The 124,989-nt window shown below is 38.6% G+C and overlaps 1 protein-coding gene across 1 annotated transcript; it reads left to right on the top strand.

Annotated features, from left to right (window-relative positions):
- The first annotated feature begins 6,951 nt into the window (after positions 1 to 6,951).
- On the top strand, positions 6,952 to 87,779 carry fndc1 (fibronectin type III domain containing 1). Its single transcript, XM_031902567.1, has 20 exons — positions 6,952 to 7,254; positions 38,481 to 38,675; positions 45,430 to 45,528; positions 47,425 to 47,542; positions 51,854 to 52,041; positions 54,404 to 54,511; positions 56,450 to 56,638; positions 57,767 to 60,955; positions 68,043 to 68,149; positions 71,199 to 71,310; positions 73,871 to 74,245; positions 75,228 to 75,302; positions 76,794 to 76,934; positions 77,590 to 77,820; positions 77,948 to 78,056; positions 79,848 to 79,927; positions 81,546 to 81,575; positions 82,869 to 83,030; positions 85,110 to 85,232; positions 86,423 to 87,779. Exons 1-20 carry the CDS (start codon positions 7,158 to 7,160, stop codon positions 86,536 to 86,538), a joined length of 5,844 nt encoding a protein of 1,947 aa, XP_031758427.1. The 5' UTR covers positions 6,952 to 7,157; the 3' UTR covers positions 86,539 to 87,779.
- The last annotated feature ends 37,210 nt before the right edge of the window (positions 87,780 to 124,989 follow it).

Here is a 124,989-nt window from a genome sequence, read left to right as displayed (position 1 = left end):
ATGATTTGTCAAGACTTTCCTGTACAGAAAATCTGTCAGAGAAATGGACGCCATTCTATTTAATGGGCTAGCAGCACTGAGCTTTATCAGTTAATCAAATTCTTAATCCCCAGGGTAAATTGCATGCGGGGAGAGAAGATCCAGACAATTGTTTTTGTAATGATTTGTACTCCTGTGGAAAATCAAATCCTAGGTCCCTTGCACATTCATTGCATCACTGTGGTTACATTGGTACAGGCACCATAGTAAAACAATTGGCAACTTTTTACATTCCTGTGCAGCAAAACCCATTAAAAAAAAAAACGGCTGCACTAGAACACAGAAATAAATTTCAAGATAAAAAAATGAGAATTGGATGACGTTTTAACAAAGGCAAAAACAATTAATTCTGATATTTACTATAATATTGGTTCAGCGGTAAATCAAAACTATTGAATGACTGTTTACAACTATTTGTGTGTGCATTTTTAATCACCTGACCTGTCAGTCTATTGAGTCTAAAGTTAATGTAAGCGATTCTCCATAGACTGCAATAGCAATTTTGCAACTGTAATGTCTCTAGAACCAACATGGCGCTAGAGAATTGTGTTCTAAAGCTAAAATGCTAGCTCAGCTTTACCAACAATCGCACTTGAATTGAATGTGACAGAATAGATAATTTGGGTCACAACAGGCAAAAACTTCTGCATTACCATCCATTTTTTTCAAGATGCAACTTAATTTGTATACTGTAACTGCAGTTACAGACAGCGTGCTGCAGGCATGATGTCCAAAAGAACTGACCTTATAGACACATTGCTAGAAAAGTTAGTGAGCCATAAAATGCCTTTAGGTGGCTATACTCTATTGCTGCCAGCTGTAGCATTTCACGTGGGAGGCCCTATGTATTTTAAAAGCCAGGAGAAAACATATTGGCAGTGCCTACATTACTCAATCCTGTTACAATAGCAGGCCATACCATTTCGAAGATACAACTGCCACTATCTAAAACCCTAGAAGAATAGCAACAGATTGTTGTTGTCAAATAAAACATGATTGATACAAAGTTTTTTCAAACTGTATATCTTCAATATAAAAAAAACCTCTTTAGAGTTTTCCTGTTACAGTAAAAAGCAACAATTACAAATTGTCTGTGTATTCCACTAACTGTTTGGAAAATAAGCCCCTGTAGTTTGAGTGAGAAATAACCAATGTAAATATATGTCCTTGCATTCAGTACTTTTCTATCTGAAGTATCTAAGCTCTGTGGAGCTAATACACCATTTTCAAGTCTTAAAAATTATTCATAAATATACAATTTCTGCAAAACTGCAAAATTCCATCCAGCATAGAAGTTGGGCTTTTTTTTTGTTTTTAAAATGATTGTTTTCAGAAACTTTGAACATACTGTTAACAAAACTGAAACTGTGATGTAGCTGATATTGCTGCGGCTTTCTTAGCTTCTCTAGTCAACCATGCTGCCAAGCCTTTGCACATGTACTCTCCTCTCTGGTACAGGTATGGGATCTGTTATCCAGAAAAGCCCATAGACTCCATTTCAATCAAATAATTCAATTTTTTTACCCTGTACTTGATCCAAACTAAGATAATACTTATTGGAGGCTAACAATACTATTGGGTTTATTTAATGTTTAAATCATTTTTCAGTAGTCTTAAGGTATGATGATCTAAATTACAGAAAGACAGAGCATTCAGATACAGGTCACACACCTGTACTCACAAACTCTGCCAAGTGCAATTGGATGGATGTTACCAATAGTTTGTACAGGATAAACCCCTGTTTTTGTATTTATGGCAGCATGTATTGTCTCTTGCCAGAATTATTTTTTTTATAAATATTTACCCTATTTTGGTAATTTCTCAAGCTGCACTTAAAAATGTATGTCACACAATTATAAGGCTAAGTCAATACAGCGCTAATGGCTATGTGATACGTTTTTCACAAAAGGAAGAGGATTGAGGACACACTGTACATACATAGTCTAAAATATATAGAGATTAGATGGCTTTTCCGTTGATTTTATGGCTGCTTATAGTTGTCTGCTTTGTCATAAGGAAGAAAACTTGTGTTTTCCCAAATAGAGGCACAAATATCCTGATGATGAATTTACTTTATAAAGGCCATAGAATTTAGGATGTGTTTACAAGCAGCTTACAATATCATATTGTATTACAGTATTAGGCAGTTATAAGCACAACTATACCTTAGCGCTGTCTTTCCACTGAGCACATGAAAGGATTTCTTACTGTAATTCTAAAAAAATAATTTTCATTTTCTCCTTTTGAAGTGTTCGTTGGGTCTCTTTATGTTCTTGATTTATGACATGGCTTTTAATGTAACATACTAACCACTGCATTTTCAGAATCACATTAAATAGGTTGTTTCCTATCCTTAGATGTTCTTGAAAGCATCTGTATCCTTTACTTGAAAAGACCCAGTGTGCTAAGTGACTGCTGATGATTCATAGTTCATGTTTGAGAAATATTGTTCCCTAATAAAACTATTAAAGTAACTTCTTTTTCTTGATTGTATGAAGCCATCTGCTTAAAAGATGCCTTGCATAACTAACCTCAAGCCTGAACAATTTGTTGAACGCCAATAATATTTTAGCAATTGTACTACACACAGTTGGGTGTTACATCAGGGGTCACCAACCTTTTTTTTACCCATGAGTACAATTCAAATGTAAAAAGAGTTGGGGAGCAACACAAGTATAAAAAAAAGTTCCTGAGGTGCCAAGTAAAGGCAGTTATTGGCTATGTGGGTATCCCCAAATGGTCTGGTAGCATACAGAAGGCTCTGTTTGGTAGTACGCTTGGTTTTTATGTAAACAAAATGTGCCTTCAAGTCAATAATCCAAAGTGTCTGGTTTGAGGCTACTGGGAGCAACATCCAAGGGGTTGGTGAGCAACATGTTGCTAATGAGCTACTGGTTGGGGATCACTGTGTTACATTATACAGAGATTACCCTATAATATTCTTATGTGTGGGTTATGTAAGTTTGACAGTTTTTACATTTGTCACAAATTTTTACATTTTTCCCATTCAAGCCTCCTTAGAGATCCAACATATTGACCAGTGTCCCCTTAAAGTTTAAAGAAGTACACTGCTGAATTATCTATCGTGACATGCAATGATTTATCACGTGGCAGTACATTTTACTAAGTGGTAATGATAGTTATTGGTAAAAATGTATCAACCATGTTAGAAATTAAGCAAGGAACTTGCACATGGTTTCTGGGTCTGATTACCTCAGCTTCCTGACAACTGTTTTTTCCCCAAGCGGGCTTTCAAAGAAAAATAAAAGATAAAAAAACTCAGCGGATTCCAGGTGCCAAGCTTTTTCAGAGACTCGCTGTGGTTTCCATAATAGGTTCATGTTGCACACTGCCAAATATGTGCTAACTGGAAAAAATTCTGTGAATCTTTTTTACTTGCATAACAAACACATCATGGAGCAAAGACTCAGATGGATGATAGGCTTTAGGCATTCCCCAGTTTAATATTTAATAAATCAGCCCTAAGTTCTAAAATTATATCTGAAAAGAAATATGTTGTTACCCCAATGCTCATCTTAATTTACCTTTAGGCCAGTGCTTGCTCTAAATTTCAGCCTAACTGGCTTTCAGGTCAGCCCCACAGTTTGGGTACCAGTGTTGGAACCAGACATCCATGCCCCGGACCTTTAGCTTTTAGTGTGTAATTTCAGAAAACAATGAACTGCAGAAGGCTGTCACTGAATGCTGTATGGCAGCCAAGTAAATGAGGTGTAGTTAACTGCATTTCATCCTCTTGGTTTTAAACCTTCAAGGGAGAGGTGCCTGGCAGACAATAGTCTGCTTTAAACCCAGGGATGGCGACTGGTTCAAAAGAAGTGTTAAAGAGGCCATATACTGTATGTAAAAAACAGAAAAACCAAGTTTGACTAGAGGCAGGTGAGTGCAATATCTATTGCCTGCCACGTACAATGCTGCTTTGGCATCTCTCCCTGTAAGGTTTAATAAAACCTCACAGGTCCAATCATGTTAATACAATCAACACCTCACCTTCATGAGATCCTTGATCCCATGCTGGTTATGATAAACAGATTATACTGATTGGAGCAACATTCCAGAGTATTCATTCCAGGAAGTTCTTTGTACAACTTATTTTAAATTGAGAAAACTAGTTGGATGACTGGTGAAAGGTCTTCAATAAAAACACAATTCCAATTGATTTGACTTATTACTACAGATCTAAACTGTAAACTCCATAATTTCAATAATCTGAACGTCTTGCCAGAATGGCCAAATCAATGAGCACTCCCAGAAAATATAATGTATGGATCACTATTAGATCCTATAAATGTCTGAACTTAGTGTGTTTGACTTTTTTGTGTTGAGGTTTTGTAATGAATCTTCTGAATCTGGCATGCTAATTGTGTGAAGGCTTTAATCTGCCAAAATGTGGCCTTGCTGATGTTGCCATTTGGAAAGAGGTGTCATTAGGCTAGACTGAGATATCAATCTACTAATTGGTCTGCATTGCTGCTATGGGCACCAGCACTAATATAACTCTCTAAATCAGTTTTATTAGATTCAATATACTAATACTGTAGTAGATAACACAGCACGATCCATTGTATACATTGTATTGGAAAAATGTTTCCTCCCTTGGCCTACTCTACCTGCTTCATGTCTTGTGTGTGCACTGGCACAGCATTGGTCTATCAGTGTGCACACAGGGTGGATATCGGCAGCCTATTTGTTCAAGCTGCAACCACATGGAAAGTGCATACAGTATGCAATAAGCATGCCATAATGGAGTAGTAGTTTCACCACTGCAGTGTTCTGTTCCTCTCTAGGAGAATTCCTTATTCCTCTTCTGACTGTTTCTATTATCTTTTTTGTTCACATCTGCTTTTCTAGGGGTCAGACTTTCTTTCTTCTCTGTAAACAGACTGGAAACAGCTGTTGAGCAGTGAAAGGATGGCTTATATGTGGTCCAAGCACAGCTGATTGGTAGTAAGTCCACATGCTTTCTGACACTGGCATATTGTGACAGCAGACATGCAACATGGGGATTTCAAATGTAGCCATTATTAAAGGGATGTGGCTGCAAGCCAAGTGCCGATCCATAAGGTAGTCCCTACACCTGCCCTGCACCATTAGTGCACACAGAAAAGAAACAGTGTGATACAGAACTAAATACACTTGTGTAAGTGAGGCCTAAGGGAGCAGAGCATAGTTCTTCAGTAACCAGACTCTGGATGGTTCCCAGCAGCTGCAAATTGGTAGGCATTAACAAAATATACACAAGCGCATTCCCTGTGTATAATAAAGTTCACCTTTGCCATTATGCACCTTGCATCCACATGCAAAATCGTTACTCTTTAGTGTATATTTTTCTTCATTGTTAATAAGAGAAACAGAGGTTGGTATTAAAAACATATGTGGTGTACAATATCTGTTCCATAACTGTTTTTAGCATTGCCGACTATTTTTTTTAATTCCTCAGTGGTAGTGGCAGACCAATCACCTCTCTAACTAGGCCTGCTTAATTATGCAAATGCCACACAAGTGAAGTGCAGCAATGGTTGTAACCTTGGAGAGGTTCCAAAAAATTGGGGCCAAGTTTCCTAGAGGTCCACAAAAAATTTGATTGGGGGTTTTAGACATAAGGCCAATTGGATTAAAATTTGTAGTGAATCCTTATTTGCTCTCCTTAATATTCTTTGAAGCCCTACCTAACGGCCATTTGGGGTGACTGATCTCCTGCACTAAATATTTTTTCTAAAAGAACAATGAAAATGTCAAAAACCTGCAATTCATTTATGAGTAAATAGGTGCATGATGCGGTTTTAAACAACAAAGTGAATCTTTATTTCCCCCCTCAAAATTTGGCCCTATAATGAAGCAATCCTACACCCTCAATCCATCCTCATAACTATTAAATAAATTGTCACCAGTTTCGCCTTTATTTGTGCTTATTTGTCCTCAAAGTGCAACTTAAGGGCTGTGCTTGTTTACATAAGCAGGGGACCTAATGTGAAATATAAAATGCTTTCTTGTGATTGGCTGTAAAGCCAGTTATAGAGAAAACTCTTCTCACGTGACTATCTGTATTATTCTCAATTGTTTAACCAAAAGCAGAGCAATAGTCCTGTAGCTATGACTGGAGATCAATTTAATTTCAAATAACTTTAATCTTAACCAAAATTATACTATACTACTTCTATACTACTATACTATTATACTATTATATCAACACCTTTTAAACCAGATTAATGCTGCCTTATGCAGCTTTTAGTTCTCTTCTTGGATACAAACTGCCCTATTTGTGTGTGTGGTTAATACTTAATACAGTTCCCACTTGATTTAAAAACCAGCATTTTAAAAGAATAATAATTCGAGTTCATCTTTAAATGTTTTGCGTTAATATTTATAGAACAGCATATGATATTGATCTAGGTAATTCTCTGGCAACCTGCTACATGGTTAGCCCTTCCTCTCCTGTTTGTCAAATGGGACCCTTGCTAACAGAGAGCCACGTGATTGTAACAATATCACCATGTCAGCAGGCTGGAGGGGGAGACATTTTTTTTGTCATCATTTTCTTGTCAGACCTGTACGTTTGACAGTGCAAATGCTTTTGACACAACTTCTTTTCATTTTACAGTGGTCTAAAAGGTTCATTTCCCATGCTTCTGTTGCAATTGCACCATTACTGCTGTACGTCATGTGCGATCCTTCTGCCCAGCAACAACTGCCTCTAGCCAAGACTAATAATTCTGTATTTTCTTATTTCTGCTTTTCTGCTTTGTATTGTCAGGTTCTAATTGTACTTTTACAGTTTAAAAAAAAAATCTGTAATTAGAACCAAAAGAAGAAACATTTTTCTTGGAACTTTTTAGGGCCATGAGTTACACTAGATGGCACTGTGCAACCTCTATTGGCTGCAAGACATCATTTCCTTCCTTGCAGAAGAGGTGAAGAATTAAGTCAGAAACAACAGATGAAAAGAGAGAAAGGTTGAGACAACTTCTGTAGGTTCTAGTTAAGAATAGTTGTTGGAAAAGTATCCCAGGAAGAATCTTTAGCATCCTGGGCACGGTGCTTTCTAATCTGGTGTTTTTCAACTTTCACCCTTCTAAATCTCTGGGATCTTGGTGTCAGGGATGTCTGAAAGAATTAGAACCAGCAGAGCTTCTGCCTCCTTATCATTCCTGGTCATCATACTTCTGGCTCTTCTCGCCTCATCAGCTGCTGCAACAGGTAGGAGAAATAGATGGTCTACTTCTCAAACTCCAATTTGTAGCTTATTTCCATGCCTTCTTACTGTGACACAACAATGTGTTTGCATGCAGCAAGAATGTCATTTTGCCCATTTTAATGTATATGAGTTATGTGACTACATGTGCACTGTTACCTCTGTCATATTGGTCTCTGTCATGTAAAGGAAAAGTTGTAAAGGTCAAATAAACATCTGCTGCAAGGTATTTATACTTTAAGCAGGAGCCTAAGGTAAATTTGCAATTCCATCTAACACCTTTCTAGATTGATCAGTTAAAGCAATTCTGGTGCCTTTATTACTTTTAACCACTTTTACCCAAATCGGCAAGTATATTTTGCACACAATGGTTATAGAGAAATTACGGGACTGTTAAATAAAAAAAAAAAAAAAAAAACACTTATTGCCATTGCTAATTCCTCTTGTCATCATAAATTGCCATTCCCCAATAACGGATACCTACAGGAAATCATCACAAGTTCCCTTATTACCATTCTGTTCAGCAAGGCGTCTGCAAGCAACCATATAATTTATGTTGGAATTCACTTTCTGGATGCTTTCCAAAACCCTTCCAACAGCACTGCAAGCCGAAAAAACAGGAAAGGGCTAGTTTGATAGATCTGTGGTTATTACTTTTGCTATTGTGCTAAAAATGACCTAAGGACAGGTTAAAAATACAAAGCAAGGCACTGATTTATTTGACTTATGAAACCCCCTTCCTTATACAGAAACAGGCTATGATGAGCACTAAGTTGGATAAAATAGGTGGGAGAACCTGTTTCAGCAAGTGCTAACATTTCTTTGCAAACTGCTGCTTTGTGGTGTTATAAATGCAAGAGACAGATGTTTGGTTCAGTGATCATTGTGTCACTACACACTCCATTATCAGCAAATTCTATCGGGTTCCTTCTGTTAACACATTCTTTAAACACTCATATAAAATCATACTTCACAGGTGACTAAAAAAATATGTTCTGGTACATTTCATTTTTAACCAGAATTAGTTAAATCTGTACACTTTGCCCTGACTTTGTCATCTTGAAGTTATTTATTTCTAGAACTGTTCTAGCCAGGATGCTGGGATGGTGAAGATATAGATACATAGCGTGGTTGCATGATTCATACTCAATTGTATAAAGAAAGCCATTTTCAATACGTGGTTATTTAGGAATAAAAATGTTGGAAGCCAGGATGAAGTACGTAACCTCATTTTTTCCCATTTAGCTCTCTTCCTGCTTTGGCACATTGCCATCCACTAACTCTATCCTGCCCGATACTGCTTTCCCATTGTAAAACAAGTGCTTGTATTATAAAGATCTTTTTGGGGGGCAGAGTATTTAGTTTGTTAGAAGTCTAGTCAATTTGTTATTTTTCTTTAACAATAAGTCATTGCAAAACATCCATCTCTTAATCTGATCCTTTGAACCAAGTATAACAGCTCACAGAGGGCCTTAGTGCAAACTGAGCACCCCCACCTCAATTTACACATACATATATACACACAAACTGGGGAAATTAGCCTTAACATCACATGGATCTCCTTTCTGCACAAATATTGAATTCTGAGTGGCTGCAGACTGAACCAGGGCACAGACCTCCATGTGTCTGCCCCTTGCTTGAACTTCCACATATACCGGAAACAGAAGCTTCAGGGAGATCAGGAGGGACCCCAGTCAGTGGTTACATTTTCAGTTGCCATGACTGTGTTTTGTTATGACCCTGGTTAAGGGACAGATTCTGAAGATTAAGAAAATAACACCCCCCATGTTTTGCATTAAATAGAATTTTGTGAGATCCCTCAGCTAATCTATTCTTAGTGAAATGGCAAAGGCAAAAGATTTTATGGGCTTCTGTGCCAAACATAAAAGCAGATAAAAACATGATGAATGATAGTGGAAGCTAGAGATAACGAATGAAAAGGCAATATATCCTGTCCTCCTTATTCAGAATATAATACATTTAATGATTATATTGCATGCGTTTCTTGAGTGCATGTTTGAACCATATAAGGGGGGCATTCCAATACATGAAAAAATGACAATACCTTCATTTCACTTATATCATTGTCAAAAAAAGGAATACCCAATCTAGGGGATCTTGATCAGGGAAACATGCATAAAAATGAATGCATGTATTTTTTTTGCATGTTTCTTTGATGAAGACTATGACTATGCTGGGGAAATTGTTAGTGTGATGTACTACAGGTGATAATGGTTCCAAATTTAATAATACTGGAATCTTTTCTTAACTGTTATCATTTTTGTAGAGAGAATGAACTTTGCAAAACTTTGCAGTTGCACTTTGAACCCACAACAGGTGAGAGCAGGGAGCAAACAGCAGGCTAAACTAGAGGAGTCATTAATTTGCTTATGGCATGGTTGCAAGAGCTAAGACCAAGGGGCACAAAATAATGTTTATTCATCCATCACTGGGCATTGTTGCACCACTAAAAATCCAGTGCAAGGTGCAGAGATAAGCCATGTTGAGTACAAGTGCTTTTCAAATGAACACTAAGGGGGCACAGGTTTTAAGCAAACGCTCCACCAAAGGGTGATTCTGCCTCACCACCACCCTGAGGCGGCCATCCCAATGCTGCTCACTCCTCACTCCTGAGCATATTTTTTTCTCTCCTACAAAGTTGAGGAGGGCCAGCATTACAACCACTGTACTAGAAAAGATTTTAAAGTTTGTACTTAAAGTTACTGGGGCAACTTGGTTCTCATTTTGCTTTATGGCAGAATTGCCCCTACTCCGACCTATGGCCACTAAGTGAGTAGCAGGGTGCAAAGTGGAAAAGTGGTGGTTTGCAGCAAATGCATACAGCACTGTATTCACTGGTGAGCCATAGGCCTTTGTGTTTTATTTGGTGAAATTCCGTGGAAATGATAGGATGGCTGTACTCCTCAGGGGAAATGCATGAAATTTAATAGACATAATTAACTGTAATCAAGTACTTATGTACTAAATATGGCGTGTTTGCATGCTAATTGCTGGCTTGAGTGCAATAATCTGATATCATTATTAAGGCATACACATTTTTGTTTTGTTTTAAATGATAAAATACATAAATACATGCATTATTAATTACAGGAAAGAATTAATAGTTGGCAAGAATAAGAATATTAGTCAGCAAGAACATCAATTTTTCCTTCCCTTTATTACTCTGGAATCCTGAGCATTTAGGTTGGAAACATTACTATTAATAACACTATTAAAACAGAAAGGCATTAACAGTAAGATAAATGTTGATCATAGAAGGATAATGTCTTTAGAGGGGCCAGCAGCTAAAATGGTTTATTCCCAAAACACAATCTTCAATCAGACTGAAATTATAATACAATTTTGCAGTTTGTATTCACATGTGCTTATCTGAAGTATAATTTCTTTGTGCAAGCCATTAATTTGCTGGGAAATGATAGAATAGAGTTTGTCTAAGGAAACAGTTAGAGCAGGATTAAATGTATTGTATCTTAAGTATTTGACATATACAGCCGTGTAATCTAATATTACACCCTATGCATTCATAAAACAGAAGGTTTGTTTGGGGCTCAGGCTCCCCATATGTGTCTAACATTTGCTCAGGCCCTTCATTGTTAAGAGGGCAGGGAAAATGCTGGGGTATCCAATATAAATGACTGCTGCCTGTAGCCATCTAAAACATTTAGGGCTGTACTGGACAGTCAGGGTATCAAAGGACTTTCAAGTGGACCCAGGCCAAAGTAAATAGTACACCAACTATGAAAATTTACATTCATCCAGGTCATGGTATATCTAGTATAAATAAATCTAAAGCAACTGGACTTGCTAAGTAATCACTGAAAACGTTTCGCTACTCATCCGAGCAGATTCTTCAGTTTAACTGACTGGTATGGGAAACGTCTTCAGTGATTACTTAACTTAACTTAAGTCCAGTTGCTTTAGATTTATTGATACTAGATAGATAGTCTTCATAAAATAACTGCCCACAGTTTAATCATTTCATATACAGGGTGGTACATATGTAAGAGTCTCACTACTGAATGCATTTCATAAAAACATGTACCTACAAATTATGTTTGCTGCTGTTTAAAATTAAGTTCAGAGCTAGCTTTATATAGCTGCCACATATCCAGCAAATTTGTCTTTGATCCAGACCTTATAAATCATGGAAGATGCTGGAATGTTTTAACTGGAGTCCAGTTTGGAAACGCACCATGGATTATCTCCATTTAGTTCAGAGCATCTACAAAAGGACCAGATGGTGTCAATGAAACATTTGACAATTCAAAAATAAGCACAAGTCAGATCAAATGAATAAATAATGTTAGGTTTCTTGGAAGAGTTTGTGGGATTTTGGTTTTCCCAATAGTTTTTGTAAGATTTATGGTTGCTGTATGCAGACACTGTATTTTAAGTGGAAAGTCAATGAAAATGACCACGTATTTCCAGAAGATATTCAACTGTATTTCCACCCTTTTCTACCAGACCAGAAACAACTTTGTACAGAAAGTTCATATTAGGCAATATTTGCTGGCATGGTAGAGAGCATAAAAGTTGTTTTACTGGCAACATTTGTTTGGAGAAGTCAAACTGATATAATGTAATGTATTTCATCATTGCTACATTGAGTGCATTTGCAAACACTGTTGTATTGGTCCTATTAATCTTAAGTAGCATTTTTAGGCATCTATTATCTAGGGTTTCCAGGCCTGTTGTTGGCTGAGATTCGGACAAGGGTGTCCTTTTATACTCGTATGTATGTATGTATGTATATCTTTATTTATAAAGCGCCACTTATGTACGCAGCGCTGTACAGTGGAATACATTAATATAAACAGGGGTATTAAAATAGATAAATACAAAGTATTACAATAAGCACAAATAAATAAAAGATACAATTGTAATAAGTTAAGAGTCAAGCACACAAGAGGATGGAGGTCCCTGCCCCGTAGAGCTTACAATCTATATGTAATTTATTAATCTATATGTATTGTACTCAAGAAAAACTTTCAGCAATAGGAAGGTCTTAATGCAGAGTACTTAAAGGAGAACTATACCCCTCAGGCTATAAAAGCCCCCTTAACTATCACTGCCTTGATCCCCCTCACCTCTCCCTTATCGCATAGTTTCTCAGTTTAACAACTGTCCCTTTTGCTAACCCCAAGCTAAAACAGCACAGCAGCACATCAGTGTACCTGGCCGACATCTTCTTTGCAACTGAACGGTCTACGGGTCTCTCCACCGATACAGAGTTGGAGGTAGCAGGAAATCTGCTTTAACTGTGCCTGCACAAGAAGGGTCCGTGTTGGTGGTAAGACCTGAAGAGTCTTCAGTCAGTAAGAAGATGTTGGCCAGGTACGCTGCTGTGCTACGCTGCTGAGTTACTCTGCTGTTTTAGCTATGGGTTAGCGATAGAGACAGTTGTCTTAGAAACTAGAAACTTAGAAACTATCCGATAAGGTAGAGGTGAGGGGGTAAAGTTCTCCTTTAAAGGAGAAGGAAAGTCAAATTTTATGAAGCACACTATTAAATAGTACTACTATTGCTGAGTAAAAACGCCATATTCCTGGCTTGCCTAATGAAAGATTTACAGAGATACACATACTAGAACTACATGCTTGTTTCACTGAACGGCGCCGCCATCTTTAAAATGGCCGCCGCCGGCTTCTAAGTTCACTGTGCCTCACTGTCTGGAGCTGCATCCCCCATGCCTCTCCCCCCTGTCAGCACCACCGGCCCGCTCGTTTTCCCTCCCCCCTGTTAGCACCACCGGCCCGCTCGTTTTCCCTCCCCCCTGTCAGAACCACCGGCCCGCTCGTTTTCCCTCCCCCCTGTCAGCACCACCGGCCCGCTCGTTTTCCCTCCCCCCTGTCAGAACCACCGGCCCGCTCGTTTTCCCTCCCCCCTGTCAGAACCACCGGCCCGCTCGTTTTCCCTCCCCCCTGTCAGCACCACCGGCCCGCTCGTTTTCCCTCCCCCCTGTCAGAACCACCGGCCCGCTCGTTTTCCCTCCCCCCTGTCAGAACCACCGGCCCGCTCGTTTTCCCTCCCCCCTGTCAGCACCACCGGCCCGCTCGTTTTCCCTCCCCCCTGTCAGCACCACCGGCCCGCTCGTTTTCCCTCTGGCACACGGGGCTCTGGCACACTGGGAGATTAGTCACCCGCGACAAAACTCCCTGTTCGCGGGCGACTAATCTCCCCGAGTAAGTCGCCGTTGGGATGGCAGGTGATGGCAACTCGGGGAGATTAGTCACCCGCGAACATGGAGTTTTGTAGCGGGCGACTAATCTCCCTGTGTGCCAGAGCCCTTAGAAATAAAAGAAAACAGGTTTACACTATGCTGCTAATGATCTTCAGCCACCAGTACAGCTTCCTCAGATATAACACAACTTACACAAAAGAAACTATTTTTATTCTGACACATAGATATAGTGAAAGTTATACGGGAGACCCAATTTTATACTCTCATATGACTTAATTTTTACCTTATTTTGACAGATAATAGGCATTACAATTAAAGTTACTTAACCAGTCACTTATTAAATTTAGCAAGACCTCTAAAATAGTTAAGGAGATATGGAAAGACACAAATGCAAGAGCACAGAACAATGCAAGATATAGATGTAGAGGTAATGCCTTTCAAACTATGCTAAGGTATAAAATGGAAAAGGAACATAGTCAGATGCATTGATAGGAATCCCCAACAATATGAGACCCTCTGCCACCCTACACAATGCAACAGAAAGCTTAGAAGAATTTGGTCTTTGTATCCATCTTAGGTGTTCTTTTTAACCTAAGTATTGCCATCTGCTATAAAAGTTAAAAATGTTAAAATGATGTGTCTGATGGCAGGAGTATTTTTGCAAATATAAAAACATATATTTTATTTTATTTATTTATTAATTTTGCACTTCTACTAACCTTTACTGCTGTAGGGTTAAATTCTGGGAATGGGCTCCATATGCCTTGCTGGAGTTCAGCATGACTGATGGTGTACATCCCACAATAGTTACCATTCCTGAGCTTCTGTCAGAGCAGGTTTCTATTACAACCTGATGTCCAGCAGCTATGATGTTCTACATGGACAATCTCATTACTCTATTTTGTCTGATCGTTATGGGATTAAATGTTTTATCACATTCTGCATTGCAAAGTGCATATTTCTGATGTTAACACATCTGAAGTGTGACTGCGCTGTGTGTCTTTTATTACCCTTCACTTTCCAGAAACAATGAACTAGATCATATTTTCCAGTTACAGACTTGATTTATTTTATCACATGTTATGGATATAACATTAAGTACAGTATCACATGTGGTATGCTGGACTAATGCACAATACTCCACACTGTTGTTGAAGGCTAAAGGACTGTATACTTGTATTTTAGCTAGAATGACATGCTGTAATTTTGCAACCCTTTTAAATCAAGGTCTACTACTTCATGCAGCTCACTTGATTTTTAGTCAGTTTCCAGATCTCTGTGTGGGGGATAATACAGTTCCTTCTCAATCATCCAATAGGCAAGGGCTTTTAGCAACTATGGTCAAAGCCTTAACGAAAGAACTCTTGAATTACCAACAGCATGGACCTTGTGTTTATTCCAGAGTTCTCTTAATGGGTACTGTCCATAGCTTCAACTGACTTGTGCCAACATAAATGCAGAGGGAAAATCTGTGCTGCAACCGGCATTCAATTTACCAAAAAACATACTCATTAGTGTGTATCTTGGTGCATTGTGTAAGTGTTGCAGTTGGTGCAATTTATTGTGTGTTTCCAATTATTCTGAAATCCTTTGTTAAAATTCTGCATTGTGGGTGAAAATATAATGATGTGCATCTCAATTTGGCACTTGTAAATGAACATTTCTATCTTGCAACTGCATGTTTGAAGGCTGAAGTATTAGGCTGAGACACAAGACTAGTTATTCTGTGTTAGCTTTATATCCTTGTAACCTAATTATTTAAGTATGGACTAACTTTAGAATAAAATTATGCATAATATGTTCTGGCACACAGCTGGTACATACTGGAAATGCATGTTAGGTGGCAAGAAAAGTATATTTTAATGGTTTTTGGTGCTGCCCGACTGATTACCACTATCTCTAGTGAAAATGTTTGCTACGCAACATAAAATTAATGGCTCTATAGATAGTTTTCATATGTTGAATGAAGAATATAAAATTATGCTGTAGCAGTAACATTGATGGATTAAATATTAGCCTTCCGGCACATATGGTATGCGCTCATATAGCACATGGTAGGTAAACTTCATTTTGCATGCATGCCAAGAATCAGCATGGGGATTTGCAGTATAGACAAACAAGTTGATCTACATAGTTATTATCTGTCTCTGTCTGAACCTGCTTGGTTTTCATATTTTTTCCAGTGTTATATATTTATAAACACAGAGACACCCATGAGTGCATTTCACTTGAACAGAGTGACTTTTTTTTATAAGAAATGTGTTATAAGGTGATAGTAGCCATGAAGAGAACCAGTCATGCAACTTTATTTCTTTAAATGTGACCGTTGGTTGAAAATTTAAATGAAGATCTCTTTAGAGTAAAAGGGAAGAAGCCTCTGTGGAAAAAGTCTTAAAAGGAAAATATACCCACTTTTTGACATGAACTCATTCAGCTGGGTATATGTAGAAAAGGTGCATAAACTATAAAAATGAATATAATATAGAATACATACATATATTAATGCAATTTTATATGGCTTGTTTTGAAATGGACATGTGTGATAAGTGAGTTATATAGCCAGCTCCATGGTGTAGCTCCCACCCTTCCCAGCTACAGTCAGGTGATCCCAGTGGGGCCAAAAAAAGGACAACCATTTGGGGGTTTTAACCTAGAAAGCAAGTGAGTTGCAGATAAAACTCAGTCCCTTTGTAAAATGTATAATGAATGTAAATGTATAATGAAGCAATTCTTAATGAATCAGATGAAAGTGATGCCTATGATTATGTGTCATAAGACATGAAACGTGTCAGGAAGATTAATGTGAAAATAAAGCTTCTATTTTAGCCTCTTCTACTGGGTTCCCATCTTTTGCTGCAGTTTTTCTGGTCTGTTTGATCTCCCCTGACTATGAGTTCAGAGCACTGCACCCAGACCATAGGAGTGGCAAGTTTTAATGTATATTTAAGAAACAACTCCACAATCGAAGGGTCCGGGGCAAGGCACCCAGGCCAACATATTAAGTGGTGAGGAGAAGTGAGAAGTTTTGCTGAGTGCCTTGTATAATTGATTTTGATCAAGTCACAGAGGTGACATGGAGAAAATTTGTTTGTTGGTTGCATTTTGGGGTTTTAACCTTGAGTTGCAGGTAAAATTCAGTCTATGGTGTATATTGAAGTAATAGAATTTGTAATAAATTAGATGAAAGTGAGTGGCCATACCGGGGATGAATTAGTTGGCCATCTTAAGTTAGATTGTAAGCTCCATTTTGCAAAGTAAGGTTACCAGGTGAAAATGCTGCAGCGCATGCAGCACGCAATGCAAACTTTTTATATACCATGCCCACTTTTTTGCCACTCCCTCACTTCCGTACACCCACTTAGCATCACAGCCACATTTTAATCTCAATATATTTCCCTAGAAAAGCTCCAGAATGATGTTATAGATATTCCCAAGGGCCAATGATCACAGCTCTGTCAGGCAGTGTTTATAGTGCAGATCAGGTTGCTTGCCTGTCAGCTGTAGTGGGGCAGAGCAGCAAAGTGCAATAGAAAGCGGGGTGCTTCCTTCCGCAATGCAAATTCTGGGAAGTTTGTAGGAAGTGGGAGGATGGGAGGGGGGCAGGCGCCAGAAGATCACTCCTTCCTCTTCCTCAAGTATTGGTTGGGGGTGGCTCTGTTGCCATGGGAACAGCCAGGGATAGCTTTCAGACTGGGGAATACTTGCTGGAGTCAATTTTCCACTGGAATTCTGAAACAGGGTCAGTCATCCTAAAATGGGGACTGATGGTAACCTTATTGTAAAGATGACATCAATGTATCAGTATTTTCTATAATATGCTATACAATATGTTAGTGCTGCACAAAGAAAAATATTTTACCTGCTTAGCACTTGGAATAATCCTCTATAGAGGTGAGGTTCTTCTAATAAAATGTTTAAACTGCACATCATAAGTATCGGTGTTGCTGCAAAAGCAGTTAAAATTGGTTCCTATTGCAGTGACCTTTCTCTGGCTTTTATATAAGCTTTATAGAAAGTAAACATTTACTTTTCTTCTGTTAGTGGAAATGATGGTTAAGTTGGTTTGATGCTTCAGGCAGATTTCTTTTTTATACAAATACCAGACCCCCCATTATATTGGTTTGTGTAGACTAAACTATTGTAGTTGGAAAGATCCATCCCACATAATTTAGCAGATTTTTGGATGTCTCGCCTGAGGTTAAGCATCGTAGCTGGAACATCCCACTAATATTATACTGGAACTAAAAGTACAAGTGACATTTCAGTTTATAGTATTTCTGAAGTGTGTGGAAAACTGGAATATATCAAAGAGTTGTCAGTATTATATTACTGTAAAATCAAAACACATTCAGCAGAAACACTGCCTGGCTGTACCACAGAATTTGATATTATTGCTGGGATTAAGTATTGTTGCAATGAAAGGCTTTGAAAATATCATTGTCCTGTTGTGCTACCCAATTCCTAATGGATGTGGGTTGGATGCTTTTTTTAAAAACAATCAGTAGTAATTGATCCAAGAAGCAATTTTTGAAGCCAGGATGGATTTTCCCCCTTAAGACTGACTTGACCCCTTACATGTGTTATGGGACACTGCATGGTTTTCTCTCAGTCCATTGTGATACTAATATTTACAGTTGGTATTAATGTTTGTATATAGTTTATGTATGTGAGTGTATAGATAGGTCAGTATAGGTTTGTGGGTTTACTTGGAAGGGTTGAACTTGATGGACCTGATGGACTTTTTCAACCCGATGTAACTAACGTACAGTGTTTTTGAAATCCTGATATTTTTGGAACCTTTCTTACAGTGTCAGTGTTTCTATAGTAGGCCTGTGGCTGATATTCCCACACCTTTGTCAGCATAATTTCTCCAGATGTGCAAGCCTGGCCAAATTACACAGGCTCCATGCAGCTGAGTAGTTCCATCAGTTATTGGCTGAATAGAAGTTGAAATGATCAGACTGTCTAACCAACTTAGCCACTACTAGTGTGCGAGGGCCTTTATATGAAATCTTCACATGTATTGGGTATGAAACTAATATTTGTTTGTACATACAGTGGTGTGAAAAACTATTTGCCCCCTTCCTGATTTCTTATTCTTTTGCATGTTTGTCACACAAAATGTTTCTGATCATCAAACACATTTAACTATTAGTCAAAGATAACACAAGTAAACACAAAATGCAGTTTTTAAATGAGGGTTTTTATTATTTAGGGAGAAAAAAAATCCAAACCTACATGGCCCTGTGTGAAAAAGTAATTGCCCCCTGAACCTAATAACTGGTTGGGCCACCCTTAGCAGCAATAACTGCAATCAAGCGTTTGCGATAACTTGCAACGAGTCTTTTACAGCGCTCTGGAGGAATTTTGGCCCACTCATCTTTGCAGAATTGTTGTAATTCAGCTTTATTTGAGGGTTTTCTAGCATGAACCGCCTTTTTAAGGTCATGCCACAACATCTCAATAGGATTCAGGTCAGGACTTTGACTAGGCCACTCCAAAGTCTTCATTTTGTTTTTCTTCAGCCATTCAGAGGTGGATTTGCTGGTGTGTTTTGGGTCATTGTCCTGCTGCAGCACCCAAGATCGCTTCAGCTTGAGTTGACGAACAGATGGCCGGACATTCTCCTTCAGGATTTTTTGGTAGACAGTAGAATTCATGGTTCCATCTATCACAGCAAGCCTTCCAGGTCCTGAAGCAGCAAAACAACCCCAGACCATCACACTACCGCCACCATATTTTACTGTTGGTATGATGTTCTTTTTCTGAAATGCTGTGTTACTTTTACGCCAGATGTAACGGGACACGCACCTTCCAAAAAGTTCAACTTTTGTCTCGTCGGTCCACAAGGTATTTTCTCAAAAGTCTTGGCAATCATTGAGATGTTTTTTAGCAAAATTGAGACGAGCCTTAATGTTCTTTTTGCTTAAAAGTGGTTTGCGCCTTTTTTGCCCAGTCTCTTTCTTATGGTGGAGTCGTGAACACTGACCTTAATTGAGGCAAGTGAGGCCTGCAGTTCTTTAGATATTGTCCTGGGGTCTTTTGTGGCCTCTCGGATGAGTTGTCTCTGCTCTCTTGGGGTAATTTTGGTCGGCCGGCCACTCCTGGGAATGTTCACCACTGTTCCATGTTTTTGCCATTTGTGGATAATGGCTCTCACTGTGGTTCGCTGGAGTCCCAAAGCTTTAGAAATGGCTTTATAACCTTTACCAGACTGATCTCAATTACTTTTGTTCTCATTTGTTCCTGAATTTCTTTGGATCTTGGCATGATATCTAGCTTTTGAGGTGCTTTTGGGCTACTTCTCTGTGTCAGGTAGCTCCTATTTAAGTGATTTCTCGATTGAAACAGGTGTGGCAGTAATCAGGCCTGGGGGTGACTACACAAATTGATATTGAAATTGAAAATTGAAATTGATAAACCACAGTTAAGTTATTTTTTAACAAGGGGGGCAATCACTTTTTCACACAGGGCCATGTAGATTTGGAGTTTTTTTTCTCCCTTAATAACGTAAACCTTCATTTAAAAACTGCATTTTGTGTTCAATTATGTTATCTTTGACTAATAGTTAACGGTTTTTGATGAGCAGAAACATTTAAGTGTGACAAACATGCAAAAGAATAAGAAATCAGGAAGGGGGCAAATAGTTTTTCACACCACTGTAACTTCTGAAGACAAAGCAGTGCATGGGTATCTGCTTAGAGTAGTGTTTGTGCTGTGCAGACATGTCTCTGTGGTGGTGAAGTATACATATTGCACCTTACATTTAATAGTGTACAATTAACCCTTTTTCTTCTGCAATTCTTTTGATCTTGCTGTACCATAGATCTCATTTTCTCAAGTGCAAGAGCAGAGTGCAATGTGCAGTTTTAAGTGCAAGTTGCCAGTGGTGTGATTATAATGCACCAGACCTTATGGATAAATTGGGGCCTGGGGTACAGCAAAGCCCATACTGTGGGGTTTTCTGTATAGAGGTCACCCCTCTACAGCCCCTCTCCTACCTCAAATTCAGCAACAGGCAGGAAGAGCTGGCCATGGCGAGAGAGTAAGGTTAGGAGTTGCTGTCATAATGTTTTTTACCCACAAGCATTGTATTTAATGAATTTATTTACATATATATGAGGTGAACAACCTTAATGATTTATATGTGGATCCACGCTCCTGGCTGGAGCATGGATCCAGAAATAAAACCTGCACTGTAAGTTCAGCATCTGATAATCAAGGTGGTTAGTGACATAGCACTTTGGAAAATGTACACAGCCTGATAAGGTCAGCTCAGATGACACGACTTTCCACCTGGTCTGATTGATATCTAAACGAGCTTCAACAAACTTGGACCAGGAAGGCAATTGTTTTGGACACCAGATGCCAATTTGATTCCATCGGTACCGATTCCATCGGTATATCGCCCCTGACTATGCTATATTTCCCTTTTGCAGTCAATGTAAAGTTGTTTCACACAATAACTATTGTATGAAGGGATTTTTCACAAGTAGACACACTTTTTTTTCTAATTGTACATGTCTGAGCTTGTATACTTTTTCAGCAAAATCATTGATTTGTAGCAATGACATACATTTTGGCTAAAATAAAGATGCATTATAGAATAATTAGCTATGTGAGTTAAGAAGAAACTTTTGCATATTGATTAGGGCTGGTCTTATGAAAGACAGTAACCAATTTGGATTATTGTCCTTGCCCTTATAATAGGTGTTGCTGGCTGGAAGGTTACAGGGGGGGGACAGGAGTAGCCAGGCCCAGCCTCTCCCTCTCTCCTGCTGACTGCTGCTGGCGGCCACTGCCCATTCTACCTTATTCAAATGGTCCCCAGCATTTTATGGCACAGTCTGGCCCCATGTATTTCATGACACACTTTGGCCCCCATGCATTTTATGACACACTGTGGCTCCCATGCATTTCATAACGCTTTAGCCCCCAAGTATATTATAACACACTGTGGCCCCCTAGTATTCAATAATCTGCTATCCCAGTTTCCTCTAATCGCAAGGTGACTTTATGCTGTGGTGATTAATGTCAAATTATTGGACCCAGCAGGTCAAATGGCCTAAAGCTGGGCATACACAGACAGATAAAATAGTATAAAGCAAAGTTTTGTTCAATAATCTGTATGTGTTTATCTTAGTCTGCCAATCCAGACCCATATACATGTACTTTGGATATTGGTTACTTCGGGGATTGCGCAGGTTTGAAAATTTCACGAGCTGATGCACCTGCAGCCAGTTCATTATCCATTGGCAGATGAGTAAGTGGAGAGAAGCTGTAATTCTTCTCCACTTCCTGATGTTCCAGTTGGAAAATTGTGTGTGGCCCCTCATTCACTCTCTGTCCATATGGCACATGGGCCATTCAGTCAGGAGTAAAGGACACTGTCCTGTGTGTCACACAGGGTGCAATACAGGAATATATATTGTGCTTTACACTTTGTGCATTTTACACTAAGCCCACCTTTTTGTAAATTAAACCTCATATGTCTATGTAAGAACCAACAGTCCCTTCTCGACTATGTACGTAACAAAATTCTTTTGTGCGTACATTTTAAACATGTGTGTGTATTTTTAATTTTTTTGTGTGCTCTGGATAAATATAAAATCATGTGTTTTCACACAAAATTCTTTGTGGTACTGCCCTCTGTGCATGCATCAGCGCACAACGTAAAGGGAACATTGCATAGAACCAAGTATGTTAAGTATCAGAACCAATTAAGAATGTTTACTCTTGGCCCAAAAGACAAATGTTAACCAAAGAGCTAAGAAACACATGCATTATAGGTTTTATTAGAACTGCTGTAATTGCTTCTTGGTGTTATATTGTTTTGGTTTTTGGATGAACACATTTAAACTTTTTGGCATTTCTAGTAAATATCTGGAATTAATTAATAATTAAAATGTTGCTTTGTAAAATATTATTGCAGTAAAAAAAGATCCATTTTATTATTCTGCTAACCACTAGTAAACTATTACTTGTACATATAATTTTTATATTTAGTGTTTTTGCACAGTGCCTTGTTAATGTCTCCCTACAATGCACTAATCTACTCCCAGCTTTAAGATAATACTGTATGTAATGTATTTGCTATGCATTTCCTGTGCTTTTTTTCCAGGAAGAGATAAACATGCAAATAACCACCTGTTAAATAATAAAATAATTTTCAATTCCATGACTAGCTGTTTTTGAAAGTAGCCATGGAAACAAGGTGTGGTTGCATACATAAAGCACACAGCCTATTGCAATAACATTGCTGGCACAGTGGAGGACATTTGTAAGATTTATGCATTTGTTGCCATGTATCTGATCTATACATGTTACATGTTTAATTAATAACGTATTTTATTTCACTCTTGACTTTGTAGATGAAGTACCCAAAATATGTTGGCTATTATCCATTACATAATTGTCAATCAAAATATTTCCAGGAGCCAATTTTTCATTATGTTCTTGTCTGCCAAATCTCTACTGTTGAAACTTGGTGGCACATTTTTTTCTAGCATTATTTAAAGGGATTTTGTCATGATTTTTCAGTGTACTTTTTATTTCTAAATTACACTCATTAACTTGCCAATATTTAACTCTATTACTTTGAATTTGATTTCTAAACCAATTTTTATTTGCAATACTGGATGTGTAGGCAGCCATCTCAGGGCATTGTGCCTGATCCTGAACTTTCAGAAAGAGACAAAATTACACAACAGAACTGCTTTCAGATAACCTATTGTTTCTTCTACTCAGTGTAATTGAAGAAGTCATGAACTGGGTGAGCCGGGCTTAGATTTTTAAAGGAACAGTAACACCAAAAAATTCAAATGTATGAAAGAAATTCCAATATCAAATATCCAATACTGCTGCCCTGCACTGGTACAACTGGTGTTTTGCTGCAGAAACACTACTATGGTTTATATAAAGAATGCAGCTATGTAGCCATGGGGGCAGCCATTCAAAGGAGAAAAGGCACAGGCACTTAGCAGATAACAGATAAAACACTATTGTATTCTACAGAGCTTATCAGTTATCTGCTATGTAACCTGTGCCTTTTCTCCTTTTTTCCAGCTTGAATGGCTGCCCCCATGGCCACACATCAGCTTATTATATATAAACTATAGTAGAGTTACTGTAGCAAAAAAACAACTTTTACCAGTGCAGGGCAACAGTACATTATATTTCATTTACTTTAAAACTCTTTAATTTTTTGGTGTTACTGTTCCTTTAACATTGAGTGCCGTTTTCATATCTACCATTAGATGGGGCATGGGAGCATTTTTAGCCATACAGGTGTTAGGGAGCTGATATCTTGCTACCTTTCTATTCTCCTGTTGATCGTCTGGAGAGGGGTGACACCACTCCAACTTGCAGCGCAGCAGTAAAGCGTGACTATATGGCTGGGGGCACCTGGGAAACCAACAACATGTCTAGCTCCATGCCAAATTTAAAAATTAAATAATAATAATAATAAAATCAGTTTTCTCTTTAAAAAAAATGAATTTTAATGCAGAGTTCTGCTAAAGCAGCACCAGCACTATTCACTATTGCATGTTTTTTTTTTTCGGTGCATCTCTAGTTGCCATATGGAGGACCTGGCTGGATTTGAAAATTAATTGATTGTACTGGAGTTTTACCTAGCCACAATCTTATATGTACACTTGACTCACTCCTTTCTCCTTCCGCCCTCTCCTTCTCTCTGCTTTTTTTTCTTGTTATTGTAAGTTTTGTTGTTTAAAAAAAAAATTGAAAAATAAAATTATTTAAAAAAAAACATATAAAGTCTGGGGAAAAAAATATGGCTTAGAACTAAAAACATAAAGTTAAAAGCTGGTATCTGAGATCAAATACATTTTCAGTAAATTGAGTTGGGATAATAACTCTTATCATATTCCATATCCTCTCTTCCAGATACAGAGGATGTCATGATATTCAATAATAAGTTCATGATGTCCAAAATGTGTATTATATACAACCCAAACAGCCTAAACAGAGTATTTCAACATTACACTAAGCCCCCACAGAATGACCTCATCTATCATTAGTTTTATCAACAAAATGTTATTTATGACTAAAGATACCAGCGCCAGTGTGGTGATGAAACCTGGCTCTGAAGTGTAGTTGCTGGAGTTCTGACAATAAAAAAAAGCTTTCTTCCACCAGAGTTGACTGGGTAAATCTATGCATAGAATAGACTATACAGCACAAGGTTTATGTGTATGTCAAGCAGCAGATGCATTAGATACCCCTTGGGTGCTAGAGTTGGGCATCTGAGATCTTTAAAAGGATCTAGCATGGGTTACACCCCAGTCACTTTTCAGGAACACTGCTTGGTCCTACAGATCAAGATGCATTATCCTAGCTAAGGGATTATCAGCTAGTTATAGTTCCTGAAAATGTGTTCTATCTGTCTTCTGCATCTTTCTTCTGAAAAACGAATAAATTAAATCCAGGTTTGCCACAGGCATTCCAAGCGGCAGGAACCAGAAAATATATTCCCAGATGTCAGCAAAAAAAGTGCCAGTAACTGAATAAAGCAAAGAAATTAAACATTTGTTTCCAAAACTTGACTACTTTAACATTATATTTCACTTTTTTGGGGGCAAATGAAACCACTTTAGGGGTCATTCACAAGTGCTTATATGCAAGCGTTTTAGACACAAATTGCCATTTTTATACCCATAATACAATGTTTTCTCCATAATTCCAGCGTAGCTGCTATTGTTGCGTTGATCACAATAGTGCTTGATGCATCAAAAGAGATGCAATTGAAAGTAAAAAACCTGGAACTACAGCCAGGTCCAGGGCAGTGGTAGTTCCCCAGCATCATAAAGGCGTGGCTTCCATTTTCAGAGTCTTCAGATTATAAAGTCACTTTTGCTGTGCCAAAGCATATGGCGTCCATACCAGCATTTGGTTCAATTTATGCAAGTTTGTAGCAGATAGCTGTGCAACCCATTGTGGGAACCCTGCAATTATCACCGTATCCAGGATGGTGGCATTCCTAGCTTCAAGAGGCACAATGCACTCAATTTATCAGAGTTGGGAAAACATGTTGGTGATCAGTGTAAGTGTAAGGAGCATATTTAGCAAAGGATATTAAAATATACAAGTTTACTGAATTGCCATAAATTCCCCAGCTACTATACAACTAAAGCAAAGAATGGCATTACTTTGGATCCAAGATCTAAGACAAGCCCATTTTCACTGGTTCTGTTTACCGCCAAACTCAAACCTTACATATGAAATATATAAAGGCGTATTTATCAGTTTCTGAATTTGTGAATTTTAGAGACTTTTTTCCAGTTCAAATAAACTCAAAATGTTACCAAACGCAAATGTTTGCTTATTTATAAAAAATTAGAATCCAAAAAGTTCAATCGAATTAAACCTTAAAAGAAAATAACTTGAATGCATCAAACTTGTATTCTACCCATCATTTTCAATGGATCTACAAACCCTTAAAAAAATGTGAAAAACTCCAAAAGCTCAAATTGAAAAACTGCATGCATTTTGCTTAGTACGACTCCCACTGACTTGACCATAAGTTCCCAAGCTTTTAGATGCCAATTTTACATTCATGTTTCCGGATTTCTTGTGCTATCAAACATTCAAGTTTTTTAAAACCATAATTCGAATTTTGGAGTTTTGGTGCAAATAAATTCGAATTCAAGCATTGATAAATCACCCCCTTAGATATAAAGAAAACCTACATTACCAAAAATTATGTAATTTTATTGTTTGTACTGTAGTTTATAGTTAATTAGAATAGGAATTATTAAATAGATAAATCTATTATTAAATAGATTGTTTGTAGAAGTAGTAAGTGGAATCCTGCCCACGTGCCACACAATGTTTTGCATCTTATGTGCAAGTGCAAATACAATTAGAGCACGATTTTTGTTTTCACTTTGCACCTTGCCCTTGTTTTAAATGAGCTGTCTTATGCCTTTGTAAATGATATCTGCTGGTTTCAGGGGTGAGGGAACTTGAATAGTTTGCATCTTGCCTTTATTCCCTATGGGAAAGTATCGACAAGCATCAGATTGGAGTGAGGGTTTAATTATGTTAATTATGCCACTAACCCAAAAATGCATGTATATTTTAGATTTTAATGATTTTAGCTTGTCTAAATGAGTCATCAAGTAAATATTCACTGCCTTGCAGCTATAGTATGGGTGTACAGCCTGGCACTGGAAGCAAGGTGTCCATCAGCACTAATGAATCACATTTCCACTCCTTCCAAAAATGAAAGTTAGTGACTGGTACAGTTCTGATGTGATTATTCAGAATCAGTAAGAGGATTAAAAAATTTAGCTTTTTTGAAGGTACTTACGTCAAAGATACTCCTTGCATTTCCCTACAGCTGTACCCAACATAAGAGAAATACTTACCTATATTGTCCATTCAAATATCAACTCCCCTCCCTCTCTTGGCTTTACTAAATTGCTGGATCTAATCCACACTGACCCCCTTTATTGATTTACTCTTTCAATATCAAATTAAAAGCTTTTATAAAGCTTCCATAAAGTTCAAATACACTTGGCCAGTCTGCTGTAATGAGTTGTGTGCGAGTGCAGCTATCATCACTTGGAACCCTGGAATACCTTCCGCCCTCAATAGCCACAAAAGACATGCAGCAAAAGAATGCCAAGTGACACAATCTCTGTTCTGTGTATGCACAGCCATATTGCATTTTACACACTGGGTGCAACTGTAGTGTAATGTAACTTCATAACCCGTGTATTTATAATAACACACAAAAGCTATAAATAATGATTAATATATATCTTTATAAACAGTTCCTAGTGATCAGTTGTAAGTGATGTCACCTGTGTCACATGTGGAGTTCCAAGACCCAGTCCAATACTCTTGTACCTTTATAAAACCCCTGGTGCCAAAAAATACAGTATTCTTATAATTTTAATATGGTTCCATTATTCTTTGCATGAGTCATTGTTTGGTTACAGATATGTGCATCTGGAATTAGATGACATATAATCAGGTTATATGTTTTTTTTTATAAGTTTTTTGATCAGCTTTTTTGAACAGCTTTGATTTACTTTTGCTCATTTACCCCCTTAGTACCCATGCACAGAGTATGTCATTGGGTCTATTCTTTGCATTGCACCGAATTGCAAATTAGACTCAAAGTGTGCATTAAATGATGTGCAAGCTATAGGACATGATAAAAGAGGTATTTGTCCATCCTGCCTCCAGCTCTGGCAAATATGTAATAGTTCCAGTATGGAATCTGAGCAGCGCTGTGTACCGACACCGATTGAAAATGAATACATTTGACTCCTCAGACACATTCAGACACTTTTACTCATCTATCAGTTTTGACTGACTGTCAAGAAACTCAAGAAAAGTTTTCTTACATGGCAAATTAGAGCAAGCAGCTGGAGAATTCTGCTAAATTCCCCAGTTGGATCTATAATAAATCCGCCCCAGTTGGATCCATAATAAATCCACCCTAGAGAATTGGACACAAACTATGAAATCTTGGTTCAAACCCTCAATCTCAGGGCCAAGACTAAGCATTTCTAAGTAGGCAGTAGGATCTGGAAATGTTTTGTGGGAATAATAATACAATAAAAGGTCATCACAGAATTGATTCCAAATAATTATAATTTACTATTTAAAGATCACTTCATTTGTATATAAGTAGACATGACACCTCCTTAGTTACTTACTGACTAATGCTGTAAGCAAGATTTCAACTTTTAATTGAAACCCAATGTTTTTCAGAAATGCTTTTGGGCATATTGTCTTTTAAGCTTTTCTTTTTTAACTAGCTGTTACAGTATGAAGACAGAGCCATTCTGAGACATTGGAAATTCTTAGTCATTGTTTTGGATTGGTATTTTAAAGAACCTGCCATTAAAAAATACAAAAATAATAGTTAACATTCCCATCTGTGTATCTTTTAAAGTGCTTGGAATAGGCTTCTACTTTATTACCAGAACAATCTGTGAGTGGTTGTCAACCAGATAACATACACAGGGAAAACATGGAAACCAAACCTATGGTTATAGGCAAAGGATATAGGAATTTCCAAAACAGTGTACAGTTCTGTCTTAATAATTAAGGATATTTACAGCATTACTTAATCCCATTCCCCACAGGAGCTCCTGGATTCAGGTCTTAGCTGGCCAGAGCTGAAAAGAAACACAGGCCGGGTCAGTGTCAAATCAAGTCTCAACACAACAAATATGTAAGGCAAAATATTTGTTAACATGGGCTACAAAGCACAAGGCAGGCATAATCCAGGTGGGTCCTACAACAACAACATTTTGTGGGTAAGGGTCGAGTGCGGTTACCTTTTTCCTCACCCACACATCACTACTGGCCAGTCCAACAATCTAATGCTTCATTATACACTTTTCACAGGGGCTAAGTTTTATCTGCAACTTGCTTGCTTTCAAGGTTAAAACTCCCAATTGTTTGCACTTTTTTTTGGCTACAACTGGGATCACCTGATTGTAGTTGGGAAAGATGGAAGCTACTATATGGAGCTGACCATGGTTCCTTTATAAGCTGTAGTAAAAAGTGCTCACCACTAATAGACTGGGGGGCAATTAGGCTGTGACCACAAAATTTATACAGACAAAAGCAAGAGGTTCTCTGCCCTCACCCATTATTAATATATATAGGACATTAAGATATTCTGTGCATTAAGCTGCCGATGATGATTTTGACTGTGCTGGCCAGCTTGAATATATTGCAATATATGTGCATTTTAGCTGTTATCACTGTCACAGCCACTATCAGTTTTGTGGCCACAGCTGTTTTGCACTGTGTAATATATAATAAATGTATAATCAAGCAGTATAATTCTTAATGAATCAGATGAAAGTGAGTATAGGACTGGCCAGAGGGGATGACTTTGATGTAGTTGGACAGCTTAAATATATTGCAATATATGGACAAACAATTCCTGTTTTATTTATAAAATCTATAGTAGCTTAATGTATAAAATGTCTTAATGTTGTATATATATTGATAATGGGTGAGGGCAGAGGATTTCTTGTCTTTGTCAGCATTACGAGCAGAAGCAGGTTCAGAAAACAGGACATGAAGAGTAGGTCTGTCCATATTTGACCTGATACCCAACAAGGTAGCAAAAATGTTCTTTTTGGCATTCTAATACTGTGTCTTAAGGGAGATGGTGAGTGGGATTCAGGAGCAGTTAGCACTGGTCTAATTGAAGGCGAGAACACCCACTCTCAAAAGTGTAATGCAATATTTTGGAGAGAGGGGCTCACCTGTTGGAACAGGAATAGGTAAACAAAGAGTTATAATGAAAAATGAAAAAAAAACTCTTGTTAAACATGGTTATGCGTACACAGAAATAAAAGGTTAATATTCAATTAAACTGGGGGAACCTGCAACCTGTCTGTGTAGCTCAGTGATGCAAATGCAATAAATTATGTTAAAAAGAATATTATATACCCCTGCATGGGGTTGCAATATACTGCTTGCAGTATATATTCTTGGGACCTGAAAGCATGTTATGGGGTGCAATGTGCATTTTATTACAGCCCATGCAATCCTTTATGGGAATTCATTGAGGGATTAATAGTTGGTGAATTTAACTGCAAAAGTTTGATACACTGGCTTGATGTGAAACACATGTTTTTTTCTGTCTGCCTATCATGCTCTGCTGTGTGAAATACAGGGAATATGCTTTGAACCTCACTTATCTCTTTTTTCCTAGCATGTGTCTGGAGAAAAAACTGGCGCACTTCCCAAAAACATGTACTTAGAGAGCTGAGCAAAGCCATGATATAAAACAGGGGTCCCTAACTTTTACCCTCAGACCTCCAACAGACCAGCTTTTTAGGATATTGTGAGAGAAATATGGGTGTCTTTAATAAAAGTGGAATAGTATGATAGGTTACAAGCAAAGTATTTGCAAACAAGATGAATTTAGCTGATTCTTACATGTTCTGTTGAAGGGTTAATCTGTGAAAAAATGCAAAAAAGAGAAAGAGAAAAAGAATCCTGCCTGCTCACTTCTGTATTGCTCTGCCTATAACTACTCCATTTGTGTATTCTGTCACATTCCACTAATATTTGCTGTCAGGTGTCCCGCTTTTTTAATATGACATAAGCTAAGTAAGCTAAGGGAGTCCCAGAAAGACCTAATTCATGAGCTCGGGTCTTTACTGTAGCAGTATAAAGTTTAGTGGTAAAATCAGTAAGAATGTCTGGTACCCAGTGCATTGGAACGTTGGTGTCATTCTACTGAAGGCCAAAGGAACAGACTGAAGGCATTAGTAATGTTTTTGGGAATTCACCCAAATAACAGAATACTCTTTTTCAAGAAAAAAAAACAGCAACACCCTGAGTAACTTCAAGAAACTATTCACATGTGTCTTATTCACAGCAGAGTATTCCACTAATCAAGGCCCTGTTTAATTTTAAGGGCTCTGGTACACGGGGAGATTAGTCGCCCGCGGCAAAACTCCCTGCTCGCGGGCGACTAATCTCCCCGAGTTGCCTTCCCTCTGCCATCCCACCGGCGAACATGTAAGTCGCCGGCGGGATGGCAGACGCGGCGAGGCGATTTCGGGAAATCGCCGAAAAAGCCTCGCGAGTCTTTTTCGGCGATTTGCGCGAAATCGCGCCGCCGCGTCTGCCATCCCGCCGGCGACTTACATGTTCGCCGGTGGGATGGCAGAGGGAAGGCAACCCGGGGAGATTAGTCGCCCGCGAGCAGGGAGTTTTGCCGCGGGCGACTAATCTCCCCGTGTACCAGAGCCCTAAACATTTGAGTTTATTCTTCTGATAACAGAGCAGACTGATCCACTGGCAGTCGGAATATCTTAGAAACCTGATCTCAAGTGATGAGCAAATTTTTATTTTTTTTGTAACTTACAATTTTTATTGGAAGATTTAGGGGATACAGAAAGGAAAAAGGGAGGGGGGGTTGTAATGAGTGAATTTTTATGCCAGGCATAGAGGCGCTCATCACTACTGAGCTTTATAAGTTCCTCAGCTATTATTAGGGCAACTCCAGAAAATTAAAAATATTTTTCTCACAGTCCTTTTACTTTTCTTGTTGGTTCTTCTCAGACTGACTCAGCCCCTTTTCACAACTTCCTGGATACTACTTTTTAGACAGAGAGCTCACTTCTCACCCAATCCCTTTATCACAGGTTGTAACTATTTGCAGCCAGGGTTTCCAGTTTTCAAAATTTCTTTTAGCGGCTGTGATGAAAGGGGGCAGGCCATGATGTAACAGAGGCATGGCAGTAGGGTGGATGATGTCAAAATGGGTGTGGCTAGAGGAGCTAAAGAGATAGAGGTTGGGTCCAGGGGAGATTGGGGAAGGAGGAAAATAGGATTGGGGCAGATTAAGGGTTAAGAGCGCAGGCAAGGGGCTAAATTTAGTGGTATTACAAATTTACTGGAACTACATTGCTGGTAAATTTTTAATACCTGCCCGGCCTTGGCGGGTATTTTACCATCTTGGGGGCAATCCTAATTTCAGCACTTGTGCTAGCTTGAGTGCACATAGTCCCTGTTAATCTCCACATCTGCTCTGTCCCATAGAGCATTCTGGGAGAGACTTACCTTCCTGTCTGGGCCTTTCTGTACTTATCCAAATGTTTCATACAAAAGCTCCAGCATACACAACATTTTTTTTTTGTGTGTAAAGCAACTTCCATAAACCCAGCACAGGTAGCAAAATACACAACCATGCAGGGACAGAACCCTTTTGACCTTGTGAAAAATAATAGTTAGGATCACTGTTTTTCCTCAGTCTATCAGAAAACATCTACTACAATAGTTCCCCTTAAGCTTCTGTTTCCCAGTGCCATTACACTGGCTGTACTTGGACTTGGAATACCCCCGCCCTTGATATAACATATGTATCTTTTTAACCTACCCAACACAGGGCAACAGTAATGGGTTCAGTTTTTTACTTGCCTATATTTCCCCTATTGTCATTCCCTTATATGCACTTAACCGTTATGGGGGTGTGAAGCGCCAGAGGAGTGTGTGCCCTTTTCTGTATGTCATAGTAATGGGGTGACTACTAATGCGTCGGTCTGCAGTTTGCCTGGTTTCTTGCTTTTTCCTCTATTCTAAACTCTTTTGATAGAAGCATGTGAAACTTTGCAAGGGCACCAAACTGTGAAACTAACAGACAGGGCACATTGCTAAATGTAATGAGGATCACCTGGTGTGCAGTGTAACATTGTACAGTTGCTAGAGTCTGCCTCTGTATCATGACATCAGTTTAGTAGCTCTATATAAACATTTAGATATTAGTTCATTCCAGATGGTCTTAGACTACTTATGGTCACAGAATACTTAATGACTAGTTACAATTCATGTCTGTATATCTTTTAACCAGTACTGTGCCAGGGTCCCTTTGGTCTTGGAGCTCTATATGTTGACAGTAAAAACATGGAATGGAATAGATGAAAGGTGCACCCCAAACCGCAGAATGTACAGCACTGACATGATTGTATGATAACCATAGAATATATATCACGTGGCACTGAAATGGTTAAGGGATTTGGAACAGATGATTTATTTGCAGTTCTTGTGTAACTCTCAGGCAAATAACATACAGAGCGAATATTTAGAATCCAACATTTAATTATGTGTATAGGTAAATGGTAAAGGTTTTTTTTTACTACAAAAGATAGTTCCATTGGGAATCATGGATGCATATGGGACATTATTTATATAGAAATATATATTAAATATCACAAACAAATTTAATCCATGATTGCCCTATGAGCACTATCTTTGCTACATAGTAGCATCATATGACACCCGGTGGCCCACGTTATTTGGAGCCCTAGATTTTATGACAGAAACAATGTGTGACCCCCAGGATTTCATGACAGATAACAGTTTGTGGCCCCTAGAACTTCATGACAGGAAGAGTGCGTGGCCCCACTCACATTTCATGATAGGCACAGTGAGCCCACCAACATTGCATTTCATGACAGACACAGTGTGTGGCACCCAAGATTTCATGGCAGGAATAGTGTGTACCCCCCCCCCTGCATTTCATGACAGACACAGTGTAAGGCCAGAGCAGAACAGTAATCACTCAACAGCTGCCAAACATTTGTACCGCACAACATGTTTTAACATTTTCTTAATTTCTGAGATACTTCCTATGTAACTTACCATCTATTGTGCATGCACAAAACTGGGGCACCCATGTCTATTGTGCATGCATGCATGTCAACCACCTCCACTAAAAAGACAATGAAGCTGCAAGTGGCATGACATAATGACGTGTGGTCATGTCATGGTCTGGTTGTGGCTGGGAATATATTTGGGTGTCATGGTCAGGTTGTGGTTTAGAATATATCTGGGTGTCATGTCATGGTCAGGTCGTGGTGGGTGGTGTAGCTGAGTGTCATGGTCATTGTCAGGTCGTGGTTGAGGGTGTAACTGGGTAACATGGTAGTGGTTGAGTGTAACTGGGTGTGGTCAAGTAGCTCCCAAAACAGAAAAAACACTATACTGATATGTCTGCAAGCAGCAATGTTATTCAGTGCTCTAGCATGCTAAACACATATATACATATATACAATAGCATTAGAACTGTATTGTTTATTACTAACATGCTGTAAAACAAAGAATACCTAGCTAGGCTTTGTGCCTCTGTTACATGAACTTGAGCAGTAAATTTTACCTGTAACTAAAATGCCCTACAATCAGATTTCTGTTGCTTTAATAGTAATGCTAAACCTGCACAATGTTGAACTGATACCCAGGAACCAAGGAAATATGTCTTGTGAAATGCAAAATCAATGAGAAAGCGGCCATTATCAAGTAAACACAACATGAAAGGTGTGCTTTTTGGGAAGAGGGTGACAGGACTAGCCTTTTCTAGCACCTTATGTAACTGATTGCTTGATACTTTTATTGTTTTAATGTCTCAACAGTGAAGTCCTTATTCTGTCAGTACTGTAAGTTACCTACCACATGTGAAGCCTTGAGGGGGAAGAAACTCAGAATCCCTGCTATAGATTCACGTGCGAGTCCCTACTCTCCCTATGGATGCAGTTTTTGCAGCTGATTTGCATCAGCGTGAGTGTCCAGTGGGCTTTGAAGGGATGTGGGCCTGGGTGCAATCGCATTTCCCACACCTCGGGTAGTTCCGCCCCTAAGTGCAACATTGTTGAGATTCCTTTAAGTACAAACATTTTGGGGTTGTATGTAAGGTTGAAACTATCTTGCTCTTTAGCTGCATTACCCAACCAAATGGCATGCATAAATTGACATTACTATGTGGTAGAATAACATGGAGTTCTGAACTTGCCATGCAGAAGGTGCTCCTGGAAGCCAAGGTACAATGTATGATGCTGGTATGCAAAAGGGAATATTTTTTTGCCCCGGTTGCGTGTTTTTGTGTATTTTTTGATGAGTTGCATTATGGGCTATTATAGAGAAACAGAGCACAATAAAGGGAATATATAAAATAACATAAACATAAATACTTGTGGGCATTGTGTGAGTTGCCCACATCTTTTGTGGTTTCTTTGTATATCTTCTTAGGAAAGCTTTCATGGCTGTATTCCTTTTAAAAGACTATTTGATTGATGTGGCTTTTTCCAGTGGTTTACTTTGAGTGATCTTGTTAAGGCATGGTATGAATTGTTTACAATTGTCTTGTTTGGCAGTAGCCCTAGCTACATTTATATATTTGAGACCCTTTTTAATTCCAGTTGTGTTATTGTCAATATAATATAACTTAAAAATAAAACAAAACTTAAAGGACAACTATACCTTCAAAATGAATATATAACCAACAGATAGTTCATTCCATATTAAACAGCATATTATAGAATCTTACCAAACTGGAATATATATCATATATATATATATATATATATATATATAGAACGCTGTAGAAGGAAAGGCACTCACAATAAAGTACAGGATCAGTGGCCTGGGTGCAGTCCAAATCACAATTGCATAGATACTCGAACAGAAGGACCGCTTCACACAGGACTTATGAAGAAATGTAGTTTTATTCACGCATCACAAATGGAGACTGACGTTTCGGCCGGACTCCCAGCCTTTCTCAAAGTAACATATTGTGTAAACTGTACATCTAAATACATTCAGTGGCGGGAAACAAGGTAAACCATTATATACAGTATATATATATAATGGTTTATTTAGATGAAGCAGGGTTTTATTTATGAGTTGTTTTATAGGATATATTTTTATAGAGATCTTGTTTGGGATATAGTTTTCCTTTTTCCATTTAAATATGTTACTTGTTAATTGATTTAAAGAAAGACTGTAACATTTAAAAACTGAATTGTCAGAACTGAGATGCAAAGTTATGATTACAAGACAAAGCAAGCCAATTGGAAATTTGTTACTGGTAAAGCAAGCGAATTGTATTACAGAACTTTTTTTCCAATAACAAAATATTGTTACTAATGATATTACTAATGTAATGAGGAGATTTGCAGAGGTTTAGGCAAATATTTACACTTTTTCGGCCACAAAGATACATTAGAAAATAGTTAAGTTACTTTATGGAGCCAGTGGCCAGTCTGTAGCCATTTCCAGCGCCCACATTTTCTTCTTGGATCATCACCACCTTCCATTTAACAGTTTTGTAAATGACTCAAGCATAATAAATATATGGTGTGGGGTCCTTTCTAAATGCCTTCAGTAATCTCTCATCAGCTCTACAGAGTTTCAAATTTTATGGCATCTTAAATCCAGAACTTTTGCGGGTTTTATTCAACCAACCATATAATCTGTGTTCAACAATGTGTAATGGAATGTAGCTTGAGGTTGGATTTAACCGGACAGGGACAAGTTAAGACTTTGTTTTAGATCTGCATTTATCAGTGCGGTTGGTAATAAGTAGAATTGTGATGGTATTATCTTACTAGGAAATTGTAGAATAAGCTGATTTTGAGCTTCATATGCTAGGTATTTGAGGTATAAACCAATTTAAGATATTTCATTAATGTGGTATTTTACTGTACCTTGAAAAGAAAATAATTGTATAATTTATACTGGAAAGAAATGTTTTTTGTCAAAATAAGGAGCGAAACTTAGGTTTGAGCCATGAACATCATTACAAATGGTTCTTGGTGATGTAATCAGATATAATTGGAGCTTAGTGATATAATTTTGTCACATGATTTACTGAAACGTGTGTAATACATTATGCACCCCCTGTTGTAAAAGTTGAGGATTTAAGAAGTTGTTTTGGAGTTCTATGACTTGTAAATAAGTACTTGACCTTTTTACTTTGTGACTTTGTATGGTCATAGAACTCCTCAGTGACTTTTAATATCCTTATATTTTACAACAGGGGGTACATTATTCACTATACATTTAAATATATGTATAAATATTTCATAAATTGACAGCACTGCTGAATAATAATTATAGTATCCTCTTGTAATATGTAATACATTCAATGTGCAGTACTCACTCTTTTAAAAAGAATATTTATTACAAATATTTTAAAAAGTCAGATAGAAAGCATTAATGTTTTGGAGGTATCCACCCCCTTCCTCAAAGCAATACTGACTAACTGACTAACATGACACAATCACATAGTATCCCGGCCTCCATTAAAAAGACAATAATCCACTTTAGTTTCATCTTAATACAATCTATTAAGTAAGCCAATGAAAGCCACCTTCCAGGCAGATAAAAAAACAGCCACACCCTCCTCCTAGGCTAAACACACCTCCCCCAATTACTCATCTGTGATAGCCAGCAGCATAAATAATTCATGAATTCAAGTAGCAAATTTCCAAGGAGTGTGGTCACAATGGGGTGCAGGTGACTTCATCGGAGAAGTATCAAACCTGTATATTAAGAAACACGTTTATACAAGTGATGTAGAGATTCAAAGACAGATATGCACATGTGTTGGGTATGGTGCTGTGTCAAACACAAAGGAGCATGCCAGGAAGATTGAAGAAACCCAAAAGAATGTATACAATTTACTCTATGTCACCACCAAAACCAGAAGCACCAATAATTGCCCACACAATATGTACTTAGAGTATGCCAAGGAAATGTAAATGTCTGTAAGTCAAAATGCCTAATTAGTCCCCCTGGTTGTTAGGTCCTTAATCTATTTATCCAATAGACTTCCTTACACAAACACAAACATTTCATTCTGTTTCTCCCTCAATGTGAAATCTGCATCTGCTCCAAGACACAGAACTGTCTTATCATTGTATATTTATATTGTGGAATCACTGATGATTTTGTAGATAGATTGTAATACAAATTTCTTGTTTAATATAGGTCATTATTGTATTTAAAGGATAATTAAACCCTAATAACCAATATGGCTAGAAATGCTATATTTTATTTGCTGAACTTATTGCACCAGCCTAAAGGAAGTAATGATCCAGGCCATTAAAGTTTCCACAGGAGCTCCCCATCTTGGATATTAGAAGTGTCAGTGACATTCACATGCTCAGTGTGCTCTGGGCAACTGTTGGGAAGCTAAGCTTAGGGGTCGTCAAAAAATATCAAGCAGAAAATGAGGTTTGTCTGTCATAAAATCTGAGGTTACGGGGCTGATTATTAAATTCTGATGCTAATTGCACTGGTTTCTGAGCTGCTATACATTAATAATCTGTATTATTTAATATCCAGCCTTATATTGTGAAATTTATTTCCTATATATATACAGTATAGCCCCACACATATTGTAAAAGCTTTCATTTTCCTTTAAGACTGTTAAATTCATGTTTCAAATTGAATTGAAATTAGACGAGGATTTTTGAGGAAAATATTCTCCATTTACAAATAATAATGACTTTTGCTTATATCAAAGCATGGCATCTTCAAGAAGTGAAACTGCAAATATGCAAACAAGTAATAGAACAGAAAGGATAGGACTAATAAATGGAAGGAAATAGAAGTATAGAAACAAAGTATAGCAGTTCCTCAACACATACTGTATCCCTATAAATAATATATTTAGATAGAATGCAGATGCCTTTGTGACAAGTTCCAAGTTTCACTTATATTTGTCTGTTGTTTTTTAAGAAAGGAAGGCCCCAAGAAGAATATTCCGAGTACGCCCTCGACCAGCTGGTGACAGATCATCTGTTCTACAGGCATTGGGACTAAGAACTACACGCAGATTTCGAGGCTATTTGCCTAGTCCTGGAGAGAGCGCAAGGAAGATAAATTATGCTCCTCTTAAGCAAAGTGCTCAGAACCAAGACAATAAGCAACGTGGTAAATTGACATTTTAAAATCATTTTTTCCAGATGTAATAGTGGTCAGTTGCTAATGCTATTAATTGCTAACCTTGCATTATGGAAATGTATTATGAACAGGCATATTAAGGCTGTATAATTCCACCACTTTATTCATTTTGTACAACAGTGGAATTATTGGATAGCAAAGTAACACATGGCTTTACTACCACTCAGACGCAACATGTGAAAGCTTCATACACACACATTCAGCTTAAGGGTCACAGATGTATGGAGCAAAATAGAGAATATTTTGAATGTAGTATTCATTTTGAAATAAGATCTTTATTTATCCCAGTAAAACTTCTGTGTTCTTTTGCACTTTCTCATTCAACCTAATATATTATTCCTTCTCAACACTTATATTTAAAAGCAAATCAAAACCTGAATGATGTAGTTTTGTTGATTATGATCAGATCTTAATATGCAAATGAGGGTTTGGACTTGGGATTTGGTGGATTTGGTATTGAGCGCTTCCTTTGCTGATTACAGAGTTTCTAAGGTTTAATGCAGGATGCTGCCACTTTGCAGAGCAATTTGACTAAATTGAAGATCTGGGCAGTAAATTGGCAGATGAGGTTCAGTGTTGAAAAATGAAGGTTATACATTACAAATAAAATAAATGCAAGGTATACACTAAGGGGCATATTTATTATAGTGTGTAAGCCAACATCGCCGATGATGTTGCCCATAACAAGCATAATCTTTGCTTTTGTTTTCTAACTTGTGACTGTTCTAATCTAATTGCTGATTGGTTTCTATGGACAACATCACTGCTAATGTTGGCTTAAACAATATAGGAAATATGCCCCTATATGTTGATGTGTTGAGGGTCTCCATAATAGAGAATGAGTTGGGGATTTTTTTGGATAACAAACTGTGTAACTCTAGACAGTGACTACTAAGACAATTAAAGCGCTGTCTTGCATAAAAAAGGGCATTAACTAGAAGGATGAAATGATTATTTTGCCTTTTTTTATAGTCCCTGGTAAGAAAGGACCTTGAGAATCAAGTGCACTTTTGTGCCCCAGTCCTTAAGAAGGATATTAATAAGCTGGAGAGAGTACAGAGGCGTGCACCTACACATCTATTACTCTTTACAAATACATTAAAAGACAGTGGGGATTTTTTTTTCACATAGAAAACAACAAACAACCAGAAGCCTCCCACCCTTTACAAATGAGGATCTAAACTGTCATTTAAAGCAGTAAAGGTGGTTCTTCACGCTGAGGGCAGTGAGGTTGTGGAATGCCCTGCTGGGTGATTTTGTGATAGCAGTTTCTTGGATGTGCCTTGGATGTGCCTTGGATGACTTTAACAAACATAATACATAAGGCTTATATACTGTATGTGAGCATTTAATAGGTCTGTATAAGTGTTTGTATATATATATATATATATATATATATATATGCACTGTGGTTCATTTGAAAGAGTTGAACTTAATGCACTTTTGTCTTTATTCAGCCCAGGGTAGTTATGTAACTATATAATCCTGCACATTCAAAATCAGAGCATCTCTGGGTTTCAAAGGCAGCAGGTTGATTATCCGCCAAGTCAAAATCTAACTGGCTGTTCACAGCTCCGCCCACTTTTGGGCATCCAACAATCATCATATTTTTATTCAGGCTGACCCCATGACTGTGTGATTCAAGTTTGGAGAGTGTGGCCTCAAAGCTTTAAGATTGGCAGCAGTTTCAATTTCCCTATAAAAGTCAATGGGTAAAATTTGATTGGCTGTTGTTGGCCCCTTCCACTTTGGGGTCATCCAACAAATGTCACTGTTTCTTGGTATTCAAGTTTGGGGGGTGTAGCTTCAAAGCTGTAAGTGTGGTAGCATTTTGAAAATCTTCCCTGTCAAAGTCAATGGGAAAATTGGGGTGTTCGGAAACGTGCCACAAAAAGACGGGGGGCCGGATCGCTTGGAAAAGCACAAGCAACCTGCTCCGCTATAGGGCAAAGAAGTGTGGAGAGTTTGGGTATTGTACCCCTAAAACTGTAGGAGGAGTAGCGTTTAGAAAATGGGGGGCGCTATGAAGAAGAAGAAAAAAAAGCTAAAGTCGAAGGAAAGTAGGCTGGGTTTCTGTTTTTTTTTCTTTTAACCCAGCCCCTGTAACTAAAGATTGGACCGTACCATTTTGGCGGATGGGGGGTTTGACAGTACCATTTTATTGGAGGGGGGGGTCAGGCCGTACCATTTTGTTTGAAGGGGGTCAGACCGTACCATTTTTGGAGGGGGGGGGGTCAGACCGTACCATTTTGTTCGAGGAGGGGGGTCGGACCTTACCATTTTATTGGAGGGGGGGTTTGGACCATACCATTTTGAAGGGGGGGTTGGGCCATACCATTTTATTACAGGGGGGGTTTGGGCCGTACCATTTTGTTGGTGGGGGGGGGGGGTCAGGCCATCTCATTTTATTGGAGGGGGGTTAGACCATACCGATTTTTTGGAGGGGGGGTCGGACCATACCATTTCTTTGGAGAGGGGGTGGACCGTACCATTTTGTTGGAGCGGGGGTCGGGCCGTACCATTTTATTGGATGGGGGGGTCGGACCATAACAATTTTTTTGGAGGGGGGTTGGGTCGTACCATTTTATTGGAGGGGGGTTTGGACCATACCATTTTTGGGGGGGTTGGGCCGTACCATTTTATTAGAGGAGGGGGGTTGGACCTTACCATTTTATTGGAGGAGGGGTTTGGACCATACCATTTTATTAGAGGGGGGGGTTGGGCCGTACCATTTTGTTGGTGGGGGGGTCAGGCCATCTCATTTTATTGGAGGGGGGTTAGACCATACCGATTTTTTGGAGAGGGGGTCGGACCATACCATTTTTTTGGAGAGGGGGTGGACCGTACCATTTTGTTGGAGCGGGGGTCGGGCCGTACCATTTTATTGGATGGGAGGGTCGGACCATAACAATTTTTTTGGAGGGGGGTTGGGTTGTACCATTTTATTGGAGGGGGGTTTGGACCATACCATTTTTGGGGGGGTTGGGCCGTACCATTTTATTAGAGGAGGGGGGTCGGACCGTACCATTTTATTGGAGGGGGGGGTTTGGACCATACCATTTTATTAGGGGGGGGGGTTGGGCCGTACCATTTTGTTGGGGGGGTCAGGCCGTCTCATTTTATTGGAGGGGGGTTGGACCATACCGATTTTTTTGGAGGGGGGGTTGGGCCATACCATTTTGTTAGAAGAGGGGTCAGGCCGTACCATTTTGTTGGAGGGGGGGTCAGGTCATCCCATTTTATTGGAGGGGGGGTCAGACCATACCATTTTTTGGAGAGGGGGTGGACCGTACCATTTTGTTAGAGCGGGGGTCAGGCCGTACCATTTTATTGGATGGGGGGTCGGACCATAACAATTTTTTTGAAGGGGGGTTGGGACGTACCATTTTATTGGAGGGGGAGGTCGAGCCATACCAATTTGTTTGAAGGGGGTCGGACTGTACCATTTATTGGAGGGGGGGTCGGACCGTACCATTTTGTTGGAGGGGGGGGGTCGGACCTTACAATTTTGTTGGAGGGGGGTTTGGACCATACCATTTTTGGGGGGGGGTTGGGCCATACCATTTTATTAGAGGGGGGTTGGGCTGTACCATTTTGTTGAAGCAGGGGTCGGGCCGTACCATTTTATTGGATGGGGAGTCAGACCATAAAATTATTTTGGAGGGGGGGTTGGGTCGTACCATTTTATTGGAGGGGGGGTCGGGCCATACCATTTTGTTTGAAGGGGGTCGGACTGTACCATTTTGTTGGAGGGGGGATTGGACCATACCATTTTGTTGGAGGGGGGGATTGGACCGTACCACTTTGTTGGAGGGTGGGGGTTGGGCCGTACTATTTTATTGGAGGGTGGGGGTTGGGCCGTACCATTTTATTGGAGGGGGGGTCAGACTGTACCGTTTTATTGGATGGGGGGGTTGGACGATAACTTGTTTTGGAGGGGGGGTTGGGTTATACCATTTTAATGGAGGGGGTTTGGGCCGTACCACTTTAGGGGGACAGGGGGTGATAATGATACAGTTTCATGACCCCATGTAACTAAAGATCGGACCGTACCATAGCACGGTAGCAGTTCACTGTCATTCACTTTACTTTCTCCTCCGAACTCACCCTGGCATCAAACTAATATATAGGTGGAATATGATTGGCTGTTGGTGGCTCTGCCTACTTTTTCAACTGTGGAAAGTTTGGGGACCCTGGGGTTAATACTGTGAGAATGGAAGCAGGTTGAATTTCCCCATTGAAAGTCAATAGGTAAAATTTGAATTGGCTGTTGGTGGCTCCACCCACTTTTTCTAACCTTGAACCGCAGTTACCTGGTGCCTAACTCTGCAAAGTTTTTGGACCCTGATGGTATTACTGTGAGAATGGTAGCAGGTTGAATTTAAATGGGTAAAATATGATTGGCTGTTCACAGCTCCACCCACTTTTTGACATTCAACAATCATCATATTTTCATTCAGGCTGACCCCATGACTATATGATTCAAATTTGGGGAGTGTAGCCTGAAAGCTGTAAGATTGGCAGCAGTTTCAATTTCCCCATAAAAGTCAATGGGTAAAATTTGATTGGCTGTTGTTGGCCCCTCCCACTTTGGGGGTCATCCAACAAATGTCACTGTTTCATTCGGGGTGACCCCATTATTATGTTATTAAAGTTTGGGAGTGTAGCTTCAAAGCTGTAAGTGTGGCAACTGTTTGAAAATCCTCCCTGTCAAAGTCAATGGAAAAATTGGGGTGTACTGAGCGGCGCCACAAAAAGACGGCGGGCGGGATCACATAGAAAAGCACAAGCAACCTGCTCCACTTTAGGGCGAAAAAGTGTGGAGAGTTTGGGTGTTGTACCCCTAAAACTGTAGGAGAAGTAGCGTTTAGAAAATGGGGGGCACTAAGAATAAGAAGAAGCGGAAGAATAAGCTGAAGTCGAAGAACTAGTAGGGCTTAAAGCCATAGGCACGTATTAACCCTATGGGTCCCTACACACCAATCATGAAGGCAAATAAAAATAAGAAATAAGCTCCTTGTTTTTATTAAGCATTTAAAGGGACAGTATACATGCTTATACTATTAAGTGCAATGAATTATTGCTATTTTTCAAATAACGTCGCAAAATCTGGCATTCTGGTCGCCATTTATTTTACACAGCTTTTTTTTTTTACCATTTTTTTCAGCAAATTCAGTTTTACACAGCATAATAAATAGACCCCTTGGTGCGTTCATTTATAGCAAATGTGTTTTTGGTGTATATTGTCCCTGTAAATAAGCATTTTTTGGATTTTAATTATATCAGTAGTAAAATACTGCTGAGAAAAAGCAAATGGGCTTAATTATTTTGGTTCCACCTTGCTATAGAAGACCTACCCTGTAATAGTACAGATGGATTACTACTACATATTACTACAAGTTATATTATAAGTTGTTATTATAACACCAGATATACTGTAGTAGTACAATGTTTTAAGTAAAAGTGATATGAACAAGGCTCCAGGCCTGATAAAATACACCCTAAAATACTTCAGCTTAATTTTAGCCAAGCTGGTAATTACAGGCTGTAGATTTATTCTGTATTGGACAAGTTATTTTGTTAAGAAATCACATTTTATTTTTGCTGTGCAAAGTTCTTTTGGTCTGGTATTGAATCTGTTTATACACAGCCAATGTACTGGCTAACAGATCATGCACAGAGATCATATTAGACTAGAGTTCCAAGGAGTGTTCCATAAGGCACAGTATTGAGGTCATTTGTTCTTAAATGACTTGGAGGAGAGCATTGAATTCCATGTATCTGTGTTTGGAAGGTTTAATTTATGAATAAAAGCTGTCCAAGTTTATATTGCTTAAACTGGAGCAGAAGCATTTAAAGCAGAAATGATCCTTTCCTTGAGATTTAAGAAAAGGAGGTTCCATTTAGCACCTTAAGGTGCTAAAAAGTTTTTGGTTTAGAGTGACTTGAATTGACTTGAGTTGAATTCTCTCCCTCAAACTATTCTACTGGAAGATACAAAAGAGAGTGCCAAGAAATGGTTGGATGCTTTTTTAGCAAGTGAGAAAGTATGAGCTAACAGTATGTAAAAAGTTGATCCAACTTACCTTTTGGAATCATGAAGGAAATTTAGAAATTAGACAAATGGTCTGACTTTGATGGATGTGTGCCTTTTTCCAACCTCATCTACAAAGTAACTATCTGACCCCAAGGATGCCGCCCCTGCTCTATATCTTTCTGATTTCCCTGTATAAGCAAGTGATATTATCAGCAAGTAGCCAGGCAGTTACTCCATTTAGGGGCAGTGTCTTGGGCAGCACCTTTGGAGACATAAAGTGTGAGAGATTCTCTATAAATTCAGACTAATTTATTAACCCTGTGCAGAGGATACATAATTTGTACCATAATTCTTTGTAGAGGCCTTTAATTTTATTGTTTTTCCACAATGTATTCAAATATAAATACCAAATCCAGTGGTCATAGTGATGTGTAGAGTAATATTTGATATGCCGTATGTTATGAAATAAGGAGAGGTTGTCAGATAATACAGCGGTTCTCAACCTGTGGGTCGGACGACCCTTTCACAGGGGCCATCGGAAAACACATATTTCTGATCATCTTAGGAATAATTTTATGGATGGGGGTCACCACAACATGAGGAACTGTATTAAAGGGTCGCGGCATTAGGAAGGTTGAGAACCACTGAGATAATACATATCATAACCAATGTTCCTGCTTTCTACAGCATCTGAGTCAGTGCACGTGGTCTCATTACCATCAACGAATTCTCAGAGGAAAAGCCAGCCAGTATATCGGGCAGCTGTTACAAAGCTTAAAATTCCAGGTATGTAAGCCTTTGATATTCCAGGTATGCATGCCCTTTGATATCCAGCCAGACAGTAGCACTAAAGCCACATGATGAGGCACGGGATGCTGGGAGTTCAACTGCACAAACACAAAAGATTTGAAAGAAAAGATCAGACGTGACAGAAACATGATTTTTGTTTTATTAAAGAATCTGCCTCAGATTTTATGTAATAATCAAAGAATACCAAAAATAATCTAAACAGGTGTTTTTCTTTTAGCAAATCTCCATGCTAGGAAGGCAACATGTGTTTTTACTTCTCTTTGATGGTTCATTGGTGGCCATATGCTCAGAGGAAATCAATAATGTAATTTATCATTTGAAAGAAAAAACATGGAAAATTATTTAATATAAACATGTCCACTCTCATAAAGGATTGGTCCATTTTATATTTCTCCAGCTATTTCTATATCTCTGCACTGTTAGGCAACCCCACATGTAGCTATTTTGACTTATTGGAACTTTATATTACAGTAGGGTTAATTCATGCACATCTTGAAAAGCATATTAAAACTAAAACTTTTATATTAGCCCATTAAAATGTACTACAAAGAATTATACAGGTGTTGTCTCATTTATTGGTATGCGGTGGGGGCTACCTGCAGGGCTGTTCTAAAATATACACCACATGACAACAAGAACACTAGGGAGGCCTAGTTGTGCCACCTTTAATTGGGAACTGCCATGAAACACAGGCCCTTGCCATACAACCATTCTGTGAACTTTCCTGTCTTTTCCTAAATGCACAATATTATAGTAGAGTAAGTTTAATGAAAGAAAGGCAACGAGTGCATTGGTTAAAGTAGTTTTGCGTGCACAGTAAGTTAACAGCTGCCCTGCTCTTAGGATTATATCTTTGGCATTTGGGGTCACAGCAGGGGAGCTGAACTTTTATGAATTGCTGCCAACATACTCTGTTTGACTCCTTCAAAGAAAATATCTTTAATAGCCCCTTTGATGCTTCAGGAAATTGTTTGGTTCTTGTTGACATTTATGCAGAACATATTTGGCTTTTTCTGAACTCTGTATGTAAGAAGCAAGATGTCTGCCTCCGGACGACTGGCTTTTTCCCGTATAACGTGTTGATATGTTCAATTGCACAATCATGTTGTAATGACAATTTACCCAACCACAAGCATTTTTTATCTTGGTAATCCATTCTCTCAGTGCCAGAAACATAGTTATTTTGCAGACAGACATTTGCTCGCATAGAAATGATTTCTTCAGCTTTCTGGGGCATGTAAAAACTCAAAATGAAAATAAAATTAAAAAAGAGAAAACAACAAATTGCAAGGAAGAAACAAATAGTAATATGAAATCTGCTAGAAAAATTCAACCCATATTTAATACAAGTCTCCTAACAGAACTGCAACTCCTTACCTCCTCCACTTTAAGAGCTAGAGGGAACAGATGCTGATAAAAAGGTTACTATGCAAATTCTGGTTATAATTGGATCTGGAAGAATATTATAGCTAGTGGTTCTGACATTTAACTCAAAATGGAGATAATAATATAACTTAAAACACTAGTCATTTAGGATAGCCTTGCATCTTTGAAACTGGTGAATTGAATTCTGTGTGTTCTAGTGAGCATTATGGGACAAACAGTGTTACCAGAAAGTAAAAAAGGGCAATGCAAATAAAAATGTAGTAAAAATGTTGCAGATGATTTTTTTTTCCCAAGGGCCTACACTCTGAAAACAATTAGATCTAGATGGTGCTTTATATTCAGGCCCACTGGGACATGCTTTGGTACTCTGACAGACTTGTCTGGCTGTCACAGACTTTGAACAGGAAAAATCCTAAATGGTGGGATTGATGTTTGTTCCTTAAGGACTTAACGATGTCTAACAATAATGTTAAAATGCAATTTCAGAGGAAACCCATTTTGTGGAACTAAAAGATGTCAGCGTGAGAGTCATATCTTCTCAATCTGTGCTTGTTTCCTGGGTAGACCCCGACTATGAAAAGTCACCAAAGGTTGGCTCAAACAGGTAAGAATATATATCCTTTACAGACATAAAGGCTAAACAAAGGAAATGTATTTTTTACTTAAGTGGTATTGTATCTGCTTACTCTTGCCTTGGTTTTAATGCATTTTTAGTTCAATCGCATTCTAGAGAATATGGACACATAGGCCTTTTGCTAATTAAAATATAAATAACGGTTTATTAAAAGGGATGGGTATAGCAGCAACTGGAGCATTATTATATAGTATGATAACAGTTATCATAATTTGGCTTGATGTAACCTCTCAGAATATATTCTCCCAGCAGGATTCCTTATATCTTTCTAGTAGCACAAATATTATTGTGGGTTTTCTGATGGATTGGGAAATTAAACTGGAGGTTCATAGAAATGGTTAGTGGTGGGATTGTGCTGTTAATACTGGGCAAAGTATGCCAAGTCTGCTGTCGGTGGCTAATTCTGGGAAAGGGGAAACTATGGGACAGGAGCATGAGCTTTGTAGAGATGGTCAGATCTTGGACTGAAGGATAATCTATGGCAAGGGCATAGTCGGAGGGTGACTTTCTTGTTTGGGGAGATGGGCCATACATAGACTGACCTAATGGATTCGCTGCTGGTGTAAAAATGAAACTCCCAACTACCTCTTGCGATTCCCACTGACTTCCAAAATTGCGGGTGGGAGTGCTTATTTCACCCTAAAATGTTTAGGACATAAAGGGGCCAATTCACAAAAGGTCGAAAAAAACGAGTGTTATATTTAGCATGCGTTAAAAATATTATCACTTCTTATATTTGGAGTATTAACCATCGATTCACAAAAAGGACACTTGTCCGGACTGCTTCAAGATGTAAGAATCATGTGAAGAGCCTGGAAATCCTGACACAATACTCATGATATTCATCTTAGTTTCACACACGACTTGGATATTCAGAGAATTGTAATTTTTGCGATTCCGGAAAATATGCTCTTTGTCTAGTAGCGGATTAAATGCCGCATGCGTGCAATCTGTGGCACCTAAGACATTTGGGATGGCATTCACTCAATAAAACTCTCTTTTTGAAATGTTCCAGTCATTTCTATTAATGGGAAACTTTATATAATTCCCAGACACTGAATGTATTGCATCCTGGACCTGCCCAAGGCAACTTGAAAATGTGGGCTGTGACACTATAATATCGATCCCTCCAGCTTTATGAAAACTTCAGTTTCCAAAAAAATGAAGGGAGCACAGAAGTTTCACTATGCCAGGAACAGCATGGCTTCTGTGTGTTAGTGGCTGCAGATAAGGCTCCAGTGCCTCATACAGGCTATAGATTGCTGCTCTACTTTCCCTCTAGAGTTGATCTTTCCCTGAAAACTCGAGGATGCATCACTCTAGGACGATCACATACCTGATTCTCTTCTTTACAATCCAACAAAAATCCAACTGCAAACGTCATCTTGTCTTCACAAACGCTCACGAACCGCAATGTATTTTTAGTAACACACACTCCTAGTAGGTGTTAATATTAGCACAAATTATTGTAGTATTTAATGCTTTTAACGCAATGTCTGTGAATTATGTGTTAGTATAATTTCTATTAGAAAATTGCAATGCCTTATTTATAACGCTTTGCGACAATTGAGATCTTTGCGCATGCGAAGTAGTAACGCATGCAAAATTACTTTGATGAATCGTTACTTAATTAACAAACACTTTTTAAGGCATAAAACTATGCATTAAGTGTTAACAAACTTTTGTGAACCGGCCCCAAAGTTTTCAAACATGCACTTCTGTGATGTGTTCCCCATCAATTTGTGTTTGTGATCAGTTAGCTTAAATGTGTTTTAGTTTTATAGCAAGAAAGGCAGTGGGGTAGAGACATCCTAGGCATTTTATATACAGTGAAATGCAGTCTATATTTACAAAACCAGTGAGAAGCAGTGGGCACTGATGGCAGATATTCAGGCCCTGGCACTATAACACTGGCACTGATACACAACATTGGTTTGTTTCCCAGCTATACAGTCTCATGAGGGTTCCTGTAACTAACTAGAAATGAACAAAACAGTGACAAAAGTAAGAAAAAACAACAACAAATATATAAAAGCACAGTTAGCTTTTTCAGGTGGAAAGAGTTAATTTAGAACTGGAGCAAGTTGCCAGGTGACAGAAAAACTATTTAATTTCAGCTAGTAATTCAGCCTTTAGAACATGTGCAGTATAGTACCTTGTGTATAGTACCGGTGTATAGTACCTGTGTTTAGTGCCTGTGTATAGTACCTGTGTATAGTACCTGTGTATAGTGCCTGGGTATAGTACCTGTGCATAGTACCTGTGCATAGTACCTGTGTATAGTACCTGTGCATAGTACCTGCGTATAGCACCTGTGCATAGTACCTGTGTATAGTACCTGCATATAGCACCTGTGTATAGTGCCTGTGCATAGTACCTGTGCATAGTACCTGTGTATAGTACCTGTGTATAGTACCTGTGTATAGTGCCTGTGCATAGTACCTGTGTATAGTACCTGTGTATAGTACCTGTGTATAGTACCTGTGTATTGTACCTGTGTATTGTACCTGTGTATAGTACCTGTGCATAGTACCTGTGTATAGTACCTGTGTATAGTACCTATGCATAGTACATGTGCATAGTACCTGTGTATAGTACCTGTGTATTGTACCTGCGTATAGCACCTGCGTATAGTACCTGTGTATAGTACCTGTGTATAGTGCCTGTGTATAGTGCCTGTGTATAGTACCTGTGGGAGTGGGATGAAATCTGCAGCAAAAGTTGGTGAGGTTCTTAGGTAAAGTTTACACCCTGCAGATCCTTCTTATCAGTCTTCATTTCTGCACTGCCTACATCTGTGTCTTCATTGGTCAATTTTATTGGTCAATTTTACTGTCTGTCAATAGACAGACAGTGTTCTGACTGGAGAAGCCACAAGAAGAAAGATCCAATCAGCACAGCTGAATTCAACAGAACTGGAGCTTGCAGGAAGGAGGAATGCAAGATTTCCCCAATGTTAAATGTTCCAGTGATATTTTTTTTATTTTATATTTTAAGGTGCCAAGCAGGTTTGGGGAGGTTTACCCTCTCCTAGCCTTATTGAAAATCTGCCTATGGGCAAGGGGCTAACAAAGATGTGGGGTGGGCGTAATTATGAAAAATGGACAGGTGATGAGTGAATAGGGAGAAACCTAATGCAAATCAGGAACAGAGAAAACATTTTGCAAAGGAATCACATGTAAAATTGGGGATTCGTCCTGTAACCAGAATGGTGGCAGAAAAGGTAATGTGTACGTGTAGCTGGGCTGGCAATGCAACATTTTGATACTCATGGGCTAATATAGTTGCTTAAGGAAAATTGTGTAATTAGTAGTTATCATTGCTTCGGGGTATTTGATAGAGAGACACACAGTATCTTGAGGGGTTAACACTGCTTCTAGGAGTTGATAGAGTAAGACTGCTGTGAGAATGTGGTGTTAATAATGCTGTGGGTTTTAGTGTTGGTGCGAATCATGGTGCAGATCTGCTGCAGCAGGTATTAATCAGGGGAACAGCGTGTTTATTGGGTTAATCCTGCTGCAAGTGGCTCCTAAAAAGGGTATTCAAGGAACTTGCAGTAGAATGGTGGAATGATGAGCTTATAAAGATGGCTACTTGTGGAACTGTGTGTGTATGATAGTCCTGTTGTGCCACGTTAGCCAGGTATAAAAAGTACAGGGTTACACTTCATTACCCAGACCATGATTTTGCATACACAAAATTTGTATTGCTTAAAGAGGGCAATGTCATAGGCAGTTCCTTTTATCACGGTAAAGATGTTTGTGCAAATCCTAGACAGGATTTACACCAAGGAGCTGTCCAAATCATGAATGATTACACTTTTTGAAGCCATTTCCTTTACAGCAGTCAACTGTTGTACCAACAAAAAAATGACCCAGTCGTGTACAGACAACAATTTGGGTTGACAATGGTTAATCTGTCATGTCAATGTGTACAGACATATTGCAGCAGTAAGTAACATACTATACAGAAGTCCTGCATACAATACTGATAAGGTGAAGGATACTAATATGCCTTTCCTCATATTATTGGAATCTCTGCAACATTCCATAAGTGAATAACCGGTGTTTATCTTTTGGCTTCGGTTCTATTATTTTAGGTTACTTTATTCCATGAGCCTAGGGAAGTTGAAATGTTCACAGATGTTTATATGAAATTCCATTACTGTGAATGCAGACACAAATTATTTTTCAGTCCTTATTTTGAATGATATTTTGCCTTATAATTTCCCACCAAAAATGCCTTTTTAGATCTTTTTTAAAGATGCTTTGTTTCGTACAGACAGTACGCTGTGCGCTACAGAGAAAAAGGAGAATCTGCTCGATGGGATTACAAGCAAGTTAACACAAGGCGTGCATTGGTGGACAAATTAAATCCTGATGCTATGTATGAATTTTCTGTCCGTGTTTCTGTAGAAGGCACTGAGGGCCAATGGAGCTCTTCTGTTTTTCAAAGAACCCCTGAATCTGGTAAGGCTTTTCCCATATTTATATTTACATTATATATTTCTGTACAAAGCATAAGTGCTTTTGTTTCTCAAGGGGAATTTCTGCTGATATGAAGTCAACAAATACTAGAGCAGATGTGATCAGTCACACCGTATAGGGCAAGTTGAATATATAATATATAATAATATATAAAATAATAAATACAAAGAGAAAAAATACCACAAAAGTTTAACCTCTACAAACTTTTCCAGAAGAAGACAAACAGCAAGTTCACATGTGTAAAAAGTTGCTTTGCTACCCTAAAACTAGCAACTGGATTGTTATCTGGATAAATAAATTCCTCAAATCATAATTATATAGTTAATAGGATCAAATATCACTTAATATAATTGATCTTTGGACCAGGAACCAGCATTCTCCCTGGGACAGTAGCCACTTGCAAGAAAGGTGCTATGACATGTCTGTCTGCAGTGTGATTTCATACAGTGGAGTTACTATATCTAGTAAGGTAGTATAATCAGCCAATCATTATACACCACTTATCCAGTACCTACACCTCTCCAAAGGCCTCTGGTGCAATAGCCTACTTCATAACAAATAATACAAAAGTGTAACATTAAGATGATTCCCACCTTGGCCATAATAAATGCTTAACCTGATATTGCTGCTGTTGGGATTATTTACCATGGCTTTCTATAGAGGCATTCTATTGTTCTGTGTCATGTTCCAATAATCTTTATCAGCTCCTAAATGCATCATGTACAGTAAAGTAGCATAACTACATGTTCTAGCTGCCAAGAGAATGTGGCTTGAGTGTAGGATCTATTTTACTTAATTATTTGGGAGTATGGCTAGACAAAGCCAGTTCAACATAGCAAAAGATAAGAAGATTAAAATGGTTTTTCCCTTTATTCTTGATCTGGGAAATAGAAGTGGCTAGGGAGTGATTGTTTAATGAATAAACTCACCCATTATACTGTGTTGCATAGGTACTTTTCTGCTATGAAGAAGATTATTTATTATGTCCTATGTCCATTGTTTGCCGGTTCTGAATTCAGCAAATCTTTAATGATACCATTGTATTTGGCTTTCTTATTATTTTAGTGCTTTCAGAATGAAGCAATTACATGGGTTTTGCCGTTAAAGAGCTTGTTCACCTTTGAATCAACTTTTAGTATGATGTAAAGAGTGCTATTTTTATTTTTGGTTTTTGAATTATTTAATTTATTCAACCCTCTAGTTTGAAATTTCAGCAACTATCTGGTTGCTAGGGTCTAAATTACCCTAGCAACCAGGCAGTGGTTTGAATGAGAGGCAAGATATGAATAAGAGAGGGCCTGAATAGAAAGATAAGTAATAAAAAGTAACAATAGTGTTTTGAAAGCTGAAAAGAGTCAGAAGGCAAATAATACTATTTAAAAAAAAAAATTAAGGCCAGCTGAAAAATTGTTAAACAGGCCATTCTATAACATACTAAAAGTTTACTAGAAGGTGAACATCCACTTTAACTTTCAACATTTGAGTGATACATTGTATTAGTATTTTTAATATTTCTTTTCAAATTGTTTCCGGTGGGATGGCACACGCGGCAGCGCGATTTCGGGAAATCGCTGAAGTTGCCACGCGAGGCTTTTTCGCCAATTTCCCGAAATCGCGCCGCCGCATGTGCCATCCCACCGGCGACTTACACTTTCGTCGGTGGGATGGCAGGTGATGGCTACTCGGGGAGATTAGTCGCCCACGAACAGGGAGTTTTGTCGTGGGCGACTAATCTCCCCGTGTGCCAGAGCCCTTAAAGGAGAAGGAAAGCTACTGATGCAGTTTCTTTTCAATAGATTAACCACAATAGTGCAAGCTAGAACGCTATATTTATTCTGTAGAATGCTTTACCATACCTGAGTAAAGAGCCCTAGAAGCTCTCTCTGTATGTTTAAGATTGCAGCTGCTGTTTTAGTTCAGTCTTCATAGCTTCCTGCTGTAGCTCTAGCCCTTATACCTGAGATTACACATTCCGAAGGATGGGTGGAGTGAGTTTTATGAATTCTTATGGGAGGGGGGAGCAGGAGAGAGTTGTGCAAACTCTGGCCCTGGCAATAAAGGATTTTTCTGATGAGGAAGTCAGATACCTGAAGAACATGTTTACAAAAAAGGATAGAGGACTCTCTATGTGAGTGCTTACGGCTGTATTTACATAGACCTTTCTGATAAACCTTTAAAACTTTATCACAGATAAAGTTCTGTAAAGTTGCCTGTAGGAGGGAACTTTTTGTGAGATTTATCTCGGTCAACTAACTTACTCTGTGGGGCATCAGCCTTAGCCTTTCATTCTCATGTAAGCTTCTCATAACATTGTCTGTATTGTTTTTCTTTCTTTCAATAAAAGCTCCAACAAGTGCCCCAGACAACTTTGATGTGGACCCATTAAAGGGAAAAGGAACAGCTGTAATGGCAAAATGGGATGATCTTGATGATGCCAATGGCAAGATTAAAGGTAAAGCTATTAGTAAATTTTCAAACTGCATAAATTATGTTCCTTCCTTTTCATCATCCTCTCATACTCTGGAGGATATATCTATATAACATAGAAGAAAAACTGAACAAGATTTTTCTCCCCGAGCTGCTCAGATGCAACAATTTTAATGAAAGTTATTATTGCATTCCTAAGGATACTTCTTTTCAAGAGTAAACTTTTGTTTTTGTTCATGAGACAAAATTAATCTCAACTTCACTATTCTTGTTTCTGCAAACATGACTAATCAAGAAATGAAGTCATGGGAAAATGAGAAAGAAAGGCATTTCCCGCTAAATTAGCACAAGTAATTTATGGGTGGCGATTCTCATGTCAGCAAATTGGGTGGCATTTTTTGGGAAAATAGTTCCCTGCAGTAGCCCAGATGTAACTGCAGCAACAAATCAAAACAGTATTGGTAATTTGATCAGCACTGCATATACACGTTTGTGCAAACCACAAAATAGGACTCATTTACAAAGAGCAGGGAAAATTACTCTGTCACAGTATTAAATAGCAAATACAGATTTTTTCCTTGGTTTTTACAAGCAGTAGAGCAGTGCTGTCCAACTGGCGGCCCGCGACCCCCCTCTGTGTGGCCCCCCACCTGTCTGGCTGCTTTGATGGCTTACCTTTGCGTAAGCTTTAAATGGTATTAGTACTGAGATTAACTGCCCCCCTTGCATGGTTCTCACCCAGATTCAGGCTGTAATCAGGCTGTATTGTTTAAATATGTAATCCCCTGTGTTGTTCACACGTTTTAATACCTGCATTGTTCAACCCCTGCAGTGTTCACACCTCAGGCTCAGGCTGTAATCACCCACATTGTTGACCTGTTCACACCTCAGACATAGGTACTGTAGGTACCTATATAGGTACTGCCTGGACTATGCTGCCTGTGTGTATGGCACACACAGGGAGCATAGGGCAGGCAGAGTATGGCACACACAGGCAGGGTAGGGCAGGCCAGGCAGAGTATGGCACACACAGACAGCATAGGGCAAGCAGAGTATGGCACACACAGACAGCATAGGACAGGCAGAGTGCTGCCTGTGTGTGCCATACTCTGCATGCCCTATGCTGCTTGTGGGAGGTGAACCTGGCAGGGGTTTGTTGTGGGAGTTTGTTAGCAGTTGGAAATAGCCATTAAATGGTCCCTAAGGTGTGTAATTATGTACTGGGGGTAGCTGTGCTATCCACAGGGTAGGAGGAGGCATATGGATTTTAAGGGTATATCTTAATATGATATAATAAAATTCTTTCACATATGAATGACAGTTGTTATCCCCACAGTAAGGACCAAGCATTTGGGATTTTGCTGTGCTATCACCATTGTGATAAAATAGGTGTGGTTTGAAGTGGGTGTGGTTTCAAAAAGGGGAGTGGTCAAAACTGGCTTCCATTAGCAGCCCTCCACCATGTATGCTAGATAAATTCCGGCCCTCGTCACCGCAGAAGTTGGACAGCACTGCAGTAGAGGATAACGTATAGGACTTATTTATGTCCACAGACACAGTGGGCAATTTGTGCTTTTCCCTGCAGTGAGTTGTACCTAAAACCACTTTCATTAAAGGTACTTGGGTCCAAATGTGCTCTGAGCACTTCTGTGAAGTTGCACTCAACTGATCTGCACTTGCAGACATAACTGAGCCCTTTGGACTAAAGAAAATTAACATTTATTTTAAGCACAAATTCATTTTTCCAGTATAAGTAATTCTCGGGCAATATTCCATTTGCACAGGAAGATTCTGAGAGCAGGGAAATTAACCAAAGGAATTGTGATTTATGATATTTCAGTTGTGGCATGTGGGAAGTTTTTCCAGCCAAAAATCTCACAGCTTTTGAAATGGTTTTTATTGGTTTGTTATGTGTTTATAGCATGGACAGATAGATAACTCTATTTTTTAAAATTTATTTCAGAATACATTATCTCATATGCTCCTGCGCTGAAACCATTTGGAGGCAAATCCCTGTCCTACTCTGGAAGAACTACTTCAGCCATAATAGAAGGCCTGCACCCTGGGGAACGTTACATTTTTAAAATACGAGCAGCGAATAGGAGGGGGCAGGGCCCACAGTCTAAAGCTGTTACAGTCATTATGCCCCTAGGTAAGATGATTTGATGGTCTGTTTTTACTATTACTTCATGGTAATTTTTTTCATTATTTCTGGTCCCAACTCCTTAAAAGCTTCATCCCATGGACGTTTTCTAAATACAATTTATTCAAATTTCTAAAATAACCAAGTTACTCATCACTATCCCCCTCCAAACAATATGTCTCTACTCATTCAGGATTTGTTTCGAAGTCAGTTATTTTGATGGACATTAAGCTCTAATACAAAAGCAAAGGGAGCACACATCAATGTGTTTGACCTGTCAATCAATATCTGACTCCAATTCCTGCATGAAGAGAGATAGATTGCTCAGAGGGGAATACAGAGCAGTAACTTGATTACATTTACATTAAATGAAGCTTATATTAAATTTTCAATTTTATGATATATCACCTTTTTGATTTATTTTTACAAGAAACCATATTTAGATTCTTTTTGATGAGAACTGGAAAAAGCTCAAATGAAATTTATTTTTAAAAATGTTATAACAATACATTGTTCAGGTTTGTGTACTTGGAATCCAGTTTTAATGAATATTATAATGATAAAACAATACCCCTGCACTCGGTATGAAATCTTCCACCCTCTGGGCCAACTATTTGTAAAAACAAAGGGCTCAGTGGGTGCAAGAGCAAGCTTGGGTTAGTTGCTCTCTGCACGTGGCACTGAATTGTAAATCTGGCATCAATGGATGCAGTCCAGCCCTGTCCTTCAGGGCCCCAATGCAGACTGTGCTTCCTTCTGCTGGGGGGGGGGGGGCATCTAGGGGCTGGTAGAAGACCGCCTATGCACCTCCCCTTCCTCTTTTGAATCTAACACAGACCACACAAGATTTAAACAACAGTCTGCAACAGCCCAAAAGGAGCACATATGCCTGTGGCTATTCACACAATGCCCAGTGCAGTTGCCAAAGTGCAAAAAACTGGCCAATTGCAGCCTTTTCTTTTTACACTTTGTACACTGGATGGGGCATAGTAAATGTTTATTCTTCCTTTAATATTCTTAATAAGAATCATTACTAATAGCATAACAAACAACAACATATGTATAACAAAGTAGATAGCAATAAGCTCTATGTATTAATGACTTTGTGTAGAATAATCTGTCACACTTTCTTTCTAGCCAGCACTGCATCCAAAACTCTACATCCTTCATTTCAAAGAAAGGATGCTGATGAACTTGAAGAAAAACAAGAAAAAGATGATTTGTTATCAACTTCAGAAGAGACTGATAACTTAAAGTCTAATTTTAAAACTGATACAGAATCAGAATCTAATACTAAATCATCACATGCAGGTGTTAGAAAAAACCCTCTAGAATCCAGCAAGAAAACTGTTGATACAGAATCCAGTCCTCAATCAACTGAAATCACTTTAGACATTAAACCTACAACACCAAAGCCAAAATTTCTACCCATTGCTCCAAGGAGGCGAGTTCGTCCTATTGTAATAAAGAGACCTGTCTTAAACAATGGAAGAAGACCTCTAAGAAAATATCCTACAGAAGTAGAACAAAAAGAGCCAGATAATAAACTTGTTTCCCCTACACTTTCCATAGATGAAGACAATGAAACCAGTGACCCAAAAGTAGATGATTCAGACAATGATTCCCTTACTGAAAGAAATCCTCCCTCTAAGGTAATGGAACCTAATGAGAACCAAGAGGAGGAAGAACACCAGCTTTCAGATTATAATGATTCAAAGAATGTAGTGACCAACATTTCACCATTAGATTCTATAAAGACTGAAACAAGTATCTCTGGGAACAAAGATGATAGTGAACTTGATTTAGACATAAGCAAAAACATGCCAGAATCCCTTTCTACTAATGCCCCTAAAAAAGAATCAACCTATTCAAACCACAGAAAACCCTTAAACAGGTTTCCAGTTATTCAAGGAAATGGCAAATCTTCTTCAAGCTCAGTTAGGATTCCAACACGTAACCAGCCTAATTATGCTTCTAAATTGCCATTAACAAGTGTGCATCAAGCAGAGAAACAAACTAGTGAAAGTGAAGAAAAAACTAAAAATGTTTTTGATAAAAATCCAGAAAGGACAAATACCAGTCCTACCCAATCTATCATTCATCCAAAACCTCGCTCTAAAATAGTTTCCTCTCAAAAAACTGTTCCTCGTATAAAACCCCAAACACAACCATCTGTCCATGTAAACAAAGCCAAAGAATCAGGACCTCATATTACAAATAATTTAAGAAATCATGATGTTGATATTAGTGTTGAAACAAAGAATACAGAAGACAGAAGCAAATATTCAGATTTTAGGGAACACGGATCCTCAAAAACCCCTGTACAGAAATTTCCTAACATACACACCAGTTCAACATTGAGTTCATCTTCTGATACTAATCCCATTTCATCTGATGAAGATTCTGATCATATATATACAGAGCAAACAGAGAACGAAAAAGAAGCCTTTGCACCTGAGCACAATAAGATACAAACAGCCATTAGCAATACTGCAAAGGACATCTCTACAAGTACTCCTATTCCTACTACCACTATTTCTACCACAACCACCTCTTCTACAACTAAACCTCAAACTACATCTACATCTTTCAAGCCAAATATAAGAGAAAAACCCCATACAGATTTGGTGCCATCCTTCACTGGAAAATCTGCATTATCAATTCTAGAATATTACAGAAGAAGGAGCAACCAAGTAAATCCAAATGTTGGCAGTAGACTTACTTATAGAAACAACTTAAGGGTTCAGGCTACTACAAGTACTACTGTGGCAACTACAACCATGTCAACAACAACAACAACAACTGTTCCAACAACATTAACCTCAAAATATATAGAAGAAAATAGCCATAGCAGATCAATAGATACTAAAAGGGAAAATGGAAAATACAACTTAGGGTCATCTTTGTTGCCTTCAAAACCTACAGTACATATTAAAACAGATCACCAATCTCCTAATGAATTTGAACCAAATGTTAATGTATCTCCAACTTCCCAAACACCTAGTGAAGCTGCTGAAAAATCCTCTTTACCAGCACTTGTCAGCACTAAGAAAACAAATACTTATAATGTACCATCAAAAACAAATATTTTACAGCCTAAATATAAAAAAGTAATTGCACCTAAAGTCCCTATGAGAGACAACAGAAAGGTCTCTGCTGGTTCAATTCTGAACCAAAAATTTCCTAATGATCGTCAGTCATCTGCATCTAACAGGAAGAGTAATATTTCTTCAGACAATTCCAACTTAGAAGAAACAGAGAAAATATCTGACATTTCTGTGAGTACATCTGATCTCATATCTCCTTCAGCATCAAGCATTCATTCTAACAAAGGTTCCTCCTTACCTTTTCCAAACCATAAATCAAATAACATTCAATCTAAGAATAAAGAAGGAATATATCAAGCAAATAGCGAGACCATCATTCCGTCTGTAGCATCATATTCCTACTTACCATCCAACAGAAATGTTGGCATTAGAAAAACATCCCTGGGTAGACCCCACCAAAATCTTACTTATTTACAATCTGGTGTTGGTTCATTTTCAGAAGCTGGACAAAATACAAATACACAAAACTTGCCAAAAGCTGTTGCCTCTGATAAACACACTTCTTTATCCAAGGCACTGCCTGGTTCAAAGCCAAGAGTTAGTTACAAAGTACCTATGAGACTTTCAGTGGATGGAAGAAAGATCAATAAACCCAACATATCACCTTCAATAGAAAAGGATCAGACAAAGCAAATTTCAGCTTCTCTTCCAAAAGCTCAACTTCCTACTGGAAGGAAAGATGAAGATTTTCACAAAACATCTATAAAAACGCAGTCAACAGCACAAGAGGAAAGCCCTACTTCATCTTTAAGTTCAAATTCCCCTTCATTGTCTTCTTCTGAAATGCTTACAAATGGAAACATTAAAAAGAATGATTATGAAAAGAATAACTTTATGGATTCTTCTTTTTCTCAAGTACAATCTACAAATCTAGAAGATGAGGAAGGCTTAAGTGCCCCTTTAACACTAAAAGACATTCCTCAAAGATCATCGGGGACCTCCTCTAAATATTCAGTTGTGCAAAAGAAAACAAGTAGTACAACTACAGTTATGCCTACCACAAGTCACCCACAGCTTACCACCAGAACCTCTCCATATCGACTAATTCCTTCATTCTCTAGAAGACAAAGTTTTGGTAGACCATTATTATCTACAGCTACACCTCCACGAACAACTACTGTTTCACCTACTAGTTCTTTATCATTACGTCAAAGGATAATAAATTCAAGGCTTCGTTCTCCATTACGAAGGCAATTTGGAAGACCACTTTATAGGCAAGGTAATGATATAAATGGCTTGAAAAATTTATTTTAAGTGTTGAAGTTTTTACTAATTGATTAATAAATGGTGAAGGAGAGCTCAAACCGCCAAATATAATTCCCTTGATGAAGTGTTGGATGAGTAGTCGGAACACTACTCTCCGGTAGCACACCAAAGAGTTTCGTAAAGTGTAAAAGGTACGGGATTTTCTTCATTGATTTGCTAAGTGATTAGACAGAATGTAATTTATTTTTTTCTACAATGTAATTAATTTAATTGACTGATTAGATAAAGCAGATTACCATACACTTACTGCCTGCAGTTACAGTAGAACCCTCATTTTACGTTTTTCAGGGACCTGAAGAAAATGGTGTAAAATTCAGAAAAATGTAAAATCAGGAAAATGCATTATATGTTGGTGGGACCACAAAAAGGGTGTTAAATGCAGGAAAACATAAAATCAGGGTATGTAAATTTAGGTTCCACTGCATGTCATAAATTTTATTGCCATAGTACATATATAGTATATAATAGAAATTACATATTTTCACTGTGTAAACATGTTTCTGCCTACAAGTATGGAAGCTTACAAAGTATGTAAGTAGGGCAGCAATGTCACATGTTAAGTTTTGGAATTTTATACCACCCCAAGGCAACTGCAGCCCTTTAGCAGGAAGGTCTGTGCCCCCAATGATGCCCCAGTAGCTCCCCATCTTCTTTTCTGCTCATTCCCTGCACATGCTCTGTGCTGCTGTCACTTACTGACCAACACACCACAATATACTGTATATATAGAATATGAATGTCACAATACAAGGCTGATTAGTAATTAATACAGATAATTACTACAGGGCAGCTCAGAAACCAATTACATTTGCATCAAAATGTAATAATCAGCCCTGTAGCATCCACATATATGACAGGTCGCCTCATCCTCTGCTTGATGATTTTTGACAACCTCTAAGCTTAGCTTCCCAACAGCTGCCCTAACACAACGAGCATGTGCAGTGTCACTGACAATTCTAACAGAAGCCAAGATGGGGAGCTCTGGGGACAAATTTGAAGACTTGGATCATTACTGTTATAACAAAAATCTAAACCTTTAGGCTCGTGCAACAAGTTTAGTATATGAAATATGGTATTTCTAGCCATGTTTAGGGTTTAGTTCTCCTTTAATTGTATTTTGAGACATTTCAACTCCTTTTGCAAAAAAAAAAAATTCAATTTTTTGTGATGTACCAAATCCAGAATTTTGCATTTTTGCAGGGTTCAAGACTCTTCTGAATTTTAAACGTGTTTGGTCAAAATGAATATGGACTGTAAGCATATGACTTAATGCTAAATTATTTTTTCACAACTAAGGCAATTTCATTTCCTTTTTTTGAAATTTGAATATGAAAATTAGGGTTCAGTTCGGTTCATTATTCAGCCCTTTTTTTGTAGAAGCCCAATACAAAAATGATGGATTCAGTTCTCCTATAGTTTTTTTAATAAAGCCCTGAAAAGTGTTCATTACACTGTGAAAGAGAAATAATTGCAATCTACGCGCAGTAGTGATTACGTAAAAATAGTAAAAGATTACTTTGGTGGCATACTTTTATAACATTTTCAAATTCTTCAGCTTTCCTAGCATATAATTGAGTTTTTGGGGTCTGTAAAATTTACATCTTTAACATTTTTATTGTTAAATTCTTCTATGAACAGGCTAAAATGAGCCAAAACAGTTAAAACTGTAACACCTAAACAAACAAAGTTATGTTATGATTAGTAAAAATATTTGAAACTAAAAAATGAAGACAAAAATGGACAATTTAGATGCAATAGAGAGATGCCAAGCTTACGGCCTGGTTTACAGGGGCTGTTCATGATATGAAACCACAGCTACTTAAAATGATATTAACGTGTAGCATGTTTTAGTGTTGGGCAAAGCAATAAACCTAACTTCAATTATCCTGTTTTATTCAGGAAATTCTACTAGTTTATTCAGGAAAAATTATGTTTAATTTCCTTTCATATAAACATTGTTTTTTTTTTATATACTAACTATAAAAGTTATACTAATATACTGCACTGTGAATAGAATGCACCGCCATGATATGACTTTAAAAGTGTCACTGATGCCACTAGCAGGAGCTCCATAGGCAAAACATCATTCCCTACATGCAGCAGAGGCAACCAAAATGCTTTGGACTCATCATGTACTTCAAAGGAATATCTATTATCTATTATACACCATCAGGAGATTACAAGTTACATAATTACATATTTATACCATGCCAGGTATGCCAAGTGTAACATTTTAAAGGAGAAGGAAAGGCTAGTAAAGAGTTAATCTCAAGCTGCAGGCATACCTTCAGTTCTCTCAATAGTGCCCTTAAGTCTCCCCATATTTCACCTGTTCAGAAGATCTGAAGCCAAACAGGAAAAAAGAACGCTGAGCTGTGTAAAGAAAGTTCCCATAATGCTTCCTGCTGATTGGCTCAGATCCACATTCCTAAGGGGGGAGGGAGTTCTTAGCATTCTTGAGGGAGGGGGGAGCAGGAGAGGGGAGAGAGGGGAGAGAGAGCTGCGTGTCTGTGGCACAGGAAAACAAAGAGACAAGAAATCCTGTGTTTCTTATGATTGGTGACTCAGTGCAGCATTTCTGGCTGTATTTACATAGACCTTTGATAAAGCTTACTTAGTTTTTACCTTTCCTTCTCCTTTAAGCAGTGATTACATAAATACAATATAATACAATTAGTAGTGGCTTTGATATGGCAGGTAGGTCAGTGCATTAGATGAGAAGTATGAAATTAAGGGTAAAATTTGCTCGGTGTAGCCTTTAAGACGTCTAGTTCCAGTCAATTCATTGAATGATCTAGTAAGTTTTGTCCATTGGTATAGGTTTATTGAGTAAGATCAATAAAGCCCAGACTTAAGTAAATTTGTTTGGAGTGCCCTTTGCTGTGTATACTTGTTCAGTTGCAGGTAGAGCTTGCTCCGCTAATTTTATCCAAAAGGTAAGCATTGGAAGGGAGCTGTCTTTCTATTTTATAGATACGGCTTTTTTGTATGTAAGAACATAGTAACATAGTAAGTTAGGTTGGAAAAAGAGACACATCCATCAAGTTCAACCTAACTGTCTATAAATAATCTGCTTAACTGCTAGTTGATCCAGAGAAAGGCAAAAAACCCCATCTGAAGCCTCTCTAATTTGCTGCAGAGGGGACGAAATTCCTTCCTGACTCCAAGATGGCAATCGGACCAGTCCCTGGATCAACTTGTACTAAGAGCTATCTCCCATAACCCTGTATTCCCTCACTTGTACTGAGAGCTATCTCCCATACCCCTGTATTCCCTCACTTGTACTAAGAGCTATCTCCCATAACCCTGTATTCCCTCACTTGTACTGAGAGCTATCTCCCCTACCCCTGTATTCCCTCACTTGTACTGAGAGCTATCTCCCATACCCCTGTATTCCCTCACTTGTACTGAGAGCTATCTCCCATACCCCTGTATTCCCTCACTTGTACTGAGAGCTATCCCCCCTACCCCTGTATTCCCTCACTTGTACTGAGAGCTATCTCCCCTACCCCTGTATTCCCTCACTTGTACTGAGAGCTATCCCCCCTACCCCTGTATTCCCTCACTTGTACTGAGAGCTATCTCCCATACCCCTGTATTCCCTCACTTGTACTGAGAGCTATCCCCCCTACCCCTGTATTCCCTCACTTGTACTGAGAGCTATCCCCCCTACCCCTGTATTCCCTCACTTGTACTGAGAGCTATCTCCCCTACCCCTGTATTCCCTCACTTGTACTAAGAGCTATCTCCCATACCCCTGTATTCCCTCACTTGTACTGAGAGCTATCTCCCATACCCCTGTATTCCCTCACTTGTACTGAGAGCTATCCCCCCTACCCCTGTATTCCCTCACTTGTACTGAGAGCTATCTCCCCTACCCCTGTATTCCCTCACTTGTACTGAGAGCTATCCCCCCTACCCCTGTATTCCCTCACTTGTACTGAGAGCTATCCCCCCTACCCCTGTATTCCCTCACTTGTACTGAGAGCTATCTCCCATACCCCTGTATTCCCTCACTTGTACTGAGAGCTATCTCCCCTACCCCTGTATTCCCTCACTTGTACTGAGAGCTATCTCCCATACCCCTGTATTCCCTCACTTGTACTAAGAGCTATCTCCCATAACCCTGTATTCCCTCACTTGTACTGAGAGCTATCTCCCCTACCCCTGTATTCCCTCACTTGTACTAAGAGCTATCTCCCATACCCCTGTATTCCCTCACTTGTACTGAGAGCTATCTCCCATACCCCTGTATTCCCTCACTTGTACTAAGAGCTATCTCCCATAACCCTGTATTCCCTCACTTGTACTGAGAGCTATCTCCCCTACCCCTGTATTCCCTCACTTGTACTGAGAGCTATCTCCCATACCCCTGTATTCCCTCACTTGTACTAAGAGCTATCTCCCATACCCCTGTATTCCCTCACTTGAACTGAGAGCTATCTCCCATACCCCTGTATTCCCTCACTTGTACTAAGAGCTATCTCCCATACCCCTGTATTCCCTCACTTGTACTGAGAGCTATCTCCCCTACCCCTGTATTCCCTCACTTGTACTGAGAGCTATCTCCCATACCCCTGTATTCCCTCACTTGTACTAAGAGCTATCTCCCATAACCCTGTATTCCCTCACTTGTACTGAGAGCTATCTCCCATACCCCTGTATTCCCTCACTTGTACTAAGAGCTATCTCCCATACCCCTGTATTCCCTCACTTGTACTGAGAGCTATCTCCCCTACCCCTGTATTCCCTCACTTGTACTGAGAGCTATCTCCCATACCCCTGTATTCCCTCACTTGTACTAAGAGCTATCTCCCATAACCCTGTATTCCCTCACTTGTACTGAGAGCTATCTCCCCTACCCCTGTATTCCCTCACTTGTACTGAGAGCTATCTCCCATACCCCTGTATTCCCTCACTTGTACTAAGAGCTATCTCCCATAACCCTGTATTCCCTCACTTGTACTGAGAGCTATCTCCCCTACCCCTGTATTCCCTCACTTGTACTAAGAGCTATCTCCCATACCCCTGTATTCCTTCACTTGTACTGAGAGCTATCTCCCATACCCCTGTATTCCCTCACTTGTACTAAGAGCTATCTCCCATAACCCTGTATTCCCTCACTTGTACTGAGAGCTATCTCCCCTACCCCTGTATTCCCTCACTTGTACTGAGAGCTATCTCCCATACCCCTGTATTCCCTCACTTGTACTAAGAGCTATCTCCCATACCCCTGTATTCCCTCACTTGTACTGAGAGCTATCTCCCCTACCCCTGTATTCCCTCACTTGTACTGAGAGCTATCTCCCATACCCCTGTATTCCCTCACTTGTACTAAGAGCTATCTCCCCTACCCCTGTATTCCCTCACTTGTACTGAGAGCTATCTCCCATAACCCTGTATTCCCTCACTTGTACTGAGAGCTATCTCCCCTACCCCTGTATTCCCTCACTTGTACTAAGAGCTATCTCCCATAACCCTGTATTCCCTCACTTGTACTGAGAGCTATCTCCCCTACCCCTGTATTCCCTCACTTGTACTAAGAGCTATCTCCCATACCCCTGTATTCCCTCACTTGTACTAAGAGCTATCTCCCATAACCCTGTATTCCCTCACTTGTACTGAGAGCTATTTCCCATACCCCTGTATTCCCTCACTTGTACTGAGAGCTATCTCCAATAACCCTGTATTCCCTCACTTGTACTGAGAGCTATCTCCTATACCCCTGTATTCCCTCACTTGTACTAAGAGCTATCTCCCATAACCCTGTATTCCCTCACTTGCTAAGAAGCCATCCAACCCCTTCTTTTTGAACTTGTGTTGAAATTTCATTCTGCCTATTTTCCCAATTTTTTTGCCGTTATAAGGCACTAATTTGGGCTATGTCCACAGAACTTGACCTCCCTCTTTCCTTTATAAACAGGGCTATTTGTATGGAGTCTACTTAAAGGGGAATTTAGAACGTCATTAATTGAAGAACAGTTAGTACGAAATCGCTTATGGCACTATATATCTTGAATTCTTATTACTGAATTGGTCATTTAGCAGTGACAGGGTTGGTTATGTTATTGTAATTATAATTGTGCTGTAAGAAATATATATCCAGTTAAGTACATATGGGCCCAGTCCAATATAATGTAAGTCATCTAAAAATCAATTCCTATCTCACCTTGACAAACAACTTTTTACCATTTGTCAACAGAAGGAGAAGGGGTGTTCCAGGCTTTAGGCTTAGTGTATTAGATTGATTTATTATTTTATCAAGGTATTTTCTAGTTTCTCTATGAATGATAAAACAATCCTGATCTTGATGAATGATGCCTAAAGGCCATTTTTATACAGTATGCTATTTTGCTAGTGACTTAATTTCATTGTTCATCATGGATATTGGTCTGTACCTGCTAGACAGAACTGAATATTTCCAGACATCTCTTTTTACCTACGTTCTATATCTCTGCACTAAATTTGCAAAATTATAGATTCATGACACACAATTTGTTTTGTATGGTACACTGGCAGAATAAATGGGGTAAGTTGACCAGCAGTCACATTTTCCCTTTTTCTATGTTTTCTTGGGGCGTTGCCATACATCTAGGAAACCTTGCACCACAGAAATTTGTTTAGGTTGAATGTAGCTATAAACTCTTTTTTTTGCTACAGTTAGGGTTTGGACCTGCAACCTATCCAAACCATATCAAATAACTTTGTCTGCAGCCCAAACCAACCTGTCCTTCTTGATCAGTCAAGAACCTGTCTTTCATCTAAGCGGTCAGAAGTATGTGCATAACTAGGTCCTGGGCTGACTGGAGACCACATTATTTCTTATATACTAATGCTGTGAAACTGGAGGCCTATGGACCAGATGTGGTGCTGCAAATGATGATTGTGGCCACCAGTATTTTGTAGCTGATCCACACACTCCACATTAGTGACATTAATATTAAATGTATACTGTATCTGAAATTTAGGACATTGCATGGAAATATGTAGACAGTGCTACTTATTCCTTATTTCAATAGCAATTTGTATGCATTATACAGGTAACAATGGAAGGCCAAATCTAATACCAAGAGTGGACTCAAATGGGGATGTCCCATCTGCTACTAATGGACAAAGAATCATCCATGGCCCTCAAGGAACAAAGTGGGTAGGGCAACCTTCTTTACAAATTTCAAACAATGTTGACATTTTATGTTCTCATGGAATTTTTCCAAGAATATTACTCAAATAAAGTAATTTTTTGGGGGGAGGCAAAAAGATACTATAAATCAAATAATTTAAATAGGAACTATAACTAATGAGTGTAGAGTGTATAGTAATTCCTGGGTCAATCTACAATTTTAAAAGTTTTCAGTCATTAAGATTAATATAACTGTGAGATGAAGCCACCTCTTCCTGAGCCTTCACTGTCTACTGGTCATCTCTAAAGATCAGGAAGGGACAAGGAAGGAAGCTTTATCACTGGTTAGTGAGCCTGTTAATTCTCCCAGATTCCCAATACTGATTATATTTGTTTAGTACAGGTAGATACAACGTGTGCCTGCTATCAATGATTGTAACTTTCCTCTGGCTTCTCTGGGACAGCCCATCCCACCAGAGAAGTAGAAAGGAGATCTTTGAAAGTAGTTACAATGCAAAAGCTAAAAACAGTATAAATTAAGAAATTATATATATATATATATATATATATATTGACGTAAAGATTACTGTACAAACAGCATCGGACTGGCCCCCAGGGATATTAGGAAAGTTCCTGGTGATCCCAGGTGTCAGTGGGCCCTCCTGCTTCTAGCTATATGGCCTTATTCATGGTCATTATTATTTCTATGGGAACAAAGCAACTAAATATATAGAATAGATTATAGTATGTAAAGATAAAAAAACTAGGAAAATATAGAGACTAATAAGAAGTGGTTGAAAAATAGTTTGGAGAGTGGGCCTATGGTCTAAGGTTTTCTGGTGGGCCCCTGGGGTCCCAGTCCGACACTGTGTAAAAAGATTTATTTTCTTTTATGAATGATGTCAATTCTGAAAATTATACAGTAATATGACAACCAAAAACTTCCTTAATTACAAGCATATTGACAACTTGCATGGTTTTTGGTGGGGCTTTTTAATAGGGATGCATATAATCCATAATATTTGGATTTGCCAAAGTAATGATCCATCATAAAAAAATTGGATACTGAATTGAATCTGAAGTCTAATTTGTATACAAATTTAAGAAATATGAAGATTGCATCGATTGTGAACAAATAATTGTGTTCAGTTGTCTGGAGCTGTTCACTATTAAATTAACTTTAGTATGATGTTGACAGTGATATTATGAGTAGTGATGAGCGAATCTGTCCCGTTTCACCGAAAAATTCAAGAAACTGTAGAAAAATTAGCAAAACGCGGGTACTGTGCAACTAATGCAGCTGTGCTTTTTTTTGCAGAAGAATTTTGAGAAAGTTTTGCGAAACAATTCGCCATGGGCGAAATGCAGAATTTTGCTGCTAACCTATGCCTGGCAAAAAATTCACTTATCACTAATTATGAGACCATTTGCAATAGGTCTTAATTTTTATTTTTTGATGGTTTTTGAATTATTTCGCCTTCAGCTTGGCAGCTCTCCGGATTAGGATTTCAGCAGCTATCTGGTTACTAAAGTCTGTTTTACCCTAGTGATCAAGCAGTGGTTTAAATGAGAGATTAATAGGAAAGGGCCTGAACAGAAAGATAAGTCAGAATTCTATAAGGTCTAATGAAACTCTAATTAAGCATTAACTTGAGAAAATGCTTCTGTATTATATGTGCATTTAAGTAATGGTTAGGAGATTTACCATTTTTGGCTTTCAAATGTGACGTGGGGATGCCAATAAGAATTACTTCTGTTTGAATCTGATTATTTGATTTATTATTATTTAATGAACCATTATTTATTTCATGAGAAAAAAATAGCAATGTCAGTTATGTGTGAATTTATGTAAAGGGATGCGATACAATTTGCTAACCAAAGCATATGCACAATGCAAGATATCTGTCCTATATGAAATATATTTTTTTGCACATAAGTACATTTATGTAATATATTTTTTTCAAAGTTCTTTTTTTATCACTCGCAAAATATATACAGTGTACAGGCTTAGTCAATTCCATGCAATGCCCCCATTTATCTTCTCTTTTTAAAGCTCTACCTTAGGAACTAACAACTATAAATCTGCATTTATGCTTTATATATTCCTGATCTAATGACCAAGCAAAGCTGTCCAATTTCTTGAATAGCTTCATAGTATAGCATTAGTGTATATAATACACTAGTCATTCTCTGCTTTGTCTTAAACTGGCCTTCCAACTGTAACTGTAAGGAAAGAAAAAATATTTCCCTAAGGGCTCTGGCACACGGGGGAGATTAGTCGCCCGCGACAAAACTCCCTGTTCGCGGGCGACTAATCTCCCCGAGTTGCCATGACCCGCCATCCCGCCGGCGAACATGTAAAGACTCGCGAGTCTTTTTTGGCGATTTCGGGAAATCGCGGTGCCGCGTGTGCCATCCCGCCGGCGACTTACATGTTCGCCGGCGGGATGGCGGGTACTGGCAACTCGGGGAGATTAGTCGCCCGCGAACAGGGAGTTTTGTCGCGGGTGACTAATCTCCCCCGTGTGCCAGAGCCCTAAGGGTCATTTAAAAATAGCACGATGTGAAAAAAAGACCCTGGAGTATACTTGTTTCACCTGTAATTTGTTTCTGCTAAGGGGACACATGAATTCAAAATCAGTATTTCCTTGTAATATGAGCACTGGTACAGGGTTAAACCTGTCTGACCCTTCTCACAATCATAAATTTGAGAATCTTTTTACTAGAACAGCAGGAAAGTATCTTCTTATTATGTGTGCTTTATAACTTTTTTTATAAGTCTTCCTGTGCATAATTCTGTACTTACAATGTCTGTAAATAAAAGACATAAAATACAAATGATGCTTGTCAACTCTAGTACTTGAAAAATTTCCATATGGCTAAAATATCTGTAAAGACATTTAACAACTCTCTTAATCCACGTTCTGCAAGATCAATGGTTTCTAGAAAGTAACCGCCTTCTTAACAAATAATCCCAGTATATTTTTTTGGAGAAAGGCATTTGACTGTTCCCATTATTACCAATATAAAAGCTACAATTATACAAATAGCTATTTAGCAAATTTTTCATTTTTAGGTTGTTGATCTAAATCGTGGATTAGTTCTTAATCCAGAAGGAAGGTTTCTTCAGGATTCTGAAGGAAAACCGCTTCGTATAAAGTTGGGAGGAGATGGTCGAACCATTGTTGGTAAGCACTAGAATTCTGGTTTTGCCTATGTTGGATTTAAACAAATCTTCACAGAGTTGTTACACAGTACAGTAATATTATATATATAAATGTATATAATGTTGTGTTTAGTAATCAGTATTCAGAAATAGCACTTTCCTAATAGATGATGTATTTTGAGAGAGTATCTGGAGTAAATAGATGCATTTGAACAAGTTAACCGAACTGTTGGCTCCATCAAGTAGGACAATAGTCATGTGAGTAATTCAGTGGTGACAGAATCCTTAGTCATGCTGCCATTTTAAAATAAGGATGGGATTTCCTTCTTTTTCAGGCTAACTGGAGGCTGAGTGTTTTTAAGTGGGATGAGAGTACCAAGTGCTTTTGTCCTTTTGCTGTCTATTCTTATATAACATCTCAGGAGTAGATCATTTAAGAAATAACCTGGTTGGGATCACTGCATCAAAATCCCCAATATATTGAATATATAATGGTATTTATAGATATATATTAACACTAGTAGATGGTGTCCCACCACTTTCTCTACTCGGAAAGAAGGACAATCGAGTAATTTTTCTTGACAGTGAATAATATGCCAGCTGAAAGAAAGGGCAAAAGAGACTGATCTTCAGTTATTAATCTAGAACTTAAATTGTGCTGGTGAAACACTATGGGGCTGATTTACTAACCCACGAATCCGACCCGAATTGGAAAAGTTCCGACTTGAAAACGAACATTTTGCGACTTTTTCGTATGTTTTGCGATTTTTTCGGATTCTGTACGAATTTTTCGTTACCAATACGATTTTTGCGTAAAAACGCGAGTTTTTCGTATCCATTACGAAAGTTGCGTAAAAAGTTGCGCATTTTGCGTAGCGTTAAAACTTACGCGAAAAGTTGCGCATTTTTCGTAGCGTTAAAACTTAACGCTACGAAAAATGCGCAACTTTTCGCGTAAGTTTTAACGCTACGCAAAATGCGCAACTTTTTACGCAACTTTCGTAAAGGATAGGAAAACTCGCGTTTTTACGCAAAAATCGTATTGGATCCGAAAAATTCGTAAAGAATCCGAAAAAATCGCAAAACATACGAAAAAATCGCAAAGTACCGATCATTACGAAAAAAACGCAATCGGACTCCATTCGACCCGTTCGTGGGTAAGTAAATCAGCCCCTATATCTCACGCTCTTATACCAAGCTGTATTTCCTCCAAGCCCATCACCCTAAATGGGTGATATTCTGAATAATGGTCTGCCACTATTCTTATGATGTCATTTAATATAGGGTAACATAGATGATGGGAATATCATCTATGTTACAAAGCAACACCAAGAAAATTATTAAGAGTACTGGGACAAAGTTTTAGCAATTTCAATATTCTGTTCCCACCATGTCAAAAAAAAGATTTTCAATCATTCAGGTCATCATATACAGTATATAGTAGAATTAAGTCTAAAGCAACTAGATTTTTGAAGAAACCGATTGAGTGAGTGGTGAAAGATTTTCAAGAATACATAAAAGTCCATTTGCTTTAGACTTAAAGGAAAACTATACCCCCAGAGTAAATACCTAAACAACAGATAGTTTATAATATGTTAAGTGACCTATTAAAGAATCTCGTCAAACTGAAATATATATATATCAGTAAATTAGGATTACCCAATACCACATACTACTCATTTTGATAAAATAGTTTATTTTGATGAAGCGGGGTTTTCCATATAAGTTTATGCAATATATTTTTATAGAGACCTATGTTGTTTGGGGGGATAGTTTTCCTTTAATTATACTAGATACTGTAAGGTCTTGATTCAATCTTGCTCAGTTTCACCTATGAAAGTAGGCCCACCATGTGAGAAATACTTAAATAAAGCAATTCCACTTTGTAGGTAACCATTAGTGTATCTTTCTTAAGAACCAACATAAAAAGTAACATTAAGGGGCACATTTACTAACCCACGAACGGGTCGAAATGAGTCCGATTGCGTTTTTTTCGTATTTTTTGCGATTTTTTCGGCGTCTTTACAAATTTTTCGTTACCAATACGATTTTTGCGTAAAAACGCGAGTTTTTCGTAGCCATTACGAAAGTTGCGTAAAATCTTGCGATTTTTCGTAGCGTTAAAACTTGCGCAAAAAGTTGCGCTTTTTTTGTAGCGTTAAAACTTACGCGAAACTTCGCACCTTTTAAGTTTTAACGCTACGAAAAAGGCGCAACTTTTCGCGTAAGTTTTAACGCTACGGAAAAAGCGCAAGATTTTACGCAACTTTCGTAAAGGCTACGAAAAAATCGTATTGGTAACGAAAAATTCGTAAAGACGCCGAAAAAATCGCAAAACATACGAAAAAGTCGCAAAATGTTCGTTTTCAAGTCGGAACTTTTCCAATTCGGGTCGGATTCGTGGGTTAGTAAATCAGCCCCTAAAACTCCATTTATTGCATTCTGTTATGACACATTGCAAAACAACACATTCGAGTTCCTTTTCAAAGTTACACAATGTTGACTTTTCTAGTGTATTACATTCTGCAACTTTGCCTTTATATGTACACTTCGTAGTACAAAACTGTTTGCTTTTTTGACAGATATGAATGGGGCTCCTGTTGTTAGCCCTGGTGGATTGCCTCTCTTTGGAAATGGTAGATTTAGCAAACCTGTGGCCAATGCACAAGACAAGCCAGTGTTGAGCCTGGGGGGAAGACCATTGAAGGGTCTTGAAGTACCTAGAACAACAAGAATACCAACTACAAGACCAACAACTACCCCCACAACCACTACAACTACAACCACCACTGCCACCACCACTACCCCTCCTACGACTACACCTGAACCAACAACTATTGAACAAACTACAGAGGAACCCCCAATGCCTACCTGTCCTCCAGGCACATATTCACAGTATGATGAAGAAGGAAATCTGATCATGGGACCTGATGACAAGCCCGACTGCTACACAGAAGGTGATACTTGTGTCATAATGATTATGATGAAAAAATAACATACATTTATTGTTTTTTTCTTCTTTTTCTTATACACAACTAGGGATGTAGCGAACCTAAAAAAAAAAGTTCGCGAAAATGTTCGCGAACTTACGCCAAAACCCGCGAATATTCGCGAACTTTGCGAACCCCATAGACTTCAATGGGAAGGCGAACTTTAAAACCTAGAAAAGCCATTTCTGGCCAGAAAACTGATTTTAAAGTTGTTTAAAGGGTGCCACAACCTGGACAGTGGCATGCAGGAGGGGGATCAAGGGCAAAAACTTCTCTGAAAAATACTTTGTTGGCACAGCGTTGCGCAAAAAACGCAAGCTTTTTTGCTATGTCGCGCTAAACACCATGAAAACGGGATTTGCGGAAAAACCCCATGTGTGACTTGTGCGGTGTATTGTACAATACTTTTGCGACGATAAAAAATGCGGCGGAAAATGCGGCGCGAACCCAAACTGCGAACATACGCTGAAAGTTCGTGAACATACACGTTCGCGAACACCCGATGTTCGTGCGAATTTGTTCGCCGCCGAACAGTTCGCTACATCTCTATACACAACCTCCAAAACTGCAGCATACATTTATTTTCATGGATTGTCTTGGATGTATGTCTGCATACCTCCCAGTCTTCCCTCTTTTGGTTGACCAGTGCCATTCTAGACTATTAATGACTAATTACATGGGCTGGTGCAGTTATTGGACAAAAAGACCTCAAAATTGCCAGATGGTTCCAAATAACTATGTTCCTATAATCTGAATGAATGTGTGGATTACATGATGAGTTTTTACTCTCATGGACCCCCATCTCAACTATGTGCATTGAATTGATGAACTTAATTAAAGAGGTTCATTGTGTGCCAAGTTTCCTGGGGTTTCTAGAGATATATTAACATTTGGAATAACAATTAAATCTTGAAATACCTGAATATCTGTTCTTTTATTTTCTTTCCAGATAGCTTTTCAGGACAAGATCTGATTGTTACCACCGAAGCTTCTGAAATTGTAACATACATGGATCTTGATGAAGGTAATGTCTAATTAGAAATGGGAAGCCCTTTATACCTGTGTTACCTTTTAAAGGACATGTCAACCCTAAAAATAAGTGTTTGCCTAATAAAAGAAAACATAAATTCAAGCAACTTTCCAAAGTGAATCTAGTGAAAATTTTTAGTGCTTTAAAAGTTATTATAAATGTAATTGCTATTGAAAGCAGCATTTGTTGAACTCCTGGTTGTTACTTTTTAAACAATGTTGCAAAGGTCAGTCTCCTCCAGCAATACAGGTCTGTCAGTCTGCTGCCTTGTGTTACATTGTTTCAACAGTCTGAGCCACCAGGGCAGAGAATAGAAAAGGACAGGCAAGCACTGCTTCTAATAGCAATTTTATATATACAAATAACTCAAAAACCATTGGAAATGTGTAATGAATGTATATTGCAAAGTTGCTACAAATTATTTATACTTTTATTAGGCAAACATATATATTTTGGGTTGACTTGTCTTTTAAACTGATTTTGGCTAGTAAAAACAAAGATTTGGCCCTGACATAAATAAAAGAACATAATGGAAGCAAGAGATATTGTTTATTACCCCTTTCTTTTGTAACAAATTAGAGAAATAATAGAAACTTTGTGTAAAATACAGGCATATAAATGATAAATTCCATTGAAACTTCCTATGACAAAGCTCAGTCCTGTACATCAGATATCCTATCAAGATACATATGTTTGTTTAAAAATGAACTAACATTGTTAGTGAACATCAGTTTAAAACTAAGAATTAACAGGATGGCTTCTTTATAAATGTAAAAACCATTTTTTGCCAAAGGCATGCTTAGCTTAGCTTTGCAGGCACAGTGATGAACAGTGCACCTTGAGCTCTGAGTTCTATAAGATAATGTTCAAATGGGATACCATGAAGATGTAGATGTTAAAACAGGAATGAATGCCATAAAAAAAAAACATGTTATTTTCATGATTACATGACACACACATTGCCAGATCTGCTTGTTGGCAAGATCACCAACAAGCGGATCTGGGCTGATTTAGCCACTGATGTGCAAGGCCAAATCAGGTTTATCCAAATCCGGCCCTGGGACCAACAATCAGATTATACACTGGGGCCTACAGAGGAACATAGGATATGGACCACAGCAAAGCACCAATGAGCTGATCAAATTTGCAAACCTGCCATTTAGACACATCTGTCGGCCCCTTACACAGGCCAATAAGCTGCCGACTCTGTCTTGCACCTTAAGCCAAGTTCTAACCAATGAAGAATGAATTGCAGAAGTCAGTCAGTTTCTGATCCTCTAAAACATGTTTGGATGCATTAAAGAGTTTCCTAACAAGTTCCATCTGCAGCATTGACACAATTCCAAGCGCTAGGTTGGTTTCTAAAGGAACTTGTATTGTATTGGTAGATTCAATTCCATGGCAACATTTTCTACCTTTTTTATTTCCTTCTTAAATTAGACAAAAGGTTTTGTAATCTCACAGTACAAATATCCTTTTTTTTAGATAATTATTTAATTGAGACCACTGAACCTCCCATTAAATTAACAACTAAACCTCCAACTCTTCCTGAGGATCCAGAAATGAAGTCAATTACTTCAAACCTGGTATCAGAATATGACATTGCTGGAAAGAAGAGATTTACTGGTAAGTCAAGACATATTCATTACCCTGGCTACTGTTATAGCACCATATGGAATTAGAAAAACAAGCTGCAAATAACAAGGAGTATAGTTTTATCTATTAACTTGTCACAACCAAGTGTATTTAACAACAACTGGACACTAGTTTTATCAAATCCTGGCCTGCCACCATAGATCCAGATTCAGGACACAGAATGCTGCAAGACAACATAATTTTTTAGTTACTTCATTTAATCAAAATAAGATTTCAATCTAAAAACTAAATTGCACATGATTAGTAACTAAATTAATTACAGGTATAGGTGCCATTATCCGGAAATCCATTATTAAGAGAGCTCCGAATTATGGGAAGGCCATGTCCCATAGACTCTATTATAAGGAAATAATTAAAAATTTAAAAAATTACAATAAAGCAGTACTTTGTACTTGATCCCAAATTATATATAATTAATCCTTATTGGAGGCAAACAAATCCTTTTGGTTTATTTAATGTTTAAATACATTTTAGCAGACTTAAGGTATTGTGATCCAAATTACAGAAAGCCCCCTTATCTGGAAAGCCCCAGGTCCCAGACATTCTGGATAATAGGTCCAATACCTGTAGTAAATTGTTCTTTTTTTTAAGTTTCTTTGTTAATGCATATTATTATCTCTTTTAGCTCCTTATGTGACTTATATAAGTAAAGACCCATCTGCACCCTGTTCTCTAACTGAGGCCCTGGAGCATTTTCAAGTGGAAAATCTGGAAGAATTACTACCCAAGGACATCAGTGAGCCGATTCTACCTCCCCAGAAAATATCCTACAACATCACTGTTGTGGCAGTGGAAGGCTGCCATTCTTTTGTCATTCTAGACTGGGCCAAACCCAAAAAGGGGGATTTTATTACAGGTACAAGGTCATTGTATTATTATTTTATTAGTGCAATTAAGTTGATTACATTTAGTAAAATTATCAAATCCCCCCCCCTCCTATTTATAAAACAATTTAACAAAACTGTAATATTTCACCTTTACAGGATACTTAGTTTATAGTGCATCTTATGATGACTTCCTGAGAAACAAGTGGTCAACGCGAACTGCAGGAGCCACCAGTTTCCCTGTTGAAAATCTGAAACCTAATACAAGGTACAAATATATAAATTATCTGAATTAAAATATCATTTAAGAGATGGTTTGAAGGCTGAAAAAAGTCTGATGGAACATGAAAGAAAATTTCAGAGAAGAGGTGCAGATACTCTCATTGCAAGATATTGCCCAGGAGAAACTGCTTCAAACTACTTCTCCTTGGTAGAGTTGGTTGCTGCTCTTCCTATTTACCATATCTATCTCACAACTAGAGTGTGCTAGATGATAATCTGTGCTCCACTTTCTACACCTTATTCACTAGGCCCTGTGTTCCAGACTTCATTAAGGTGCTGACTTCCCTTAGGGCACTTACGGCCATATGCTCCAGCCTCCCAAGTACATCCACCCCCTGCACCAGGTGGAGTCCAAAGATGAACAGCCATATGCTCCCACACCCCTAAAAATAAACTATTGACAGGAACTACTCACTCTATCCCTGGGCCTATGGCGACCAATTCACCCATGGCATAGATTACAGCTAGTGATAAGCAAATCTGTTTCACTTTGCCAAAAAAATTAGTGAAACTGCTGAAAATTCTTGAAAAAGAAAAAAGAAGTGCTGTTTTCTTTATAATAGGTTAGAAACTATACATTACAATTGTATTATGCCTACTGTCATATAACCTGACAAAACCAACCCTTTGGTGAGCAGTTGAAGTGCCACTTTTTCAAGTACGGTTTTGTATAGATAAAATATGAACACAATACATAGCTAATGTCTTCTGCGTGCTACATTGTTGCTTATTAAGCTGTAACATTCAGTGAGATTTACATAGGTTGCATTTGTTGAGGAATGGATGGTGGCCACATGTAAAAGACAAACCTGAGGAATTTTTTATGTGGGATGAACTCCTAATTTTGGAGAGAAGACTGGAAAATACTATATACTGTATTAAGCAACAGAGATTAATATCCTGCCAACATTGACTGGGAAGCAGTTTTATATGTGGACTAACATAAAGGAATGGCTGGTTCAAATGAACAGCGGAGATTCTGTTTTTCGGCCAATTCCTAACGTAATGATATGGCAGCAGGCTCCTGCTCTCACCACTTCAGGGTAAATGAAGGGTCACATGCAGTAATTAAATAAAAAAAGGATGGTTTTAAAGCATTTAGTCTATGGATAGAGATCTTCCATTCTCCATGTAAAGTGAAATGAAAATCATCGAAAACACTTGTGTGTGTAGCAGATGTGAGATATTGGATTTGATAGGTTATGCAAAATAATAATAAATAGCTAAGGTAGAGACAGTGGATAAATCATTTTGGATGTAGTTGTGTTATGGGAAAAACACTTTTGGGTCTCAAAACATATGGATTGTTAATGTCAGCTTCCTCGATGATAACAACAGAGGGAATTACTCACAGACAATATCTTTAGCCAAATGTAATGCACAAATCAACACATGTATAATACTTTTAAAATGTATTCAGACTATCTACTGTATAAATAGAGACTTGTGATGTTTACATGTGCAAAATGAAATGGGAAATTGATGGTGCCAGATAACTAACATTTCCTCCGAAGTCATCACTTGGGCACTGCTGTACTTTTGGTACCTAACTCATGCTCAGCTAGCATCATGGATAACAGAAATATGTGGTGTGCATCCTGTTAATATTATTACAAGTGCAACCTATTTGTGAGCTTTTTTTTTAGTGGTCTAATTTTGTTTTCAATGGCCGATTCTGGGGTGGATATTGATTTATATTACAGTTGTTCAGTGCCATGTAACCTGTTAACACTGTATTTATATGGTAATAGTAAAAATGATGAAATTGTTTTTCTAGATATTACTTTAAAATTCAAGCAGAGAATCCTTATGGCGTAGGACCAATGAGCCCTCATGTATCATTTGTTACAGAATCAGGTAAGAGCAGACAGTTACTGCACCAGTACTTCACATTAGTTTTCATAGCAGATATAGAGAAAACATTTCTTTTATGAGAAGTGGTAATAATGAAATGTATTATATAACTATATGTGGGGCCTTTGACTTCAAGCTTGACCAACAGGTTGTAGTTTTTAAAGATACAATTATTTGATATTGTTGTGTATCATTATGGAGGAACTATTTAGTACTGTTAGGGGCACATTTACTTACTCATGAACTGGCCGAATGCGTCCGATTGCGTTTTTTTCGTAATGATCGGTATTTGGCTATTTTTCGGAAAATTCCGAATGTTGCACAAAATCTGGCGATTTTTTCGTAGCGTTACTATTTGCGCGAAAAGTCGCTACTTTTTCGTAGCCTTCGCGCCGAGTACGAAAGATTTGGATTCATTCAAGCTTCAATATGGTGACTTTTCTTGGGCCAGGTTGGAGCTGCAGGATGCCATTGAGTCCTATGGGAGGCTTCCAAAATCATGCTAAGTCTGAAAGTTTCGCCCGCCGCTTACGAGCGCTCAATACGAAAAAGTCGCAACAAGATACGAGCGCATCGTAATGGCTATGAAAAACTCGCGTTTTTTCGCGCAAATCGTATTGGTAACGAAAAAGTCGCGACAATTTCCGAAAAGTCGTAAAGGCGCCAAAAAAATCGCAAAAAATACGAAAAAGTCGCAAAATGTTCGTTTTCCAATCGGAATTTTTCCAATTCGGATTCGGATTCGTGGGTTATTAAATGTGCCCCCTAGTGTGTGTTTTAATACTGTTCTTTAGTTTTAGCTAGGTTTTCCTACCTCAGTATTATATGACTTTGGGAATATTCTTGCATACCTGTGTTTAATTGTTTCCTCCTTTGAGGGCAATTATGTTTTTGAACAGTACCTCACAACTTTCCATAGATTTGAAAAGTTTAAATATATTGTTTGTATAGTCTGTGGTTCCACAACCACTAATAAATCCCTGTTCTGGTGTAGGTTACAGTAGGTAGCCCTCACTGGAAGCTGAATAGTTCAGTATAAAAATTAAACTGGGTAAAATGGATAGACTGCGCAAAATAAAAATATATTTCTGATATAGTTAGACAAGAATGTACTATGGGCCATAGCTGTTCAGTTAGTTTGTGAGCATGCAGGTCAGATTCAAAAGCAAACTAACTGAACAGTTATGTCCTATATGGCTCCCCCTCAAGTCACTGATTGGTTACTGACTCCTGACAGCTTAGAGAGCTGTAAAGGAGGAAGTAGTTTTCTGGCTATTATGTTAGACATCTGTCCACTCCAGCCTGTATAGATTACATTTTTGACTAATTATTGTAGTGTTTAACAGCAACACTGTTATGAGATGTTTGAAAAACATTATCAATTAGAGGTTAGTGCATGGAACCCAAATTCTTTCCTCTATTGAGAAGGACAAGCAACTAAAGTGAGGTGGTGCAAAATGATGAATATTTAAGGTGTGGCAAATTAAGGATGAAAGCACAAAGAACAAGATAAAACATTCTAACTGCAAATTATTGATCATCAGCATAATTATTGGTCTGTTTGTATATGCCATACATGTTTAATGGAGCCTGTTTTAATGTTATTAATATTTTTTCACAGATAATCCACTGCTCATAGTGAGACCACCAGGTAAAAAAATTGTATTCTGTTTTTATAGCACCTAGAGCTTTAGACATTGAACATGCATACATTCATACTTACATACATAGTAACATAGTAAGTTAGGTTGAAAACAAATCAAGTTCAACCTTTTATGACTATATATAACCTGCCTAACTGCTAGTTGATCCAGAGGAAGTAAAAAAAACCCTTCTGAAGCCTCTCTAATTTGGGAAAAATTTCTTCCTGACTCCAAGATGGCAATTGGACCGGTCCCTGGATCAACTTGTAGTTGCAATCTTCTAAGTATGAGCAATCTTCCATAACCCTGTGTTTCCTTACGTGCTAAAAAGCCATCCAGCCCCTTCTTGAAGCTATCTAATGTATCAGCCAGTACGACTGGTTGAGGGAGAGAATTCTACAACTTCACAGCTCTCACAGTAAAAAACCTGTTCTGAATATTTAGACGGAACCTCCTTTCTTCTAATCAAAATGGGTGCCCTCGTGTCTGCATGAAAATCCACCCTACTGGTTCTGTCAGTCTAATGTCAAATATTTATATTGTTGTGTGAAGTTTTGGTTTAACAAAATAACAGTTTACACAACAGAATGAAGGACATATTACTGTTTAGGTATTCAGTACTGAGAAGAAATGTTTGAGCAGTCAGGATTTTCATTTGAGTATCTTGCATTAGTTGGGCACCTGGCCAGGTATTTGCTGTTATTTCTTTGAGAATGAGCAGTATTTCTTTAAAGGTGGGCAAACACGTTAAGATCCGCTTGCTTGGTGAGGTCGACAAGCGAGCGGATCTTCTCCCGATATCCCCATCTATGGGTGGGCGATATTGGGTTAATTCAGGCTAGTTGGGTCGTATGACCCAGGGGCAAGTGATCGAATTAGAACGAAGGGTATAGGCACAGTCGGTTTGGGGATCGCATCAGCAAGCCAATGCGGTCCCCGATCCAACTACATTTTTAAACCTGCCCGATTGTTATCTGGCTGATTTCAGGCCAGATATCGGTCGGGCGGGCCCGTCATTAGTGCCCCTACATGGGCTGATAAGCTGCCGAGTCGGTCTAAGGGGTCGATATCGGAAGCTAGAATCGGCCTGTGTATGGCCACTTTAAGAATGAATGTACTGTATTACTTCTCTATAGCTAACAGCAAGCTTTCACTATGTTATAGAAGTTTTACTTTCAATTTAACTTCAACTACAAAATGGCTGTATTCATCCAAAGAAGCACTATGCATTTCATACTTTCTGGAAGGATTCCTGACTGAAATATTGCCTGTTCTTTGACATTATCAATTCTTATTTTAAGGGGGTGAACCAATCTGGATTCCATTTGCATTCAAGCATGATTCAAGCTTCTCCGGCTGCAGTGGCAAACAATATGTTAAACGCACATGGTACAGAAAGTTTGTGGGTGTTGTGCTCTGTAATTCTTTAAGATATAAAATTTACCTCAGTGAAAATCTAAGGGGTAAGTTTCTTTATACTGTTTTTGTTAAGAAGCTTATTATTTGCTTATAATAGAGTTTATGGGAGATGGCCTTTCCATAATTTGGAATTTTCTGGATAACAGGTTTCCAGATAAAGGATTAAATACCTGTATCACAAGAGGGAAAGAAACTTCAGATAAGGATTGAACAAAACGTTTAATGTAGTTACAACAACAAATGTATGAGATTGAATCTCCATAGCATCCATATTGTGCTTGTGTGTATAGTCACACTGTGAGGGACGAGCAACATTTTTCACCTGTTAAAGTTTCATGTAGAAATTTGCAATTGTGCCAGTAACAAACTCTTTTAAAGATCCATGCTAGAATTTTGCCCCTGTGTTCTGTCTCACTATTATAAACACCTTGCCTTCCACATCAACCAGTGCGGTTGGAACCCTACCCATGTCTATCTAAGGGAATTCCAGCATTTACAAAAGTGCCTAATTACTGTTTTATGCCATGTCTCTATGTACAGCACCTTCTCTGATTCACTCTGAGCACATTTCTCACCTGTAAATGTTGTGCTTGGTGGTTATGATGAGGCATGGGATCACCACACACATGGATATGTATGTGCCTAATTTCATAGGGACATAACTGAAAAGGAACAGGGCAAATATGCAGAAAAAGAGGACAACCGTAAAGTCAGTCTTTACTTTGAAAGTACAAGCAGAATAAATCTTTGTCCTAGTGCTGGATCTGCTGAATATATTTCTTATCAAACTATAAAATACTATTCATAATATATATATAATATATATATAATATATAGTAAAAATGATCTTTCCTCCTGGTCTGTAAAAAGTTATAACAGAATTCAGAAGATTTTAGCAAGACAAAAGAAGTCTTTGGTACCACTTGCTCTTTTAACGGAACTCAGTACAATGGGCACTTTTCTACAGATAAATTATACTCTCACAACCATATGCAAACAGAATCTTACAAATTACCCATCTAATACGGAAATAATTGTAACCTTACTGTCTTCATTTTGTAACAAAATTAAAACGTATACAGCTTTAATGGTAGTTTTTGCTCACATGTGTGTATATCAAAATCGACAAGGCCAGATCAAAGGCCATATGGTCCTGTAGTAAACATTGTTATGGTCCTTGAAAAATTGATTCCCATTTCCCTTAAAGACTATAAAAACTCAGATTTATGCCCTATGTGGGCTGTAAATTGAATAACACAGACGTATTCTTTTTCTATAAAACAGCACAGTTTGTTATACACAGCTGCCATACAGGTGTCCCTACTACAGCAGCAAAACAAATAAACAAAAATGACTTGTATGGAACATAAGTACAACACGGAGAACACATTCTTTATATCTGGGCCTTTCTGTAAATGTACAAGTTTGAAATCCTTTGCAAGCCACCACTGCTCTCACGTATTTGAAGGGACGCCTAACTTTTAGATTTGAAATTACAAGTGGTATACAATTTAAAACTTCTCTAATCTAATCAGTCTGCCAGTGTGAATTGTTCTTTTACTTTTATTTTAAGCGAGAAAGAAACTTGAGATAAATATTGAGCAAAACAACAAATGTATGAGATTGAATCGCCATGGCATCCATATTGTGTGTGTTTATAGTCATAGATACATACATAGTAGGGATCCATGCTAGAATTTTGTCATGCAGTCTGTATCGCCAAAAAAAATGCAAATATCATTATTATCCACCCCTTGACTTCCACATCAAGCAGATCAGATTTGAACCCTCACCAGCCCTCTTCTTGTCTAAGGCTCTTCCAGGGGCCATATTTGAAAGAAATTGTCAACATGAGAGCTTTTTTTTTCCTGTGAAGAACAGTTGGCATAGCTTCTCTAATAATGTAGGGCAATGTATGCGTAATGTATAGGATCATAGGCAGTGCCAGTACACTTATGCGCACTGCCTAATTGTCTTTCCATTGGTGGTATAGTGAGGATAACAATAAGTTAACAGCTTAGAAGAAAATTGCACCCATTAAAGCTCACCCATTCCGGTGTATCTTGTCATTGTAAAACATTTTGGCCATGTGTTTAAGGAAGATGTGTTTCTTTTACATTTAGATACATTTTACAGCATAGGAGACAGCTGGGGTCGAGGTGAAGATCACTGCCAGTTTGTGGATTCTTACATGGAAGGAAGAACGGGACCTATGACTTATGTAGAGACAATGCCTACAGTCAATGGTAAAAAATTAAATACAGTTTCTCTCCTGGCAAATTGCTATATGTCTGATCTTTATCTATATTGTTATTTTGTTATGTGTGAAAATGTAGTATATTACGAGTAGATCCTATGGCCTCCAGTTAAGTGCTGGGTGCTATACACTCCTGGAATGCTATCTACTATTTGGAATATCCCCAATCCATGATTCTATTCAGTATTCTTCCAAATCCCAGTCCAGTGCTTTTTGTTATCCAAATCGTGATAACAGTGATTTTTTTTTACAATTAAAGTTTGTATGTGTTCACCCAACACTTACAAATAAACAATTTCCTGGCAACCAGTGGCCTATTGTATATGAAAAAGCTTTTTTTTTTTTTTATTTTATAGATCTGTAAGAAGCAATAAGCTTGTACTGGTGTCTTATTTTAAAGAAAAATATTTCAAAGCCTGTAATGGAAGTGTTGAAGTTTATACATTTCATTCCAACATCTATTTTCTGTGCTGCAGCATTGGTGAGGCAAGGCTCTTAGGTCATGATTACAGGATGGAAAACACATGAAGATAATGAGGTGGGCAGAGGAAAGGGAGGAGACATCATAAATACACGAAGAGAGTGACAGGAGAATTAGTCAGGGCTAGCCCAAAGAGGCTCAGGAAGCAAATGAAATTCACACCACCATAAACACACAAACCAGTGTTTGAGTCCCGGCTGATACTTACTGACATCTTACTAACCTTTCACATTAACTTTGTTCCAATAATTTTCTGGAAATACCAACAGCAATTTAAAATAAATATGATAAGATAATGGGCCAAATTCAATTAGATGGGTAAGACATATCCCCTAATTCAATTCCAGATTTTGCCATAGAATCAGATGCAAATTCAATAAGAAAAACTTATCTCACTGTTTATCATGAAATCTCATGAAAATCTATTAAAATGTATAGGAAAAAACTGGACCTGAATAAGGAGAACACTTTTTATATGATAAACCATAAAATTATGTTTCTCATGCAATTCATTCTGGCCCAAGTTATTTGTAAATTCTAAATTGAGTGACAATGCAATTTTTTTGTTAATATAGTGGTACTCCTAATTCTTTTATTGGGCAAAAAATTTGAGTTAAAAATTTAAAGTTAATTTAAGTTAAAAATAAAAATAACATTTGACAAAAGTTTTACTTATATTTCTGTGCCTTAATCTACAGGTTATTATCGCCAGTATGTTCAAGAGCCAGTGTCGTTTGGCCAAATCGGTTTTGGAACACCACATAACTACGTGGGCTGGTATGAGTGTGGAGTGCCCATTCCAGGCAAATGGTAACAAAACAGGTGGTCTCGTCACGAAATCCACAATGATTTGCACCTATACAAGCCTGTACCATTCAACTGAATGGATGGATTTACAGCACTGTTGAAAGAATAGGACCAAAAGATTAATATAAAACTATACGTTTCAAACAAAAACACTGTCAATCTGAATATGTGGTGCTGCATTACTGGGACTCTGTTGTAGTGTTCAATCGTTCCTGCATTAAGATATGGTTGCCTTGGCACAACCCTCACTCAGTGAAATCCTTTGACCACAAAAACCTGGATAAATCCTGTAACTTGCAAGAATGATGGCATGCTGTGCTTGCTTCCTTGTAAGCTAAACAACATTGTGGGAAACCCTCAGTCTGGCAGACTTTTGCTCTTCAATTAAATATCACCCTAACGTATGCCATCTTAATAAACCTTGAAACATTTCCATCTTAGCAAAGTGTATATAATAACATTTATAAATATGTTGTGCTTTTAAAATGGTGATGCAAAGGTAGAACTAAGTGAAAGTGTACTGCTTAGATGGGAATTTTGGGTACTAATCAGGGATCTACTTTTAAATTAGTACTGATACTCTGTAAACACTGGAAATATTGAAAATGTTTCCATTCTATTTAAATATCTCATTCAGTATTCAGTTCTTTTCTCTGAATTAATGAATACTTTCCAGTGTCATTTACTATAATTTTCTATGGTGTATAATTCCCAAGAGACCATTTACAACACAGGTGTAGGTGCAGTAACCCACAGCAACCAATAAGAAATATAGTTTGATTTCACTAATAGTTATGGAAAAATCTAATAATTGGTCCTAAGTTTTCTACTTGCCTAGTAACCCATAGCAACCAATCAGCAGGTAGCATGTACTGGTCAGCAGTTTAAAAACATCTGATTGGTTCCTATGGGTACTAGAGAGAAAACATTACACTTTTTATTACATTACCACTTCTGGAATAATAAAATCAAATGTCAGATGTTGCCATGAGCTTCTGCATTGATGCACCTATGTTAGTTAATTAGTTAATTAGTTAGTGTCTCAGCCTATTCTCTTTTCTCACATCCATTCTTTGTGTGATGCCTGCGGCGCATTTAAACACGAAAACAATTTGCATGGTCATGCTTAGGTGTAGCATTCATAGGTAACCCGGCAAATGCATCACTGACTAACTTAAAGTGATACTGACACTAAAAAAATTCAAAATATTAATGTACATTAGGGGGGTGATTTATAAATGGTCGAGTTTGATTTTTTTTCTTGATCTGAGTTTTTTTGTACTTAAAAACCTTGAATTCAAGTTATGGTTCAAAAACTCAAATGTCTGGTATTTATTAAGTGCCAAAAACTTGAATATAAAAAGTATAAATAAATTTGAAGCAACTGGACTTGTTTAGTAATCATTGAAGACGTTTCACTACTCATCCGAGCAGCTTCAAATTTATTTATACTAGATATACCATGACCTGGATGAATGAAAATCTTCATAGACATATTGAATATAAAAATTTACCATCTAAAAGCTTGCGAGTATCTATAGAAGTCAATGGGAGTTGTCCTACCCATATTCTGAAACTCAGATTTTTCGAGTTTTCAAGCTCATAACGAATTTTCCTTATAAAAAAATAAGCAACCATTCGATATGCGGGTTTATTCATTTTAGAAAAACTAACTCAAATTCACAAACTCGAAAATTAATAAATAAGCCCCTAAAAGTTACTTTTAAGTCATGTTGATAGGGCTGCTTTTGTAAGTAATTGTTACTTGAAGTTTCTAATCTGACAGTTTTGCCAACCCGACTGTCACTTATCAACCTGCTAAGTTATAGCTTCGGACTACTTCAGCACAAATATGGCAGCCCCCTCATAGAGAAACATAGGGGATCAGATAGCAGCAAAATTATAAATAGCATGCAAAGACAATATTATTTAAAGATGTAAAAATAAGGTTTACTTTCTGGTGTTAGTATCTCTTTAAGGGGACACATTACCTAAGTAAAATCAAGCAACAATTTGTTAAAGGCATAAGGCTGCTTTACCACTCACCATCTAGGTTATCTCTGACTAGCAGATCAAGAATTTATTGGGTCCACAACAAAATCTTGTAGTGCCCCCTAACCTCAGGGAAGAAGACCTGTTTCACAACTAAGTAATAACACTGGGCATCAGTTAGTACCCCATTGGGCTCCATTTATGTCCACTGGGTTTGTTGCACCAGTTGTAACCCACCTGGCAGTTCTACCCAACTAAATAATTAAGGGTATCTAAGGGTACAAAAAATGAAAATACAAAATTACTACAAAATTACCCAAGAAGATTGCAGGGGACACAATGTATATAACTAATATTCTGTTAATGTGATATTATCAACAATCCTAAGTCGCTCATTCCACTTGCATAGATGTTTGGAGTATTTTTGATTTACCACTAAATTTAGTTCCACTTTAAATGAAAATGGACTTTCTATATGCACTGTATTGTCTATCTTTTTTAGAATCGGATCCTTTTAGTTCTAACCATAAAGGCATGCATAAGATGTTGGTTTGTTAAAGGGTAAGTAAAACGCCAGATGATACACATATAAAATTAAATTCTGTGTGTTTCAGGCCCTTTAATGATCGACTGTGTTATGCTTTTGAGCATTCTTACACTTTATTTGGAGAAATACAAATCTGGCAGGGCCAGATTTCCCAGTTCTATAATTTAATGCATCTTATAAGTACTTTCCAGTTGTAGCTGAGAATTATGGCAATTGCATTTTAAATCACAGCTGGAGACCTACAGGTTTGATAACATGGGCCCAGAGACACCTAAAACTTAGGGGTTATAGGGCGTCGCCTTTTAGATTTCTACTAAATGTTTAAACTTCAGATGTTTGGAGCCAGTTTCTTTATTGCTGTTGATCAGTAACTCTTATATCAGTAGATTGGGAAAATTACTTCAATTGATCCACAAAAGTGTCCAGTGGTGCCATATAGACAAATCCTGTCTTTAAAACTGGTGCTTAATCTATATTAGCTGCTGTTAAGGTCCATCATAGACAGAATTAATATTACTAAAATGTGATTGTTACATGTCTTCCAGAGCAGTTGAGTCTTTTAGTTTTTGCACTAAACTAACCTAACTAGCCTTATTGCCATCTAACTGGACAACATCATTTCTGTTTGTTCGGAAAGATTCCTGTATCCTTGCTAGGTCTTTCTCACTCTGTCTGATAAAGCTTTCACATTACATTTGGTTGGCTGTTATTGAATTATTATTAATGCATCTTAAAAATTGTGGTGACTATGGGAGGTGTGTGGATCAATGTCTTACATATTCTAAACGGATGCACTTTGTATTGTTTCTTGGTTCGGCCAGTATTGACAGCTATGACAGCTAAGTAGTTACAGAGGTAATATTTTCTCTGGTCTAGTGAGCAATCAGTCAAAGTTATGGCCTTTTCCAATTAGACTACTGCAAGCTGACATCTAACTGGTTATTAGTTGTTATGGGTTAGTAGATCAGGGCAGATTGTGCACATTGTTACATTACCCATTACTAAGATCATAAAGGCATTCTAGTTTACTGCCTTGTATTGCCTTTCCATACTGAAAGCAACTCACTGCCAAATTGGATTTTCATAAAATGGCTGATAAATGAACACAAAATTAGAGCACATACTAACTTTCAAAACAACTTATTTCCATGATAAGTAAAGTGGGCGCATCGTTTAGGGGACATCAGTATTGTAAATCATTAAACATTGATAAATCACCTCCTAAATAAAAAGGGTGCTTGAGTGCTGGCTTGAGTGTAGTTTTTTTTAACTTCACCTAAGTCACTATGTGCCTGTTTGGTGCTATAGCTTTTACTGAAAATATTGTAAAATGTATCCAGTCTATATTCAGGGATTGGACACTCCAGTTCACTTATGTGCACAATAATGCGTGTTTATTATTATTTGAAATTAAAAATATGTTGAAAAAAGTTTCTTCTTTGAGTGAATGTTATTTTTTTGTTAATATGGGTAATTTCAACTTAACTAAAATGTCCAGAAATGTCATAATGCTCCATGCTGGGGTCTTTAACTGTTTTCTAACAGCTTCTTATTATGTGACAAGCAAAAGTCTAAGGGACAGCTTTATTATGGATTTCCTCTTCCATTCTCTTGCCTTCAGACACATTATGCATAAACTAAACCTAAATTCAATATCCTCAGGTGTAACTTACATCAATGCTGAAATGGGGGTCTGCCTATTGCTGTAACAAAATTTAAATCATTTTTATAGAGTAAGCAAAGTTTATTTTACTTGATCAAAACAATACAATAGAATTTGTACTTATTTTCAGGTCCCTTTAACACATAAGTGTGTAACCCCCTATTTGGCTGTAAAAACAGGCAATACCAGCTAGATAGGTGTCTGAGCATGGGGTATATAGGACTCTAACATTCAAGATGGGCTTTCACTATGTGGAATGTTACTGCAACTCACTTAGGCTGTGAGCAAAGTAATTGAAAGAATGGCCGACAGAAGGTTCTTTTGTGGAAAAACAGAACTGAACTTGTTTATTTGCCCAAGACAAATGATCCACGGGTTATGCAATACTCACTCAGAGGATTTAGAAGATAAAGGCACAGAGGATAGAAAGGGATGCTGTCCACCGGTTTATCCCACCTCAACAGAGTGTGGGCAGGGTAAAGACAGCCAAACAGCACGGCACCACCTTGGAGAGTAGTCTGGATAAGTATCTGTATCCTCAGGATGTGTAAATTAGCAGTAAAGGATCCCAAACCGCTGGTTATGAATCAGGGATAGGAACTAACCTGAATCCTGCCTCTTAACCGTGGTCCTAGACTAAGGCAACAGTGCCTGTAGGGAAGGGTACTTCCAGCTAATCTCTCCTGGTTGGAGCTAGAAACTGCTCTAAACTAAACTAACTATTTCACTTTCCTGAAATGCTATTAAAGATGTTATCCTGATTCTTGCTAATCCTCATTCACAGGGTCCCTGTTCCTCGACTTCACTAGAATAAGATGTAATCTCTAGGGTAGAAGACTTACTGGGACCCTGTTGATCCCAGGCTCAGTGGAACTTCCACCTGAGTCAACAGATGCAGCCAAAGAGGAGGATTCACCCCTTTGCTAAACACTATATTAGAGTGCAAAGGGAGTGATCTACCTATAGACCAATAAGGCACAAAATGCTAATAGCAAACTAGATACATGGGTCTTTGCCCATTGAGAACAGCAGTTATGCATCTACAAAGGATGTTTAAGAAGAGGTCAGAATAGCAATATTATTACCTATATTTAAAAGTTGTTGATATTCATTATAGCCACTATATATTTAAAGGACAAGGACAAGATATAGTGGCTTATGACTGGGGGGGGTGACAAATGTTAGCAGGAAACTGCACCAGCCTGGAATACTTATGTAGGAGCACCACATAGCCATCTTCTTCTGCTGCTGCTGCTGCTGCTGCTGCTGCTGCTTCTTCTTCATTCTTCAGGACACTTCTTAGAAGTCATGGATACCTAGCTGCTAACTCCTATACCACAAGCCTCTGGCAATACTGCAAGGGTATGCTATAGTGGGTTTTTTAATTAGCGCCTCATTCATTTAAACACCGTCTCTCTCATTTCTACATCTGAATATGATGGGGTAGAAAATGTCTTTTTTTTGCTAACACACAAAAAAACATTTGAAATGTAAAAGAAAGCAATCTCTGTGCAGAAAATGTTCTGCAAAGTCTTTGATGCTCCAGGTCAAAGAGCTGCGCCCTGTTCTTGCCTACTACATATCCTCCAATGCCATTGTACTGGCAGAATCATACTAAAGACCACAAGGCACAATAAAGCTTTAGTGGCTGTCTTTTGGTAAGGACTGCCTGATAAACTTATAGGTGATCTTATAGCAAGATCAGTTTTTAAGTCACTACCAACCAGTTTTAGCCCCACATTTCCAAAAATAATTAGCACCTTTCTGTGTCCATATGTTGCACTACCATCGGTGATTTTAACAGGTAAGTATTTATGTGGAGAATATACCTGCCCTATTAAAAAACTTCCAGGTAAGGGGGTATCCCTTACCTGTTCCCCTAAAGAATCCCTTTTACCCAAAATTCTGCATACCTTATGTAAATATTATACAGTGTGACATGCTGACTGCCTGTACACATAATTTTGGGGGAATTAGCAATGGTAGGTAGGCAGGCAGGCATGCAGAGGATCTGGAGCATAGAGACAGCGACACCACATCTTCAGGCAAATCACAGGTTTATTTAGGGACAATTCTTCCCAACGAAACACAAGACAGTTCATAAACAGTTCAGGGTTATGATATGTCCCTCCTTCAGGGCTCTCACCTTCCAGGGTTACTTCCACACTCTGGAACACTCAGGCTTAACATTAAGCCTTGCTGACTCCTCTCAGCACTCATCCACCTTGGTCACGACTCCCTCTGCTCCTTGCAGTGGCAGGAGGCACCCCAAGTTCCTAACACAGGCAGGCAGCCTTCCTGCCCTGTGCCCTGCTCTGAGAGTGACCTTCTGAGTCAAGAATCAACCTCCAACTCTCTCTCTAACCCTGTGTAATCACACAGCCCTTTTATTGGCTGCTCACCTGCAGCCTAATCAGGCAGCTCCCTACAGCTGGCCAACTGAAAACATTAAAGGGAGTTTGGAATGGAGGACCTACCCAATTAACCCTCCATTTACCCCAGGGACCTATTCATTTGGCTTTTCCTAAGCCAGTAAAATAAACACAGCATCACCTGCTGCAAAACCAGGTTATTTTACGTGTTGCTACTTGTATCCCACCTTTAACACTGGTGGAAAACACACCAAATAATGATCTTTTCCATTGCATCTCTCACAACAGGTATGGGATCTATTATCCAGAATGCTCAGTACCTGGGGTTTTCCAGATAAGGGGTCTCTCTGTAAATTGGATCACCTTACCTTAAGTCTGCTAAAAAAATCATTTAAACATTAAATAAACCCAATAGAATTGTTTTGCCTCCAATAAGGATGAATTATATCTTAGTTGGATCCTGTACAAAATGCTGTTTTATTATTAGAGAGAAAAAGGAAATCATTTTTAAAAACTGAATTTATTTAATTAAAATGGAGTCTATGGGAGATGGACTTTCCATAATTTGGAGCTTTCTGGATAACTAGTTTCTGGATAACTGATCCCATACCTATACAATGAGACCTCAATTTTACATACCCTAATTTTAAGCTTTCATGCATTTTACACCGTTGTTTTGTGGTTCCACCAACACCCACACCATAATGCATTTCCCTGATTTTACATTTTTCTGGATTTTACAACATTTCTTCCTGGTCCCGTGGAAAATCTAAAATGGGGGTTCTATTGTATTGATCTTGGATAAGACTATTGTGGAAATGTGAGATTGGAAAGTTACAGCTTACCCTAGTTATTTTTAAAGGCACATAAAAACCCATTGCATGGAGCATTGTGCAAATAGGAATAGGGCTCTGTAGTTCATTCCAGAGCGCAGAGACCTGTATTTTCGTTCACCAATACAGAGCTGACTGCATTAGCCAGTGCTATATTAGTGAGGGGCAGGCAGGGGGAGGTAAGTATGTAGAAAATATCGGTGGAAGCGCATAAAATAAAACAGAAACAAAATATAGTGCAGACCATATGAATATTATGTGCACCGAATCCCAAAAGTGCTCTACAGGTAATTTAGAACAATGTGTGACACCCAAAACGTAGTGTCTAGTATATATGCTCACCAGACACCATTACACATAGGGCATATAGACCAACCCAGCCGGGCCTTGATTGGAGTGGGGTCAAAATCCTCAGTATAAAATGGGATGGAAAAGGAGGCAATAATAGTGTAAATAGTTTAATGACAAGATAAAACCCTGCTCAATGCAGGCTACTTACAATAAGTGCAGCAATAAAATGGTAAAGGTAGAAGCTCAACGTGTTTCGCGTGCTCTCTGCACGCTTCCTCAGGAGCCAGTAAAGTGTATACGGGGAGGTAAGTAGGCATCCTCCCCTCTTGCCTCCTACCCGATCCTACCTGTAAAGATAGGACAGGCTGTAAGGACAGGATGAACATCTGATTTTTTTTCTTTTTAAGTGCAGAGAATTTGTGGAAATGTATATTTAGAATGTCTGGAAAAAACAGATAATTTTCCCTAATTGCTGGAATGCATTTAGCTGCAATTTAGATATATCTAACAAAGCTAGCAAAATAAGGTTGTTTAATACCTGTGTTCTGTCATTGAGCTACATGGCATCTGAGTTAAATATTTACGTGAAATTCAGTAAGATATTTTTGTATAGCATAAGAAAGGCATTATCACAGATTTCCAGCAGCCAAAAACTATTGCTCGGTGAGGCAGTTTTACTGTTGTTACTTTTTATAACTTCTTTTGCTATTCAGGTTCTCTCTTATTCATATACCAGCTTTTCCCTCAAACCACTCCCTGGTTGTTAAGGTAACTTGGAACCTAGCAACCAGATAGTTGCTGAAACTCCAAACTGAAGAGCTTCTAAACAAAAAGCGAAATAATAAAAAAAATGCAAATAATAAAAAAATAAGACCAACTGCAAATAGTCTCTACATCATACTAAAAATACTAGGCTTTTGGGCTTAGTTGTGTGGATACTTTATATGAAGACTAAATAAACTTTGATTTTAAAAAAGTTTCCGGTGATATGGCTTCTTTTTTCACAGCGACAAGTTTATTTTCCAGTTGAAGCACAGTCCAAGCCTGCACCCGAAGAGAGTTGATCTGGAGCGGAGTGGTTGAGCTGGCGAGGATGAGGAATAGTCAGAGCTGAAATCCAGTTGTTTTACTTTGTAATGGGATACAGCAAGCTAACAATTCCAAAATGGAACGGTAACAGTTAATAAAAAAAGGATCTCAGGATGTTACTAAATGCACAACTAGAGTGAAAACTAAATAGTTGAACATAGAAGTGCATTATAACTGAAGAACTGAAATCAATAAAGAGAGCATTAGAAGCACCCATATTACAACAGCCTGGCCCTCCCACTTGGATGGGATGGGGACAGTTATAATTCACTTACTTACCAGCAAACATACAAGTGTATGCCCAGAGATATAGCCCACGTAGTGAGGCACCTGCAAGAAAAGCAGAGAAAAGAAAAGTCTGTCACTGATACTCCATAAGGCTCATTTACTTACTGAGGTGCAGTGTTCAATTTCAGATGCAACTCAATACATATTTTACGGCATTTTCACCCATAATTTCAGCATAATTCTAAGGAACACAATTCATGAATTACACATAACATTTGGATTCACACATGCATTAGTGGTTATTCAAACCAGAATGCACACAAAGTACAGGACTAAAGATAAAATGATGAACTGAACCTGTATAAATACCAGGAGATAAAACTTTAGCTTCCAGAGTAACAGCCAATATAAACAGTATTTACAGAGGACTGCTGGGCCTTGGAACCTTAGAAAAAACAATAAGGATATCTGCCTGATCCTTAAGCCATGGCTATATTCAGATAATTTTGAGGCTGAACTGCCACATTGGCAATTTGTCACTTTCTGACAAGTTGCAAATAAATAGAGTGTAACAGCTATTAAGGTACTTTGCACTTCTGTTTCTATAAGCCCTTGTGTTTCTGTTCAAGAAAATATAATTATTGTTGTTATTTATCAGAAGAGGAGATTAGTAGCCCACAACAATTCTCCTCTATTGTTTCTCCAAGTTCCTTCCAACTAGCGATGATGTAAATTGGGAATAGATATGTGTTGCTTTGGCTTCCTCACGAGGCAACTTTGGAGAGGTGTCTAATCTCCTTGTCTGTGATAGCCCATAGAGGTGAGCTCAGTTCAAGGTAAGCCAAATGTTATTTGAATGTTTAATGAACTGAGGACTATACTCTGTGCTGTGATTTAAACCAAACAAACAGCAGATTCTAAGCCACTTTTGACCACTCCCCTTTTTAAAACCTCACCCACTTCAAACCACACCCATGTTTTAAGACCATACCCACATTAATGGTGGTAGCGAAGCAAAAACCCAAATGTTCGGTGCTCACTGTAAGGATATCAAACTTCATTCATATGTGAACAATTATATTATGTGATATACCCTTAAATCTATTTGCCTCCTCACCCCCTATGGATAGCACAGCAGCCCCCAGCATATAATTACACATCTTAGGGACCATATAATAACTATATTCAAAACCTAACAACTCCCAGAACAAACCCCTGCCAGGTTCACCTCCCACAGGCAGCATAGGGCAGGCAGAGTATGGCACACACAGGCAGAATAGGGCAGGCAGAGTATGGCACACACAGGCAGCATAGGGCAACAGAGCATGGCACACACAGGCAGCATAGGGCAGGCAGACTATGGCACACACAGGCAGTACTCTGCCTGCCCTTTGCTGCTTGTGTGTGCCATACTCTGCCTACCCCCCTGAAAGCCCAGCTTGATTTTCATTAAGGCTGATATTTAGGGTGAATACTTTGCTTTTCTAGAGACTCTTGTAACTGATACTCCAATATTGTCCTATATCTATCCTGTGACTTGTTATAAGCTAAGGGAGCTGTCTGGCAACTGCTGGATGGTGGCAGATGGAAAAAAATATAAATTTTTGTATACTACATTTGAGCATATTTGTTAGTTATGGTTCTGAACCCTAATTTAAGATATATTAAGAAGGTTTTTTTCAGTCAGTGGTTCTCAACCTGTGGGTCAGGACCCCTTTCACAGGGATCGCCTAAGACCATCGGAAAACACATATTTCCTATGCATTATCGCATTATCACCCTTAATTCATATGTGAAAGAACTAATTATGTAATATTAAGCCATATGCTTTAATCCATATACCTCCTCCAACCCTGTGGATAGCACAGCATCATCTAGCACAAAACACCTTAGGGAACATATTATTAACTATTATTATTAACTATTTCCAAATGATAACACACTCCCAGTACAAATCCTTGCCAGGTTCACATCCCACAGGCAGCATAGGGCAGGCAGAGTATTGCACACCCAGACAGCATAGGGCAAGCAGAGTATGACACACACAAGCAGCATAGGGCAGGCAGAGTGTGGCACACACAAGCAGCATAGGGCAGGCAGAGTGAGGCAGACACAGGCAGAATAGGCAGGCAGAGTATGGCAGACACAGGCAGCATAGGGCAGGCAGAGTATGGCAGACACAGTCAGCATAGGGCAGGCAGAGTATTGCCTGTGTGTGCCATACTCTGCCTGCCCTCCCCTTCCTGTGTGCAGGGTCGGACTGGGGGGTGCAGGGCCCACCGGGGCTCCCGCCCCAGGGGCCCTGCAGGGCCCCCACCTGACGTCCTCCCCAAGCACGTATAAATTGAACGCGTCAGGGGAGGAACAGTCAGAAGGGGGAGTGCCGGCAAAGGTCAGACTGGGCCGATTACTTGTTTTTAATAATACAGGGGATTACAGCCTGAATTTGAGGTGTGAACCATGCAGGGGGCCTGTTAATCTCAGTACTGATACAATTTACACCTTACACAAAGGTAAGTAGTCACAGCAGCTAGACAGGTGGGGGGCCACACAGAGGGGGGCCACAGCGCACCAGTTGGACAGCACTGAACTAAATGACCGATCACCATGGTACTAAAATTATCAGGATGGTAATTCTGAGCTCACATATTGCCCACATGATTGTTTTGGTACCTGTATGGTCATCTAAAATATGGGGATTCACCACAAAACATATTTTATTCTCAAACTGAACGTGGGCCACACAATTCTTTACAGATGGGAAGATAAGTAGATCTGTTACTCTTCAGTTGCTAGGAGGAGCTGCTGCTGAACTTGCCTGTTACTTGCAAGCACAGTACTAAGTGACTTTTGTATTCTTTATAATTTTGTATTGTTTCAATGTCTGTGTGGTCTCTCAATGTTAATTACAAATAGAGAGTTTCAGTTTACTTGTTTACCAGTTCTGCTGATTGCAGATGATATGGGCCAGATTTTCATTTGCTTGTCATTACGGTGGAGCTCTTTATATGGTAAAATCAGACATACTAACTAACAACATGGCATATGTTTGACAATAGAATCCTGCTTCTACAAATCTTTTTTTTACCACTAAAGTGAATTTCAGGTAAGTACCAGAGCCAAACCTGGTATTTTTAGTTATTTCCATTACAGACTATCATATCGGTTTAGAACCTTAATTCCGACTATCACTACATATTATAGATTAGAGCAGGGATTTTTAGGGTGGGTTTCCATGATTCTTTTTAATTTAAAGGGGACCTGTCACCCTAAGAATGAATTCCAAATCCTTTTCTACAATGTAATTTGAGCAAAATAAAACTTTACTTCACAATATGAACTATTGAAATTGTGTTTCCTTCAGTTTTAGAATTCACAGTCACAGAAAGCTTGCAGGCGCCATTTTGTGGGCACTTTTATTAATGCAAGTTTTGTAGCCCCAAAATCTTGTGTATGCACCATATCCCCATACTACACAATTACAGACTGTAAGGAGAGGGGGGAAGATAGAAGTGCAGTGACATCTAGAAAGTGCTGAATGGAAAGTGAAGGTAACTGACTGCCCCGCCTCTTTGTCTCAGGCACAGGGTGAGGCAGGCAATATATGATTGACAGCTCAGATTTTAAAATACATTTATAACAGGTATGGATGTTTTGAGTTCATGTTTAATTTTTGTTATACAGCTTTTTATGTGTGGGTGACAGGTCCCCATTAATAAAGTAGCTTTTAACAAGAGACAGAATTTTTCATAGGACAGAAGGTTTCATAGTTAATGGGAAAGTGCCAAATTCCAGGTCATTATGCCTACTGAAACCTGCCCAGGGCTAATTACCTTGCAAAGGTGCTACCAGTTTTCTATTCATAAGGGAACAAAAGATACAGGTAGGGTGTTTGCCATAACTAAACTTGTATTTAGAGACCGCTATTACCATTGTGCAGTCCTACTGCTGCTTTATTATGAAGGATGCTGCGACTGTGTAACTGACTTTGTAAGACAAAGGGGCACATTTATGATGAATGTAGAATTTTGACACATTTTTGTTGAGAATGTTAATTTGCTACGACATCAGCAATTTACTAAAAAGCGGGTTTTGGTGAAATTTCTTCCATTAATGCAAATTCACATTTATTTGCCAGGCAATTTTTTTTCAGAGAATATTACAAATTACTTCAATAGTGCAAGAACAATGTTTTGCCAAGAGGAATTTCTCCAGGTTCAGGTTGGCGAAATTCCATTTTAAAGATAAAGCAGCCACTTGTGTATTTCTTTGTGGTGAAAATTCTGTAAAAACTATTCCCTAGTATAATTGTATGGTTAAAATCACTGAAAAGTTTTCACGGAGAATTTATATCCGGAGAAAATTCGGCACATTTCTTTTAAACAACTGTACTTACAATTTTCTTAGTAAACTAGAGATGCTTTGTGAAAATATACGTGGCTAATCAAGGTGAACTGTAAAGGTGAAGTGAGATTATAATTCACTTATAACCATGCCCCAATGTACTTAAAAGTACTTTCATTGTGTGTAACTCATTTATGCCAATTCGACTGCCTCGGGATCTATCCTATGATTGACAGTTTTTCTTGAGTGCCTTTTGCCATTGAACCTGCTCAGTCCTAACAGTATGTGCTACCAAATGCTAAAGAAATAAAATCAATCAGTCATTGCTAAATAATTCTGACTTATCCAAAAGAAATGTTTAATAAACAAATTTCATGAAGGGAAGCACTGTAACCATACACATGTGCAATAAGACAGTTTTTTCCATTTCTTTATTCAAATATTTCTTATCCCTGTGGATTTATATTACATATTTCCTTTCTGAGACACTTTTGCAGAATGAGTTTCAAAAGAAACTGTAATCCATTTGTCTCCAATATTGGGATTTGTTGACCCTCTTGCCAACAAACTAGTCACTGAAAACACAGTAAGAATGATTCTTTGTTCGCTGAAAGGGAACAGAACTTGAATTCTTCATATCCTGGCCCTTAAACAAAAAAGTTATTATTAGTAGGTGATTAACATTTTTAATACATTTTCTTTATTGCTTAGCAAAATAATAACATGAAATATTATCTTCCATAAGTAAAAACGCATTGTTTCTGTCCAGGAAATGCCATATGAATAAATTGTTTTCCTATTTACTATAGGGATCACTTATGTCACATTACTTGACCAGCATCTCCTGATGTAAACTCTGCATTGCCAGTACATTCCCATACATACTGTATGCTGCTATCCATGCTCAGGACTTAACCACTTTAGTGCCACTTACCTTTGAGTTATGCTAAGCCACATGCTGCCAGTAAACACAGTATGACACAGATCAAGAAGACCCTCAGATCTATGATGTCCGGCACTATGGTGCTTTTATGCTGATGCCGTAGAAAAAAATGATAAACACTTTTTTTTTGCTTTTAATGGAGCATCCAAAAAATCAGAAAACCGCTAATACCACGAAGCAAAAGAAGATCTTCCAAATGGAAACAGGACAGCTGCCCACTGACTTCTACATGACCTCGACAGCTTTTAGCATATTTTTACTTTTGGATTTGTTGCAGTTTTGATGCATAATAAATGCTTTTTTTTTTTCGTTCGTGCGTCTTTTTAAAAAGGCTGTTTTAATAAATCACTTGGCATATGTGGTTTTAGACAAAATGAATATTTTGGTGCTTTCAAAAATAAGAATGTTGATAAATGGGCCTCCTGGCTTTTTCTATAGGGCTTATTTATGGCCGCTAGGTGCAGATGCAGTCACCAGGACCACTTTAAGGTACCAGTAGGCCCAAAGTATGGATTTAATTGGTGGGCTCCCAATGCCCAGTGTTTGCCCCAGGCTCTTTTTGGTGGGCACATCACCCTGCACTTTTACTCCATTTTTCCGCTCTACTCAGGCCATCTCTATGTAAAATCTACACAGGGATAAATCGCTACATAAGTTTTAGTTCCTGTATAATATGTATATCAGTTATTTTTTTTAATTTAGGACTAAAATAATGACCTATATCCAGGGTCGGACTGGGCCCCGGCCCCGCCGGCCCAGACCCAACCCTTACTGGTGCTCACCCTGTCCGACCGTTCCTCCCCTGATGCATTAAACTTACACAGCTCAAGGGAGGACGCTGGGTGGAGTGGTTAGGGGACGAGAACCTGCAGGGCCCCTGGGGCAGGAGCCCCGGTGGGCCCTGCCCCCCCCCCCCAGTCCGACCCTGCCTATATCGGCATATTTGTTTTGTTTTTGATAGCATCTATTGGATATCTATGTACTATTAGGGCCCTGCACTATCCATATGTGAATGCTTTCTAGCACAAAGGTAAAGGTGTTACAAGCTGTTCTCTGCAGACAAACGTCAATAAGCTATGCTCCAAATACTTGTTATCAGCTAAGTTGTAAAATTTATAAAGAACAAAATATATTGAGCTAAAAAAGACAAATTATACATGCTAATCTATACTGTATTCATTTTCCAGTATTCTGTCTACAGCTGTTTGCTGTCAGGCCTCGTATTGGAAGCCAAGTATTACAGTCCAGAACTTGGCGTTTGCATATAAAAGCTGTGATCCACGTTACATGTTATGTTATTTATGAAATATTAAGTCTATATTTTATAAAAACGAAGCATATTTTATCTATTAATATAGAGTTAATGAACTTCAGTTATCTAACTTTTAACCTTTTGTACCTAGGTAGATGACCAGCAATGAGAGAATAGACTGCAGGGTACATGGATATGTAATACATCTACGTTTTAGATTGCCAAAGTGCTTTACATTCCTCTAGCCTTGCGCTCTGTCTTTTCCACACCCATGAATCGGATCATGCCGATGCATTAGATTTATTTTCACTGGATGCCTGGGACTGGATGCCTGGGACATAAAGGAGAGAAGCAAAAGAAGAGCTAAAGAATGGATTTAATGGTTTCAAGCACTATAAAAGAGGAATGAGGTTAACAACATGGCAAAATCACACTTCTGCAGTTCTGCACCTCATGTATCCTTAATTTCATTGTCTAGACGTGTGAAATGTGCCAGTGAAAGAAGCCACGAGACCAAATATTAGGTGATACAAATTAATTTTGTTTGGATCCTTATTAAAGCATTGAGTTTCTTAATCCTCTCAAATGAGATTTCAAATATTTCTTTAATTGCCGAAGTACAAATGGATTTATTATTATTCTCATTTTATATGTATTTGTCTACAAGTCTGGGCACACACCTTTTCTCAAGTACATACAAGAACTGTGCTAAATGATCAACGTCACTTTTTTTTTCTGTGCTGCCTTGTTGCTTGTCTGTGTGCGTATGCATTTGTGTGCCAAATAGTAAAACTGGGGAGGTGTCTTGGGGTTATCCTTGATTTTGCCCTGTCCTTTACTCCTCATATCCAGTCACTTATCAAATCATGTCACTTTCACCTAAGAAATATTTCCAAAATAAGATCATTTATCACCCAAGATGCTGCCAAAATTCTTATTCACTCTCTTATAATATCTCGCCTGGACTACTGTAACTCCCTATTAATTGGCCTTCCCCTCCAAAGACTGTCCCCTCTCCAGTCCATAATGAATACTGCTGCCAGGCTCATACACCTCTCCAACCGCTCCTCCTCTGCCATGCCACTCTGCCAATCCCTGCACTGGCTTCCCCTACCATCCAGGATCAAATTCAAACTAATGACTCTCACATTTAAAGCAGTTCATAACTCTGCCCCACCCTACATCTCTGAACTTATCTCTAGGTACCATCCAACCCGCTTGTTACGCTCCTCTACTGACCTGCTCCTCAACTCCTCTCTCATTCCCTCCTCACAAGCTCGTATTCAAGACTTTGCAAGGGCTGCCCCCCTTCTCTGGAATTCACTCCCACAAACTGTCAGACTTTCTCCCAATCTCTCTGCCTTCAAGAGATCTCTAAAAACACATTTATTTAGAGAGGCTTACCCTAATCTAGTTTAGCAATACCCTGTGCCCCACCTCTCACAACTCTGGTCATGCCCATTCCCACACCTTGTGTCTCAACCCTTTCGCCTTGTGGATTGTAAGCTCTTTTGGGCAGGACTCTCTTCACCTCTTGTATCGGTTATTGGTTGCTTTATATGTTACTCTGTATGTCCAATGTATGAAACCCACATATTGTACAGCGCTGCGGAATATGTTGGTGCTTTATAAATAAATGTTAATAATAATAACTCTGCGAGGCGACTGATATTGCAGAAGGCTGCGGATAATGGTTGACTCGCCGATCGGGCGGGTTAAAAGATTTTGATCGGGCGCCATTGAAGGCGCCCGAGCAAAATCTATGTTCAGGGCTGAATCGGCAGAAGGAGGTAGAAATCCTATTGTTTCTACCTCCATATTTGAAGATTGAGCCCTGAACGTCACGTGTGGTAGGGTTGACCCCTGCCAATATTTTACCTCCAGCTGGGGGGCGGGCACAAAAAGGGTGAGACAATATAATCAAAAGGGTGGGTGATGATGCAAAATGGGTGAAGCTGTGGCATGACAATTACCAGAGAGAGAGCTATGGAGCACATTCAGGAAGAAATAAGATAAGTTCTAGGCGGCCAGGAGCCAGTCCTAAGGGTTTTACAAATTTACTGGCAACTACATTGCCAGTAAATTTGTAATAGCGGCCCCAGCCTTGGCAGGTGACCTGCTAGGTCAGTAAAATACCTGCCAGGTGGCAACCTTATCTGGTGGGCAGAGTCATGATGGATAAAACGCATTAACCATATAAATATCAGCAAGTTAAAAGCAGATACATAGATGAGGGGAAAAAAAGCTACTCACACATTTATAACTAGAGTCTAGTGTGTACAGAAGACTGAAAAGAAAGGCACAAGAGCAAAGTAAGTGGTAGGGGAAGAGAAGGGCAAAAATCCAACAAAAGTTTTACTAATGCAACTGTTCACTTGTACTAAAAATTTTTTTTTTTTACAATCCAAAACTACACCCTGTGTTAAATGGGCAAAGCAGCATAGGACATGATCCTCTGGTAAGGCGAAGCGGCAGATTGATTCTACAGATGTCCTTTCTGTAGACTTTGGCTTAAATTATAAAGCATTCCCATTAGAGAATGAACAATTGATCACTTCAGTCCAGATAGAGTATGAACCATTAACAACTATTCTCTGCACACAAAACTTAATACAATTCTCTTTATGTAGAATTCCCAGGACTTGACTTAACTTTGAACATTAATCTTTATTTTTTGGGGGAGGGGAGGGTGGCACCATATCAAAAATATAAATAGATAACATCAATCACAAGACTACTTTCCAACTTCCTTTTCACTTCATAAAAATAAAATGTAACTCTCATCAAAGATTTGTTATTTATTAAAGACTGGTTATTTACGAAAACATTATCCAAGGCAAAGCTAACAATGATCTCTAAGCAATCCTTTATTTGTCTTAACTCCTGCAGATGGCAAATTGACATGTATATCATTTCCAGGACAAGACTGTATTCCTTTGGAAACTGCAGCACATCTGCTTTCCTCCAGTCAGTACTATACCAGACAAGGGAATTTGAGAAAATTAAAAATAAAGGTCTGGCTAAAAACTGAAGCAAGCTCTCTAAGGACAGTGAGAGCATTTTATATGGTCCAAGCCATTTTAACATTTATCTTGTCAACTATGTTGTACAATATCATGTATAAACCAAGGATTTATTGTTTGGGGTACCCTGACATACTAATACAGTATAATAGTCAGACACGTTTGCATTCACTTACAGTATTTAGCTTCATAAATTGCTACGCTAGATATGATTACTATGTCTGCTGCTCTGTTTATTTTAATGATATACATACCAATAGGTTAGACCAGTGATCCCCAACCATTGGCTTACAATCAACATGTTGCTCACCAACCCCTTGGATGTTGCTCCCAGTGGCCTCAAAGCAGGCACCCCCAGAACCTTTAAGTGCTTGTGCTGCTCCCCAACACTTTTTCCATTTGAATGTGGCCAAGCGTATAAAAGGTTGGGTGTGATAGTGGGTGTGCATCCCATTTTAGTGACTTAGGTGTTTGTTTACTGTGTTGTCTTACAATTATAACACTTTGGGGCCAATTCACTAAAGGTTGATAACTCTTATTGCATGCTTTTTTGTGTTAAAAAGCATGCAATAAGTAAGTACTGATTCATCAAAGTCATTTTGCATGCTTCAAGACACATCGCATGCGCAAAAAACGCAAAGCGTTAATTAGTGAATAGAAATAGTACTAACGCATGATTCACAAACACATTTGAAGTGTTAAACGCTGTGGGAAATAACGCACGCAGTGGGAAATAATGCAAGAAAACCGCTCATCGCAAGTTAAATAACGCAAAGAACATCGCTTCTTAATTATGACATGTGTCTTTTTAGTGAAACAAGCATTAAGTTGCAAAAAATAAGAAGTGATAACATTTTTAACGCATGCTATAAATAGCACTGGTTTTATTGACCTTTAGTGAATCAGTCCCTTTGACAGTTATGCCAAGACATTCAAAACTGGACAGCTTCCCCTAAAAATAAATTTATTTGCACTTTTCCCTGTAGTGAGTTGCGGCTTTAGTACTTGCATCCAAATGCACTCTGTGCACTATCGACGATCAAATCATGGGAACCCTCAGCGCCCTGCATCAATAGATACAGCACACTTGCACCTAAATAATTGGGTGTAAACCTCATTAACATAAGGAACACCTGAACTGACGTGAGTGAACCCCGGAACTGAAGCCAGATAGATTGTGAAATTATTCCATGCAACTGCGTCTGATTTAGAGAAAAGCGCACACGCAGCTGTTTTTATTTTGAATCATACAAAGTGTGAAAAGTTAGTAGCAGAGCAAATGCATCTAATGTCAAGAACTGGTGAATTGTGGGAAAAAAACTTGGCTATTGCATCTGAAAGTGTATTTTTCTCAGTGCATCAGAGAAAGTAAATGTGCCCTAGAGTTTGTACCTACATAACGCTTCCAAAGAAGATGCACATGTTTTCTACTGAGACCTTCCAATCAGTTGCTAAGTGGTGGCTCACTTGCGTGCTTCTATAGTTCCACTTCCAGGGTATTTGTTAGAGATCTGTAAGCTATATTGGCATAAAAACAAAATGACTGTAAGAGCTTTCATACACTGGTGCAAAACAAAGAGGCAAATACAATAGGAACTCAGACCACTGTTAAAAGTTTAAAAAGCATCAGCAATTGATAAATAGCTTTAAAGACACTTTCTAAAAGTCCAAAGATTTGGGTTAAAACCAGGTTGTTTCTATTCATGGCCACATCACTTACTTTGTCAACAACTGTAGCCAATACAAGAACACTGTAACCACCTGCATTCAGTTTGTTTGTTTGTTTAATAATTGGAACTTAACAAAAGATCCCAAAAAAAGGACATCTGTATGTTTCAAGCACTTTAAATTTGACATGCAAACATACCAATGCAGAATAAAAACATTATACTGTACATGTAAGAGCAATGGAAAACTCTCTTCTAAGACAATATTATTATTATTTATATAGCGCCATCAATTTACGCATCGCTTTACAGAATAGGGGGTACAAAAGATATAACAGTTAACATGTACATATAGACAATACACAAAATGGTTGGCAGTTACACTGGATGAGGATGAGAGGCACTAGGGGGAGGGCCCTGCTCTTAAGAGCTTACATTCTAAAAGAGAGGGCTGAGACATAAAGTCAGGGTAACTAGCATGGCGTTGGAGTTCATGTAGGTGTGTAAAGTGACATTAAGTGCAGAGTGAGAGGAAGAATCCAGTGGTTAGTGAATGTTTGGGGGGTTTAGGTTATAGGCTTGAGTGAAAAGATGAGTTTTAAGAGACCGTTTAAAGGCTTGGAGAGTCTGGCAGTGCCTAATGGGACGGGGAAGAGTGTTCCAGAGGATGGGTGCAGCGCGTGAGAAGTCCTGGATGCGAGAGTGAGAGGTGGTGATGAGTGAGGAGGAGAGAAGGAGGTCAGTGTAGAGCGAAGGTTACGTCTGGGGGGTGTATTTGGGGATTAGGGTGGTTAAATAGAGCAGTGCGGCACCAGTGAGTGCTTTGAAGGTGAGTACAAGAATCTTGACCTGAATCCTGTATGTGACAGGTAGCCAGTGCAAGGATTGGCAGAGAGGGACGGCACTTGTGGAGCGGGAGGAGAGCTGTATGAGTCTGGCAGCACTGTTCATGATGGATTGGAGTGGGGTCAGTTTAGACAGGGGAAGCCCACAGAGCATTGAATTGCAGTAGTCTAAGCGAGATATGACGAGGGCGTGGATGAGACTTTTGGCAGTCTCATGAGTCAGGAAAGGTCGAATGCGTGCAATGTTTTTGAGGTGGAACCGACAGGATTTAGAGAGTGTTTGAATGTGGGGAGTGAAAGAGAGAGCAGAGTCAAATGTGACTCCTAGACAGCGAGCTTGTGGAACTGGGGTTATATTAATATTTTCCACGCAGGCAGGGAAACAGAGTTGGAGGGTGGTAAGATGACCAGCTCAGTTTTGTCCATGTTGATTTTTAGGTGGCGAGAGGATATGAATGCAGAAATTGCAGTTAGACAGTCGGAGACACGAGCAAGGAGTGAGGGCAGGTCTGGGGAAGAAAGGTATATTTGGGAATCGTCTGCATATAAATGATAGTGAAATCCAAAGGAGCTGATTAGTTGACTATACATAATGAATATATGCCCCTTAAAAAGGATTGATTATCATAGTTTTTTACACAGAATACTTCATTTTAAAATAATACACCATAAATCATTTTTTTTTTATTTTCTAAAATTGAAGTTTTCAAACTAAATTTTTTGAATTCATTTTCTAAAGTTTCTCAGCAGAAGCTCAGTAAGCCAAATCAAAAACTTCCTAACTTTTTAATTGATACATTGCTCAGCAGCAGAAGCCATGCTCCCTGTGCATTACTAAAGCAACTGTTGCAACTCATTAGTTGGCATTTCTCTGCAGAGTGCTCTCGCAGTTGTGGGAGCACTCCAAGGCTAAATAAAAGATATAAATAAAAAAAGAAGTGCGACTGATCTATCCAAATTAGCTAGAAGTGTACTAAAGAGAGGGGATTGATCTGTGCCCATTCCCTGGTCCTGAGTCACTAGACATTTAGCAGTTTAGGTGCATGTATGTACAACAATAGGTTTTTTGTTATGATCATAATAGGTGCCAGCCTTTGCAAAATATAACTGGAGGTAAATACTTAGGACCACTGTATGGGGTTTACATTGACCTGGTATGGATGCTTACCAATTTTATGATCATAACTTTGTAACTGAAACCCCCAGTTTTTGAAAGTATTTGCACTTGCACAGATACTAAATTAATAGGGAAATGGAACCAGGTAATGTGCATTGATCAAAAAATGGAAAAACCAGTGGATGTCTCTTATTTTACCGAATAACAAATCCTACAAAGACATGGTGTACTCTGTTATATTTTAATATCAATGGACTGAAATATATAATTATATTTTGCAGTATGACTGTTTCTTTTAGAAAATTTTTTTTTGATAGAAATAAAAATCAGCTGTTTTCATAATTATATAATTTCTAAAAGTTGCATTTATAAAAATGGAGAAAAACAGAATCCCCTAAACTCGAGCTGCACCAACTCTTTAGTATTTTAAATATACATTTTTTTAATTTAAATACAATATGTAAAAAATACATACATGAAGATACAAAACCCAATTGAAAAAAAGTACCTGAGTACAATATGGATGGCCATGCCTGAGCAGAGCCGACACAATGCTAAAATAAGATCCAGAGTCCATGATCAAAACTGCCCAAAACAATGGTCGTTTTGGTCATTGACTTTGGGACTTTTACACACATGTAGGTTTTGGTAAGGCTCTCTGGGGGTACAAGTTCCTCAGTCTTATGTGAAATTCATCTTTTAGAAGAACAATGATCCCAAAGTGGCTCAAGAACAAAATAAGTCAGAGCTGTATATTGGGCCATCTGTGATGCTATTTCAAGTGTGCAAGTGTCATCTATCTAATCTGAACAACCAGGAACAAATCTAGTTAAAAATCATTATGCAAACAGCATAGTTCCTTTATTTTGTTTTTCTTAAGAAAGTTTTGGAAGCCTGCAGCGTAGACAAAACAGTAATGTAGTCAGGGAACTATAGACTAACAGAGTGGGTCATTAATTAAAGTCTTCTCAGAAAAAGTTAAAATTGTAGATGGTGGACTAAAGATAACCAGCATTAAACATTTTATTGTATGTTAAAGTATGCTTGATGTTGTAGTTGAATAACATCTGAATGGAGCATTACTTTTTTCTAAGTTTTGTATTCGCCTTTAAAATGAATAAACTAAAACATTCTTCTGGTTCTGGTCTCAGTTAAATGTTAATTTTGCATTCTGGAATTGGAACCATCTGTCACATCTGGTCTAGTAAGGTGTATCAAAGAAAAAGGCTAATGATGATACAGACAACAAAAGACAGGCCACAATCACAATAGGTAGTAGTAGCCATTAGGAAATGTAACTAAAATGCTTAGAATGGAATAAACAGGATAGGAATACACAATGTGTGTGCCTAGTCAGGCTAGATTCATTGGCATCGGCACAAAACCCGGTGTGAGAATTCAGAACAATACTCAGCACAAAAAAAGACTATAAAATAACACACACTGCTCTGGGAAAGTCTGCACAATGCTACTTAGAAGACTGAAGAAGCACCCAATGGTGTGAAACGCGTAAGGAGGGCGGAGTATGGGGACCATGTGGCACTAGAATGCATCTGTTTGTCGTTTGGTACAGTATGGTTTGTTTTTTTAATTTTTGCAAATAGTTAAAACCAATAAATTCACTGTTAGATTTGTTGTTGATCTATATATTTATATTCAGGACCTTAACAGTGAGATATAGATATTAGATGGTCTCTCTGTCTATTATATACTGTATTGCTGCCCTGATATTTGTGCTGCCACAAATCCTGGTTCCACATTTGTAAAATAGGTCTAAATTCATGAAACAGAAATCAGTATACAGAATTTTTTAACTTGCCATTTTACTAATATCAAATTTTTTTTGGTATTCCTTCTTGCGGATCTCAGAAAATAGCAGTTTGCCGATAAGCTGGGATACACAAGGTTTCACAGTATCTGCAATGTATATTTTATCTTCCTATTTGTTGAAAATATCTTGTATTATTGGCCTTAGTACAAGATCTCATGAAGATGCAGGCCTTTGTGTTACCATTTCCTTATCTGAAAGACTGAATTGTGGAAATATATATACAGTAAATAAAAGAAATCAGTAAAAACAAAACATTTATCCAATTGCACACAATCTATACATCTTATTGAACTCCTAATCAAATTCCTAAGATTGCCTGAATATTTTCTTTGCCTAAATATACTGTATGTCTTGTGTAGGTTTGTTAACATTTAACTGGTTACATGAAGCTGAAATTACAGACAAATTTCAGTGAGGAACAAGAAAGGACCATGTTGTAACAGAATTGGAAGTGAAAAGGGTCCTGCAACAAAGAAATGCAAATGATAAGTATATTAAGTAACCTTCATTTAAAAAATTATGATCAAACGTAGCTTGTTGTGCCTTCCTTTCCAATCCATACTGTCTGTTATTATCATTTCTATCCTGGCAATCCCTCCAATGATGTCAGGCCATCTTCCCAGCTGCAAACTCAGAGAGAATTATGGCACACAGCAGATACTTTTTAATTAACTGGGTTAGTGCTTATTCACAACAAAACAAGATTCTTGAGAAAGGCATGCAACACATAGGGGCTGATTTACTAAGACACGAATTCAAATCCGAATTGGAAAAATTCCGATTGGAAAACGAACATTTTGCGACTTTTTCGTATTTTTTCCGATTTTTTCGGCACCTTTACGATTTTCGCGAAAAAACGCGAGTTTTTTGTAGCCATTATGATTCGCTCATATCTTGTCGCGACTTTTTCGTATTGAGTGCTCGCAAGCGGCGGGCGAAACTTTCAGACTTAGCATGATTTTGGAAGCCTCCCATAGGACTCAATGGCACCCTGCAGCTCCAACCTGGCCCAAGGAAAGTCTCCCATAGGGCTCAATGTCACTCTGCAGCTCCAACCCGGCCCAAGGAAAGTCTCCCATAGGACTCAATGGCACTCTGCAGCTCTAACCTGGCCCAAGGAAAGTCTCCCATAGGGCTCAATGTCACTCTGCAGCTCCAACCCGGCCCAAGGAAAGTCTCCCATAGGGCTCAATGGCACTCTGCAGCTCCAACCTGGCCCAAGAAAAGTCACCATACTGAAGCTTGAATGAATCCGAACGCTACAAAAAAATTTTGCGCAACTTTCGGAAATGGCTACGAAAAAGGCGCGACTTTTTGCAAAAGTTTTAACGCTATGGAAAAAAATCGCCAGATTTTGCGCAACATTCGGAATGGCAACGAAAAAGTCGCGACAATTTTCCGAAAAATCGCAAAATACAGATCATTACGAAAAAAACGCAATCGGATGCATTCGGCCCGTTCGTGGGTAAGTAAATGTGCCCCATGGAAATTTACTCTGCCCGAGTCCTGCTGTAAGAGGCAACGTAGTGACATAATATGCCCGGTTTTATGGGAAAGCTGTTACACATAGATAGAACACACTAGACTGATTATTTATTTATAAGCTTTGATTTAGGTTCAACCAAACATAGCAAATACTTACCAGGATGGGGTTGGGTGGCGTTATGAAATACTTGGCTCTTTAAGGCAATGACAATTTACATTAAGAGATGATATCCCCTTTACAGAAACAAGGAAAAGCCATTCAACAGAAATATAAATATCAATGTAATTATAATATTTCTGTTTCACAGATAAACAGTGTAAAAAAGATAATATTCCTTTAGTTGCCTGTTTGTGCTTAGTAGAGGTTCTGAAAGATTTTCACAGACTTTCAATACACCAAGATCTGTCAATGTTTTTGTAATATGGAGAAATTATAGAACCACTTGGCTGCCAGATCTTTCTTATTCTAGAGGTACCGTTTCATTTTGTGAAATATTTTATAGACAGGATCTTTTTTCAAAAACCCCATATTATTTTATCTCAGACACCATCTCTTATTTCATTTGGTGACAACTTTCTACTACCCAGTTAAACACGTGGAAGAATACATTCTTTATTAAAAACTGGCAGCCCCCTAATTTTTCTAGTTTGGAACCACTTCTAAATATTGCAGCCTCTGTACTGTTTCCAGATTTGTCAGATTTTCATAAAAAGCCAGGTTTTAGTAATGGCAAAAACAGAACAACTGACTTCTAACTTACTCAGTGTGCTTCCAGCTCTTCTGTAAGATGAACTGGTTTCTAGATTGTTACAAGAACAAACAAAGAACAAATTTAACTGAAAAACAAAGGCCTGTAATATATTCATCTAGGGTAAAATTGCAATAAAGCTAATCTAAGGGCTTGAGATGTCACTAGAGACGTAGGTCTTACATTTTGCAGACCAAAGAGTTGAAAGCACAATGTGCTGCAAAGGGAATGGGTGGCAAGGTTCATAGCGAGCAAACAGGGTGGGGGTTTGCACTCCCTTTATATGACCCATTGGGGCACATTTACTAATCCACGAACGTCCGAAAAGCGTCCGAATGCATTTTTTTCGTAATGATCGGTATTTTGCGATTTTTTCGTAAATTGTCGCAACTTTTTCGTAGCATTACGACTTGCGCAAATTGTCGCAACTTTTTCGTAGCCGTCGCGCCGAGTACAAAAGTTTCGGATTCATTCAAGCTTCAGTATCGTGACTTTCCTTGGGCCAGGTTGGAGCTGCAGAGTGCCATTGAGCCCTATGGGAGACTTTCCTTGGGCCGGGTTGGAGCTGCAGAGTGCCATTGAGTCCTATGGGAGACTTTCCTTGGGCCAGGTTGGAGCTGCAGAGTGCCATTGAGCCCTATGGGAGACTTTCCTTGGGCCAGGTTGGAGCTGCAGAGTGCCATTGAGTCCTATGGGAGACTTTCCTTGGGCCAGGTTGGAGCTGCAGAGTGCCATTGAGCCCTATGGGAGACTTTCCTTGGGCCGGGTTGGAGCTGCAGAGTGCCATTGAGTCCTATGGGAGACTTTCCTTGGGCCAGGTTGGAGCTGCAGAGTGCCATTGAGTCCTATGGGAGGCTTCCAAAATCATGCAAAGTCTGAAAGGTTTGCCCGCCATTTATGAGCGCTCAATACGAAAAAGTTGCGACAATATACAAGCAAATCGTAACGGCTACGAAAAAATCTTGACAATTCACGCAAGTCGTAACGGCTACGAAAAAGTTGCAACAATTTACGAAAAAGTTGTAACGGCGACGAAAAAAATCACAAAAAATACGAAAAAGTCGCAAAATGTTCGTTTCCAATCCAAATTTTTCCCATTCGGATTCGTGGATTAGTAAATGTGCCTTATTGTGTTTGCTATTATTTAGTTTACTTATTTTGAATTTGCACATGCAAGGCTCTGCCAGGAATTGAATCAGAAACATTTTGCTTTGTTGCAGCAGTAGCTACATGTGGATTTTTCAAATTTGTGTTGCCACTCCTTGCTGAAGCCTTGTATCCTGCTTTATCTTAGAGCATTCTAAAAAGAATGGAACTGATCAGAAAGCACAAAGTGAAGATACTTTTTACTAGGTTCTTAAAGTATTGTTTTTTTCCATTATTTTCTGTTATCACTGTGTGAGTTAATTTAGATCTTCCATAGCTTAGGCTTTTTTAGTAACTATTGAGGGACTATTGTGTAATGTGGAACTTGGAAAGAACAAGTCACCAATAAGGTTACATATAGCAAAACTGCATGAAGAAAAAGTAGTGAAGAAAACATCTCCATTCTTACAGCATTGGTAGGGGGAAGGTTGCTATGTTATTATTAGCAGACAGGAATATGAGCTTTTCCAGCACCTTCCACACAATGAAAACATACCCAGAAACATTAGTGGATACCAGCAAAACTTCAGGTGGGCCCAAGGGTCAATGGGCCCTCCTGCTTCTAACCATTTGGCCTGCTTCATGGTTCCCTATTTCTGAATGGGAACAAAGAGGAGAAATACTGTAGATGGAAGAATAGATGCTAGCATGTAAATAAAAGAGACTTGGAGAATAAAGTGGTTGAGTGAGGAAAGGAGGAAAAATAGTTTGGAGAGTGGGCCTAGGGTCTAAGGTTTTCTAGTGGGCCCCTGGGGTCCCAGTCCGACACTGAATCTCTCCGTCAGAATCCTGGAAAATTAAGTAAAGAGGTTTGGCAATCACAGAGCTAAGCTCTTATAGTACCCTAGGATAAAAACCATCAGGTCCTGGACTTTTGTTCTAGCCTTTTTTAAACTTCATCCTGAGTCAACCAGCCATCAATGGTTACATTATTAGAATTGAGTCTATTAAAAAAGGAAGCTTCCATTAGGTGGTGCAGACAGACAAAATATAACAGTTCAAAATCTCTGCTTTTATACTGCTCTCATCAACCAATGTACCTCCTTATTTGTACCAACCCTTTCTGTCTCCATTTCGTACTATTTACAACATTTTGAAACCTATATTTTTATTGTGTATATAGGAAATAATATACACCCTATTGTAAAATATAAGATTATAAGTCACAGGGAAGTTCCATGACCATACAAAGGCACAGACAGCACAGAAAAAAAATTGGGATTGGGCAATCCAACGATCCACAAAATAGGCAATTAATTAAGTAATAAAAAAGTTAAAAAAAACTTTTCAAAAAAACATGTCTACAGCCGTACGCATTTCTTACCCTCAAGGCAATTAGTCATCAATGGCACAAGCCAAAGGTTGGTTTATCCAACTTTTTTCAGGAGACTTTGCTTGCTGGAATTTTTTATTGGGCTTCCCTAAAATTAATACACAGCTTAAAAATATGTTTGGTTCTACAAAGCAGTGCCAGAGTGATTTGTAGTGTTTTTATTAATCAAGAAGCCTCTCAATATTTAAATGTGAAAGTTGCCCAAAAGCATTGTTGATCACAGTACAAGAAATGCGCATAACAGATCCTATCTTTCTGTATTCTATTTCTGTTCTGCCTCCCTACAGCCTGAGATTAAAATGATAAATCTGATTATTCCTTGTGACACATTTTTATCGTCATCATCATGTCTGGCAAATTAACTGCCTTCTTCATGCATAAATGTGATTGCAAAGTGCACTACCCCTTTAACTACAGATTTACGGCATGCAATATTTGTCCTCTGACCAGTTCTACATTGCAAAATGTGCTTTCCCTTTTATAATTTGGCAAGTTTTTAATTCACTTCTGATTTAAATTACATCCTCCACTGTTTTTGTTCTCTCTAATGGTTACCAGAATTGTAAAATTGTTTAATTATTTATTTTTATTATTATTTACCACATATATTTTGAGACAATTATTTTTTCAAGGCAAGTGAAAAACAAAGTTGTATAGCCCAGACTCAGCACAAGGCTACATATGGGATGGGAAACACGGGCAGGCTCTTCTCAGCAGATCCCAGCAGGGCAGTGTCAGGAATATAAGCTCCACACAAGTGAGAACAATAAAACTATATTAAACACAGGAAAGGGCTTTCTATAAATAGACCCTCTGCCACATCCAGTAGGAATTTACACATACACAGACTTCTATATTAGTGAGAAATTGTAAAGTAACCAACATGATCAGTCAGAATATATTTAGTGAGCTGAACTGTATTAAAGCCATTCAAGCACTAGTGACAGCAGTTACTAACTAACAGGTAAACAGACTAATAATAGCACATAAACAGATAAAGTTTGAAAGTGGACCAGTGCTTAAAGAAGCTCAGGGATAGACAGCAAAATAATTAAAATAGTGAAGTATTTTTATATGCAACACAAAAGGTGCTCTTTTACACAACCACCGAGGCTAAGTTGCCCTTAAAACCAACCTAAAGGAGTTAAAATTGGATACAAACATAAGTATTAGCCAGCCTTGATCAGCTTCAGCTTTCCAATTGTTACCACCATTTATTCTTAAAGAGATGCGCTTATAATAGTGTAAAACATTTGAAATAAATTTTCCTTCCAATAAAATTGCACTCATATAAAAACTATTACGATTGCCTATAGTTAGTCTCTCCACAGTGTTCTGTTTCAGAGATCGCTGTCCCTGATTGGTCTCAATTGCCGGGATTTCCAACGGCAGCAACACGTACTGGGGGCACCCAGATAACAGCTGCCTGACGCATTTCGTTTTGGCTTCGAGGAAGTCATTTAGATGAAAGGCGTCAGGCAGGCGAGAGGTTGTGATGTCATCGGGGTGCTCCCAGTACAGCATGTCATTTTCATGAGTGGCCATAATTTGCAAAAATTTGCACTAGTATTTTGCCATGCATTTTATTTTGCTGGAAAAAAATGTTTGCGTGCATAAAAAACTTTCATTGACTTCAATGCATTTAAAGGATAAGGAAAGTCATTCCTAAGGTTGGGGGGAGTTCTTAGCATTTTGGTGGGAGGGGGAGCAGGAGAGGGGAGAGAGGGAGACTCTGGCCACGGGAATTAAGGATGTTTCTGAGAGAGGAAGTCAGACACTGGAACATCATGTTTACAAAAAATGAGACAAAAAATCATGTGTTTCTTTTGATAGAGTGCTTATGGTTTTATTTACATAGACCCTTCTGATAAAGCTTACTTTTACCATTCCTTCTCCTCTAAAATGGGAAAAAAATCCCTTTTGACTTCAATACATTGTGAAAAACTTATTTGTTTATTTACAGGCATACAAACAATACATTAAACACTAAGGGGCACATTTACTAATCCACGAACGTCCGAAAAGCGGCCGAATGCGTTTTTTTCGTAATGATCGGTATTTTGCGATTTTTCCGGAAATTGACGCGATTTTTTCGTAGCCGTTACGACTTTTTCGCGAAATGTCGCGACTTTTTCGTAGCCATTACGACTTGCGCGAAATATCGCGACTTTTTTGTAGCCTTCGCGCCGAGTACGAAAGTTTCGGATTCATTCAAGCTTCAGTATCGTGACTTTTCTTGGGCCAGGTTGGAGCTGCAGAGTGCCATTGAGCCCTATGGGAGACTTTCCTTGGGCCAGGTTGGAGCTGCAGAGTGCCATTGAGCCCTATGGGAGACTTTCCTTGGGCCAGGTTGGAGCTGCAGAGTGCCATTGAGCCCTATGGGAGACTTTTCTTGGGCCAGGTTGGAGCTGCAGAGTGCCATTGAGCCCTATGGGAGACTTTCCTTGGGCCAGGTTGGAGCTGCAGAGTGCCATTGAGCCCTATGGGAGACTTTCCTTGGGCCGGGTTGGAGCTGCAGAGTGCCATTGAGTCCTATGGGTGACTTTCCTTGGGCCGGGTTGGAGCTACAGAGTGCCATTGAGCCCTATGGGAGACTTTTCTTGGGCCAGGTTGGAGCTGCAGAGTGCCATTGAGCCCTATGGGAGACTTTCCTTGGGCCAGGTTGGAGCTGCAGAGTGCCATTGAGTCCTATGGGAGACTTTCCTTGGGCCGGGTTGGAGCTGCAGAGTGCCATTGAGCCCTATGGGAGACTTTCCTTTGGCCGGGTTGGAGCTGCAGAGTGCCATTGAGCCCTATGGGAGACTTTCCTTGGGCCAGGTTGGAGCTGCAGAGTGCCATTGAGCCCTATGGGAGACTTTCCTTGGGCCGGGTTGGAGCTGCAGAGTGCCATTGAGCCCTATGGGAGTCTTTCCTTGGGCCGGGTTGGAGCTGCAGGGTGCCATTGAGTCCTATGGGAGGCTTCCAATATCATGCTAAGTCTGAAAGTTTCGCCCGCAGCTTACGAGCGCTCAATATGAAAAAGTTGCGACAAGATACGAGCAAATCGTAATGGCTACGAAAAATTCGCAACAATTCGCGCAAGTCGTAATGGTTACGAAAAAGTCGCGACAATTTACGAAAAAGTCATAACGGCTACGAAAAAATTGCAAAAAATACGAAAAAGTCGCAAAATGTTAGTTTTCCAATCGGAATTTTTCCAATTCGGATTCGTGGGTTAGTAAATCAGCCCCTAAGCCTTACCAACACTGGTCTCGCTCTAATAGTGACGTTGATTCACTAAGACAGGTGCTAAACAAAACAAAATACAGTTGCCCAAAGAAACCAAAATTTGTGTTTTAATGAATGGTGAATATTTTCACAACTCTGTGATTATTTCATAGTTTAGGACTTTCTTAAGATTTTAAAGTAGAAATGCAATAAAAGTTTTTAATCTGGGAAAAGGCTGATCAAAGCTAACTGCTGATTGGCTGATATCAGAGTCAGACTGGGGGGTGCAGGGCTCACCGAGGCTGCCAGACCAGGGGCCTGCACCCCCCAAGGTGCCCCCACCATCTGCGTCCCCCACACCCCCCCCGCAGGGGCCCCTGCCACCCACCCGACCTCCTCCCCTGAGCACGCATAAGTGAAACGCATCAGGGGAGGGACACCGCGGGAGTGCCGACAGGGGTCGCATCTGTGCCGCTAGCTCCCACTAGGGCCGAAGCCCACCTGTATTTTTTCTGGTGCCACGGCGGCCCAGTCTGACCATGGCTACTATTGCAACTGCATTTTCACAATTTAGCATCTAAGTTTGTAAATAAGCCCTGGTATGTATCACACAGGGATGCTGCCATGAGGTGTCATCAGGTTGCCAGGGGTGGCAAAAAGCTGTCCTGGTAACTTAAAAAGTCTAAATTCTGATTCTGAAAGCAATATTGAGCTCTCTGAACTAGTGATATAGCCCCCCGACCCTCTCCGACATGAAAAAACGAAGTGCAGAACAAAAAATGCAGAAATAACATGCAACGCCACTTCACTTCTTCCACTGTTGATGCACCATGAACTGGGAAAAAACTCCCAAAAGGGGGTAGCTCCCACCCTTTCCAGCTACAATCAGGTGATCCCAGTGGAGCCATTAAAATGGTGCAACCTTTTGGTGGTTTTAACCTTTTTAGCCTGGTACGGATTCACAATAAAATTTGTGTTTTAGTGAATGGTGAATATTTTCACAACTCTGTTATTATTTCAGGACTTTCTTAAGATTTTAAGGTGGAAATGCAATAAAAGTTACAAAGTTGGCAGTAGGTTTTAGGGCCAGAACTAGGGGTAGGCAGAAGGGACATATAACTTTTGCCTGGTAACCCCTAGTTTCAGCCCTCCTATAATACCGGTAGTCAGGAGCACAGGGGCAACAGTGACAGTGATCATTGGGAGGGGGAGTGTTGTAAGTGGGAATACGTGAGCAAGAGTTTCCAATCTGAGCGATGTGGGCCGGAGTGTGGCAATAATAAGTAGGCGATGCTGGCAGGGGGTTGGGGTGGTTCTGGAGGGTTTGGGGATAACAAGAAAAGCAAGTGAAGCTGGGGAGGATGACTGCCTTGGGTGCCCTTACTGTTTGGGCTGGCACTTGCATGTCTAGTAACCCATAGCAAGAAATAGTCAGGTAACATTCACATTCACCATGCTTCACCACCTCTACATGTCATAATCTGTTTTTTCTTTCTGCCTCCATCTCCCATAGATGTTATTGTTGTTTAAATTAAATAAATAAAAATACATGTGCTGTTGTTAAGGTGATCCTTACTGTTCTGGGCAACCTGTTTGCTTGTTAGTTTTGCAGATTTGTTTCACTGTTCAGACTGGGATTGTCCACCTTGTTTGGTGCCATCTCTGCAGCATTGTGTTCTGCTATATAAAGAGCTTAATAATTAAGCGGTAGCTTTTATTTGATAAAACCACAATTATTGGAAGTCCACGATGGAGAAAATCCAAAGTCAACGACTCCCATGCCACAGCCTATGAAACGGATGAAATCAGCAAGTTGCTCTGCTATTAGGTTTATTTAAAGGTCAGCCTGGCAAGCCAACTCTCGAAGGTTAAATAAGGGGAAAGTCCTTTTGGAAACAATTCGCTGTTATGCACTTCATAAATGATTTTAACATGCATTCCGCTTTTGGAACAACGTTTCCTGAAAAGTAGTGGGGATAGTCATCATTTATTAGTAAATGTTTCTCATATACTGTTGTGCATTTGATGCCCATTTTTTCCTTTTGCTACAAGCAAGTATTTGCCTTATATAAAAGGAACAGTGTTATTACATTTGCATGTTTGGCACATACAATCAGTGTGAATACAGGCTTGTTTCTATTGTGAGGGAATTAAAACCATCCTTTGCTTTTGGCATGAATTCTCTTTTTGGAATTTACATATGTACTACGCCACTAGCAAAGGCAAAACCACGGGTAAACAAAGATATCTTTATGGATCGGAATATGTAATTCACTTATTTATATACATCCTTAAAGAACAGAGTTATCCCAAGCTTACTCAATACATTTCAGTATCAACATTGATTAAAGTATCTGATTGCTGAAAAGACTTGGCAGACATATTTCAAATCACTGCTATTACAACAAAATCCAAAACACTTATACAGCTGCCTCTCCCCTTTGGTTCCTATTTTTATTGTCAGAATGGACACAACTAATATGATTTAGGGGCATATGACAGTTTTGGACGCCTTGTTTGGTTTACTTGGGCAGCTTTTTACTTAGCAACACAAAAAAGGTTATGTAATATAATGAGTAAAGTTTGCTCTTCACCTGCAGAGCCATCAAACTGGAAGCCTATGGCCCACCAAAGGAATTTTATGGCCCCTAGTCTGCTCAAAGGCTCACTTCATAATATGATATTATTTTGAACTAGTCTGGATCACAAGCATGCTATATGAGAAATAACACTGATCTCTAGCAATTAGCATTTAATAGTTGCCTGTTTAAAAGCAGATCTCATTGGTTAATATTGGTTACTGAACCTGGAAAATCTTTGTCACTTTTATTACATGTGGTTGTTACGACTAGCCTGTAACTCTTCTATTGTACAGTTAGATGTACCTCCAATAACTAAGGGATGTACCTCCAATAACTAAGGGATGTACCTCCAATAACTAAGGGATGTACCTCCGATAACTAAGGGATGGCAGTAGGTGCTGAGGATTATAAACAAGATCCAGACTGGAATCTCTGTAAAATGCCAGAGGGGATGCTGGAAGATGCCATAGAAAGTCACTATTTAGTGGGCTGGAGGGGGCTGTTGGGGTCTCTGTTTTTCCTATTTTGAATCCCAGTCCAGGCCTGTTAACAACCACTAAATGTTAGTAAGTGGAACTGTTCTTTTTTATATAAATAATGGGGTATCACTTAGTCTGTAATTAAAGAGCAGAGTTTATGCCATACATTAACTTTAGAATAATTGCTACAAAATACAGTTGGGAATTTGCCAATAGTAGTGCTTTCACTTGTTTAGAGACTGGATAGAGGTACAATTACCAGTGCTTTTTCTGTACCTAAATAACCTAAGTTACTTTGAATCTATTATTTTAATGGCAACCTACTCTCTATATTTATCTAAAATTAGGGCTGGACTCTATACTAAAGTTTTCCTAATAATACACATTAACCCAAGACATCAGAAGAATATTTTGTTAATGTTGCTATGACCAAGCTGTCAAACAAGTGCTCCACCCAAACCTTTGCAAGACAATCAAGTAACTGGACAGCAGCAAAGGAAAGTAGCTCACATCACTCTTAATTGCATGGAAATGATGAGCCCCTGCCTCTACCTCCATTCAGTACTCTGATATATAGCAAACCACAGATGAAGCTATTCTCCTTAGCGTGACTGCATTTAACTGTGGATTGCCGAACACTATAATAATTCACTTATCTTGGTGAGTCTGCCCTGTTCCTCCCTAATGCTCCCTAATTCTGTGTTGATGTTTCCATACATTTTCTGGGTTCATAGAATTCTATTTGTATAAGCACATGGTATTGGTATGCTTTATTTACTCAGGAAAGAAAGAGCACTTCCTTTCAAAAAGGATCCATAAATTTAAAAAAGGGAATAAAAACTGAAAAAATACAGATCCTTTAATTAATCTGGAATATTTCAGGTAGAGTCCTTTACACTATGGGGCTGATTTACTAAGACACGATTTCGAATCCGAATTGGAAAAATTCCGATAGGAAACGAACATTTTGCGACTTTTTCCTATTTTTTGCGGTTTTTTCGGCGTCTTTACGATTTTTGCGTAAAAACATGAGTTTTTTGGCGTCTTTACGATTTTTGCGTAAAAACGCGAGTTTTTCGTAGCCATTATGAAAGTTGCGCAAAGTCGCGATTTTTTCGTAGCGCTAACACTTGCGTGCAAAGTCGCGCCTTTTTCGTAGCGTTAAAACTTAAAAGGCGCAACGTTTTGCGCAAGTTTTAATGCTACGAAAAAATCGCGACTTTGCGCAACTTTCGTAATGGCTACGAAAAACTTGCGTTTTTACGCAAAAATCGTAAAGACGCAAAATTACCGATCATTACGAAAAAAACGCAATCGGACGCATTCGGCCCGTTCGTGGGTTAGTAAATGTGCCCCTATGTGTCATAGCCAAAAACAAAACTTGCTCTCCATTATTGGTTTAATTATAACTATAGAGAACTGTATAGACTGTGGGTTCTGCTTCCTCTATAGCAGTGATCCCCAACCAGTGGCTCAGGGGCAACATGTTGCTCACCAACCCTTTGGATGTTGCTCTCAGTGCCCCCAAACCAGGTAGTTATTTTTGAATTCCTGACTTGGGGGCAAGTTTTGGTTGAATAAAAACAAGATTTACTACCAAATAAAGCCCCCTGTAAGCTGATAGTGTGCATAGAGACTACCTAATAGCCAATCTTAGCTCTTATTTGGCACCTCCTTTATGATGCTTGTGTTGCTTGACTGTGGCTCAAGAGTAAGAAAGGTTCGGGACCCCTGACTCAAGTGGGCAAGTGGTTGTTGTGCATCAGGCCCTTCTGGAGATTTGGGGAGGGGGGGCTGGTGCCTTGTTGTTACACCTTCAAACCTCAAGGTTTTTTATGGTCTTAAGAAGGCACACAGATTTTATGAATAACTTTGCCAAGCACACCTTTGGAAAAAAATCTGGTGCATTGCTGTCTGGCACCACATGATATAGGACAGTGTACAATAGCAAAAAGCTGTCTTTGTACACTCAATGTATTATATACTTAGGAACTACATCATGACATACAGTAGGCATAACAAAAGATATGTTCTTTGTATTGCTCAGTAGCAGTGTGTCTTTACTTTGCTAGTACATACAGTATGATAGATAGAACATATGACTTTACCCAGGATGTTTATCCATACTGCAGATTACACCAGCCAGGCATGAATTCCTCCACATGTATGCTTTATTTGAGATTTTACCAAAAAGCATGGTCAAACAATGGTATACATAAAAACTACAAGCCTACAACACTCTATGTGACATGATAGCTTTAGATAGATATACAGTAGATAGATGATAGATAGATAGATAGATAGATAGATAGATGATAGATAGATAGAATGTTTTAAATCACTATGATAGGTTTGGTTCGAGGGGATGATCAGATTAAGGAAATTTAAGAGCCTTGATACAGGAGTAAATGATACAATTTATAGGAACCATTTCATTTCTAAACATGTATTTTTGGTAATGAGAATTACATTAATTGTAAAGATCATATGATTTAATGTAGAATTGTGTTGAAATGTGACTTTGGATCAATATAAACTATGTTATTACATTTGATACCGATTTACTACTACTTGTTGGTCCAGCAGCTGTTTCTGAACTACAACTCCCATTATCCCTCAATGACTTCTCTTTACATAAATAACATACCTCCATGACAATGTGTGGGGCATTTATTTTTTAATTTCTGTTGTAATGGAAACTCTTGACGACATTAATCTTTCTGGACAGAAATCTTTTCCAGATGTCTAAAAGGAGTTAATTAAATATCTTGCTATTATTTACAATATATGTAATTAGGCAAATGTTCAGTACCCTAAAACAGTTGATTCATGTTTATCTGTCAGTTTCTTAGAACTTACCATTGACCCTTTAACACACAGACATATACCAGAATACAAAATACATTTGAATACAATTTTATATTTAATCTTTTGCTTAAGGAACACATCTAATCATCCTTTCTGCCAAAGTAGATTTTCACTTGAATTCTGTTCTCTATTAAGATCTGCCTGGCCTTAGGCACTACAGATGGTATGTAATATATTCCTGCCTACACTTGTATCGGAATATAATTGCAGTATGCATAAATGGTACTTGTTATGATATGACTGTACTGTTGCCATTGTAGTCATTTTATCCTCTTGTTATTTAATCACATATTCATTTCATTTTCACCATTTTACCCTGTCTTTCTTAGCATTTTGAAGTGGTGCATTGATGTTCATAGACAAAGGAAATGTGTATGAAGAAGTTCGAGTTTGAATGCTTTACCTGAAGTTTCATGAAGGTCACAAATGAATGAAGGAAATCAGTATAAATAATAGTAAAATATGTGCTGCACTTAAATAAAGTGGTCTGTGAATGGCTATGGTAAGCTGTAGGGACCCTTTTAATGGCAAACAAAAACAGTAGGGCAGTTTAGCAAAGTAGCACAGTGTCC

The sequence above is a fragment of the Xenopus tropicalis genome, chromosome 5 (assembly GCF_000004195.4).
Source record: "Xenopus tropicalis strain Nigerian chromosome 5, UCB_Xtro_10.0, whole genome shotgun sequence".
In the NCBI taxonomy this organism is placed as follows: Eukaryota; Metazoa; Chordata; class Amphibia; order Anura; family Pipidae; genus Xenopus; species Xenopus tropicalis.
The sequence above is the reverse complement of the archived record's forward strand: the minus strand, read 5'-3'. Positions and strand labels throughout refer to the sequence as shown.

What these genes read in the sequence shown, in the direction of transcription:
- fndc1 (XM_031902567.1), top strand. Translation starts at nt 7,158, where the DNA reads ATGTCTGAAAGAATTAGAACCAGCAGAGCTTCTGCCTCCTTATCATTC. An exon ending in TCAAAGAACCCCTGAATCTG is followed by an intron (nt 52,042 to 54,403) that starts GTAAGGCTTTTC and finishes TTTCAATAAAAG; the next exon opens with CTCCAACAAGTGCCCCAGAC. An exon ending in GCTCATAGTGAGACCACCAG is followed by an intron (nt 81,576 to 82,868) that starts GTAAAAAAATTG and finishes TCTTATTTTAAG; the next exon opens with GGGGTGAACCAATCTGGATT.